At 49.3% G+C, this 140,945-nt stretch overlaps 4 protein-coding genes and 1 non-coding gene across 7 annotated transcripts; all 5 read left to right on the top strand.

Annotated features, from left to right (window-relative positions):
- Positions 1–22,880: 22,880 nt before the first annotated feature.
- On the top strand, positions 22,881–94,474 carry Bicra (BRD4 interacting chromatin remodeling complex associated protein). 2 transcript variants are annotated; one of them, XM_042055503.1, is made up of 16 exons: positions 22,881–22,970; positions 69,649–69,749; positions 71,993–72,038; positions 72,146–72,188; positions 73,935–74,035; positions 75,054–75,119; positions 77,850–79,793; positions 80,146–80,322; positions 86,269–86,907; positions 87,049–87,229; positions 87,459–87,568; positions 89,015–89,076; positions 89,962–90,110; positions 90,292–90,386; positions 90,576–90,678; positions 92,581–94,474. In XM_042055503.1, exons 5-16 carry the CDS (start codon positions 73,997–73,999, stop codon positions 92,766–92,768), a joined length of 3,753 nt encoding a protein of 1,250 aa, XP_041911437.1. In that variant the 5' UTR covers positions 22,881–22,970; positions 69,649–69,749; positions 71,993–72,038; positions 72,146–72,188; positions 73,935–73,996; the 3' UTR covers positions 92,769–94,474. The 2 variants fall into 2 exon arrangements, with proteins under 2 accessions (XP_041911437.1, XP_038194802.1); XM_038338874.1 differs by lacking the exon at positions 73,935–74,035 and having other exon boundaries at positions 72,122–72,188.
- Positions 92,769–94,474, top strand: LOC119820490 (BRD4-interacting chromatin-remodeling complex-associated protein-like). The gene has a single exon (XM_038338876.2). It carries the CDS (start codon positions 92,864–92,866, stop codon positions 93,686–93,688), a length of 825 nt encoding a protein of 274 aa, XP_038194804.1. The 5' UTR covers positions 92,769–92,863; the 3' UTR covers positions 93,689–94,474.
- Positions 94,475–97,081: 2,607 nt separating this feature from the next.
- Positions 97,082–117,525, top strand: Ehd2 (EH domain containing 2). Its single transcript, XM_038339299.1, has 6 exons — positions 97,082–97,139; positions 100,233–100,673; positions 101,102–101,199; positions 106,786–107,198; positions 112,398–112,562; positions 115,781–117,525. Exons 2-6 carry the CDS (start codon positions 100,270–100,272, stop codon positions 116,330–116,332), a joined length of 1,632 nt encoding a protein of 543 aa, XP_038195227.1. The 5' UTR covers positions 97,082–97,139; positions 100,233–100,269; the 3' UTR covers positions 116,333–117,525.
- A 2,800-nt stretch (positions 117,526–120,325) lies between these two features.
- Positions 120,326–129,593, top strand: Nop53 (NOP53 ribosome biogenesis factor). Of its 2 annotated transcripts, XM_038339258.2 has the most exons (13): positions 120,326–120,578; positions 121,031–121,095; positions 124,436–124,544; positions 124,995–125,194; positions 125,505–125,575; positions 127,140–127,235; positions 127,563–127,667; positions 127,755–127,949; positions 128,243–128,418; positions 128,526–128,592; positions 129,045–129,121; positions 129,223–129,279; positions 129,536–129,593. In XM_038339258.2, exons 1-13 carry the CDS (start codon positions 120,355–120,357, stop codon positions 129,540–129,542), a joined length of 1,449 nt encoding a protein of 482 aa, XP_038195186.1. In that variant the 5' UTR covers positions 120,326–120,354; the 3' UTR covers positions 129,543–129,593. The 2 variants fall into 2 exon arrangements, with proteins under 2 accessions (XP_038195186.1, XP_038195187.1); XM_038339259.1 differs by lacking the exon at positions 129,536–129,593 and having other exon boundaries at positions 129,223–129,283.
- On the top strand, positions 128,633–128,741 carry LOC119822088. Its single transcript, XR_005286693.1, has one exon. It is a non-coding gene; the product is annotated as a small nucleolar RNA SNORD23 (small nucleolar RNA).
- Positions 129,594–140,945: the final 11,352 nt, after the last annotated feature.

Below are 140,945 nucleotides of genomic sequence, written 5' to 3'. Positions count from 1 at the left end.
AAACTATCTCAAAACAAATAGATAATTATAATAAAATAAAGCTGAGCATGGGGCAGATGTTTGCAATCCTAGCACTTAGGTGGAAGGATCAGGAGTTCAGGCCAGCCTCAGTCTTACATAGCAAGACAACATGAAACCTTGTCTCTTTCAAACCACATACTAATAAATGAATAAACAGGGCCTATTATAAACTATAGACCCCTTTTCTTTGGCCTATACAGAATTTTCACAAATTGAATTAATCAGCAACATTTTTTTTTAATGAAGAGATTTTTATTTTTAGCTGCAGTGGCACTTGCCTACAATCCCAGTACTTGAGTGCAAAGGTCATAAGATGATCAAGGCCAATCTGAGCTACATAGTTAGATTCTGTCTCAAAAATCAAGGGCTGGAGAGAGATCTCAGTGGTAAACCACTGTGTAAAGGCACAACCCTTGCTCTATCCCAGCATAATTAGAGTCTTTCCTCTACATATGCACATTTCTACCATCTCTTGAAAACTTTTAGATTTGATATTCCCTGACAGGGAATAACAGGGCAGAGCCAGAGATAACTGTCCTCTCTAACAAGGGCTCATGTCCTCTTCTGCCCATGGTCTCTACTTGTCTCCCTGGCAGACCCTTGTAATAATCATACTCACGATAACAGCGTGGACATTATTGAGGTTTAATTTACATGCCAAGCATTGCTGGGATCACTCATGCCATTTTTAGTTCCCTCATCTCCTCTCTCTCTCAGAGGCATATGCTACATTATTAACCTTGTCATGGGTGACACAAAGAAAACCTAGATAAATAACTTGTTCCAGCTCAGAGTTAGAATCCTGCCCTATGCAGTCTGATCTGGAAGCCTTCACACTTAAGCACTTTACTATGCTATTATCCCACACGGAGGACTGGACTCCTGCCTTGCACTCTATACCTTATTGTGAAGTTGAATAACCCAGGAAGACCTCCTGCTCTAGCCATATGGCTTTAACCATAGAAGCGATTCATTTCCTCTGATCACTTATTTAAAGACTGGATTTTCTCTTGTGTAGTAGCAGCATATGACTATATTTCTAGCACATGGGAAACTGAGGCAGGGAATTGAGAGTCTGAGGCCAGTGGGGACTATTTATAGTAAAGTTCTGTCATATGAAAAAAAAAAAGGAGACGCAAAGGAATCTGAAGGACACTCACGAAGAAAAACTCTGGCATCCAGTCAACTAAAGGAGGAAAGGAAGCCGGGTGGTGGTGGCGCACACCTTTAATCCCAGCACTCGGGAGGCAGAAGTAGGTGGATCTCTGTGAGTTTGAGGCCAGCCTGGTCTACAAGAGCTAGTTCCTGGACAGGCTCCAAAGCTACAGAGAAACCCTGTCTTGAAAAACAAAAAACAAAAACAAACACAAACAAACAAACAAAAAGGAGGAAACGAGACTCCAAAGCTCCTTCTCTCCCACAAGCTGTCCTAGCAACGAAAGGAAACTCTGACGTCTAGAATAACAATCAGGGCATGGTGGCAAACACCTCAATTCCAATCACTGGGGTGGGGGTGGAAGCAGGACGGACCACCAGGAGTTCAAGGTTATCCTGAGGAGTACACAGTGAGTTTAAGCCTGGGACCCTTTTTAAAAAAAGAGGAAAACACAAAATAAAATCTAGAAAACCATTTTCTTTCTTTCTAAAAAATATGTAATTTATTTTATGTTCATTGGTGTTTTGCCTGCATGTATGTCTGTGTGAGGAGTAACTGTAAGCCCTGTAACTGGAGTTATAGGTAGGTGTGAGCTGTCATGTGGGTGCTGGGAATTGAATTCTAGTCTTCTGGAAGAGCAGCCATTACCCTTAACTACTGGGCCATCTCTTCATCTCACTAGTCCTTCAACTTTTTCCCCCAAGACACGGTTACTCTGTGTAGCCCTGACTGTCCTGGAACTCAATTTTAGACCAGGCTGGCCTAGAACTCAGAGATCTGCCTGCCTCTGCCTCCCACGTGATGGGATTAAAGGTGTGTGCCATCACAACTAACTCAAAAATATATTTTCACATTGTCTTCTTTTTTTTTTTTTTGAGACAGGACTTCACTCTAGTCCAGGCTGGCCTTGAACTCTAACAATCCTTCTGCCTCAGCTTTCTGAGTGCTGGGGTTATTGGTGTGATCAATATTCTTAAGTTTTTTTGTTTTTACTGTTTTCTTGAGGCAGGGTTATATGTATCCCATTTGTATTCTTCAAACTCATAGAAGAGAATGACCTTAAACTTCTGATCCTCTGTCTCCATCTCTCAAGTGTTGGCAGGATAGGTTTGTACCTCCACACTGGGTTTTAGCCAGTGCTGAAGAGCACATCAGGGCTTCATGAGTGCTAGGCAAGTACTCTCACAACTGAGCTACATCTCCTGCCCTACCAATTTAAAAAATTATGTTTTGCCTGTATGTATGTCTTTGTACTACATGCATTCAGTGCCCAGGAAAGCCTGATGAGGGTCCTGGCTCCTGGGACTGGGTTAATAGATGGTTATGAGGGGCCGGAGAGATGGCTCAGTGGTTAAGAGCATTGCCTGCCCTTCCAAAGGTCCTGAGTTCAATTCCCGGCAACCACATGGTAGCTCACAAACATCTGTAACGAGGTCTGGTGCCCTCTTCTGGCCTGCAGACATACACGCAGACAGAATATTGTATACATAATAAATAAATAAATAAATAAATAAATAAATATTTTTAAAATATAGATGGTTATGAGTCATCATGTGAATGCTAGGAATTGACCCCAGATTCTTTGGAAAAGCAGCCAATATTCTTAATAAGACACCTCTCCAGTAGGGTGGTGCACACCTTTAATCCCAGCACTCAGGAGGCAAAGACAGGTGGATCTCTGAGTTCGAGGCCAGCCTGGTCTACAAGAGCTAGTTCTAGGACAGGCTTCAAAACTACAGAGAAACCCTGTCTTGGACAAAAACAAACAAACAAACAAAAAAAAACAAAACCACATTTCTCCAGTCCCTGCTCTGCCATTTTAAAACTATTAAATTCATTGTTAGCATTGGTAATTTAACTTTCACATAAAGACAGTTTATAAGACAGAGGCCTTGTCTTAAAAAAAAGTTCTTGCAAACCTGGCCTGGCATTTTTAAAATTATATATATATATATATATATATATATATATATATATAAATGCTCTATTTGCATGAATGCTTGCATGACAGAAGAGGGCATCAGATTCTATTAGAAATGGTTGTGAGCAGCCATTTGGTTGGTAAGAGTTGAACTCAAGACCTCTGGAAGGGCAACCTGTGCTCTTAACCACTGAACCATCTCTCCAGTCCCCCTGTACTGGTGTTTCTGATGGGCTACCTGCACTAGCTGCCATCACTCAATGAAGAGAACATAATTTGGATTACCATAATCTTTCCTACTATGATCCCTCACTTGCTTGTTCTTGTAGGGATCTGAGTTGCTACCCTGAACCAGCAGAAAAGGTAAAAAGGTTTTTGTTTTTTGTTTTGCAATGAACATCAACAACGAAAACATACTTCAATCTGCCTTCCTCAGAAGACATCAGCATGCGTGCAACCTGAGATATCTTTCAATGACTTCCTTATGCTTATACTTATCCTTCTGCTGATTTTGTCAGAAATGTGTATAGTCTTCACACTGATGTAGAGATGCTCAGAAATGCTGGAAAGTGATCCACAGGACACAGCAGGTGGTCTTTGAATAGGTGCAAAAGAAGGAAACTCGGCCTGGGCAGTGGCGCTCGCCTTTATCCCAGCATTCCGGAGGCAGGGACAGGTGAATCTCTGTGAGTCCGAGGCCAGCCTCGTCTACAGAGCAAGTTCCAGGATAGGCTCTAAAGTTATAGTAAAACCCTGTTTCAAAAGAACAAAAAAAAAAAAAAAAGAAAGAAAGAAAGAAAGAAGGAAGGAAGGAAGGAAGGAAACTCACCCCAAAAGCAAGTGAGTGACTCTCCAGGGAACAGGAGGGCCTGGCTTAGGCCCCACAGGAAAGGGGGTTCAGGTGGAATCAGACCTTCGCTATCTCCTCCTGGAAAGGTGAGGTGGTAATTTTTGAAAACTCATCCAATATCTTTTGCCCTGAAAACAGGTAGTGAAAAGGAAGGGACAGTCAGAACTTGGATCCCAAAACAAGCAGAGAAACAGGTATGAAATTGAGGAGAAAGACCATTTGGGGAGGAAGTGGAACAATACTAAGCTGAAGAGATAAAGATGGAGGAAATTACTTTTTTTTTAACCTTATTTCTTCCCCACCACTCCAGCCAGGTAGGAGGAACCTAGAGGGTTTTGTGGGGGCAAAATCTAATTGTGGGAGAATTGATAATGAAAAGGAATTTGAGGGGCAGGGAAGGAAGAAGGGAGGTTTGGAGGAGCAAACACATTAGATGAGAAACTGGAAGAAATGCGTTGGTTTCTTGTAATTGGAAAAATATTCCAAAATGGGGGATTGTAGTCCAGATAATATTACTATTATTCTATTTTTTGCTGGAAACTGGGAGATCTTGGTTGAAAAAAATAGTAATTTTGCTAGAAGAAGTACAGGGAGAGGCAGAGGCATGATCAAGAAAGAGAGGAGAGTTTGTTGCTCCTGTTGGAAAAGCCTCAAAAAGAGATACATCCGGGTCCCCCAAAACAGAACACCTGAGAAGGAAGGGGGCGGTCAGCAGAGGGGCCTGCGAATGCAAGGCCGCGGTGCAGAAGGCACAGAGGTCGGGTAGGGCCCGCGGCGCGAGCTGGGGCACTGCGAGGGGGCAGTTGGGGGACCTGGCAGGAACCGGGTAGAAAATAAAGGTGGGTGCAGTGGGCTGGGGGCACCCCAAGAGTCTTCTCCAAGGAGGAAGGGGCTGCGGGGGTGCAGAAGGAGCGTGCGCGACGCGGAGCTGAGCGGCGTCCTTGGACAGGGGCCACAGAGGCCTGCGCTTGGGGAGGAAGATGAAGCCAAGGAGAGGGTGAAGAGGGGTCGAGGTGAGAGGAAAGAGCGGGCAGACAGGGCTAGGGTGAGAGGGGAAAGGGGCAAGGGCAGCAGCAACCGGGTTTTACCCGCCCCCGGGGGCTCGCGCGCCGGGCCTCGTGCCTCGCGCCTCGCGGGGCCTTCCCAGCGGCCGCCCCCGTCAGCCGCGAGGTTCCTGGACGACGCCCGGCGCGCACGCGCAGCCCGGTCCCGGCCCCGGGCGCGTGCGCCTGCCACGATGTGTGCGCGCGTGCATGGCCCGGCGTCGTCTCGAGCGTGCCACGCGCGGTCCGGGCTCGTGGCGCGTGCCCCTGGGCCAGACTCCCCGAGGCTTAGAGGAAGGGGGCGTGACTTCTGCAGAGCTGGTCCTGTGGAGGTCATGTGACCCGACACCGGGCGGGAAAGAAGGCGGTTGGTCGCCATTTTGGGAGGCGGGCGGTTGGAAGGTGGGAGAGGGAAGGCAAGGCCCTGAAAGAGTGCAGGGGGAGGGGCGAGACAGAGGGACCGGGTCCTCATAAAATAACGCCTGTGTGCCCTGGACACGCTCCCGTATGGATTCAGCACTGTTCGCTGGATGATAGAGACTAGCAAAGCCACTCTGCGCATGCTCAGGGGCAGGCTGCTTCCTGGAAGCCAAGGGCCTGGCTGCAGGAGTTGCAAGACTCACTTCTTTAAAAAAGTATTTTATTTAATTTTAAACAATACCATGGTTTGAATCCAGGACCTCGCGCATTATTATACAAGTGCTTTTGCATTGAGACACGTCCCCAGCACCTCAATGATTCTGGGTCTACCACTGAGCCACACCCCTAGCCCCTCATTTGCAGAGTCTAGGAAAGTGCTGTTGAGCCATACTTCCAGGACCCTAGTGGTAAATTCTACCCTGTTGCTTTTCCACTGAGCTACATCCCTAGCTCTCTTTAATACATTTTGAGACATATCTGTAGCCCAGGCAGCCCTCAAACTAGTGAACCTTCTGCCTCAGCTCCCAAAGTAGTTTCCAGGCCTTCCCCTTTGTTCTTGATCAATTTTTTTTACCTTGATCTATTTATTATCCTTATGTCTCACAGCAAATTCGGGAATCTACGTTTTACTACATTCAGTCTTTTTGTTTGTTTTGTTTTGTTTTTTTTGAGACAAGATTTCTCTGTAGCTTTGGAGCCTGTCCTGGAACTAGCTAGCTCTTGTAGACCAGGCTGGCCTCGAACTCACAGAGATCCACCTGCCTCTGCCTCCTGAGTACTGGGATTAAAGGCATGTGCCACCACCACCCGGCTACATTCAGTTTTTCTATCTTTGGTAATTCTACAAATATGGAGACAAATAAATAGACTTCAGACTACTGGCTATGTGAAAAATACTTGCCATTCAGCCTTGGGATTCTGTGGCAGGAGAAATACCGCGTGTTTGAGGATAGCCTGGGCTGTAGTGTGAGTCCTTGTTTAGAAACAAAACTTGGTAAGCAGGTGTGACTACTTATCAAGTAAAAGCACTGGGTGGCAACATGAGTTCCTTCTCTGAATTACATGGAAGAAGACAACTAACTCCCAAATCCTCTGACCTCCACATATACTCTGGCACATATACACAAACACATATATTAACAAATTTTTAAAAAATGTTTTAAAATGCAAACTTGGTGCTGGAGAGATGGCTTTGTTGGGGGAAGCTACTTGTTCATTTCCCAGCTGCCCAGACTCCTGAAATAATCACACAGAAATCTGTATTAATTGCAATACTGCTTGGCCAATAGCTTAAGCATATTTCTGACTAGCTCATATCTTAAATTAACCCATTTCTATTAATCTGTGTATCACCACATGACTGTGGCTTACTGGCAAGGTTCTGGTGGGCTCTGATGGAGGTGTCTGTCTCCAGTGGCAGCTACATGGCTTCTCCCTGACTCTGCATACTCTCTCCATACATATCTCTTTCAGCCTGGCTATATTCTTAAGCCGTTGGTTGAAAACAGCTTCATTATTAACCCATACAAGCAACATATATATATATATATATATATATATATATATATATATATATAGAGAGAGAGAGAGAGAGAGAGAGAGAGAGGCACTTCCCACACCATTTCCCCTTTACTGTTTAAATAAAAAAATAAGGTTTTAACTTTAACATAGAAAAATTACATATAGCAAAACAGGTATCAAGCAATAATTAAAGTAGCAATATTTATGGCTTAGTGGTTAAAAGAGTTCATTACTCTTACAGAAGACCAGGGTTCAGTTTACAGCACCCACATTAGGCAGCTCATAATGACCTGTAACTCCAGCTCCCATGCATTTTATGTCCTCTTCTGGCTTCCATGGACACTGCACACACACACACAATTAAAAATAAATCTTTTATGTTTGTATATGTATGTGTATGCTCATTGTGTGATTGTCAGATCCCCTGGAGCTTGGTTACAGATGGTTGTAGGTGCTGGGAACTGAACTCAAGTCTTCTGGTCCTCTCTAAGCCATCTCTCCAGCCCCAATAAAAATCAGCCCTCAAAACAAAATAAAACATGCTGGGCAGTGGTGGTGCACGCCTTTAATCCCAGCATTCAGGAGGCAGAGGCAGGCGGATCTCTGTGAGTTCGAGGCCAGCCTGGTCTACAAAAGAGCTAGTTCCAGGACAGGCTCGAAAGCTAGCAAGAAACCCTGTCTTGAAAAAAACATTTAAAAAAAAACCCACACACAAAATAAAACCTTTCCTTAAAAACATAAATCTGTGCACTTACTGTGGAAATGAATAGAGATACTCTTTAGAAAATTGAGATCCCTTTCTCCAAAGAATATTTGTTCTGTGTTAATTGGTGTCCAACTCTGAACAAGTCAAAAATTCACCAGTATTTTCTAGGACTTCAATGTGTGTCCAGTGCTGCCCTAAGCCCAGTGGCCCTGATAAGGTGTGAGAAGGTCAGACACAGAGGATAGATAACCTGACAAGTGCTCACACATGTGTCCCTCTGGACCTGTCTCTGCTTCACAGCTTAGCTAAGCAGAGGCATCTTTTTAAAAAAATCATATTCCTTCATTCATTTAGTGTGTGTCATAAACACGAATTTCACAGTGTATGTGGACAGAGGATAACTTTCTGCAGTTCTCTTCTTCCACCATGTGAGTTCCAGGAATCAAACTTAGTCAGCAAGCCCCATTACCTGATGAGCCATCTCACTGGCCCATCTTGCTCAGAACTTCCATGATGAAATTGACACTTAGGTTTGACCAGAACTGAAATCCATTTAACATAAATCCCTGGGGCTGGGTGGGCACTGGTGTCATATGTCTTTATTTTTTTATTTTTTATTTTTATTTTTTGGTTTTTCGAGACAGGGTTTCTCTGCAGCTTTTAGAGCCTGTCCTGGAGCTAGCTCTTGTAGACCAGGCTGGTCTCGAACTCACAGAGATCCGCCTGCCTCTGCCTCCCGAGTGCTGGGATTAAAGGCATGCGCCACCACCGCCCGGCTCTGTCATATGTCTTTAATCGTACCATCTGGGAGGCAGAGGTAGGTGGATCTCTGTAAATACAAAGCCAGTTTGGTCTACAAAACAAGTTATAGAACTGCTGTTACACACAGAAACCCTGTCTCAGAAAAGCAAACCAAACAAACAAACAACCCACGGGCTAAAGAGATGGCTCAGCAGCTAAGAGCACTTGTTGCTCTTGCAGAAGACCCAAGTTAAGTTCCCATTCTCCACATAGTGGCTCACATTCTGTAACTCCAGTCTTAAGGGATCCAGTGCCCTCTTCTGACTTTCTGGGGCACTAGACATGATACACATGGTGCACACACATAACTGCATTTGAAACTCTTATAAAATAGACAAACATCTAAAAACATAGGGGGAAAAGCCTATTAGTATGGAGGCCCAAAAATGTGAGCCCATTTCCACACTGACCAGAGAGTTGGAACTTACCTCTACTCCTTCAAGGTTATTGTTTCTACCTCAAACAAAGATCCCACCTAGATTCAAACCAGAGAGTTCTGCTCTTTCTCAAGGTTATTGTCAACAGGTATGGCTAACATTCAGGCCTTGTATTTCAGGACTAGAGAAGTAGATGTGTTTCTACCTCAAACAAAAGTCTAATGATTCAACTAAATTCCAGTTCCCTTACACAGATAACTTTGGATTCCACCCAAGGAGTGGTTTGTCTACAGAATGTTTAGGTCTAGGATGTGAGCGTGACTTGTTTTGTTCTAGCAACAGAATGTTTAACTATGGGTGTAGCCTTCAACTGGTCTGTTCATTTCCTTGTGTCATGTTAATGCAGTTTTTTGACGTGGGGTCAAGGGTATTTTAAGCAATTGGAAATTAAACATGGGCAATTTCAGTATTCACTGAAACTTCCTCCTGGTACTATTCTACATGTTTCTGTTTTATTCTTTTTAAACATGTCTTTGTATTCTTTACTGTATTTCTAAATCCCAATGCACCTACCCTGGCAAGAGGTATTTTTGTTGAGGCTGGTCCCAGACATATTAGTCCAGACAATGTGGGCTGATCCAAGAGATGCCTTAGTGGATAAAGCACCTGCTGATCAAGTGTGAAGCTCTGGGCTCAGATTCCTAGTAGCCATGTAAGAAGCCAGGCACAGCTACTGGTGTCTGTAATCCCAGCTCTGGGAAGGCAGATACAGCTGGCTCCCTGAAGTTCTTTGGCCATTAAGCGGTGTCCAGGTTCAGAGAGAGACTGTGTCAATACATAAGGCAGAGTACTGGGGATATAGCTCGGTATTAAAGTGATGGTCTCTCATTCAGAGACCCTGAGCTCAATCCCCAGCAATACCAAAAAATTGATTAGTAAAGTGGAGAGTGACTGAGGAAGACAACAGGCATGTGTCTCTGACTTCTAGGTTTTTCTGTACACAGCCCTAGCTGTCCTGGAATTTGCTCTGTAGACCGGGCTGGCCCCAAACTCACAGAGATCTGCCTGCCTCTGCCCCTCCAGTGCTGGAATTAAGGGCATGAGCCACGATGCCCAGATGTTGCTCTGTGTTTTTAAATCACATTTATCTATTTTGGAGGAGCTCCCACATACCACACCATATGTGTGGAGGACAACTTGTGCCAGTCCTCTCCTTCTACCATGTGGGTCCCAGGGACTGAACTCAGGTCATCGGGCTTGGCAGCAAGCACCTTCATCTATGATTCATCTTACCAGCCCCATCTGTGGTTTTATTGAATACATACACCCATTAGCAATCATCTAAAATGGTCCCCTGGAAATGCACTTTCTCCCCAGCAGGTGGTGCTGTTTGGGGACGGTGCTGACACTTGGAGGAAACAGCTGTCTGTCTCAAGTAAGTCGTTGGGAGGCAGGTCTTTGCAGGTTATACATACCCCTAGTTACAGTCCTTCCCTGCTCTCTGGTCCACCATGATATTAACTGTCTACATATACTCTGTGCCCTGCTTTTCCCACCGTGGTGGGAAGAGACCCCTCTAAAACTGTGATCCCGAATTAACTTTCCTCTTATTTGGTTTCAGTTACATATTTTGTCACATGATACAAAAGTGACCCATACAGCACACCGTATCCAGGTCTTCCTTCTGCTCCCCATGTATCCCAAGCCAGTCTCTGATTCTCAGCCCCATGCCTCAGTTTTCCTGTGTGTGATGAGGACAGACCTGTGTCATAGAACCCACCTCACACTGGGCATATTTTTTTTCTGTGTCAGTTTTGTGTAGCTCAGGTTGGCCTCAAACTCATTAAGTAGGAGAATGACTTTGACCCTCTCCTCCACTTCACCAGTGCTAGGATTTCAGGTATGCAACATCAGAGCAGTTTGTGTGGTACTGGGAATGGAACGTGGGATGTCGTACGTGTTAGGGGACCACTCCACCAGTTGAATGACATTCCCAGTTTTCCCTGAGTATTGTTTCTTTGGTTTGTTTCTCTTTAAACTTTTTTTTTTTGTTTTTCGAGACAGGGTTTCCCTGTAGTTTCTAGAGCCTGTCCTGGAACTCGCTCTTATAGACCAGGCTGGCCTCGAACTCAGAGATCCGCCTGCTTCTGCCTCCCGAGTGCTGGGATTAAAGGCGTGCACCACCACCGCCCGGCTCTCTTTAAATTTTTAAAAATTTGTTTCTTCCTTTCACATGTATGAGGGTTGTGCTTGTATGTATAATATGTGTACATAGTTCCTGTAACAGTTAGAAAGGACATCAGATTCCCTGGAGCTGGAGTTATGGAGTTATCATATGGGTGCTGGGAATCAAAGCCCAGTCCTCTGGAAGAGCATCCACTCAGCCATCTCTCCAGCTCTCTGAGCACAGTTTCAATGGAGCAAGTTTTCCATGGTCCTTCCCCCACATGAGTACACCAGGAAGACAGGGCAGACACAGAAAGGTTTAGGGCGGCCCTTAGTTGCACTCTGAGAAGGCCAGGCCTCTGGGAAGCCTATTAGGGTGGACACTGAAAAGGAAGGACCAAGGAAATGAGAAAAAAATAGAGTTTGCACCAGCAATGGAAGAATAAAGATAAACGCCAGCAACACAGACTCCTGCTCCTCCTCTCAGCAGGAGAGAACTAAGGTCTCCACCTGTGGGCATTGCTCAGCCCCTCTTTTGGAGGCTCATCTTTTGAATCACCTCTGTCAAGCACCCTTGGCCTCCTTACCCCACTCTGGTCTGCTGAGCCAGCAGAAGGAAACCACTCGGCCAGCCTGACTCATTCTACTTGAATCAGGAACCTCAGACCTCCTGGTCTACAGAGTGAGTTCCAGCCAAGGCTAAACAGAGAAACCAACCAAACAACAACAACAAAAAAGAAATCTCAGCTGTGCAGTGGTGGTGCACACCTTTAATCCCAGTACTTGGGAGGCAGAGGCAGGTGGAGCTCTGTGAGTTCAAGGCTAGTCTGGTCTACAAGAGGACCAGGACAGGCTCCAAAGCTACAGAGAGAAACCCTGTCTTGAAAAACCAAAAAAAGAAAGAGAGAGAGAGAGAGAGAGAGAGAGAGAGAGAGAGAGAGAGAGAGAGAGAGAGATCAGACCTGTGGTGGGCACAGGGTAGTCTCTCCCAATAGACTAGAGAGAGCTGAGCTGGCATTGCCCCACCTGCTGCCCTCCTCTGCTGACTGGTCCCCGACTTCCCATGCAAAGGGAAGTCATTGTGTGGAAACCCCTGACACCCATCTGCAAAGCACAGAGCACACCCCATCTCTTTCACAGCTGCCTCCTAGGGGAAGCTCTTTCAGTGCCCCAAGCTCTGGGATCCACTGACTCTCAAAAAACAGAGGCTAAGCCAGGTGTGGTGATACACTCTTTCAGTCTCCACCCACAGGAGGTGGAAGCAAGAGCATTAAGAGTTCAAGGTCCTCCTTGTCTCATACTGGGCTTGTGACCAGTTTGAGATACAGAAAACCCCGTCTCAAAACACCAAAATGCATAAATACACACAAACACACACACACACACACACACACACACACACACACACACACACAGAGAGAGAGAGAGAGAGAGAGAGAGAGAGAGAGAGAGAGAGAGAGAGAGAGAGAGAGAGAGAGAGAGAGTAAATATTTAAAAAATAATAATTTGTGGCTGTTGAAAGAGCTCAGCTGTTAGAATTCTGGCTGCTTTTCCAGATGACTCTGATTCTTTTGCCAGCATCCCTATGATGTTTCCCAACCATTTGTAATTCCAGTTCCAGGGAATCCACTGCCCTCTTCTGGCCTCCATGGGCGCTGCACACCTGGGATGCACAGTCTTACAGACAGGCAAAACACCCATAAATAATAGATAAATAAATCCTTAAGACAAGAATAATTTGGGCTGGAAAATAGCTCATCAGTTAAGAGCACACACTTAACAGTTAAGAGCAGGTGCCAGTGCATATATGCATGGATGACAGCTAGACCTCAGGTGTCTTCCTCTATTGCTCTCCGTCTGATTATTTTAAGACAGAAACTCTAATTAAATCTGAAACTTGTTCACTAGTCAACCCAGCAATCCCCAGGGGTCCACCTGTCTCCAATCCTACCCCCCTCCCCCCAGCTTTTAAGTGGGTGCTATGAATCAGAACTGAGGCTCTGCTGTTCACACACCAGGCACTTTACCCTCTGAACTACCACTGTACCCTCTACGCATTTGACTATGGTCACCCTGGTATGTATGTATTGCTGTCACAGTGTGGTTTTGAACTTCTACTTCCCTAATGACTAATGATGCTGAACTTTTTTCATGCACTGTGGTGCTTTGCTAACCACTGTTTGCAAGCTGGCCTCAGCTCCACCACCCCCAGAACCCTCATTTCCATGTTTACCAATCCAGTGACCTCTCTCTTTCTCTTCCTTCCCTCCCCCCAACCTTACCCCCTCCACAACCACTCTTTTGTTTCTTAAAGATTTTTTAAAGATGGGTGTAGCCTCACAAGTCTTAAATTCAAGTACTGGAGTGGTAGAGGCAGGTGGATCACTGTGAGATAGTCGTGAATCACTGGGAACTGAACCTGGGTTGTCTGCAAGAGCAGCCAATGTTTTTAACAGCCAAGCCATCTCCCCAGCCCCATAGTGAGTTTCAGACCAAAATCTTGTCTCAAAAAAAAAAAAAAACTTGGAGCCCGACAGTGGTGGCACATGCCTTTAGTTCTAGCATTCAAGATGCAGAGACAGGTGGATCTCTGAGTTTGAGGTCAGTGTGGTCTACAGAGGCAGTTACAAGACAACCAGGGCTACACAGATGAACCCTGTCTGGATGGGGGGAGCCAAACTTGGGGAGAGGGGCTGGAAAGGGAGTTTGGCAGTTAAGACTTTCCAGAGAACCTTACTTGGGCTTCCAGCAACCCACAACTGTGACTCAGCTCCAAGGCATCCGGTGACCTCTTCTGGTCTCTGAGGGCATCCACACTCTCCAAGTATTTTTTTCACACAGACACATGCATACACATAAATGTAGTCATATTTTGTGAGGGTTAAGCCATTAGTTAGTCATAAAGGCCAGGCAGTAGTGGCGCACACCTTTAATCCCAGCACCCAGGAGGCAGAGGTAGACAGATTTCTGTGACTTCAAGGCCACACTGGGTAACACTAGATTGATCCAATCTCAAAAAGAAACAGAGCCAGGCAGTGATGGCTCACACCTTTAATCCCAGTATGTGGGAGTCACATGCCTTTATTCCCAGCACTGGAGAGCTGGAGACAGGAGTTATATGCTTGACAGAGAGAGAAATATAAAGCAGGAGCTCAGATGCAATCTGAGGATGCAGTCTGGGGATGCAGTCTGGAGACGCAGTCTGGAGATGCAGTCTGAGGATGCAGTCTGGAGATGCAGTCTGGGGATGCAGTCTGGAGACGCAGTCTGGAGATGCAGTCTGAGGATGCAGTCTGGAGATGCAGTCTGAGGATGCAGTCTGAGGATGCAGTCTGAGGATTTGTACAGACAGGATTGCCCCTTCAGTTGGAGGATTTGGTAGAGGTAAAAGGTCTCCTTAGTGATTTTCTGCTTTGCTTCTCTGATCTTCAGCATTAACCCCTATATCTGACTCTGGGTTTTTATTATTAATACCAATTAGAATTTGTGCTACACATAAATAACAATAAAAAGAAATCTTCTACTATTATGTTAATCTTTTATTTATTTATTTATTTATTTTGTTTTTTTAAAAGATTTATTTATTTATTATGTATACAACATTCTGCCTCGATGTATGCCCGCACGCCAGAGGAGGGCGCCAGATCTCAGTACAGATGGTTGTAAGCCACCATGTGGTTGCTGGGAATTGAACTCAGGACCTCTGGAAGAACAGCCAGTACTCTTAACCTGAGCCATCTCTCTAGCCCCCTTTATTATGGTTTTTGAGGCAGGGTTTCTCCGTGTAGTCCTGGCTGTCCTGGAGCTCTCTATATAGACCAGGTTGGCCTCCAACTCACAGAGGTCTACCTGCCTCTGCCTCCCCAGAGATGAGATAAAAGGTGTGTGCCACCATACCCTGCTTATGTTAATTTCTTCAGGTGTCTGTCTTAGTTATTTTTCTATTACCGTGATAAAATGCCATGAACAAGGCGAAGCATTTTTTTTAAATATTTATTTATTGTGTGTATACAGTGTTCTGTCTGCATATATGCCTGCAGGCCAGAAGAGGGCACCAGATCTTATTATAGATGGTTGTGAGCCACCATGTGGTTGCTGAGAATTGAACTCTTAACCACTGAGCCATCTCTCCAGCCCCGGTGAAGCATATTTTTGAGTCTATGGTTTCGAAAGAATAAGAGTCTGTTGCTAGGCCAGCCAGGAAGCATAGATGCAAGTAGGTGTGGCAACTGGAGCTGGAAGCTGAGAGAGCAAACTGGCCATGGTACGGACTTTTGAAACTTTAGGTCATCACCCTTAGCAGCAGGAGCCTTTTACCTGATGAGCTGTCTTGCCAGCCTTGGGGTTGTTTTTGTTTTAAGATTTCTTTTTATTGTTCTTTATGTGTAGCTCTTCCTTCCAGCAAACCTACCCTTTCTCTAAAACCTATCGCAAACAGGGCCATCTAACCTGGAACTGAGTACTCAGATACTAGAGGATATGGGCGACATCTCTCTCAAATGACCACAGTGCCTCATTGATAAGCTAAACTTTGTTATAAGTATATATGCATAGAAGAAAGAAAAAAACAGAAGGAAAACACAAGCCTGGCAGGTGGTAGACACCTGTAATCTTAGCAATCTGGAGGTTGAGCCAGGAGGATTGCTAGAAATTGGAAACCAGCCTAGGCTACATAACGATTTGAAGGCTATCCCAGGCTACAGAGTGAGACACCCCCCCCTCCACCGTGGTAGAACACTTGCTTAGCAGGCACAAAATCCAGGGTTCAATCTGGTGCATAGCCAGTTTTAATGATTAGAGGTGGAGGCAGGAAAATTAGGGGCTCCAGTCCAACCACGCTACATGAGACCCTAGTGCAAAATAATTGAAAAAAAAAAAGTATTCAGTGTTTAATATTACCTGTTTTCAGGTATCCATGGGAGGCTTGGAATGTGTCTCCTGAAGATAAAGGGTGCTACTGCTTCTGTAAATAATAAATTTTCCTCATATTTTTGGCTCTGGTACAGCCCTGGTGGCCTGGAATGAATAAACTCATATCCCCTGTGTCACGCTCCCACACAGGTGCTAAAAGCTGGTTCTCAGAAGTTATTATTATTATTATTTTATTTTCTTGAGACAGGGTCTCTCTACAGAACAACTTTTGTACCCACTCAAGAAGGGAGGTTCTAAGCCGGGCGGTGGTGGCGCACGCCTTTAATCCCAGCACTTGGGAGGCAGAGGCAGGCGGATCTCTGAGTTCGAGGCCAGCCTGGTCTACAAGAGCTAGTTCCAGGACAGGCTCTAGAAACTACAGGGAAACCCTGTCTCGAAAAGCAAAAACAAAAACAAAAACAAAAAAAAAAACAAAAAAAAAAAACAAAAAAAAAAGAAGGGAGGTTCTAGGGGGCTGGAGAGATGGCTCAGAACCACATGGTGGCTCACAACCATCTGTAAAGGGGTCTGGTGCCTCTTCTGGCCTGCAGGCATACACACAGACAGAATATTGTTTACATAATAAAATAAACAAATATTTTTTAAAAAAGAAGGGAGGTTCAAAAAATGCAAAAAGTATGGGTGAAAAGTCTCTACATAGCCCTGACTGTCTTGGCATTCACTATGTAGACCCGGTTAGCTTTGAATTCACAGAAATCCACTTGTCCTTACCCCCCAAAGTGTTGGGATTAAAGGTGTGTGTCACCATTCCTGGCTTAAATTTATATTCTATTTATTTCAATTTACTGTGTATTTATTTGAGTAGGTGATACAAATTCTAACTTTACAAAGTTACAAAATGACCTATGATCCACCCAACTCCAAGCTATCCATTTCCATTTCGTAAGTTATTCTGTGCAATAAATCAGCAAATAACTTGTGCCTTTTCACCCATACTTTTTGCATTTTTAGAACCTCCCTTCTTGGGTGGGTGCAAAAGTTGTTATGTGTCACTTCGCGGTTTCCTCGTTTATTACAGTGACTTCCTGTCCCACTGTGTGTCTGGATCACAGATGATTTCAGATCCCCATTGTTGGACAGCTGGGTCGCATCTGCTTTTTAAAAATTTATTCATTTATTTACTTTGGTTTTAGGAATTTTTATGAAAACATGAACCTCAGTTTCTAGGCTAGCTTTTATTAAGAAGCTGACAGAAATCGCAACAGGATTCTGCAGAGCCAAAACTCTATCATGAGCTTTCCGGTACACTGGAAGCTGTCAGCCGCCAGCCCCGCCCTCCGAGGCCCCGCCCCCGCAGCGCACCCGCTCGGCCCGATTCAAATCCAGCCAATGGCAGCGTGTAAACAAACCTAGACCACGCCTACTCCGAGAATAATTTCGAGCACCAGGGCGCGAAGCCTATTTTATCTTGTGTGTGCGTGGGGGTGGGGGGAGAAAGGTGGGGCGGAGCTGTGGCCACGCCCCCACTCTTGGGCCAATCGAAGACTACGCTCCGCCCCTCGCACTTGCGGCGCTAAGGACCCCAGGCTGGGCTGGGCTAGGCGCTGCCTGATTTCTCTGCCGGATTCCTGCGCTTTGATCCGGATTGGGTTCAGAGCTGGTACTGTGCTGCCACCGGCTAAGGGCACGGCTAGAGGACAGAGACTACGCAGGAATTAGTACCTTCTTTTCCCTCTTTTCCTTTTCCTGGTTACCAAGACCCAGACTCCTGAAAGTCTCCTGAAAATTTTCTCTCCTTGCCCCTTTTTAAAGCAACCTGGAAAGGCAGGAGTGTTTCAAGATGGGTGTCGGGCTTTTGGTTATTGAAGTGTTACATGCAAAAGGAAAAATGCACCAATCGTGTGCTAGCAGGCTCTCGGATAGAGAAACAATTGGGGAGCAAAGTTTTAAGCTTCCACTGCCTGATAGGAGCCAAAACGGGAAGTTTCCTGACGGGAGCCAAAAGGGGAGGGGTCTGGTGAAATGGGTCAGCGAATAAAGGCACCTGCCATCAAGCCTTGATCTAAATTTGATCTCCAGAAACCACGTGTTGGAAGGAGAGAATCAAATCCTATTTAATTTCCTGACTTACACACACACACACACACACACACACACGAAATAGAGCTGGGGATGTGGTGCAGTTGCTCAAGTACTTAACCAAGCGTGTAAGAAGCCCTGGGTTTCAGTCCCTAACACCGCATCATCCTGGCATGGTGATGAAAGCTGTAATCCCGGGAGGTGGAGGCTGGAGGGTCAGGAGTTCCAGGTTATCCTTGACTGAATAGCAAGACTGAAGCCCACCCCCCACTACCCCACCCCCGCTACAGGAGATGGATGCCTTTGACACACTTTCTGTAGACAGATGGCGCTGGTGAGGTTCTCATGGGTAGAAGCTGGGCTTTAAGGAGCTGGGTTTCTGAGGGGTTCTGGGCTTTAAGGAAGGAGACAGGGCACGGTGCAGAAATACGTGAGAAAGGATGCTCTCCTGGCTGGAGGAGGATTCGGTTGACAAGATGTCAGGACCCTAGGAAAGAAGGAAGTTCTTCAGTATTTGAACCTGTCCAAGAACAAGAGGGGTTTCTACCTTTCCTTCCCACTATACTGTCATAATTAAAACTAAACAATCAGCTCAGCCTGGTGGTGCCCGCCTGTTATCTATTGCTGCTAAGGATGCTGAGGCTGGAGGATGGCAAGTTCAAGGCCTGAACTCTAGCAGCTTAGACTCTGCCCAGATTAAAAAAAAGAGGGCTGGGATGGTGCCTAGAGCCCTTGCTGTGTGAAGTCCTGGGTTTAGTCCAAAATGCTGAGGTTAAAAAAAAAATGAAATAGGGACTGGAGAGATGAGTCAATGGTTCAGAGCACTGTCTGCTCTTCCAGAGGACCCCAGTTCAGTTCGTGGCACCACATGGCAGCTCACAACTGTCTATCTGTAACCCCAGTTCCAGGGGACCTGGTACTCTCATGAAAAAAAAAAAAAAAAAAACATGCAGGCAAAACATCAATGCATGTTAAATAAAAAAAAATCATTAAAAATGATTCCTCTCCTCCTCCTTCTTCATCTTCTCCTTCAAGACAGGGTCTCATTATGCAGAGACCCACCTGCTTCTGTCTCCCAAGTACTGAGGCTAAAGACATGCCGGGTTGCATGTAGCCCAGGCTAGCCTTCCATTCACTAGGTGGCCGACCTTTTATATATATGTGTGTGTATACATATGTATATCTTTATAATATAAAACAAATCTATCTATCTATCTATCTATCTATCTATCTATCTATCTATCTATCTATCTAGATTTATTTTTCAGACAAGATCTCCTGAGTAAATTGGGAGGATGAGGACCTTGGGGAAGGGTTGAAGGGGGTAGGGAGAGGCAGGGAGGGGAGCAGAGAAAAATGTAACGCTCAATAAAAATCAATAAAATTTATTTTTCTAACAAATTATGTGTATGTGTGCCTGTTTCAATATATATGCACAAATCCCAGTGCCTAAGGAGGCTAAAAGAGAGCATTACCTCTCCTGGGATTGGCATTAAAGGCTGTTGTGAACTGTCTGACATGGGTGCTGGGAATAGAACTTGGGTCCTCTTGTAAGAGTAATTCAAACTCTTAACCACAGAGATATCTCTCCAACCACTGATCCTGAACTTCTGATCGTCCTGCCTCTACCTCCAGAGTGCTAGGATTACAGGGTATACCTCCATGGCCCGTGTGTGTGGAGCTAGAATGAACTCCAGACCTCTATGCCTTTAGGAAGGCAGTCTAGCAACTGAGCGGTGTCCCCATTTTCACCAAGTGATTTTTTTTTTTTTCGAGACTGGGTTTCTCTGTAGCTTTGAAGCCTGTCCTGGAACTAGTTCTTGTAGACTAGGTTGGCCTCAAACTCACAGAGAGCCGCCTGCCTCTGCTTCCCCAGTGCTGGGATTAAAGGCGTGCACCACCACTGCCTGGGCACCAAGTGATTTTAATAGCACTGACACTTGTCACCAGCTCTGAAGCCTGGATGGGCTTCCAGGAATGCCCAGGGAAGATGGACATTTGATCCCACAGGGCTGTGCCAGCTGTGACTCAGCTTGGGGGTTGGGTTGTCATGGCTCCACCACATCCAGCCAGAAACTCCCAAGTAGCATGAGTTCAAAGCCCTCTCTTGAGAGGTCCTGGGTTTGTATAAGGACCAGGTAGGTGACTAGCCATAGACAATATCTCTTTTCAACAAACCTTTGTTTTGGAGGTAAGGCTTTATGTAGTGCATGTCTTGAACTTGCTGTATATCAGAAGATGACTTTGAACATCTGATCCTCCTGCATCTACCTCCCAAGCGCATGGCCACGGAGGGTTTATGCAGTGTTGGGGGTAGAATCCAGGGCTTCTTGCATGCTAGGCAAACATTCTATCCCTAGGGTTACATCACCAGCTTATTTTTTCTTTATGAGTCATGGTCTTCCCAAACGGCCTAGGCTGGCCTTGAATGCTCAGCAATCCTCCGGTCTCAGCCTCCAAAGGGCCAGCACAACAGACTGTAGTCACTGAATTCCTGATGCAGGCATATATTCATTCTCATATGAATGAATGAGTAAATGCAGTCAACCCTTTGGCCTCAAGCCATCTAGCTTCTTGTCTGTCAGGACTTCAGTTCTGAGTTTTCCAGAGCTTGTAGCTCTAATAGACACCCAAGTGCCACCCAGGTCAGATCACTTTGCACAGAGGACATTTTCAGCAGAGGGTTAGGCTCCACTTCATAGATAGGCAAAACACTTCCCTTTCGGGAGCCAAAGCTGATGGGGGCTCTCAGTTCTGTCTCCTCTGGGCAAGATGTGAGACTGAGTCAGGCTCTCATATAGCCCAGATTGGCCTACACCTCCCTAAGTAGCTGAGGATGACCTTGAACTATTGATTCTCCAGCCTGCACCTCCTGCATGTACAGTTCTGAGGGGGAGTTCTAATTAGAAACACTCCCAACTCAAATCATTGGGCCAAGTACACAAAAATAAGAGCAATGTGTATTTGCTGGTTTTCCTGAGTGGTTCATGCACCTCCAGTGGGCTGTGTAAAACCACTGTGTGACTAAGAGTGAACACTTTCAAGGCGTTCACTTTTGCAATAGAGAGTTTTCATTTTACCAAGTCACCATATAATGGCAGCAGCTGACACTTCCTTTGCTTTATAATGGACTCTATGAAATGGGCCCACTGCATTAAAAAATAATTATCACAACAGGGCGGTGGTGGCACATGCCTTTAATCCCAGCACTTGGGAGGCAGAGGCAGGCGGATCTCTGTGAGTTGGAGGCCAGCCTCATCTACAAGAGCTAGTTCCGGGACAGGCACCAAAGCTACAGAGAAACCTTGTCTTGAAAAAAACCAAAAATAAATAAATAAAAAATAATTATTACAATCATAGAACTCAAAGGATAACTTATAGGTGCTGCTAGTTCTCTTTTTCTACCAATGTGGAACCTGCAGATTGAACTCATATCGCCAGATCTGGTGACAAGAGCCCTTACCAACTGAGCAATTTCAACAACCCCACCGTCAGCATTTTAGGAAACAGGAAATAGAGGAAAGGAGAAATGAAGTAATTTACATCACAGCACACAGGCAGCAAGTGGGAAAGGCCATAGTGAAGCAGGATCATGCTTGTTTGATTCAAGGCCTCAGCTTCTTACAGTTTTTCATTGTTGCACCCGGGCCTCCACATACTAGAAAAGCACTCATCACTGAACTATATCCCCGCCCTCACAATAACAATTAAAAATTAATTGAGTCAAGCATAGTGTCAAGCAAGTGTAATCCCAACACCTGTGAGGTGAAGGCAGGAGGAGCGCCCAGCATGTGCTTCGTAGTAAGACCTCGTCTCAAAAAAAAAAAAATCAACAACAATTAAAACGTATGCTTAAATAAATATTACGGGTAGTGCCAACATGGGATCAACGATAAGGCTTACAAAACAGATCAATCAGTCGTTTATGCAACACAAATTTATTTGATACCTACTGTGTACCAGGTTTTCTAGGGCCCCGGGGTAACAGAAGGGTAGGTGAGACCTGAATGTTAAGTGATCAGGTCAGTGCGGTCCGGGACGGCAGGCCGGAGAGGTCTGGGGATGCGCTGCGCAGGGCTAAAATGCCCGCTCACCAAGTGCTCTGCAAATAGATCTGTGACTCCAAGCGTCGCGCAAAGGATCCTGAGCTTCGGATCTGTGCGGCCAGGCTATCTAACAGGACGGACTATGGTCCTTGCGCCATAGCAGCTCAAAATCACCAGGCTCGGAAAGACTTAACACGCCACGCCTGGAGTTCCGATCACTTCCAAGGTTCCCATCCCCGGCACTCTCTGAGTCCGGCACGGAGCAGCACCACTATCCCACATCCTCTTGAAGCCTCGATCGCTCTCTTCTCGTCTTCTGGGGTGCCCTGGGGCGCATCATCCTGTAGAAGCCACCATTTTGGGCCTAGGCAGACCTGGCGCGGGGATGTGGACACGCACGAACCCTCCAGCTCCTCTTCCACCACCACCAACCCGAATCCCAGCTGCAGGTTTCCGACCAAGGGCACCGGAGACGAACAGGCACTCTGGAAGCCCCGCTGAGCCAGGAGGAGGGGGCGGTGCTGCCACTCCGTGCTCCCGCCCACAGAGTGTGCACCTTTTTATTGGCTATCATACCTGCCGCTCTAATTCTCTTAGCCATGATTGGTTATTTGCTACACTAGAGGCGGAGCCTCTTGGCGCTCCTCCTCCTAGCAGGGCGGAGGGGAGGAAGAGGAGGAGGAGGAGGAAGAGGAGGGGGGGCGGGACACAAAAACCAGCAAGATTTTTTTTTTTTTTGCATTCAATTAAAAAAAAAATTTTTTTTTGCATACCCGAGGGGCGCTCCCCGGAGCGGGGCGCGGGGCCGGGCCGCGCGGGGCCGCTTCGTTGCAAGGGCGGCGGCGGGCCCGGGCGCAGCGGAGCCGGGCCCGCCATGCGATCAGGCAGTGCGCTGACCGGCCCGGCCGGCCGGCCCCTTCTGGGTCCTCCCTGTGCAGCCCGTGCGGGGCCGTCCCGGAGACCCCGCGCCGACGGCTGCTCAAACATCAGGGTGAGTTTCTCACAATGTAGCAATTTCTCTTTAAATCTCTTAACTCTCTCTACCTGCGAGTCGGGGCTGTGACAGGGCGCAAAAGCGAGGGGGGGAGTGGGGCTCGGCGGCGAGGGTGTGTGTGTTGGGGGGGGAGAGCCGTAGCTGGGGCCGAACCCACTCCCCCCCGACACTCCACACTCAGCCCCCCAACCGGGGCGCAGCGCCCGCTGCCGCTGCTGAGACTGGATTTTTTTTTTTTTTTTTTTTTTTTGGTGCTCGGCGCCCACCACTATCCACGCACCCCCATCCCAGGTCTCTCCCGCCACCGCCGCCGCCCCGATCTTGCTGTGATCTCCCCCTTCACTGCGCTCCGATCTCAAACCTTGCGCCCCGGTTTCCTCTCCGGGATACAATGCAACGGAGGAGAGGGGCGAGCGCGAACGTCCCACGGGGGGAGGGGCGGAGACCCCCCCACCCGCCTTCGGGACCCCCTCCCCTCCTCGTGCTCCCCGCCTTTTCTGGGGAGAGGTGAGGGCCATAGACAGCTGGATCCATCTCCTCCCCCTCCTGGCGCGCGTCCTGTGCGCCCCCCTCCCCAAGTCCCTCTTGGGGGTGCCTGGAAGAACCGGGGGTCCTCTGCATGCTTGTAGGGAGCGATAAACTGGGATGCTGGCCACTAGGTCTCCCCCTCTCCATCGCCCCTAAACAATGAGGAGTTGACTTGGTTTCCCTACCCCCGACAGGGAGCGTAGGGGACCCCCGCCCCCTCAGCTGTCTGGTCCGGCAGGGGGCCTGTTTCTGGGGATCAAAGGAAGGGAAAAGGGGAGCCTCCACGCCTGTCACCTCCGGGGATTTGGGGCGGCCCCTGAGCTCCAACTCCGTGGGCCTGGGAATGGGAGGCACCAGGCCCAACCCGGGCACCGCGCTCCGGGTGGTGACCTTTAGACAAAGGCAGTCCTTTCCCCCGGGTGATCCCGGCCAGGTCCCTACGGAGGGCGGCCAGGCCGCGGGCTCGGAGGGAGAGGAATGGGATGGATGGATGGGTGGGTAGGTAGGTGGAAGAGGAGGAGGGAGGAGGAGGTTTGGGACCATCTGGTTTTCCCATCGCCTTGGCTGCCCCTGGGCTGCTTCCCCGGCTCCTGTCACCGGCAGCCGCGGGGAGACAAGGGACCAGGGAGCTGCCCAGCCAGGCCTTGGGCCTCCGCCAGCCGGAGGACCCGGTGACGAGCCACAGGAGGGCGCGAGCTTGGGCGCCCTCGGTGATTGGAAGGCATACTGGCTCCTTCCTCTCTGCACCCCTTTGTTTTGCTTTGTGGTTCGGAGCCGCTGAACGTCCCTGGAGGTGGGGTCAGAGGCTGTCGGGTCAGCTCTCCAGGGGAAGTCTTGGTGACAGGGCCCTCTGAGGTTTCTAGCCTGTGCGCTGCACTTGGTATCCCACCCTAAGTCTTAAACCTTCATTCCCTTTTGTCGCTCCTCTCCCAACATAGTGTAAGAAAAATGTGGGGATGTGTGGAGAACACCCAGGACTCTGGGCTGGAAGTCAAGAGATCTTTGGCACACAGCCTTTCCCCACACCTGCGTCCTAGGTCAACTCTGACCCCAACCCCCAAGATGAAGAAATAGGGGAAGCCTCTTTTCGAGACCACCCCTTTCCTCTGCCCCACGGAACTTATCAGTTGTTTACCTCGGTACCCTGCCTTCCTCTGTAGCTCCCCCACCTCCCAGAAGCCGGAAATAACCACTCTCTACCCCGGATTGGCTACTGCTAAACGAAGCCTACCCTGGTTACAGTCTGTGGAGTGAGCGAGTACAGTGAGTGGTCCGTTTTCTAGGCAGGCTCACTGAGGCCTACTGTGGTTGGAAGACTAGTTTAAGGTCACTCTGAGCCCCAGATGACAATACCCTAGAATTTATCCAGCCTAGTTCAGAACCGGTTAGCTCTTTCTTAGTACTTTGTCCTTTTGATTTCAGTGGACCTGGGTTTGGGGAAGGATCTGCCAGATGTTTTCCCCCTGAAAGTGGGTTTGGCAGAGAATGATGAGGGCTCAGCTCGATGGATCATTTCACCTGTGTCTAGTCCGGATAGGGAGAGCCCTGGTCTAGCTGGGTGAAGGCTTGACATTGCTTGGGACCCAGCGGCGCTGTCACCCACCTCTTCACCTGATTGGCACTTGGCTTGATGGCTATCATGTGATCGCAGAGAGGGAAGCTGACCTGATTGTTTGACTAGGGACTGTTGTAGTCGTGTCTGCTTCTCTGGCCTGGGACCCACTTGGTATCTTGATACACCTGAGAAAGATCTCCCGTCTCTGACTAGCCCTAACCTTAGGCAGGCAGGTCTGGCTCCTCCCCGTACACTGTGAAAATGAAAGTTCTTTGACCTGACCCGCAGGGAGAGAAAGGAGAAGCCAAAAGTGTGATTTCTATTTCATCTTAGTTTAGGATAGGGATGGCCTGGGGGTGTGGGAGGCTGGAGTAGAGCGAAAGAGATTAGAATAAGTGCAGTGGCCCAGTGTGCTTGTTCCAGTGCGGGACTGCGCGCTCTGGAGGAGAGTGCTGCCGAGTCCTGGCTTCCCCAGTGAGGGAGGTAATATAGGTGATGTCCTTTTTACAGGAAGGTAAACTGAGGCCAGGGTTTGAGCTCCGTGGCGAAGTTGTATTAGTCAGGTTGCAAGGGCTAGTGTTGAGAGGTTCTTCATGCAGCATCGGGTCTGATTCTAGGAGTATTGGCAGAACCATGCTCCCCCACTGATATCTTCCCTTGTTAAGGATAACTTAACTTTAGGATAACCCTGAGATGGGACACCCTGGGAGGAGAGGAGAGGGCCGTTTAGGTGTCCTGAAAAGAGGTGCCCAATTGGGGAAGATGGGAGAAACTTGAATTACACCCAAAGGGGACAGTCCTATGTTTTGCTACAGTACACTTCCCTGGTTCCTTCCAGAAACCCCTGACACCTTTGCTCACCTTCCTCAGGATACGGAGGGGTGGTCTGCTTTAACCTGCAGAAGAATCAGGAGTCAGTATCAAATATTTGGCGCACCTGGGAGGATAGGGGAAAGAGATTCTACAGTCTACTAAGCGGTCTCTCTAGCCCTAAGGCCAGACACCAGCTAGCCTTCCAGGATTCTCCCCTCCTCATTCCCCCCAGGCTTCCTTGATTCCTAGTCTCAAGAATGTGGAGGGTTGCTGCTGGGGGTTGTTAATTGGAAACAGGAAAACATGGCATTCCTTCGAAGGAGCCTGGGCTGGAAGCAGCCAGGCCTGCCATTCCCCCTCCTCCCACCCTGCAGGGCAGGAGCTGGGGTGGGAGTCCCAGGTCATCTCATCTTGGTCTCCTCCCCTGATTCTTGGATACAGCCCCAGGCATCCACCTTGCACCTGGCTCCCTCTCCCAGCAGGGCAGGGTCATACAGCTTCCTCCCCCCCCCCCCTTTACCCTCTATTTGCTTTCTGTTTTTTCTTTCTGTTTTTCTTTTTTTCTTTTTCTTTTTCTTTTTTTTTTTTTTTTGTCCCCAGCTATGAAGGATGTGCCATACCATAACCATAGCTTCAAGCAAGGTTGGGACATGCTGAATTAGGTGGTCCCCAAGGAATGTCCCCCACTTCTCTGTACTAGCCCCTGTTTGACTGGTCCCAATTGACTGAAGCCTTTGTGTCTCCAGAACAGGCAGAGTACCCCCATGAGACAGCCTGAGGAACTTTCAGAAGGCATTTCTAGTTTGGGGACAATGAATTTTGTGTGTGAGTTGTCTGTTCTTGGGATCTGGCTGGTGACTGGGGAGGCAGAGTGTCTTTGTTTCTTCTGTTGTTTCCAGTTAAACTTGCTGGGGGGGGGGCTGTTAGGGGCCAGGCCCTATGGTCAGTGCTGGTGCAGAACCCAAGTCAGCAGGAGATTTGCTTGGCTCCCTGCAGCCGCAGGGCCTGATTAGTTCTGTCTGGGTGGCTGGAGGAAGTTTAAGCTGTCTTGCCCTCTCCTCCCTGCTTCTAATTTTTGTGTATTTGTTTTGGTTTTGTTTTTGCTTTTGTTTATTTATGTACGAGTGTGGGCATGCACTTCTTGAGGTCTTAGGGACATCTTGCAGAACTCCAGTTCTCCTACCATGTGATTCCCAGGGATTGAGCTCTGTCTACATTGGGCTTCTTGGCAATCATCTTTACCCCCAGGTATCTCACTAACATCCCTCCCCCTTTTAAAACAAGGGTTCCACTTAGCCCAGGCTAGTTCAGAATGACCCTGAACTCCTCACCCTTCTACCTGTACCTCCAGTTGGCTGAGAGTCTTACCACACCAGGTTCATTTTCTTTGCTTGCCTTTGTCTTTCCCCCAGCTTCCTCCCCAGGGACAACTTCTCAACTCAAGGTTTTGTATGCATTTGTCTCCTGAGAAACGTTATTTTGTACAGCTTGTCCCACATTCTCCCATTGTCTTGCTCTTTACCTTTTCCACCTTATTCCCCCCAAACATCTTCACTGTGGCTTTTCCATCTTGTTTTGGACTCTGTGGTATTCTACTGGCCAGACAGACTTTCTTTCCTGTGATGGTGTGGTTACATTACTGTGTATCATCAGCCTGTTGAATCAAGACCTGGTAGAGGCATCTGGGATGCTGTACCTTCAGGAAGCGGTTCTCCATTGGGGGTGTTCTTATCCAGCCTGTCTGCTGGGCTGCCTTAGCAGCTGTCACAGTCTTTGCATCCCGTGACATCCTGTCTTCATTCCCCTGCATCCCATGTGTAATTCTGCAGGGCAGGCTCTGGAAACCAGCTATGAGTTTCAGTTGGCAACTTCCTGGCCAAATGGGGCTTGTTGGCTCTGGCCCCGTCTCTTCCCCTTCCGTGAAATCCAGGACCAGCTATAACCAGTAGCTGTAAGGAAATGCAACTCTGGTGAAGCTCATGTTCACCGTGTCTGGGGTCTGTCCCCTCTCAGCCAGTTCTTTTTCTATCCAGCTGGGCTGAGAATTTGTAATGGACAGGCACAGAGCAGGATGCTAGAGTTGTCAGTGCTGCATCTGGAACACAGGGTCTCTCATTGCATGCTAGTAAACTGCACCTCTAACCCCTCACTGGGGGATTCTAGGCAGGGGCTCTGTCACTGAGCCCCAGCCCCATTTATTTGAATGTATGTGTATGTCCATGGTTATATGTATATGAAGTCCAGAGTGCAGCTTTACCTTCCACCTTGTTGGAAGTCGAGTCTCTCTTACTGTTTGCCCCTGTTCTGGGTACTCCAGGCTAGTCAGCCCAAAAGCTTAGGGGAAGGTTCATGTGTCTGCGGCCCATCTCGCGGTGGCAATGCTGGCGTTACAGATACTCGCCACTTTGGCTTTACATCCAGGGATTGAGTTCATGTTGTTAGGCTTGTACATCCATCTCCCAGGTCCCAAGTCCTTGAGCCATATTTTTGGTCAGCTCCCTGGTAGTCTGGATGACAGGACTTCACCACTACAATGAAATCAGTATCTTCTTTACTTATTTCTTACCACTGAGCTCCACCCAGCGCCCCAGGATTGATATTTTATTTTACTTCGTGTGTGCATGTATGATGTGTATGTTGTGTGCATGTGTATGCGCACATGCATGTGCAGGTGCAGAGGCCAGAGGGAGATCCCAGGTGTCTTGTTCTATCAATCACTCCCCTCACCTTATTCTTTTGGGACAAGGAGTCTCATCTTAGAACTAGTTGGGAACCCGCAATGCCTATGTTTTGTCTCCATTCCACTCCTTCAGTGCTGGGACTCTGTTGTCCAGTTCTGGGGATCTGAACTCAGGTCCTCACGCTTGCACGGGGAGCAACTTTACTCACTGAGTCACCTCCCCAGTGGCTGTCGTGCACTTTGTGTATTGTATGTGTAGGGATGCAAAAGTGTCACTGTGAATGTGTGGGGGTCAGAAGACAATTGGAGGGAGTCAGTTCTCTCCTTCCACCATGTGGGACCTGGTGATCAAATTCAAGACATCAGGTTTGGCAGCATGTGTATTTTTGTTTTGGGTTTTTTGAGACAGGGTTTCTTTCTCTGTGTAGCTTTGGCTGTCATGGAACTCACTCTGTAGCCCAGGCTGACTTTGAACTTCTGACTTCGCCTGCCTCTGTCTCCCAAATGCTGGGATTAAAGGCATATACCACCAAGCCTGACTGGGGGAGAATGTTTTTCGACCCAGACAGTGCATGTATTAGTGGTGTTAGCATCTTTAAAATATTTTTAATTTTATTTATTTATGTAGAGATTAGAGGAAAAATTGCAAGAGGAAAAATGGCAAGGGTCAGCTCTTTCCTTTTACTTTGTGGGTTCTAGGGATAGAATTCAGGCCATCAGTCTTGGTGGAATGTGCTCTTACCCTCTGAGCCATCTTACTGGGCCCAGTGTAGGCACTTTAAGTGAGGGTGCCATGCATGATGGTCACATACCATCCAGCCTCAGTTGCCTCTGGGTATCAGAACTCCCCCTTCCTTGGACGGCTGTGAAGTTTAAGTGGCTGAATTGCAGAAGGCTTCCAGCACAAGCCTGGATCTGAAGGAGACTCTGGGCTCCCTCTGTTATAATTATTTTCACATTTGGATTTTATTTTTATTTTTAAATTGCATATATGTGGGTGGTAGCGGGAGTTCAGTGCCCAGGGAGGTCAGAGGTGTGAGATCCCCTGGAGCTGGAGTTACAGCCAGTTGTGAGCCAGCTGACATGGGCGTTGAGAATTGTACTTGGTGAACTTGAGTTTTCTGGACTACAGTATGCTCTTTTATTTTTTTCCCCCTTTTTGGTTTTTCAAAACAAGGTTTTTCTGTAAAATAGTCCTGACTGTCCTGGAACTCGCTTAGTAGACCAGGCTGGCTTCAAACTCAGAGATCCACCTGCCTCTGCTCCCGGAGTACTGGGATTAAAGGCATATGCCACCACCGCTTGGCTCATACAGTACGATTTGAACCCCTGAGCTGTCTCTGCAGTCCGAAACCTGGAGTTCAGAGCAGCGTAGCCTGCCCAGAAGTCCCGATGACAGGCCTCATCTGATCCTCATTTTGTCTGTTACCCTTCTCCATACCGCATAAACCACTGTCTGCTGGGGTGTTTCTATTGACATTTTAGTGGTATCATATCTTAACACACATTGTTTTTTGTTGTGTTGTTTTGGGTCCAGACTCCATTTCACCTTCTCCAGGGGATGTGCTGTGCTGTGAGGGGGTGACATTAAGCCCCCGTTTCTCAGGTTGGTGAAGCAGATCCACAAGGCATATGGGTTTTAGCTTGCTTATCCATTCACTGAGTTCTCCATTTTGGGACTTAGGTGATTTCTCTGTCTTGATCTTATCAGGTCTTGCCCCATGGGACTGTCTGATTAATTGCCTAGGTTTGGGAGTTCATGTCTTGGATACATGGAGTGTGGGGTACAGGTTCTGATGTTGTGGGAAGAAATTGTGTGTGGGCCTGAAATCTCAGCTGTTTGGGAGTTTGAGGCAAGAGAATTTAAGTCCTGAGTTTAAGTGAGTTTAAGTCCTGCCAGGGATACAGAAGTTCAAGGTCAGCCGGAGAAATTTATTGAGACTTTGTGTTTGGTGACGGCACACGCCTTTAATCCCAGTATTCCAGAGGCAGAGGCATGTGGATCTCTGAGTTCGAAGCCAGCCTTGTCTACAGTGCTAGTTCCAGGACAGCTAGGGCTATTACAATGAGAAACCCTGTATTGGAAAACCAAAATAAAATAAAATAAAATAAAAATAAAAAGAGGACCGTGGGTGTAGAATTTCAGTATAGAGTACCTAGAATCCCTCAGTGAGAGGCTGGGGGTGTGACCTAGCAGCATGTGTGAAGCCCTGGTTTTAATCATTGTGCCAAATACACCCCAAAACAAATCCATGAAAAAGAAAAGAAAAGAAAGAAAGAAAAGAAGGAAGGAAGGAAGGAAGGAAGGAAGGAAGGAAGGAAGGAAGGAAGAAAGAAATGTTTTCATCAAGGAGGAGTGAAAGAAGAGGGACTGTGGCCTCTGCATAATGATGTGTCTGGGTCAGCTGCCTGGGGTTTAGGCCAGGTCTGCCCCTTCTGACTCTGTGACTAGGTGGCAGGACTGGTCTTTTCCTCTAAACCTAGGGTAGGGAACCCGAAGTGCAGGAAGAATAAGACTTGCTCCTCTTGAGAGTCCCGTTGTTCACTGCAGTCTGGTATGGCGAATGTGCCGTGTGTGCCAGGCTGCGTACCAGCATCGGGAGCGAAGTCTGCTGGTTACATCTGGTGCAAGCTCTAGAGCTGGGGGATGGAACTGCTCTTTCTGCAGTTTGATTGGGTAAGAGAAATAAAAGGTTAATGACTCAGGACACCTCCCTCCCCCAACTCCAGCCTGCTCAGCTGCCTTTGCACCCTTCCTGTTGCTGGCTTTGTCCTTCCCTCTGCATGGAGGGAACTCATGATTCTTGGGGAACCCTTCCCTAGTCTCCTCTGTCCTGAGCAGGCTTAAGGGCACAGTGAGCTGAGAGATTTTGTCTCAGGCTGTGGGACTGTTATTAACGACATCAGGGACTTTGACAGAGCCCACAGGAGCCTTGCTAGCCCAGCATTCCAGGGTGCCTGAAGATGAGTACCTAGTACCCTGAACCAGGTATGGGCACTTCTGCAGCTTGTCTGTCCAGATGCGGGGTAGGCTGCTTTCCACAACTTGGGTCTCACCAATATGCTGGACCTCAACCTCTCTCTTGCCTGAGGTACCCATAGTGCCTTGAACGCCTGGTGTGGGGGAGAGAGTTCTCTTCAGGGGGATTGGTAGTTCCTGAGGAGCCTCATGATGGCCCCTCTACTTCATGGTTTCAGGTATTCAAGTTGAGCAAGAGAGGTGAACGCAGCGTAGTAAGACACGTTGACGCCAGGCATAACGGTCCGGAGGCTGAAGTAAGAGAGTCCCAAGCTACCCTGGGCTACAGAGCAAGGCTACCTCAGAACAAACACTCTAAAAATCCCAGTATGCATGAATCTCAGCACTGGGGAGGTGGAGGCAGGAAGATCAGGAGTTTAGGTACAGAAGACTCTGCCTCACAAAATAAAGAAATATGAGGGCTAAAGAAGTTGAGAACACTGGCTATTCTAGAGGTCCTGAGTTCAATTCCCAGCAACCACATAGTGGCTTACAAACTATAATGAGATCTGATGCCCTCTTCTGGCATGCAGGTATGCATACATACAGAACACTGTATACAAAATAAAGAAATAAATCTTAAAAAAAGAAGAAATATGAACAAGCAAAAATGCATAAAAAGCACCTCTAGGGTGTGGAGAGATGGCCTAGTGTTTCCTGTTAAAGTGGTTTTGCACAAGCATGCAGACTGTGTTGGGATCCCAGCACCCACTTCAAAGGCTGGATGTGGTCACTTACATGTCATTTACCCTAGCATAGGGCAAAGTTGGGGGGCTTACCGGCGGCCAGCTTAGCTCCAGGTTCAATGAGAGATCCCGCCTCAAAAGAAAGAAGCAGAATGTCATAGAGCAAGGTACTTCACATTCTCCACTGGCCTCTGGGCACCTGCATACACATGTACACAAACATGCATACACACACGTACTAGGGTAGTATGTGTCTCAGGTGGTAGAGTGCTTCCCTAATGTGCACAGAACTCTAGGTTCAATCACTAACATCTCAAACCGAGCGTGGTGTTGTGTGCTTGTCATCCCAGTGTGTGGGAGGTGGAGGCAGGAGGATCAGAAGTTCAAGATTATTCTTGACTACATAGAAAGTTTATGTCCAGCCTGGGCTACATGAACCCCTCCTTGCCTCATCTTTAGAGAAATAATTTTTACATAGTTTCTGGTAGATGGTTTAACTTGTTCCATTTTTACAATTTTTTTATTATGTGTGTATACACGTGCTGTGGCAGACCTGTAATGGTCAAAAGACAACTTGTGTGGCCTGTTTTTTCCTTTCATCTTCGTGGTGTTTTGGAGCTTGAATTCAGGTCTCCAGGCTTGTGTAGCAGTCACCTTGACCCACCGAACCATCTCACCAGCCCTGATTGTCCTTATTTCTGTTGCTGTTAATCTCTTGCTGTGTCTAACGTATAAATTAAACTTTATTGTAGATATATATATATATATAGTTTTAAACAATTTAAAAATAGTATATGTATTTATATTTTATATTAATAAATGATTTATGCATGAAATTATATATATATATATAATATATATATGAGACCATATTAGTGTTTGGAAACATCCTCTAGAGGTGTCTTGGACTTTCTGCCCCTCAGGTAATGAAGGAGTACTGTGAATCTTCTTTTTCGGCATCATTTCTCACCGGGGTGTAATTTACACACAATAAAATAGACAGAGTCCACCCTTGTCTTTTGACAACTCGTGGCCAGCGCACACCCCAGTGTAAGTCACACCTCATCGAGACACAGCACATTCCTGACCCCACCCAGCTAGCACCCTCCCAGCATCTGTCCCTGATGTCTGTCAACCCGGCTCCTGGGTCATGGGTGCCACCAGCGTTTCACACTTGTGGAATGCCACCTGTTGAGTGCTGTCCTTTAGTGTGTTTGCAGAGATAGGGTCTCATGTGGCACAGGGTAGCTTCTAGTTTGCTGTGGAGCTAAGGATGACCCTGAGCTGCTCCTCCTAAGTGCTGGGATGATGAGCAGGCGTCACCACACCTGACTGTCCTTCAGGTCAGATGCCTTCTGTGTGTGCTTGTGGCTTGAGTTAGTATGTGTAGAGGCATGCACTTGCCGAGACATGCATGTTTATAGAATACAGGACAACCTAGGGTGCCCATCCTTGCCTCCCACCTGGTTTGAGGCAGCGTTTCTTGTTTTGCCATGCTAACAGGTTCATGAGCACACAGGATTCTAGTGTTTCCAATTACTGGGATTCAGATATGCTATTGTGCCCAGCTTTTCGTGGTACCCAGGAATTCGAATTTAGATCCTCACACCTGTTCAGCCAGCACTTAACTTACAAGGCCATTTACCCAGCCTGCAGGGTGAGTCCCTTTCATGCAGTGCCATTCTTTGTAAGCCTACTGTACACAGATCAGGGGTGTGTGTGGTATGTAGTGGTATACTTGGCACATGTACGCCTCTGTGTGGGGGTCAGAGTCAGAGGTCAACAGCAGATGGCTTCTCAGTAACGCCACATTTCTTTTCCCTTTAAATTTTATACTTACATTTATTTTGTGTGTGTGTGTATGAGTATGGGGATGCACATTCCTTGGTGTGAAGTGGATTCCAGGCAAGTGCTCTACCACTGAGCCGCACCCCCAGCTCCTCACTGGGGGATTCTAGGCAGGGGCTCTACCACTGAGCCACGCCCCCAGCTCCTCACTGGGGGATTCTAGGCAGATGTCTACTACTGAGCTTTGTTTCTAGCCTTCCTTTTCATTTTTAACTTGGGACAGGCTCTCACGAAGTTGCTCTTGCTGGCAGTTAACTTCCAGTTCTACTTTGGTCTCTTGAGTGCTGGCCTCATAGGCTCTGCCAGCCTTGGCTCGGGGCTCCTTATTTTGTTTTGTTAGAGTCCCTGGTTTCTTACTTGATAAACAGAATTCTCTGGTGTCCACTCAGACATTTCCCTGAGTGTGACCCTTTCCATGGATGTCTGCTTTAACTTAGATTTAAAAAACAAAACAAAACAAAACTGTTCAAGTTACATTTTAGTGTGTCTGTGTGTGTGTGTGTGTGTGTGTGTGCATATGCACACGCCACCAATGAGGTCAAAAGACAAACTTCTCTCTACCATGTGGGCCACAGGCATAGAATTCAGGTGCTTTGGCTAGGTGGCTAGCACCTTTATCTGCTGAACCATCTTGCCCGGCCCTCATCTTGATTGTTAAGAAGCCCAGAGCTAACTGTGCCTCCTTTTTGTTACTGGAGAACACGGAGCCAACTTCGCACTAAAACATCACCTTGCCAGGGGCTGGAGAGATGGCTCAGAGGTTAAGAGAACTGACTGTTGTTCCGGAGGTCCTGAGTTCAATTCCCAGCAACCACATGATGGCTCACACCCATCTATAATGAGATCTGGTGCCCAAAACGCTATACATAATAAATTAAAAAAAAAAAAACCATCACCTTACCAACATAGCAGAAGTGAGAGATAGTTATTTTACTCAATTTCTAATAAAATCTACTTAAAAGTATATGGGGGACAGGTCCCTCGATTGAAGAACACTAACTGTTTTATTGTGAGGTCCAGAGTTTGAAACTTAGCACCTCTCTCAGGAGACTCGGGAGCACTTACAGCTCCAGTTCCATTCTCTCTCTCTCTCTCTCTCTCTCTCTCTCTCTCTCTCTCTCTCTCTCTCTCTCTCTCTCTCTTACACACAAAGAGAAATAAAATATTAAAAAATATTTTTTAGAAGTGGAAAGTGCCTGGAGAATGACACCCAAGGTTCCTTTGACCTCTACCTGCACACATGTGTACCTGTGCAGATGCATGCACAGACACACACGGTGGGCATAGTGGTTCAGGCTTGTAATCCCAGTACTGGAGAGGCCGAGGCAGAAAGATGGGAGTTCCAGGCCAAATTGGCTTCACAGTGGATTCCGTCTCCAAACAAAAAACAAGATTACATGTAATGCATGTACGAGTCCGGGTCCACATGTCCATCTGTATACATCTGTACACACATACATACGACATGCTACCATCAGCTAGCAGTGCATCTCCCTTCTCTGGCTTCCCTATTACTCCCAGCCTCTCTGGCTGTGGCTCTCACCATCTCAGGGTTCATCCTTTGCTGTCCCTGCCGATGGCTTTGTGTGGGGAGATTTTGCTGGGTCTAAAGGCTATGTCCTTCCTGTGTCTTCCTCCTCCAGTGTTCCCTTTCAGATACCACACATGTGCTGTCTGTCATCTGGTGCATTTCTCTGTCCCATGTTCTATGAGCCACAGACACTGCTTGGCTCAGCATTTTGCTCTCCCTTTTTAAAACGATCTTTTATTACATTATTGATGGATTTGTGTGCATGAGGAGGGAGTACATGCCACAACACGTGAGTGGAGCTCAGAGGACAGTTGGCAGCAGTTGTTCCTCTTCTTTCACTATGTGGTCCTGGGGTTTGAACTCAGGCCCTCATGCTTAGCTGCAAGCACCTTTCACTTGCCTAGCAATCTTACCTTCCAGTAGAGCATAATTCCAGATGCCGGAGTCCCTGAGTTCATCCTCAGCACTGGGATGGTGGTGTGATGGGTTTGGGTGAGGACAGGTGGTTGGAAAAAGTCTACAGGCCAGCCTCCCAGGTGACTTCTGGCTGTCTGTCTGTTCCAGAGGCAGAGAACTTCTCCAAGGACCCTTACCAAATTGCTGCTTGAGTTGAGATTTGCTGCTACTTAATTCTAACACATACTGAGGTGTCTATCTTCCTGGCCTGTAGTGTAGAGTGCCCTGAGCCTGAACTTTGCCTCCTAGGCAAGGGAGGGAGATCTGGATCCATGTTCCGGACCAGTTTGGGAGGAAGTTTCCATCTGGGCTTTGCATCCTGGCAGGCTTCTTCTTTTTATTTTTTTCAAGACCGAGTTTCTCTGTGTAATAATCCTGGAATTTACTCTGTAGACCAGGCTGGCCCTGAACTCTGTCTCCGCCTCCTGAGTGCTGGAATTAAAGGCGTGCCCCACCACTGCCTGGTCTGGCAGGCTTCTTGAAGTAGAATGTTTTCTTTTCTTTTCTTTTTTTTTTTTTTTTGTTTTTTTTTTGTTTGTTTGTTTTTGTTTTTGTTTTTTGAGACAGGGTTTCCCTGTAGTTTCTAGAGCCTGTCCTGGAACTAGCTCTTGTAGACCAGGCTGGCCTCGAACCCAGAGATCCGCCTGCCTCTGCCTTCCGAGGAAGTAGAATGTTTTCTGCAGGCATTGGACACAGTGAGTAACAGTAAGAAGTTGCCCTGAGCCTGAGGTGATAAAGAACTGGACATGAGTGTTGTGGCTTTGTGAACAGAAAGGGTGTCAGAGAATCCAGCATGAGCCAGGGCCTCAGGCCTGAGCAGCTGGTAGGTGGGGATGTGGTATGAGGGGCAGCCCTTCCACACGGGAAGCTCAGACACCCCTGGGTTGGCAGAGGGAGGCGAGGGCAAAGGCGAGGTTGCGGAAGGGCAGCTCCCAAAGAAGGGACTTACAGGACTGACAGTTCATCCGTCCACCCTTGTTGTGTACTTGGAGGGGAGGGGAGTCTCGCCCAGGTGTGAAGGTCGGTGTCTCCTCCTGAAGAAGTGGGGAGTTTCCAGAAACTTCTTGGCTTAGAGGAACTAAGGTCTGGTTGACTGGGTTAGAGCAGGTATTCTGGAAGCTCTGGGTCAGGGACAGAACCAGCCTGAACCACTTGTTAAGAGCCCAGGAGGGCCGGAGGATGTGTAGGGAGGCTCAGTGAGGCTGGAGCTTAGGGAGTTCAAGGCCGTCCTCAGTAATATAGCAAGCTCCAGGTGGGGCTCCCTGAAACCCTATCTCAGAAAAATAAAATGCTGGGGAGTGGGCTGTGAGATGGTTCTGTAAAAGATGCTTGCTGCCAAGCCTGACCTGAGTTCAGCTCACGGGCTCTACATGGAGGAAGGAACGCACCAATTCCCCACTCCACTGGTTGGCCTCTGACCCCCACATACACACCACATTGTACATGCATGCACATGCACAAATAAATATAAAAAGAAAAAAAGGAAGGAAAAAATGGATGACGGACACCTTCGTGGAGAGAGGGAGGCAGCTATGAAGCTGTGGTCGGGGGAGCAACACTGCCACCTCTTGTGGCTCTAGGTTCTCTAGGTGGAAAGCCCTGTCCTTGTGACCTGGCTCCTTGCCCTGACCTTATCTCCCGCCCTTTTATCTGCTTTCCTCACACCCAGGCTTCCCCCTCCTTCTCTCACCTGTCTTTATTGGGCTGGGCCTGAAACTGTTTCCCAATGATACACTGTTGGCTCCTAAGCAGGTGCCTACCCAGAGCCCTGTCCCTGCTGGCACAGGTGTCCTCTCCAGGCCACCCAGGACCTAACCTGTAATCAGTCCGCAGTCCATACTTACTAGGTAGAGGAGGCTACACCCAACTTCCACACAGGTAGCGGGGTGTGGAGGGCACCACGGTTGATTTCTAAGAATCTGAACAGGTTTCCAGAGTGTAAGAGGAAGGGTGATGGAATATTCTGAAAGGCGGGAGAGTGTGGGGTCGAGTTTAGGAGTGCAGCTTTCTCACTGCTGAGGTCCCTGGGGACCAACAGTGAGGGGACCTGGCCAGCCACCCTAGTGGTGAAGCCTGGCCTGGGCTGGGGACCTTTCTCCCTTTGTGCCTTCTTTAAGCACATGCTGATTCTGGGGGCCCTTAGGAGTCCCCTAGAGGCTACAGACCTTTCCCTAGAAAAACATACTTCTAACTGTATACCCTCCATTATTTTCCCCCTTTAGAGACAGCATCTCACTGTGTAGCCGTGGCTTGTCTGACACTCACTGTGTAGCCCAGGCTCACCCCAGATTCACGGTGGTGCCTCTGTGTCCTGAGTGCTGAGATCAGAGCAGGTATTACCAATCCTTGTCCAATTTGGATCCAGGATTTGGGGCTCCTTTCAGTGGATTTGAGGACTTATTTTTGAGACAGGGGCTCATGCAGCCTACCTCTTGAACTCACAGTACAGCCAAAGATGACCTTGAATTCCTAAACCTCCCACTCCCCAGTACACCACCATGCCCATCTTGATGCTGTGCTGGGATTTGAACCCAGGTCTTTGTGCATGCTAAATAAGCATCTACCATCTGAGCTCCAGCCCTGTCCTGTCTAAGGGCTTTAGCTAGGATCTAGTTTCTAGATTATGACAACCTGAGTTGGCTCTCCATGGTCTGTCTATGCTCTGGGGTAGACCCTTTCCAAGTATCGTGCTATTACCCACAGCTGAGTTTAGGAGTTTGGCTCAGGAGGACCCTATTTCACTGAGGAAGAAACACACACACACACACACACACACACACACACACACACCTTTGCCTTGTTTTTATTCACACAAGGCCTCTTGGTTCTAGGCTCCAAGGCCAAAAAGCCCAAAGTCACTTTGCAAAATAGCTTACTCCTTTTCCTTATCCCCTAGTTGCCACTGAGCCATGGCTGCTGCCTTAGAGCCTCCTTTCCCTTAATGCCTTTGTTAACATAACCATGGTCACCAGCTTCCTGGGTCTCTAGGTAAGTGTGAGAGCACCTCCTCCTTCTCAGGCCTGGTGACAAACTGCTGTGCCCAGAGCAAGAAGCTCTCTCCCCTCCCAGCTTCAGTTTCTCCACCAGCTAGAGAGCCCTACTATCTTCTTGATGGTCAAAAGGATGACATCCTGGGTCACCAAAGCTCTGTGTTCTTCACAGTAACGAGTGCTGTAGATATTCCGTATGTTGACATTAAGGACAGTCGAGGCGATTCAGGGGCGCTTGCCCAGGGAGTTGGGGTAGGGCTGAAGAATCCAGTTTTCCAGCGACTGTCAATCCACATCACCCCTGGGGGGGAGGGGGGATGGCTGTGGAATTTAGTTCCCTCTGCCAGTTGCTGTTTCTCCCAGCTGTTCTTGTCATCAAGGTTTTTTGACTTGAGACTGTACCTCCCGTGAAGTAGACAAGGTTGAGCCATAGTGCAAGGGCCTGAAACTGTCATGTACTGACGAACGCCTTGGAGATCCTGGTAGCCAATAGGTTCTCATCCACTATGGGCAAGTCTCAGACAGACAGACTGCCTTTCTTTCTCTCCCCGACCCCTTTCTTCCTCCCTTCTTTCCTTCATTATTTTCGCTCACAGATCGAGGGTGAAGCCCAGCAGGGTGGAGGAGGCATGGCGGTGGGAGTGTCAGGTGGCCAGTCATGTTCTCCGCACAGTCAGTCAGAAAGCAGAGACCTAATACTGTGCCTCGCTTCTCCTTTCTATTCAGTTCAGGACCCCAGCCCAGGGAACAGTGCTCCCCACAGCAAGGGTGGGTCTTCCTCCCTCAGTTAACTCAGTCTGAGAACTCTTAGTCTCAGCCTGAGGCTTGTAATTCTAATCCTGTCAAGCAGACAATCACTGTCAGTCATCAGAAGTTCACTCTGTCAACTGGACCCCGAAGTTACCAATTAAAAAAACAGGTTTTCAGCCGGGCAGTGGTGACGCACGCCTTTAATCCCAGCACTTGGGAGGCAGAGGCAGGCGGATCTCTGAGTTTAAGGCCAGCCTGGTCTATAAGAGCTAGATCCAGGACAGGCTCTAGAAACTACAGGGAAACCCTGTCTCGAAAAACAAAACAAAACAAACAAACAAACAAACAAACAAAAAACAGGTTTTTCTTTTTCACACACACACAGTCCTATAGTTTCTTTTTTGATGGGGTTGCTCGTGTCATAGCACAGTGTGGAGGTCAGAGAAAAACTTGGAGTCAATTTTCTCCTTCTACTCTGTGTGTGTGTTGTTGTTTTTTTTTTTTGTTGTTGTTGTTGGTTTTTTTTTGTTTTTTGTTTTTTTTGAGACAGGGTTTCTCTGCTCTCCCTGGCTGTCCTGGTACTCCCTCAGCCGACCAGACTGACCTTGAACTAAGAAACCCACCTGTCTGCCTCCTGAATGCTGGGATTAAAGCCGGGTGTGCAACTACCACCCTGTTTATTTTTATTTTTTGAGATGAGGTGCTGTTTGTAGTACAGAAATCCCTGCCTGGCTCAAGTGATTCTCCCGACTTTCTCCCCAGCACCTGGAGCTGTAGGCATGAATACCATGTCAGGCTATGTTTGCTATAATTTTTATATGGTTGGATTTAAATATTCTGTCTTGCTATTTCTCTTTTGATTATCTCCTGTGTTCATTGCACACCCTTCCACTCACCACCCTCTGCCTGAGTATTTTGTTTCTGCTAAGGATCAGACTTAGGGTTTCTAGTACGCTAGGTAGCTGAATAGTATCCCCAGCCTTTCACTGGGGGATTCTAGGCAGAGGCTCTACCACTGAGCCACACCTCAGCCCCTCACTGGGGGATTCTAGGCAGGGGCTCTACCACTGAGCCACACCCCAGTCCCTCACTGGGGGATTCTAGGCAGGGGCTCTACCACTGAGCCACACCCCAGTCCCTCCCTGGGGGTGCTAGGCAGGAGCTCTACTGCTGAGTCACATCCCTGTTTCCTGAGTTAAGGCAAGGACTTAATGACGGGCTCTGTTTCTAGCCCTTTTGGTGTCTTATGGTGCACATTATTCTGTGTTAAGCTGATGAGCAGGCGTCTTTGTTGCTCTGGAGTTTCCATTCTGTGTTTTTGGCCAGAATTTGACTTTAATTCTGAGTGAGCTGGGAGCCTGGGGTTGGTTGTAGAGAATGGTTAGAGCCTGGGAGTGACCTGACCTGACATTTTCTTTCTATCCTTGCACCTCAGATCTCGTACGCAAGAATGTTTCCTGGGAGAGGCATAGTTGAGGCAGAGGCTTGCCAAATTGCATTCCAAAATTCTTGTCCCTTGCACACACAACCAGAGCTATTTAGTAGCCAGTTGGTGCCAGCCTGATTTGGAGACAGTCGCCCACAGCAGTCTGTGGCTGACTGGTTGGTTCTTGAGTCTCAATTGTAATCTTAGAAAAGAGGAAGGGCTTGGTGAGTATTGCAGAAGAAGCAAGAGAGAATTGTGGAATTGTAGCCAAATGCTGCAGGTTGTACCAGTGTTCCCATCACTGAGGACACAGGGACAGGAGGATCACCAGGAGTTCCAGGCCAGCCTTGGCTCCAAAGGGAGGGAAGGAAAATAAACAGACCCATCTGCCCAACTAAGAACCCATTGGCTTGCACACTGGGCAATGAACAAAGACCTTTTCTAACAGCGGAGACCACAGCCCACATCCCAGCTCCAGTAGCCCAAGAACGATGGTGGTAAGCCACTCAAGTGACTCACTGGCCTCAGGACCTGCCCTGGAGGCAGGATATGTGTATACACTTTCCCTGAGCTCCATGTGAATATTTGTACATCTGGCTGAAAATAGTCGAGGCTGATTGCTGGGTGACCCCAGAGCCCACCGTTGGGGATGCTATGGGAGAATCTGAAAAACTACCTTTTGAGAGACACGTGTCACCAGAAAGACTTTGTTTGGGTCTTGTTGTATTTAAAATTTTCTTACGTTTTATTTCTTCTGTGCAAGTGTGCATGTTCTAAAGCCTTGAGGAAGTCAGAGGACAGCTTGCAGGAGTCAGTGCTTTTCTTCCACCATGTGGGTCACAGGGATCCATTGTGGGGTTTCAGGCTTGACTGCTCACCGAGCCCTCTCCCTGGCCCGTTTGTTTCTGAGACGGGGACTCATGCAGTCCAGGCAGGCTTTCTAACTTTATGTAGCTGAATTTCCGATAGTCCTGACTTTCTACTTGCCTTTCCAAGAGCTGGGATTATAGCCATCTGCTGCCACACCCAGTTTATATGATGCTGGAGACGGAACCCTGGACTCGGCAAGCACTGTAGCAACTGAGCCACAGCTACAGAGCTTTGAGTTCTTGTCTATGGGGATTTTTATTGGGGTGGGGTGGGAGGTAGGGATAACAAGATTCCACTGTGTAACCCAGGCAGACCTGGAACTCTGTGACTGAGGAGGCTTGAACTTTTGACCTTTCTGCTTTGCACTGCTGGGACCAGGTGCCAGGTGACCTTGGGAACTTCTGAAGGCTGGTGTGCTTGCTTGAGGCTGAATCTCGCCTTCCTCTTTGTATCTCTGAGGTCCTGTGTTGCAGACTCCTCTTGGTGTCTTCAAGTCTTGCTGTGTTTACTTCTTGATTCTCCAGGCCTGGCCATATCCAGGATGAGCAGCGACAGGGTCTGATGAACCTGTAGTGTGGCTCAGCTTGAGACTGGCCTGTGATGCTGAAGAGGAAAGGGACACTCCTTGCTGGGCTGGACCAGGCCTTGCCCTTTGCATACCAAGTGCCATGGGCAAGTCACATGAGCCACATAGTTTGGCAGGAAGCAAGGGAAGTCAGGCCTGTAAAGGATTTTCAAATGGAGGAATCCTGGAGGAACAGCCAAGGCCGGGGTGGGTATTTACTTCTCACCCTCTGTGACTCCCATATTCTCCCAGTGGGTACCACTTGACTGACTCTGCTAGGTTGTCTGTTATTCTCCTAAACAGGCTTAGTTTGGACCTCACGCCCTTACTTCCAGAAGTTCACAAAATCCAGAATAAGGAAACAAACAGACGATTCCCCATGAGATCATCATGTCGGTTGTCAGAGGCTCTGCCCTGGGATTACTGGTATGAGCCAGGCCTGGGTATTGTCTTTATTCCGTACACTGGCTGGCCCCTGGCCTTTTCTCTGTCCTCCTCAGTCACTCATTCCTTTTAGCCCCTCTGGCCTCCTTCCTCTAAACAGACCAAGTCCTATCCCAGGGCCTCTGTTTATCCCCAGCCTCCTCATCTTCCTCCTTCCTTCCTAAACCAAGGATGAATTTACCACTTTATTTCTATCTGTAGTCTAGTCTGGAGTCCACTGTGCAGTTCAGGATGGCCTCAGGTTCACAGCTGTCCTCCTGCCTCTGCCTCTATCCTGATTATCAGCAAATTTAAAACTGTTAGCACACGCCTTTAATCCCAACACTCAGGAGGCAGAGACTGGTGGATCTCTGAGTTCGAGGCCAGCCTGGTCTCCAGAGTGAGTTCCAGGAGAGGCAGGGCTACACAGAGAAACCATGTCTTGAAAAATCAAACAAAACAACAACAAAACATATTAGTTTTTAACTCTTTCCCTAAAGGCCTTTCCTTTCCTTCTTAACTCTTTAACAGTGTCTGGAATGCCATCTACAGTACATTTATGTTGATTTTTTTTCTAGAGCCATATTTGTATTTATGAGTAATAGAAATATTTAAATAGCCAGACATGGTGGCGCATAAATTAAATATATGTGATTATAATATTTTATAGTGTTGTTTTCTGTCCTCTGTCAACCTGCTTTAAAAAAAAGTAAGTGCTCAACCGAGTATGGTGGAAAATGCCTAGAATTCCAGCACTTAGGAAGTGGAGGCATGAGACCCCTGTTTCAGAAACCAAATAGAAGGGGGCCTGAAGAAATTGCCTAGTGGTTAGGAGCACCCATGCTGGGTGGCTCACAATGCCTGTACCCATGCTCCAGGGTACGTGGCACCTCTGGCCTTTTCCAGAACCCACACTGATATGCACATACCCCCTGCCCCCAGACACATGAACACATCAGTTGAAGTTAAATCTTTCTGAAAGCAAACAAACATCCAGAGGTAGTGGTGCACACCTTTAATCCCAGTACCCTCGAGGCAAAGGCAGGCAGATATCTGTGAGTTCAAGGCCAGCCAGTTTACTTAGTGAATTTCCCCAACAAATAGACAAACAGATGGCTCAGTGGATAAGGATGTTGGTCACCAAGCCTGATCCCCGGAACCCACGCGTAGAAAAGAGAACCGACTGGCGAGCTGACCTCTAACCTCCACATCTGCTCCACTCTGTGACACAGGTACCCACGCACATATATACAAATTAACAAAATGAATGTAATTTTTAAAAGCCCAGATAAGGTAGGCCTGGTGGGCCACACCTTTGAGCCCAGTAGTCAGAAACAGAAGCAGGCAGGGCTGAGTGGTGAGACCCGGTCTCAAAAGTCAAGGTAGATGAGTGTAAATTCTAAATGAGCAGGCGTCTTTGTTGTATGCCAGGCTGTCTGTGCCCTCAGCTTCTAGGCTGGACCCAGGACATGTAGCTACAGGTGCCTTAGTGCTTACCTGACCAACATATGCACGTTGACTATAAAAATATCTTCAGGCATGTATTATGTTAATTATTTTGTGTCGGCATGCATACCAGGTGCAGATGTCGGGGATGGATCTCGGGGTCATCAGGCTTTGTGGCAGGCACCTTTGCCCACGTGAGCCTGAATGTCGATGGAAGAAGCTTGGGAGATGAAAGGAAGTGTGTTGGGAATACAGGAGAGAGTTAGAAACATCAGAAGAAAGGCCCAAAGACTCAAAGCTGGGCTAGCTCCAGGATCAAAGGTCTAAATTGGCAGGGCTATTGTATACCCGAAACCACTTCCCTTGTGCACATCCTGTGTGACCTGGAGTCTCCAGCTTACCCTCTCTGGTCCTCACAACCTCAAATCTGTAAGAAGCGTCCGTTTAGGCAGCAGGCATGCACTGCCAGTTGGCAGGTGCTTGGAGAGCTGCTGTTACTGGGATGAGGGTGGGGCACAGAGGGCTCCGCATCCTTCTGCTGTAGCTGGAAAGGTACCCAGTTCAGGGGTGGCCTGAAAAGAACAGTTAAAAGCTGGATGTGGTGGCTCAGCCCTACGATCCTAGCACTCAGGAGGCTGAGGCAGGTAGATTATGAGTTCCAGGCCAACCTGGGCTACATAGTGATACCACTGTGCTAAAACACAAAACAAGAAAAATGGTTAAAGTGGCCAGCCTGGCACCTTCTTGGTGGCCATGGTGGTTGATAAATAGGGCTGAATACGCTAGCATGAGTCATGGAATGGAGGCTGGGAATGTGACGCTGTGGGGACAGTGCTTGCCTTGCATCCAGGAAGTCCTGGCTTTGATTCCCAGCAATGCACAGGGGTACCCACATCTGTAGTTCTGGCACTTGGGAGGTGGAGTCAGGAGAATGAGGAATTCAAGGTCATGCTTGGATAGTAGAGAGGTTTAGGCCAGCCTGGGTTACATGAGACCCTATTTCAAAACAACAAATGATGAAATGATATGTAATTTGTTTGTTTGTTTGTTTGTTTTGATTTTTATTTGTTTGGTTTTGATTTTTGAGACAATTTTTTTTATGTGTAGTCTTGGCTGTCTTAGAACTAGTTCTGTAGACCAGGCTGCTTCGAGCTTAGAGATCTGCCTGCCTCTGACCCAGGACAGAGGGGCACATGCATATGCACACGCACGGACACACATACAATTTTATTCCATTTTCTCTTCATTTGTTTAGCTAATGATCAAAGCCCACCACCTTCATTTCAGGAGCCCTCAAAGGTGAGAGCCTGCAGTTTGCCAAGCAGAGAAAGGAGGCAGAAATATGAGAACACTGGGCACAGAAGCAACTTGTGGCCTTGTTGATAATGCCATCTAAGTGCCCCACGTCGGGATTGCAGTCCTAGAAGCTTGCAAGGGGCACTGGGGCAGCCCTGAAGGTCAAAACACAGAACTCAGCCCACTGTTCCCAGGACGGGCTCTGCCTACTCCCTAGCCCACACTGCCGGGCTGACCTCATTTCCAGTGTCCTCTAACTCCGGTCACAGTGGCCTCCTTGTTCCCAGAGCCCTCCTGACCATTTCTGCCTCAGGGTCTTTGCGCTGCTGCTCCCTCCTTCTGGGATACTTTCTCCCACCTAGTTCCCCGGTCCCTGCTTCAAGGTCAACATTGCTGAGAAGTCTCTTCCTGCAGGGGCCAGCAGGTAAAGGCACTTGTTATACATCAGCCTGGTGATCTGAGTTGGATCAGATCCCAAACCCCAACTCTACAAAGCTGTTCTCTGACCTTCATATGTGTACTTATACATGTGGGCTGCTCACCCCCCCCCAATACACACAGACACACAGACACACACACACACACACACACCTTGCACATATACAGTAATAAATAACAGGCAAACCTGATGGTGAAGCCTTTAATCCCAGCACTGGGGAGACAGAGGCAGATGAATCTCTGTGAGTTCAAGGCCAGCCTGGTTAATACAGTGAGTTCCAACCAGATGGGGTTGCATATTGAGACGTCTAAAGAAAGGAGAGGGGGAAGAGAGGAAAAAGAAACAGTAAGTAATAAATAACTTAAAGTTGTATACCCCCTCCACTCTGTCATCCTAGCCAATTGTGCTTAATCCTTCACTTAGTTGATGAGTTGTATTAATTTGTTTGCTATTTTATTATTCTGCTGATTTTTCTCTTAACAATTTAAGCTCTGAGGAAGTCTCCCAAGGACTGGGACACAGTGAGTGTCCACTAAATATTTGTGGATTGAAGGAAGCTACTGATTTTTTTTCTCTTTTTAATATTTGTTTGTAAACTGGGTGGTGGCTGCGCATGCCTTTAATCCCAGCACAGAGGCAGAGGTGGGTGGATCTCTGTTAGTTAGAGGCCAACCTGGGCTACAAGAGCTAGTTCCGGGACAGTCTCCAAAAGCTACAGAAGAAACCCTGTCTCGAAAAACAAACAAACAAAAAAATATTTGTTTGTTTATTTTTGAGACAGAATATTAAGATGAAGCTCTGGCTATCCTGAAACTCACTATGTAGCCCTGACTGGCCTCAAACTCACAGAAATCTGTCTGCTTCTGCCTCCAGAGTGCTGGAGTAAAAGGTGTGCGCCACCATGCCCAGCTATTGTTTTTTAATCATACGTTTGAATGTGGGTGTGTGCATATGAGTTCAGGTCCCTAGGAGGCTGGAGGATAGCCCTGGAGCAGGAGTTGCAGGTGGTTGTGGGCATCTGGATGTGGGTGTAGGAAATCTATTTCCTTGGAAGAGCAACTTGTGCACTTGTGCTCTTAACTGCTGAGCCATCTCTCCAGCCCCTGGTTTTTTTTTTTTTTGTTTTTTGTTTTTTGTTTTTGGTGTCCATTGTTGTGTGACAAAACTTTTCCTAGGGGGAAGTAACACACATTTCCTCACCCCACAGAGGGATCCCATTACAAAACAAAGTATGGATACCACCAAGGTCCAATTTGATGAACCATCGAGTATCAGCAAAGCCCACCCACAATGCTTGGAACCTGGAGCACACTGCACAATCTGCAGACAGCTCAACAGGTGGAGAGTCCTTTTCCAAGTACCTCAGTTGGCCTAAATCTCTTCCAGGCAGCTGGTCTGGTCTGGAATTCTTTGCAACTTTTCTCCCCTGAGAGCCTTCTTGGCAACTCAGCTTCCTTATTCCTGAGGAGGTTTCTCAGCTTGTTGATTGCTTTGACAGGATGGGACAGTGAATCTGTTTCAGTTTCAGGGACTTCCTGAAGCTGTTTGTGAGCTGTCTACCTGTCTGCTTAAGGGGCTTCATGTAATTCATGCAGGATGGATGGAATGTTTTAGTCTCAGAGGAAACTTACCCAACATCCACAAGACACACACACACACACACACACACACACACACCCGTCTATCCATGTAGTTCTAACTGTCCTAGAGCTTGCTGTGTAGACCAGGCTGGCCTCAAACTCAGAGATCCACCTGTCTCTGCCTCCTGAGTGCTGCGATTTAAGGTGTGCACCACCATGGTTAGTCTGGGAGACAGTTTTGGATTCAGAAATGGGATTCCCATTGGGTGTTGTGTGGAGAAGCGGGGCTGGGAGGTGTGAATCACTGCAGCCTCTAGAGCCTTGAAGCTGTGCAGTCAGTGACTCTTACTTGAAAGCCAGAATGTAGGTCTGTACACGATGTCTTCTTGTTTTGGTTTTCTGTTTTAGAAATCATTATTAAAAAAAAAAAGAATTGCTTAGGAGCAGTATGGAGTTTTCTCAGCTTTATGTTTCCCTCTGTTCTCCCAACTCCTGGGGTGAACATGAGAGCCTCCTGTATGCTGCACATGTGCTCTACCACTGAGCCACACCCCCAGCCCCTCACTGGGGGATTCTAGACTTACCTACCACTGAACTGTATCATAATCACTACAGCTGTAATTATGAAAAATCTTTTTATTTTAAGATAATGTCTCCTTAGATTATTGACTTGATTTAACTCATTCTGTAGTTCAGAAAGGCCTTGAACTTTCACCTTTTTAAATTTTAATTTAATTAAAAATGTCAATTGTATTGTTATTTATTTTGTGTGTATTTGTACCCTGGAGCAAGTGTGGAGGTCAGAGAACAGTGCTCAGGAGTTGGTTTTCTCCTTCCACCTCCCTGAGGTTTGGTTTCTGTGTTGGGAACAACTCCAGGCTTGCTTGTTGGGAACTTCTGGTCAACTCTGTCTCTGTCTCTCATCTTAGGAATCCCTTGGGTTACAGATTTGTGCCTTTTAAATATTTTTAATTTTTTTGCATATGAATGTTTTGCCTGCATGTGTATCTGTTTGTCACATGTGTGCCTGGTGCCTGTGACGGTCAGAAGAGGGCATCAGATCCCCTGGAACTGGAGTTACAGGTGGTTGTGAGCTACCATGTGGGTGCTGGGGATTGAACCTTGATCCTCTGTAAGAGCAGCCAGTGCTTTTAACCACTGGGCCATCTCTCCAGTCCAATATATACCTTTTAAATAATGTGATGGGTTAGAACTTAGGTCACCAGATTTGCTCCCAAGCACTTTGTTCCCTCAGCTATCTCCCCGTCCCAAGACTGTTTTTTTTTTTTTTTTTTTTTTTTTTAATTTTTTATTGACCTATCTTGGTGTGTTTGCTGAGGCACAGAGGCAGAGGCAGCCCCACCCCCACCCCCTACCTCATCCACCTTCCATGGCTTCCGGTTGGGCTTGTTTTAGGCTTTGGGAGTGAGGTTGGGCCTGGAAGACCTATGCGGGTCAGTTGGCTCACTTGTTAGGAAGAAAGGCAGTCCAAGAAGTCTACTTCAGGAGTGTAGCCAGGCCTGGAGTTCATGTGCCTCTGTGTTTCCAGTGGGGTGGGGTGTGGGGTGTGACGGAGGATGTGATCTGAGGGAGTGTGCAACCTAGAGACTTGGGCTGGCATGAAGAGCTGGGGTAACCATGGTCATATATCTCATTCCTTGCCCTGTAAAATTTTACTTTGTTTTTGCAGCAGCATCTCATGTAGCCAAGGTTAGCTTTGAGCTTGTGTAGGCAAGGATAACCTTGAACTCATCCCCCTACTTGCTGGAATTCTGGGCCTGTTTCATCATGCCTGGTTGGTGCCATTCATGGGATGGAACCTGGAGCTTTGTGCATCCAGGCAGGGCTTCTCCCAAGTGAGCTTCATCCTCAACTCCTTCACTTAAAATGATACGTAGTTTATTTTGAGTTTTGAAGTACGGTTTCATTCTGAGCCCAGATTTGCCCAAGATAACAGGCCTTAACCACCACTCCTAGCTTTCCATTTTCACTTTTTAAATTATTGTTGTTGTTGTTATTTGAGGCAGGATTTCTCTGTGCAAGAGCTCTGACTATCCTGGAACTTGATCTGTAGACCATGCTGGCCTCGAACTCACAGAGCCAAGAGCTGGGATTAAAGGCATGTGCCGCCACTGCCCAGCTAAATTTTTTTAATCAATTAATTAATTAATTAATTAATTGTGTATACAATATTCTGTGTGTATGCCTGCAGGCCAGAAGAGGGCACCAGACCCCATTACAGATGGTTGTGAGCCACCATGTGGTTGCTGGGAATTGAACTCAGGACCTTTGGAAGAGCAGGCAATGCTCTTAACCTCTGAGCCATCTCTTCAGCCCCCTAGCTAAATTTTTTTAAGTACTTTTATTTCATGCCGCAGTTCCATCAGCACTCTGGAGAGAGAGGCGAGAAGATCACCCATAAGTTTGAGGCTAGCCTGATATATATAAAAAGTTGTGGCCAGCCAGAGCAACGAAGTGAAACCCTGTCTCAAAAGGCCAACCCCATTGCTGAAAGCTTTACTGAGACATAATTCACTTATTGTAAAATGTTGTGTGTGTAAAACGTGCAGTTACGTGGCTTCGCTCTCATGCACTTCCACAAACATCCTGTTCTCTAGTTCCAGAACCCTCTCATTACTCTGGAGGGAAACCCTAGACCCACCCAGTGCTTGCTCCTTCTGCTCCCCCCACTCCACCCTCCCCTTTCCTGCAGCCATACCTCTGCATTCTCTCTTTCTCTCTCTGTGGCTTTGACTCCTCTGGGTACTTCAGATGAGTAACATGATGTGATGGGCAGTCTTTTGTGCAGTGTCACGTGGTCAGGGTCCAGCCGTGTTGTGCCACGAATCATTCCGTGGCTGAATGGTGTTCCATGGATGGACTATGTGTACTTTCCGTTTCTTAGTGAGGAGATTATTTTTGGTTGCTTCTGTGGTGGGTTTTCAGGAATAATGCTGCCGGGAATGTTGATGTGGAAGTTTATTTGTGTGTTTTTCGTGTCTAATGGGAATGGAAACTGGGAAGCTGACTTGGAGGAAAAGAGGAAGCATGCCCTGTGTATTCAAACAGGAAGGCAGTTGTGCACTCGGAAGAGTAATAGCAAAGGCCCTGAGGCAGGGAGGGTGACAGGAGTTGCCCTGTGGTATAATCAGAAACGGCAGGGCTGGTTTTAAAATGGGCATTCTGGTCTTGAACTCTTATGGAGGCCAGACGGCAGCCTTGGGTGTCTTACTCAATTGTTCTCTGCATTATTTATGTAAAAGAAAAAAATTGAGTGTGTGTGTGGGGGTTTGAGACATGGTGACACACGCTTTTAATTCCAGCACTCAGGAGGAAGAGGCAGGTGGATCTCCCTGAGTATGAGGCAAGCCTGGTCTACAGAGTGAGTTCCAGGACAGCCAGGACTACACAGAGAGACCCTGGTTTGTTTTTTATTCCTACATTTTACTTGTTTTGATTGCTTTTTTGAGACAGGGTCTCTCTATTGGCAGACCTGGAAACTGCCCTGTAGACCAGGCAGGTTTAGAACTCACAGAGATTTGCCTGCCTCTACCTCCCTAGTGCTTTGATTAAAGGCATGCTCTGCTATGCCCTATAACTTATTTTTTAATGTGTGTATATATACATATGGGTGTGTGGTGTGGCGTGCATGTATATGTATATGTGTGTGAGTGGTGGGTGTGGTTTAATGTGTATGATGTGTGTGGTATGTGTGTATGTGTGGGTGGGTGGGTGGTTTGGTGTGTGTGTGTATATATGTGTGGGGATGATTTAATATATGTGGGAAGGTGGTTTAATGTATGTGGGAGGGTGGTTTAATGTGTATGGTGTGTGTGTGTGTGTGTGTGTGTGTGTGTGTGCGCGCGCGCGCGCGCCCGTGCCATGCGTGAATATGAAGGTCAGGGGACAACTTAAGGGAGTTAATTCTCTCCTTTCCACCAAATGGGTACTGAGCTAGGGCTCAGTTCATCAGCCATGCATAGCAAGTACCTTTACACATCGAACCATATCTCCAGTCTCTGGAGACTATTTAAGTGTCCAGAACCTTCCTCAGAAGATGTTTGTATGATGGGCCTAGAAGCTGAACACAGAGAAGGGAGGACGTTCTCTCCAGGTCATACAGTCAGCAGGCATAGGGCAGAGTTAAACCCAGGGCATATGGTCTCACAGCTGAGCCAGCTTGCGTGTTGAAATGATTGCGTATATCTAAAAAGGCAGAAAAAAAATATCTCCAGCAGTCGGTTCCCAGGGTTAGCTGTCAACTGTGCCTCACATTGTGAGGAAAACCAATCCTGTTGTGTGTGCGCGTTAGTCCTCATCCAGTTCTTCCTGGTTTTGGATGTAGTTTTGAGGCAAGGTCTCATGTGGCCCAGGTTGACTTTGAGTTCCTCATTCTCCTGCCTCTGTCTCCTAAATCCAGGCATGTGCCACAATACCACGTATGTGAGCAGTATAGTTACCCAGGCTTCAGAAATTATTTCCCAAGCATCTGGAAACAGACAATAAACAAGATAGGTCAGTCAGATGTTTACTAGATGCAATGCTGATTATTCCAGGTCAGGAGAACAAGAAGAACGAAGTACAGACAGTGAGTGAGGTCAGAGATGCCCTCAGTGAAGAGGTAGCATATGATCCTGGACTGGAAGGTGGTGAAGGGCTGTCTTGTGTGGTCTGGAGAGGAGAACAGCTAATGCAGAAGTGCTGAGGGAGATCAAAGGCTGGCCTGCCTGCCCATCACAAGGAGGTTGCTGGGTGCCATGCTGCATGTTCGGGTGGAGCCTTGCAGGCCATGGGAGGAGATTACTTTTCCTGCAAGGTGGACTGGAGCCCTGAGATAACGCTAACCCAACGGGGACACAAAGGGACTCAGGCAGAGGCTGGGGAAATCCATGTGGAGGCTGGTGGAGAAATTCTGGGGAAATGTAGGCTTGGCGTATTTTTTAATTTTGGCCAAGTGAAGTAATGGTTTTGAGGAAAAGGAGGTGCTTGTTCCAAACAAGGGGTTGGGGAGGGTCTCACCTCAGGACCCCTGAACCTAGGAAAGCCTGCTGTGACCCAGAGTGGACTTGGGGAGTAGATTTCAATTTTTAATGGTAGGTTGGTGTGACCAGTACACATTGGTCACGTTCCATATTTTTATTAACATTTCTTAAATTGTGTTGTGTGTGTGCCCCAAGATTGCAGGTGCCTACAGACCAGAGGTATTGAATGCCCCTGGAGGTGGAGTTATATGCATTTGTGAGCTGCTATGTGGGTGCTGGAATCGAGCTTGGGTCCATTTGGAAACCAGTACATGCTCTTAACTGCTAAGCCATCCCTCCATCCCTACTTTCTCATTTTTTAAGGTGAAAAAATAAATTCAGAGATGGCTCAGTGGGTAAAGGTGCCTGCCGCCAAGACTCACAGCCTGGGTTCCACTCTTCAAGACCCACATAGTGGAAAGAGAGAACTGGCTCCCACAAGTTGACCTCTGACCTCCAAACCTAATTCCCCACAACACAAAATAAGTAAATAAATGTGATGGAGAGATTTTTAACAAAAGTAAATTCAGACAGAATAATTTGCCCTGGCAGTCACACAGTAACTCCGCATGGCTGCTCTTTGTGACAGTGTTTAATTGAGATGCAGTTTGCATACTGACAGCCAACCCATCCAAGCATACAGTCCCCACATCAGCCGAGTCCTTTCAACATGAAAGAAATTTTAGTACAATTTTCGTTTCCTCATGTCCCTTAGCTACTCAGCTCCCCATTCTCCATCCATGATGACCCCTGAGGAGTGCACACATACTTGCTGTCTCTAGATTAACCCATGTCACATGTTGAGCATGAACATAACTTCACAATGATTTCCCATTAACTGGGGGAATAAAACCAGGGCCTTCTGCATGCTAAGCAGTTACTCTACACTGTAACTCACTGGGGGACTCTAGGCAGGGGCTCTACCACTGAGCCACACCCCAGCCCCTCACTGGGGGATTCTAGGCAGGGGCTCTACCACTCAGCCACACCCCTAGCCCCTCACTGAGGGGCTCTACCACTGAGCCACACCCCAGCCTCTCACTGGGGGATTCTAGGCAGGGGCTCTACCACAGAGCCACACCCCAGCCCCTCACTGGGGGATTCTAGGCAGGGGCTCTACCACTGAGCCACACCCCAGCCCCTCACTGGGGGATTCTAGGCAGGGGCTCTACCACTCAGCCACACCCCTAGCCCTTCACTGGGGGATTCTAGGCAGGGCCTCTACCACTCAGCCACGCCCCAGCCCCTCACTAGGGGATTCTAGGCAGGGGCTCTACCACTGAGCCACACCCCAGCCCCTCACTGGGGGATTCTAGGCAGGGGCTCTACCACTGAGCCACGCCCCAGCCCCTCACTGGGGGACTCTAGGCAGGGGCTCTACCACTGAGCCACGCCCCAGCCCCTCACTGGGGGATTCTAGGCAGGGGCTCTACCACTGAGCCACACCCCAGCCCCTCACTGGGGATTCTAGGCAGGGGCTCTACCACTGAGCCACGCCCCAGCCCCTCACTGGGGGATTCTAGGCAGGGGCTCTACCACTGAGCCACACCCCAGCCCCTCACTGGGGGACTCTAGGCAGGGGCTCTACCACTGAGCCACACCCCAGCCCCTCACTGGGGGATTCTAGGCAAGGGCTCTACCACTGAGCCACGCCCCAGCCCCTCACTGGGGGACTCTAGGCAGGGGCTCTACCACTCAGCCACGCCCCAGCCCCTCACTGGGGGATTCTAGGCAGGGGCTCTACCACTGAGCCACACCCCAGCCCCTCACTGGGGATTCTAGGCAGGGGCTCTACCACTGAGCCACGCCCCAGCCCCTCACTGGGGGATTCTAGGCAGGGGCTCTACCACTGAGCCACACCCCAGCCCCTCACTGGGGGACTCTAGGCAGGGGCTCTACCACTGAGCCACACCCCAGCCCCTCACTGGGGGATTCTAGGCAGGGGCTCTACCACTCAGCCACGCCCCAGCCCCTCACTGGGGGATTCTAGGCAGGGGCTCTCCCACTGAGCCACGCCCCAGCCCCTCACTGGGGGATTGTAGTAGATGAGTGAACTACTACTGAGCTGTGTCCACGGCCTTTCACTTTTTTTTTAAAATCTTTTTATTTTGAGACATCATCTTGCTAAGTTTGTCAGGCTGGCCTTGAAATCACTGTATCACAGACAGGCCTTGAATTTGGGATCTTCCTCAGCCTCCTGTGTAGCTAGGTGACAGGCCTGCAACACTTAGCCCTGCTCACTGTCATCCTAGTTTGGTATTTCTTGCCACTTTGTAACACATATCAGACCTTCTTCCTTTATGTGGGTGAAATATATTGCACTAAGTGGACCCGCATTTCACATGATCCACTCTTCAGTTGGTAGATGTTTGAGTTGATTTATTTTTGAGTTTTCGTGAATCCTGTATGTCCGATTTCCTACGTGAGCATGTGTTTTCATTTATGCTGTTTATGTGAGTATGAATGGGACCTCTGGCTCAGAGGCCAGCTCACTGTTACCTTACTGAACAACTAACTACCAGATGACTCCCCAGCGGCTGACCAGTTTACAGTCCCACCGGCCATGAATGGAAACTTGACTCGTTAACCTTTTGACTATTCATGCCTTCTCCTGTTGGAGGGCCTATGGGTCGTGTGCTGTTCAGAACATTCTGGAATGTATTTTAGGGTCCATATCTACCCCTTATTCCAAATCAACATCAGGAGTATCTATCTGCCTACCTAGTCCGTGTTTGGCTCTCAATGAAGTCTTCTCAAACCTTTATAGATAAGCATGACAGTCTTCCCCTGTGCCCCCTGCTGCCTGTGGACAAGATGCCCTCCTCCAGGCCCTTTGGGGTCCCACTGTCTATGTGATGCTTTTTGGATGAGTGGTAGACATGGAGTCCCTGTTTGATGGTGTTGCCCCCTAGTGGGAATTTTTGCACATTTTTCATTTTTCAGTCGACTTTGTTCTTGAGGTTAAGAGTCACAGGTTGACCCGAAAGTTGCTCTGTAGCGGATGATGACCGTGAACTTCTTGATGCTTCTGCTCCCACCTTCTGAGTGCTGGGATTTCCCCAGCCTAGTGATGGCAGATGGGAAGCCCTGTTGCGAATGTTGGTCTCTGAAGCTGTTTATTGTCCAGGGTCACAAGAAGGGACACCTGCGAAGCGACCAACCCGGCAGGCTCCTTTGGACACGCACTGTCTTTGTGTTGACCTGGTTCCTTGTTGCTTGGGTCTCTCAATTGTTCTGGCTGGTTCTGCCGATCCGCCTTCACCTTTGTTGATGGATCTGAAGCCTGGTATCATTGTCTCTGTGTGTCTCTGATCCCCCAAGTAGCCTCTGGGTGTGATCCACTCTGTGACCTTTGACCTTCTTTCCATTAATAGTTGGCAAGTCCTTGCTGGGTCCCCTGGGCCTCCTGTCTGAATGCCCCATACTCCATCTTGGTCATTCTGTTCAGCATCATCTCTGGTCACACTGAGCATAGTCCTCCATCATCCGGTCAGTGTTTACACAAAGTGCCCAAACAAGAATATTGTCCAGCAGTTCCTCCCGGGGGAAGCAGGCAGGAGCTCAGATCAGTCATGTTTATGGCATGTCAGCCGCTCTTTGGAACAAAGCAGATCGGGAGGAGGGAGGCTCTCTGGCAAGAAGAAGGCTTCCAGCTAGATGTGGTCCATTTGAGCCACTGACCTGGTGACAGCTGGGAAAGGGAGGAAGGACCAAAGCAAGAACAGTAGTGCAAAGGTCCTAAGGCAGACTCCTGGCAAATAAGTGGTAAACCTAATGAGCCAGTGTGACTGGTGGGGGGATGGAAGACTGGTTGCTAGGTAAGAAGGTGAGGGTTTATGCCAGATGAGGCGAGGAATCAAGGAAGAGTGCTGGCTCTCAGCCAATCTAGTCCTACCTGTGCCTTGGGTGTGACCATGAGCTAGCAGAGGACAGTGGCTTCAGTCCTGAAGCTGTGGGGCACAGGCACCTGAGCCCTGAGGACAGCTCATTGCACAGGGAAGCAGCCAGCTAGAGTCCACTGGCAACAGGGTTCTTTCTGTAGACTCAGGGGCCCGTTGGCTTGCTTTTGCTGTTTTCTGTGCTTGAGATAAAACCCAGGGCCCTGAACATGCTGGGCAACTACTATGCTACTGAGTCTTTCCCGGCCCTCTCCCCGTGCTCCTCACAGGCGGGAGTCTAGGCAGGAGCTCTATCACTGAGCCATACTCCCAGCCTTTGGTTTTTCAGAATGAGGCTTTCCTTATGTAAACCCAAGCTGGCCTTGAACTCCCCATCCTCCTGCTCAGCCTCCCAAGTTCTGAGGCTACAAGCCTGAGCCACACTTGCCACTCCTCCCTCCCTCCTCCCCCCCCCCCCCCGTGTCTGTCTGTCTGTCTCTGTATAGTTCTGGATGTCTTGGAATTCTCTGTGTAGACTAGGCTGGCCTCGAACTCACAGAGATCCGCCTGCCTCTGCTTCCCGAGTCCTGGGATTAAAGGGGTGCGCCACCACTGCATGGGTCGTGTATTATTTTTCTTATTCCTGGATATCATCTAGGACACCACATATATTTATTTAGTCACCAATTCCCCATCCTTTCTTGTTGTGTTCTTGATTCACCCAGTCCCGATATTTGATGACTCTAGTGACTTTAAGGACCATCCCTTGGGGATTTTGTAGAATGGGCCCTGTGGGAATATCTGGTGTTTTCTTCTCACTAGATGGAGTGACTTATGGGTTTGGAAAGACAGAGGCACAGGCCAAGGGCCCATTCATTACATCATACCAAAGGTATGTGGTCTAGCGCCTGGGGATGTTATTCAGCTGCAAGAGTGGTGACTATCTAGCGTGCGGAAGACCCTGAGTTCAATTTCTAGCTTTCACAAAGCAAAGGATCTATTTTTGGTTGTGTATGTGTGCGTACGTGCAGTCAAGCATGTATGTGTTTGTGTTTGCGTGTATGATGTGTTCATGTGTAACTCTGTGGGGTCCATTGTTGCCTTCCACCCTCCCATCCAGGGATCAAAGTCAGATATCAGGCTTTTGTGGCAAGTATCTACCTAGCCATCTTGATGGCCCTAATTCTTTGATTTCTTTGTGAACACAGTAGCGAACCTTGTGTTATTTTTTTAATTGGATTTTAAAAAAAATTGTTTGTTTTTATTTTAAGTATGAGTGTTTTGCCTGTGTATATGTATGTGCACTATGTGCATGCCTGGTGCTCACGGAGGTTAGAATAGGGTATCATATTCCCTGGAACTGGAGTTATGGGTGGTTGTGAGATGCCGTATGGGTGCTATGCTAAACCTGGATCCTCTGATAGAGCAGCCAGTGCTCTTAACTGCTGAGCCATCCGGCCCCATATTGACTTTAAATTAACTGAAGAGTGTACAAAACGAGTCCAACAATGACATTGAATACATGTCCTTGTACCTTCCCTTACCCTTCCCCCTTCCGTGCTCCTATCCTTCCTTCCCAACCTCCCTGCTTCATTTCACAAATAATTAAATCGAGGTTCTGTGTACGAAAGACTACGTGCAGTATTTTCTTTCTGCCCACATTGCTTCCCCCTCCTTTGCTTCTTCTCTTTAAACCAGCCCTTCCCTTCTGATTCCTTTTTGAGGCTTTAATTAAAGTTGACAAGTATGACACAGAAATCACCAGAACGGAAGCATTCAAAACCAGGACTGGGCCAGACTGGGGTCTGACCCCCAGGAACTCATGGAAGAGTTTCATCCCTGGGTCTTAAGATAATGGAATTAGAGGATAGAAGCTTAATCCAGCTGTTTAGAGGTGATTAGATGAGATCAGGACCCAGGCATGAGCCCTCTCCCTACAGCGTGTGCTGTGGCTGCATAAAGAAACAGAAACTGGGCTTGGTGGCTGCAGTCTCTGCACTCGGCAGAAGCCTGGAAGCCCAGAGTTCAAGACCAGCTGGAGCTACCTGAGACCCTGACTCTGGGAGGGGGTGGGGCAGGGATGTAGCTCAATTGGTAGAGTATTTGCCTAGTGTGCACAACTCTCTCCGAAACTATGTTCCTTTGTGTTATAGCTCCAACAATGCTCTGAGCTAAATCAGTCTATATTCTCTAAAGTAACCCACCTCAAGTATTTCATTATGGTAACAAGAACCAGACTAATACATCAGATATAGCAAGCATCATTTTCTTTTTTTTAAAATTTATGGTTTATTTAACTTTTATTTTATGTGCATTGGTGTGAAGGTGTCAGATCCCCTGGAACTGGATTTTCAGACAGTTGTGAGCTGCCATTTGGGTGCTGGGAATTGAACCTGGGTCCTCGGGAAGAACAGTCAGTGCTCTTAACCACTGAGCCATCTCTCCAGCCCCAAGCATCATTTTCTTTACCATGAGCAATGGTGCCTTTCTTTCCTATCCACTGGCCACATTCTGTGGGGCATTAATTCATATGTTTATTATGTACTTAAACGAATTTCTTCTACATTTGAAATTTGGGGATGAAGAAAAACTGGAAGTCTTATCAATGAAAGGGAACACAGAGCCTAGGTCATGAGCCTGGTAGGTACCCATGCCCACTGTGGGGTCTAAGTGACTTCTGGGCAGATCAGTGAGTACTGGCAACTTTGAATAAATGAAGGGAAGGACAGAAAATGAATAGATTGCCTGGGCCTAGGGGCTATGGCTCTGAGGTAGAAAACACCTACTTAGAATCCCCAGTGAGGGGCTGGGGGCGTGGCTCAGTGGTAGAGCCCCTGCCTGAGATACCCAAGGCTCTGGCTCCATCTTCAGTACAGCATTGATAATAATCATCTTTGCGGTGGCTAGTATGCTTACATGACCACGAAATTTGAATAGGGTAGTGTTCAACACCCTCTCCCACCCCAGCGGATCCAGATGTTTGAGTGTTTTTTAAACGTCAAAAGAAGCTTGAGTCTTTTTTCCTTGTCCCTGGTCACTTCTCAGCTCCCTGAGTAGTTAATCAGTGTGTGGAATGGCCTGCCCTTCTTTCCCACAGCTCTTTACACATACAAGGCTGTTCAAAGTATGTATTCTTTTACCTCCTTTACCCCAATTTTTAAGATTTATTTTTACTGTTAATTATATGTACGCGTGTGTCTGTGGTGGAAGTGTGCTCATGGGTGTGGGTGCCAGGGTGGCCAGGAGGGCATGTCGTGTCTGCAGGTGCTCTAATTATACAGGAAGTTGTGAGCGCTGGATATGAATGCTGGGAAGTGAGCGGGGTGTTCTGTAAGCTCATCAGGCGCTGTCAACTGTGAACCATCGTAGTGCCCGTCCGTCACACCTTAAAAACAACAGCAAAAAGTTTAAAATCACATTCATTTGTTGTGTAAGTGTAGAGATGTGGGGTACCAAATGGACTGCAGAGCTCAGCTGGCTGGAATCCACCAAGGGGTCACGGGGAAGGCACTTGTTGCCAGGCCTGATGACCTGAACTTAACCCCTGTCGCCCACAGAGTGGAAGGAAGAGGTGACTCCTGCACATAGTTATCTGACCTCCACATGTGGCACAGATGTACCCTCGTCACTAAAATAAAAGTTGCCTTCACGCATTCTCAGAGGAGTGAACTACAGCCGCAGTTGCGTTGAGAGCATTCTTTCTTTTTTAAAGATTTATTATTATTTTTTTTTATGTATACAGTGTTCTGCCTGCATGCCGGAAAAGGGCACCAGATCTTATTATAGATGGTTGTGAGCCACCATGTGGTTGCTGGGAATTGAACTCAGGACCTCTGGAAGAGCAGCCAGTGCTCTTAACCTCTGAACCATCTCTCTAGCCTGAGAACATTTTTATTACCCAGAAGACACCACGGCTGTGAGCTAACAGTAGGGTTTCTGGCTACTAGTAACCCGTTTCTGTGTTTGGACCCAGCTGACCTGGACACTTCATCCCAGCGCCTTGACCCGGTAGCCTTTGGGTTTGACTTCCACTTCCTGTTTTCTGGTCCCTGTGCCATCACATTCTGGACCGTTTGCTTCTTATGGCTGCATGCCCCCTTTATATGGATCTCCTTCGGAGCTGAGCCATCTGCCGATTGATTAGTTGGGGATTGTTTCCACCTATGACTCTGATGAACCGGGCATGTGTACGTGTTTTTGTGTGGACCTAGGTTTCTCTTTTTGAGACAGTGGCTTGCTGTGTAGCTCAGGCTTGTTTCAGACTCACTTCATAGATCAAGTTAGCCTCGAATATGTGATTCTTCTGCCTCAGCCTCCAAGGTAGCTTGATTTAGAGTACAGGTCTATGCCACCATACCCGGATGCAGAAGGCATTTTTCCAAACTAGCCATGTTTGGTTCAGTATTTGAGCAAGGAATGCATAGCCTTTTAAAGCATCGCTTGGTGAATGTTGCCAATATTATCCAAATAAGCATCACGAAGGCTGGAATCAGAGCAGCTGAAGCATTTTAGAAGGCTCCTTGAGGTCCCCTGATGGTCCATCTACCCTCCTCTTCCTTAAGACTTGCAAGCCTCAGGATTTTCCCCCAGTTCTAGAAATTGTCAGAGCTCAGCATTGAGCGTCATGTCTGATCATGCTTTCTTTGTGCCAGTTTATGTTAGGGCCTCCCGTGTTGCTTCTTGTGCAGAAATGCATTCCTTCATTGCCAGAACAACACCTCATCCTGTGCCTGAGTTTGGTGCTAGGACAGATGATAGGCAGTTTTTTTAGGTTGAGGCTTTTTTGTTTACTGGCTAAGCTGGGGATCAAGCCCAGGGTATTATGTGTGTTAGGCAGGGGCTCTACCACTGAGCCACACCCCCAAACCCTCACTGGGGGATTCTAGGCAGGCCCCGATAGATTCATTTTGTATGAATTAGGAAAAAACTACTTTTTGCTGGTGATTGCCGTCATGTCCAAGCACTGACTTATAAACTGTGTGCAGTCAAGAACATGTGCATCTGTATACAAGGGAACATATCTAGTCCAAATTTGACGTGTGTTACATATGCAGTATGAATTTACACAACATGATTTTCTGTGACTACTCCAAGAAATACAATTACTGGAGGCTTGAAACAGAAGTAAAGCTGGGTATGGTGGCACAAACCTGTGATCTAGCACTTTGGAGAGGAAAGCAGCAGGGTCAGAAGTTTGGGGACATTCTTGGCTAACTAGCAAGCTGGAGGTCAGCCTGTGTGAGACTAAAGGACTGAAACAAACCAAGCCCAGTACCCAGCTCCTGGGGTATGCTGTCTCTAGATAGTTGAGGAAGCAAATGACAGTGGCCAAAGACACACCTAGGCCACCTCCACTGCCTGAGGCTTGGGACAAGGTAGCCTTGATGGCATGAGGAAGGGACTGTGGAGGTGCTTGTGTTCGTGGAGCCCTGCACTGGTGTCTGAATGAAGGTAGCTGTGTGTGTTATTTACTGCTGTGTCTCAGTGCCCAGCAAGGGTAAGGATTGTAAGAAAGGCCAAGTCACTCTGATGGCCTCTGTCTTCTAGTTGATGGGTAAAGATGAGGACTTTAATTAGCAACAGGTGGCTAGGTTTGGAGGCTCACCCATAATCTTAACACTTGAGAGAGGTTATAGCACGAATTCTAATTAGTCTGAATTATAAAAACCAGTGATCAGATATTGAGGGTGAAAGCTGAAAGATCAGAAAAACATAGTAGCCACTAGTCCGTCCGTCCTGCCCCCCCTCCCCCCAAGACAGGGTTTCTCTGTGTAACAGCCATAGCTGTCCTGGAATTAGCTCTTGTAGACCAGGCTGGCCTTGAACTCACAGAGATCCACCTGCCTCTGCCTCCCGAATGCTGGGATTAAAGGTGTGTGTGTTTGCGCGCAACCACTCTCTGGCTTCCATGGCTAACTAGTGTGGCAAGCTCTATACTCTGATCTTCAGGCAAGCTTTGTTTGTTAAAGCACAAATAAAACTTCACCACAAGAGTTGAGGCAGGAAGATCATGGACTACAAAATGAAGCCCTGTCTCTACAGATAAATAATTAAGTAGATGTTTGGAGGCGGCGGGCGGCCCTTGAGGAATTACTAAACACAGTGTTCTTTTCGTCAATTACATTTTAAAATGTATTATTTGTGGGGAGGGTGGGAGAATGTCATAGTACATGTGTGACAGCCAGAAGGCAGCTCCTTTCACCATATATGTTCTGAGGATCACATGGGTCATCAGGCTTTCCAGCAGGCCCCTTCACATCCTGAGCCATCTCGCCAGCCCTAAACCCATTCTTTCTCCTTACTGCAGATCTTTAGATGGGTTTTTCAGCCTTTGCTGAATGACAGAAGAGTTGCCACAGCTCAGCTCCAGCTCCATCCAAGCCAGAAAGCAAGTTCCTTTGTTTACTAGAAGAACTTGTTCTGTGACTTCCACTGTCTTATAGAAGTCACGCTGTACACTTTAGTGTTTATTGTGTGGTGCCATGGCGATCATAGCTTCAGGGGAAGCTGAGAGTGATCCTAAGGAGATAGGACGCCCCCAGCTTATGCCTCAGTGTGACCTAGAGTGCACATACAGATACATGTGACCAAATGTGCTTTCGGGTTCTCCTTTCTTCTGTACTGGTTTTATTACAGTTTGTGGGGTTTTTCCCCCTGAAGAGGGGAGTCTTCTCTCTCTCTTTCTTTCTTTCTTTCTTTCTTTCTTTCTTTCTTTCTTTCTTTCTTTCTTTCTTTCTTTCTTTTCTGACTGGGAAGAGTTGGAACAAGCTCTACTTATGTAGCTCAGGCTGACCTCCTCAAACCAGTAATTCGCCTGCCTCAGCCCCCAGCATGTTGGGATGACAGGTGCACCACGCCCAGTTTATTTGGTTGTTTTAAACCTGCCCTTGGCCCAGGCCTGCTGCTCTGGTTTCCCAAGCCTCAGAGGTGTGACTATGGCTTGACTGTCGCCTCAGAAAGGTCTTTGTTTATGGAGCTGGCTGGCAGGCCATCCACCGAGAGTGAGAAAGCAAGCGGAGGAAGTGAGGAATGAGGGGTGGCGGGGTGCTGGTGATGGTAAGGAGCAGGTGTGTTGGGAATGTAAGGCTCACTAACATCATTCTGGAAATGAACAGTAGTCTTTCTCTGGATTCCTTTGGATTCCGGATCCTGCTAGCAGGCTGGCTCCCCTGCAGCTACCAATGACGATGCAAAGCTCTGGTTGCATTCCGATTGGGGGAGGGATCCTCAGGGCCTTTTGGAAGGACACCCTGTTACTGCTCTTCTCCAAGACTGCTTGTAGTTGGCAAGCCTTGTGGGGAAGCATCAGGGCTTCAGAGTCATGGGGTCTGGGTTCAAGTTTAGGTCCCACAGTGTCCTCACTTTACTGGAAAACATGACTCAGTGTTGTTCCTCCATCACTGTCATCATTTTAGTTGTACATTTTATATGTATGAGTGTTTTGCCTGCACGTATGTCTGTGCACCACATGCATGCAATGCCTATGGAAGCCAGAAGAGAGCTGACAGGTGGCTGTCAGCTGTAATGTGGATGCTGGGAATTGAACCTTGGTCTTTTGGAAGAGCAGTCGGTGCTCTTAACCACTGAGCCATTTCTCCAGCCTCACTTTGATTTATTTTGTATATTACAGTTGCAGAGGGATTAAATGGATTTCCAAGCTCTGCGATGGTGATTTTACTTGTTGAGCCTCCTTGCTGGCCCCTGGTGTTGTTTTTTTTCTGAAGCTGGCATTTTTTCGGTCTAGGGTGACCTTGACCTCACTATGTGTCAGAGGATGAACTTGAAATTCTGATCTCCTTGCCTCCCAAGTGCTGGGATTCCAGGCACAAGCCACCATGCCCAGCTCCTCTTTCTAAACTCAAGGTCTGTCTATGACAGTGGTTCTCAATTTCCTAATGCTGTGACCCTTTAATACGGTTCCTCATTTGGTTTTTACCCCCCAGCTGTAAAATTAGTTTCATTGCTACTTTATAACTGTCATTTTGCTACTGTTAGGAATCGTGATGTAAATATTTTTGGAGATAAGTAAGGGTTTGCTAAAGGGATCGTGACCCAGAGGTCGAGAAACGCTGATCTGAAATGTTCCGTCGTGCAGATACACACGACAGTTTACTTGCCCATCCACGGCTATCTTCCTCTGAGCTGTTGTGGGAAACCCTGTAGTGGTCTCTGGTGTATAAATCCCTCTTCAGGTCGTTCGATTTCTTTGCACACATACCCAGAAGTAAGCTTCTTACAGTGCTTGGTGCTAGTGCTATTTTTAATGTTCTGAGGAACTGCCAAACACTGTCCACAGCAGCCAGCAGGGTTGTGCTCCTGCCAGCAATGAGCAAGGGCTCCGGTTTCCCACAGCCCTGCCAGCACTTGCTACTTCCCAGTTTCTTCACGGTAGTCACTCTTAGGGGTGTGGGACCTTGTCTGCTCAGAGTGCATTTCCCCTGATGATGAGTCACACTGGGCATCCTTTTGTGTGCTGTTGGATGTTTGTGTGTTTTCTCTGGAGCTCAAATTCAGGATCCTTGTGCATGCTAGGCCTAGGCTCTGACCCTGAGCCACGCCCTCAGCTCCTCACGGGGGGTGGGGGGAGATTCTAGGCCGGGGCTCTGACCCTGAGCCACGCCCCAGCCTCTCATGGGGAGGGAGGGTTCTAGGCCGGGGCTCTACCACTGAGCCACACTCCAGCCCCTCACTAGGGAACCATCTCTCTCCTCTTCTCATTATGTGTGTATCACTCTCCTGCTCACTCTGACTCACTCTGTATGTTTGGAGACTAGAGAACCCCAGAGATCCTCTGTTTCCTCCTCCCCAGTGCTGAGATTACAAATGTGTGCTACCACACCCAGATTTTTTGGGATTTATTTATTTATTATATGTATAGTGTTCTGCCTGCATGTATGCCTGCACACCAGAAGAGGGCACCAGATCTCATTACAGATGGTTGTGAGCCACCATGTGGTTGCTGGGGATTGAACTCAGGTCCCTCTAGAAGAACAACTAGTGCTCTTAGCCGCTGAGCCATCCCTCCAGCCCCATGGATTTTTATGAGATTTTTATGTGGGGTAGGTGCTAGTGATCAAATTCAGGGCCTCCAGCATGCATGCAGAGCACCACTTTCTTGACTGAGCCATTTCTTTGTTTTTTTTTTCTCTCTCTTTTTTTTTTTTTAACATGACCACTGCAAAGCTTGGTATGATAGCACACACCTTTAATCCCAACACTCCAGAGGCAAAGGCAGGTGAGTCTCTGTGAGTTTCAGGATAGCCAGAGAGCTACATAGTGAGACCCTGTATCAAATAAAAGAAACAAGAAAATCAAGATGAAACAAAACCAAAAAAACATGACTACTGCAAAGGAAACCCAACAATATTGAGCATTCAGCAGTTAGACATGAAATGTGGCTGGTCTTGGAGGCAGCATGATCATTGGGACCCGAGAAAGGGGGGGGCAGCCTGGGGAACATAGCAAGGCCATGCGCACCATGGTACGTTCTTGTAATCGCAGCATTTAGGAGGCGGAGGCAGAGGACTGCCAGTAGTTCGAGGCCCCTATAGTTCAAGTAGTGATACCACTTCTCAAAATCAAAACCAGGCCTGGTGTGGTGGTGCATACCTTTAATGCCAGCACTCAAAAGTCAGAACAAGGCAGAGGCAGGTGGATCTTTGTGAGTTGGAGGCCCCATGGTCTACATAGTGAACTTTAGGACAACCGGGTGGGCTGGGGGGTAACAAAATGACATCATGTCTCAGGATTAAAAAAAACAAAAAAAACAAAAAAAAAAAACGCCTGACCATGGTGGTACACACCTTCAATGGAGCACTCAGGAGGCAGAGGCAGGAAGATTTCTGGAGTTCGAGGCTAGCTTTGTCTACAGGGTGAGTTCCAGGACAGCCAAGGCTACACAGAGAAACCCTGTTTTGAAAAACAAAACAACATATATAGAAACAAACAGAAAACAAAGGTGGCAAAATGGCTCAGCTTACAAAGGTACTTGCCGCCAAGACTGGTGACCTGCGTTTGATTCCTGGGAACAATATGGTAGAAGGAGAGAAGTCTTACCTCCACACATGCTGTGAACACACACACACATGTGTGTGTGTGTGTGTGTGCGCACACGCGTGCACACCAATCAAATAAGTATAATTACAACAAAACAAACTGTTTCCACAGAGTACTTAGGGCTTCCCCTCAGCTCCCCCTGGACTCCCATTTGGGGACAGTTGTGTGCACAGCTTGAGCCAAGCCAGAAACCAGGGGCAGGGTTGTAGGGGCAGTGATGGTGAAGCCACCGTGGGAGCTTGCAGCTGCAGGCAGCACACCGGGAACCCAGGAGGAGAGGACCTGGGCCTCAGGGTCTTGGACAGGTGCTGTGTAATCTTCCACATTTCTCATCTCAAGCAGGTGAGCGTGAACTCACATTCCTGCCGCTGTAGTTCCAGTCTCAGAAGGCCCAGAGTGCTTTCACCCAGCTCAGCCATCTTACCACTATGGCTTTGTTTCTTTTTTTTTTTTTTTTATGTATACAATATTCTGTCTGTCTGTATGCCTGCAGGCCAGAAGAGGGCACCAGACCCCATTACAGATGGTTGTGAGCCACCATGTGGTTGCTGGGAATTGAACTCAGGACCTTTGGAAGAGCAGGCAATGCTCTTAACCTCTGAGCCATCTCTCCAGCCCCTGGCTTTGTTTCTTGAGACAGAGTCTTGCTTGGTTGCCCAGGTTGGCCTCAAACTCACTATCCTCCTGTCTCTGCATTCCAGGAGATGAGATCGCAGGTGTGGGCCACTGCGTCTGTCTGTGTGGCTGGACCTTTTATTTTCTGATGATTTCCTGGTGTGAAGTGTCCCCTGGATACTAGTGCAGTTTGTCATTTGTAAGCCAAAGAAACTGTATAGTGTTTTCTGGAGAGAGTCCATGTGTGAGGTGAGCTCCATTAGTGGTGACCTCAGTAAGGGACATCCAAGATAATATATCTTGGCAAGAAATCAAGGCCAAGGCCATGAGGGGCAGTATTGACACACACCTTTAATCTCTGCACTCAGGATGGGACACAGAGGCAGGCAGATCTCTGTGAGTTCGAGGCCAGCCTGGTCTACAGAATGTAGACAGCCAGGGCTACACAAAGAAACCTTCCTCCCCCCCAAAAAAAAGAGAGAAAAAGAAACCATGGTGTGGAAAGTCCTTCTGTATATGTGTTGCTTTTATTGGTTCATGAATAAAGAAGCTGCTTGGGCAAAATAGAGCAAGGCAGGAATTCTAAGCAGAGATAGAGGAGAAAAGAAGGCTGAGTCAGGGCAATGTCATGTAGCTGCCGAGGGAGACAGACACCCTGAAACCTTACCAGTAAACCACGAGCCTCATGGTAAAATACAAAATAATAGAAATGGGTTGATTTAAGATGTAAGAGTTAGTTAATAAGAAGCCTGAGCTAATAGGCCAAGCAGTGTTATAATTATTACAGTTTCTGTGTGATTATTTCGGGTCTGGGCAGCCAGGAACAAACAAGCAGCCTCACCCTACAAAACCAAAGCTGTGTGTTGAGTGGCTGATGGACCACAGACCTACAGGAACCAGACTCTTTATCCTCCAGGACACAGATGTGATGTTTCAATGAGTATTGTGGCTACTTAATACAATACACCTGTTTCAAATAATAAGAACTGGTCATAGGGCCAGATGCAGTGGTACATACCTTTAACTTCCATACTTGGGAGACATAGACAAGACCTCTGTGAGTTCTAGGCCAACTAGGGTTACATAGTGAGAGCCTATACTTCCCTCATCACCTACCCAACTCCCCCAAAGGAATTGACTCTAGAAGGCAGGGGTTTGACAACTCAATGGTAGAGTCCCTGCCTAGAATCCCCCAGTGAGGGGCTGGGGTGTGGCTCAGTGGTAGAGCCTCGGCCTAGAATCCCCCAGTGAGGGGCTGGGGTGTGGTTCAGTGGTAAAGTGATCATGTACTTCAAATACAATTATTTGGGTTCAGTCGCTTGTAGAAAAAATAATAAAGAGGGCTAAGGAGATGGCTCAGAGGTTAAGAGCACTGGCTGCTCTTCCAGAGGTCCTGAGTTCAGTTCCCAGCAACCACATGGTGGTTCACAACTATCCACAATGATATATCGTACACTCTTCTGGCCTGCAGGTGTACATGCATACAGACAACTGTATACATAATAAATAAATCTTTTTAAAAAATAATAATAAAGAGTCAGGATTGGGTATTTTATTTTAAACTGAAGTATCAGTAAATAGTTTGGTATAGTATATGCTATGGTGTATATATATACGTACTATAGATCATGTTCTATAGTATATAGTGTATAAGATTGCTTTGTGTAACTTTAAACTTGTGGCTTTCCCTCTTTGTCTCTTCTGTATCTTTTCCCTGATCTGTTTTTTGTTTGTTTGTTTGTTTTTTGTTTTTGTTTTTCAAGACAGGGTTTCTCTGTAGCTTTGGAACCTGTCCTGGAACTCACTCTGTAGACCAGGCTGGCCTCAAACTCACAGCGATCTGCCTGCCTCTGCCTCCTGAGTGTTGGGATTAAAGGCATGCCCGACCCTCTGCTCCCTTTTTAAAATTTGATAGCAGGGCTATAATCCTGGTGCTGGAGGCTGAGGTGGGGGATCTTGAGTTCCCAGTTCCACCTGGGCTGTTGGGTAGTCTTTGTGGGAAGGAAGTTACTGATGGTTCTTAGATGTGATTCCGTTTGGTAGCAGTGTTTGTTTCCTTCTCTGTGAATATTTGAGACGAATCTTGCCCAGGCTTTCCTGTAACTCTCCATCCTCCTGCCTCTTCCTCCCACAGCCCACCTCTGTCCCTCGTCTTCTGCTGCTCGTGGCCTTCTTCCCTCACAGCTTCTCTTTTCTTTCCACAGCTGGCTCCACAAAGGACACTGTCAAAGTCCCCAGCCAGGGGCCCTGCGTAGACCTGGAGTGGCCACCCCATCCTTCCCTTCATGATTCGTTCATAGCACAGGTAATCAGGGAAGACCCTTGGAGGAGCAGTTGTTCTGGGAACTTGTGGGACCCATTGGCCTCTGACTTGCAGAGCTTGGTTTAGTGACTTCCTTCAGTTCCTCCTCTCTAGCCTGCATCCCCATGTACAGCTGTAGGAAGGGTATTCCTAAAGCTTCACTTTTTCCTCTATGTTCTGTACTGAGACAATGTCAGCATAACTTAGTGTTAGAGCCCCTGCCTAGAAACCCCCAGTGAGGAGCTGGGGTGTGGCTCAGTGTTAGAGCCCCTGTCTAGAGTCCCCCAGTGAGGGGCTAGGGGTCTGGCTCTGTGGTAGAGCCCCTGCAAGGCTGCCATGCTACCCTGTAACAACCACATAATGGCAAAGAAAGGAAAGGCCAGAAAGATACTTTATTTAGTAAAGCAGTTCCCTTTGTCCTCAGCTATAAGGTCCCACAACTTGGGGACTGTGGTCCTCTCATTGTGTCCAGTTCATGTTATTGGAACAGAAGGACTGGCGGGCCAGTAGAAAAATGCACTGGAAGGAGGGAAAGATGTGTGGGTGTGTTTGCTCAGATGGGTCTAAGGGTGAGTGTATGGGAGGTTAAAAAGATAGTGGGGATGGAGGCCGCTTAGATGATCAGTGGATGTGTAGTCAGAAAAGGATAGCAGATGAATGGGCATTTGGAAGAATGGGGGAGAGAGATGGTGGCAGAAGCTTAGAAAGCCAGATGCAGACTGGAGAGAGAGAGAAATCAGTTGGTAAAGTACTTGCAAGGTCCTGAATTTGATTCCTAGAACCCATGTAAAGAACAGGGCATGGAATCCCAGCACTGGGGAAGTGGACACCACCGGATACCTGGGGTTCCCTAGCTGGCCAGCCTGTAGCCTAATTGGTGAGCTCCAGGCCAATGAGAGACCCTGTCTCAAAAAGGCGGACAGTGTGGAATGGTAACTGAGAGGAGGGCCCTTTGGGGGAATGTTTACAGGGCTAAGGGGATGTTGGGTGTTCTGAGAAAATGGGTGGCTGATTGGAAGACAGGAATGCTGTGTGGTGGGGAAATGCAGACAGTATCTGTTCCTTTTGGGGTGCAGTGGGTGAAGCAGCCTCTTCCTCCTCCCCCTGGGGGCTGACCACGCTAAACTTTGTCATGGGCTGCAACAGTGCTAGCCAGCGGTGAGCGCCAGATGGCTCAAGACAAACGTTAGCCGTCCGCATCCTCATCATTCAGCTGTGGGGGCAGCCCTACACTGCACCCTCTCCGGCCCAGCCTATGACACCCCCACTCCCTTTCTGCTGCCTCAGTTCCCCACCTCCATGTGTCACCCCTGTCACCTACCCTTAGCTTAAAACCCACACTGCATAGGTCTTCAGGGCTCACCCAGGACACAGAGTGTGACGCCTTCCTGTCACCTCCACCTTGCTTTCCCTTCCTCATTCTATCACCTTGATGCTAGCACAGACCCCTGCCATCTTCTGGGCCACAGACTGTTGAGAAAAAAGGACGGTGGGGTGTGAAGTACATAGGCCCAGGGGCCTACGAGCTGGCCAGCTCAAACTGAAGTCTGTCTGGTGTGAGCCAGTCATCCTGTGATGGGATCTAAGAAGATTCTTGGAGATCAGTTCAGGTTATTTTGTTTTTGAGACAGGGTCTCACCCTTGCAGGCCTGGCTGGTCTTGGACTCACAGACATCCTCCCGCCTGCTGGGATCAAGGGCGTGGGCCACCTTTACACCCAGCAAGTTTGGGGTTTTGACTCTGAACTGTACTTGACTCTGTGACTCTTGAAGGTTATAAAGTAGAATGGCAGATTTGATCTGCGCCCTGGAGGTTGGAACAGTCGTGTTCCCTGCGGTTCGCGCATGCGCGGCCCACACACTGGAAAGATGGGGGGTAGCCATTTGGGGGCCTCCAACTCCTTATCACTAAAGTGGGGGTACCATGGTTTGCTAGACCTATCCGTAGCGCTTAATATAAGGCCTGTGCACCATCAGAGATCTTAGTCCTGACTGATGCCCTGTCAGATGTGGGGGCGTGTTGGGCCTGAGGACCAGAGGATAGGGACCCTGCCCCATCCCTGGTCAGAATTTCTGTTTGGGAGGGTGCTGGGAGGTGGTTCTTCTGCCCCTCCATCCAGCTCTGTGCACTCTGGGAACGGTTGCTCTGACCCTCCCCTCCAGGTGCCCCCCCTAAAGGGGCAGCTGGGCAGACTGCCTCAATCTAATCATGTCTCCCTCACCCTCTTCCCACACCTGCCCATCTAGTGGAAATGGATGATGAGGATGGGAGATGCTTACTAGACGTGATTTGGTGAGTAACGGGCTCCTCCCCTCCCCCCACACTCGTCTTCCACCCCTCTCCCCTCCCTCCATTCCTCAGCCTAGCTCCTTAAGGTCTCTTTTCCCTCTCTCTTGCAGTGACCCTCAGGCCCTCAATGACTTCTTGCATGGATCCGAAAAGGTAAGTACCAGAGGCAGGGAAGGGCAATCCCTGAGCATGGGGACTGGAGGATCGGAAGGGAGAGCCAGGTTCCCTAAGACAGTAGACATTCTCTGAGGGGTTTTTTTGGTGCAAAACAGATCCAGTCCCAGTTCTCTTGAATAAGTCAGTCACCAAAAAGAAAGTAATGCAAACTATTTCAACACATATTTTAATATGGAAACAATGCTGTATTGAATATGCTTATTTAATTAAAATATGCTATATTAAAAAAAAAACAAAGCAAAAGGTCGGGTACACACCTTTAATCCCAGGACTTCAGAGGCAGAGGCAGGCAGATCTCTAAGTTAAAGGCTAGCCTGGTCTACATAGTAGAGCTCCAGGACAGCCAGGGCTACACAGAGACACCCTGTCTTTAAGTAAATAAACAGATAGATAAGTAAATAAGTAAAAGTAAATAGAAGTTATTCACTATTCACTAGTAAAGGTTTTCTTTAAAAATATCAGACATGAAATGACTAGAAAGAGAGATGGCTCTATGGATAAGATGCCACACGTAAGCATGAAAACCTGAGTTTGAATCCCTGGTACCCACATTAGAAACCAGGCATGGCCATGTGCACATCTAACTCTATTTCTTTGAGGAGAGGGGAGAGATGGGGCTTGCGGGGGCTTGCTGGGGCTTGCTGATCACTAGCTTAGCTCCAGATTCAGCGAGAGGCCCTGTCTGAGGGGAATAGGGCAGAGTGGTGAAGAGCAGGACATCTGGCTGTGTGTGTACAACACACATACACATGCAAATATTAAAGACATTAAAGAAAAACAGCCCTAGATTGGAGGAATGGCTCAGCAGTGAAGAACGCTGGCTGCTGGGTAGTGGTAGCCTACACCTTTAATCTCATCAGTACTCAGGAGGCAGAAGCAGGCGGATCTCTAAGTTTGAGGCCAGCCTGGCTTATAGACCAAGTTCCAGAACAGCCATAACCACACAGAGAGACTCTGTCTAAATAAAACAAACAAACAAACAAAGCATGCTAGCTGCTCTTCCAGAGGACCCAGATTCAATTCCAAGCACCTACATGGCAGCTCACAATTGTCTGTAACTCCGGTCCCAGGAGTTCCAACACATTCCTCTGGCCTCGAGAGGTACCAGACATACATGTGATGTACAGACATACATGCAGGCAAAAACCCATACATATAAAATGACTTTTTCTTTTTTTAAAAATGAAAGAAAGCAAAGGCCTCCTCTAGCTGGTGTAGTCAGAGGGCCACTTTCAGGAGGTGACATTACAGGGGACTGCAGTGCTGTAGCGCGAGTGAAATCAAGAGAGGTGGTAAATTCGAGGGAACAGGGTTAGACTAAGGCAGAACTAACTGCAGGATAGTACTGAGTGAGTTAGACTTTGGTTAGGTGACTTTTATTTTTATTTGATTTATTGATTGATTAATTGATTTTGAGGCGGGGTCTTTGTGTAGTCCTGGCTGCCTAGAACTTAATATGTAGGTCAGGCTGGCCTTGAGCTCACAGAGATCCACTTGCCTCTGCTTCCTCAGTGTTGGGATTAAAGTCATGCACCACGACACAAAACAGATTTATTTATTCTAAACTTGACAGCAGTTCTTGGGGACTCAAATTTGATTCAGAGATAGGCACTATCTGGGAAAATGTGGCAGTTTGGGGACCTGGGTGGAACCGTGATTTTTTTTTTCTACAGTGATATGAGAGGTTACCCCCATACGGCTACTTAGTACGTATTTGTTAAGCTTTTGCAGATTTGCCACATTAGAAATCTGGGTCAGATCCCCCTGAGGTCATAGCAGCCTATATGGAACAGGAGCTACAAGCATCTAACGGCTTGTCTAAGGTCAGCCGATATACCTATCCTGACTCTCTCCTGTGGCCACTGCCAAGGGCCCTATGTCCCTTTCCCATGGGTCTCTCTCACACTATTCAAATGTCCTCGGGCTCTGGCAGCTGACTTCCCTTGTCACAGGCAGCCCATGATAGAGAGCCAGGAGGAAGCCTTAATACCTTTTATGACCTAATCTCCTGAGCCACACAGACTGGAGCTGCTAAGAGCTGAGGATGTGTCTCAGGTGGTAGGGTACTTGCCTGGCTTATATAAGAAGCTCTGAGCTCAGTCCCCAGCACCACATAAAATGAGGCATGGTAGGATACACCTGTAACTACAGCCCTGCGCAGGTAGAGACAAGAGATTGGAAGTTCAAGGCCAGTTTTAACTACCAGCAAGTTTGAGGTCATTGTGGACTATATGAGAATCTGCCTTGAGGAAGGAAGGAGCCACTCATTCTAGTGTGCGCTCTGATGAGAGAAACAAACACTCCCTCTTAAAGGAGAGACACTGAAGTGCTGAGCCCTCAAGAGAGCAGTGAGATAGTAGCCCAGACGATAGTAGAGGGCGGCCAGGCATGGCAGTGCGTGCCGTAAACCCCAGCACTCAGGAGGGCAGATGGATCTCTCTTACCTATGCTAGGCTCAGTTCAGCTGCAAAGATGCCCCAGGACTGTTAGATACGATGTTAGGGAGAAGGGAGGAGTTTAGTGAAAATCGTGGGGCAGGTGCCATGAGCAGGTGGCATTGCCACAGCTCCTGAAGGAAGTGCTACCAGGAGGACTGTGAGTTCCACGCAGGAGCACAGCTTGGGTGCAAACCAAGAGGGCAAAGTCCCAAGATCAAGGCAGGCGCTTCAGGTGGGTGGAGTCTTAGAGGCCAGGCTGGGGAAGCGCCTCGGGTGATAAGTGTGTGGCTAGCCCACACCCCCCACCTCCTCCTTTTTACCTCAAACCCAAATTGATTTCAGCTCTAGAGCCTTGTCCTGCCTTGTTCACATTTGACCTTGGGTTGGGGGGATCTCATTGCAGCTGGATAGCGATGACCTCCTGGATGCCCCCGTGGAGGCCCAAAGTGCCTTCTATGAAGGTCCTGGGGTAAGTGGTTGGCGAGTGGTGGTCTCCCACGCTGCTGGAGCAGGAGGGAGTTGCAGAGGCTGGGCATGCCCTGGTTGTGTTTGCTTGGGGGAAGGGGGTGTTCAGGAACCAAGCTGTCCCACAACCCTGGCCATAGAGAGGGGCAGAGGCCAGTCTGGTGTGTATTTGGTAGATACCATATAACTCTGGGAAAGGTTCCTCCCCTACGTAATTCTGAAAGTGAAGATAGGGGAGTACGGAGCATTGAGCCTGTCCTGTGTGCTTGTCTATGCCAGCCCTTAATTGCTTCTGTGTGTGTGCGCCTGGAGTTCACATGTTTACACATGAGGCCAGCCTCGAGTACTGTCACTTGTCAAGGCTGGGTGGCCAGCCAGTTCTGAAGTCCCCCTGTCTGTATCTCTCTCCATTATGGGGATTTCTGGTGCCTCTGATTTGTTAAAATTATTTTATGATTTTTATGTGTGAACATTTTGCCTGCATGATTGTACATCATGTATGCACAGTGCATGTGGAGTCTAGAAGAGGGTGTTGTTGGATCTCCTAGGACTTCAGGTACAGATGACCATAAGCCACCCTGTGGGTGCTGGGGATTGAACCCTAGTCCTCTCCAAGAGCAGCCAGTGCTCTTAAATGCTCAGCCATCTTTCCATCTCCACTGACATTTTTTTATATGGGTTCTGGGGATCAAACTCAGATCATCACTTATGAGGCAAGCCGTTTCCAGACTGAGCCATCTCCCCCAGTACCTCTTTCCCTTTTCTCCTATGCCCTGTAGACCAGGCTAGCCTTGAACTCACAAAGATCTGCCTGTCTGTTTCCTGGGTGTTGAGATTAAAGGCATGCGCCATCACCACCCTGCCCAGACCTTTATTGAAATTTAGGTATTTTGGTTTTCTGAGACAAGGTCTCATGTGGTCCCAAACAGTCAGAAACTCACCAGGTAGCTGAGGATGACCTTCAACTTCTAATCCTTCTGCCTCCACCCTCAGTTGTTGGGATCGTGGTCGTGCACCACCACACCAAGTCTGTGCTGGGAACCGAACCCAGGTTCATGGTCTCTAGGCAGGACCCTACCAGCTGAGCCACATGCCTAGCCCAGCTCTGAATCTTCCATATAGTCAAAATCTGAGGAGGTGACATAAAACCTCGAACCTGTGTATTTATATGGCCCTCTGGACCGTAAACCTCTGAGCTTGTTTGCCACTGGTTGCAATCAGTGAGTGTGGCACCAGCCTCGTCCCCCCCGCCCCAACCCGGCAGCATTCGTGTGCTGTGGTGTGTCTTTCCTCCAACCCCGCTGCCTCATATTGAACTTTGGAGCCAAACGAGTTTTGTCTGTGTCATATATGATGTCACATGCGTGCCTTCCTATGGCAGCTCTTGAGGTGCAGCTGGGTCATTATGCAATGTATTGCCCAGAACTCCTGGTAAAGTTTGCTCTTATAAAAGTTAAAACAAGGACAAAAACCAGGTAGATGTGGTAGTACTTGCACTCGGGAGATTAGAAGCAATAGGATCTAGAATTCAAAGTCCTCCATGGGGTCTAGAGAAACGCTCAGTGGTTGAGAGCACTGGCTGCTCTTGCAGAAGAGTGGGGTTTGGTTCCCAGCACCCACATGGTGGCTCACAACTGTCTGTAACTCCTGTTTCAGGGAGTTCGACTTTCTTCTGGCCTTTATAGAAACCATGCACATATGTGTTGTACAAACATATGCATAGGCACACATGTACATATAGAATAATTAAAAAAATAATCTTTAGCTGTAAAGCAAGTACAAGGCCAGTCTGGGTAACATAATGAGTTATTACCTATCCTGGGCAAACAAAGGTCATCCTGGGTTATATAGCAAGTTCCAAGACAGCCAGAACTACACAGAGAGACCCTGTCTCAATCTTCCCCTCCCAATAAAGGGAAAAAAATTATTAAATACTCTTGGTTTGTAGGGAGTATTGGAACTACAAATAAATATTGTGGGTCTCTGTGACTATAATTTCATTCATTCGTTCATTTATTTATTTATTTATTTTACTTATTTTGTGTGCACCTGTGTGCGTGCATATGCACATGTGTGCATGTGAATTTACCATAGCATATGTGTGGAGGTCAGGGGACACCTCTCAGGAGTTGGTTCTCTCCTGCCCCCTTGTGGGATCCAGGGTTTGATCTCAGGTTGTCAAGGCTACATTCCATTGCCTGTATCCGCAGAGCCGTCTTATCTTCCCGACTATTAAAAAAAAAAATGCAGGCAGTTCTCTGTGAGTTCATAGTGAGTTCCAGGTCAGCCAGGGTTACATAATGAGACTCTTTAAAAAAAAAGCATATTTTTTTTACTTATTAATATGGTGTGTTTGTGTGTGTGGCCCTTGTGAGTGGTGATACACGGCTGCATGGCTTACACGTGGAGGTCTAAGGACAGTTTTAAGGACTCATCTGCCTCTTTCCACACTGGGATCTGGGGCTGGAACTCGGGTTTGAGAGATGAGTGCTCTTACCCACTGAGCAATCTTTCTCACGTCCATCCCCAGTATTCTTATTACCTTCTGCTGGTAGGTGCAGATGGAGAAACTGGGGTCAGATTAAGCAAGGTGCCGTCAAGTCCACCAGTCCAAGCTAGGGCTTGAGCTGCATCCAGCCACTTTCAGATAGAAAATTGCTAAATTGTAGTGGCCTTTGACACCAAGTGTCCCTTTGTTGACCTTGGCTCTTCCCTTCTCTTGTCTGCCCTCCAGCTCCATGTGCAGGAAGCTTCCGGCAACCACCTAAACCCAGAGCCCAGCCAGCCTGCCCCCAGCGTGGACCTGGACTTCCTGGAAGATGATATCTTGGGCTCCCCTGCAGCAGGAGGAGGTGGAGGGGGCGGTGGGGGCCCAGAACAGCCCTGTGACATTCTCCAGCAGAGTCTTCAGGAGGCCAACATCACAGAACAGACCCTGGAGGCTGAGGCTGAACTGGACCTGGGCCCCTTCCAGCTGCCCACCCTACAGCCCGCCGACAATGGGACTGGTGCTACAGGGGCTCCAGGAGCCACTGCGGTGACTGCAGGAGCCCAGGCTCTCTTCCAAGGCAGTGCAGATCTGCTGGGCCTGCAAGCTCCACCCACTGTACTGACCCACCAGGCCCTGGTGCCACCCCAGGATGTGGTCAATAAGGCCCTAAGCGTTCAACCCTTCCTGCAGCCTGTGGGCCTAGGCAACGTGACCCTTCAGCCCATTCCAGGCCTCCAGGGCCTTCCCAATGGCAGCCCTGGGGGTGCCACAGCAGCCACCTTGGGTCTGGCACCTATTCAAGTGGTGGGCCAGCCTGTCATGGCCCTTAACCCACCCACTTCCCAGCTCTTGGCAAAACAGGTACCTGTCAGTGGCTACTTGGCCTCGGCAGCCGGGCCCTCAGAGCCAGTGACGCTGGCGTCTGCCGGCGTGTCCCCCCAAGGGGCTGGCCTAGTAATCCAGAAAAATCTCCCAGCTGCAGTGACCACCACTCTTAATGGGAACTCAGTGTTTGCTGGGACAGGTGCCGCCACTGCAGCAGCCAGTGGGGCACCCTCGGGACAGCCGCTGGCGGTGGCCTCAGGCCTTGGCACGTCACCGCTGGTACAAGCACCCAATGTGATTTTACACAGAACCCCCACGCCCATCCAGCCCAAGCCTGCGGGGGTACTGCCCCCCAAACTCTACCAGCTGACACCCAAGCCCTTCACCCCCACGGGGGCAACCCTCACCATCCAGGGCGAACCAGGTACCCTGCCACAGCAACCTAAGGCCCCCCAGAACCTGACTTTCATGGCCACAGGCAAAGCTGGCCAGAATGTGGTGCTGTCCAGCTTCCCCGCACCAGCCTTGCAGGCGAATGTATTCAAGCAACCACCAGTCACCACCACAGGGACAGCCCCACCACAGCCCCCCGGAACCCTCAGCAAGCCCATGAGCGTCCACCTCCTCAATCAAGGCAGCAGTATCGTGATCCCAGCCCAGCACATGCTTCCTGGCCAGAACCAGTTCCTGCTGCCAGGCACCCCAGCTGTTCAGCTTCCCCAGTCACTCTCTGCCCTGCCTGCCAATGTGGGTGGCCAGATCCTCACGGCCGCGGCACCCCATGGAGGTGGACAGCTCATTGCCAACCCAATCCTCACCAACCAGAACCTGGCAGGCCCACTGAGTCTAGGCCCTGTGCTGGCACCCCACTCTGCGGCACACAGCGCCGCGCACATCCTCTCTGCAGCCCCCATCCAAGTGGGCCAGCCCGCCCTCTTCCAGATGCCCGTGTCTCTGGCCACTGGCAGCCTGCCCACCCAGAGCCAGCCTGCCCCCACTGGCTCCACGGCCACCACCGTCCTCCAGGGTGTCACCTTGCCCCCCAGTGCTGTGGCCATGCTCAACACCCCTGATGGGCTGGTGCAGCCCACCACCCCAGCTGCTACCACTGGGGAGGCCACGCCTGTTCTGGCAGTTCAGCCTGCCACCCAGGTGCCCCCTGCTGTCACCACATCACTGCCCCTGGGTCTCCAACAGCCACCGGCACAGCAGCCTCCACAGGCCCCTACTCCACAGGCGGCCACCCAGCCTCAGGCCACCTCTCCTCAGGCCAGCCCAGAGAAGATAGTCCTGGGACAGCCACCCCCTGCGGCCACAACGGCCATTCTCACTCAGGATTCCCTCCAGATGTTCCTGCCCCAGGTATGGGGGAGCATTGAGGAGGGGGAAGGAGTTGGGTGGCAAGTAGCTGAGCTGAGGTGGCTAGTGGGGGCTCTCAGGGTTGTCCGCAGGTTTGTAGGTTGTCTTGTCTGACAGACGAGAGATGGGATTGACAGACCGACTGGGGATCTCAGTAAGGGAGTATGGGTGGATGAAATGATGGACAGGCAGACAGACGGAACACACGGGACAGTGGCCAGAGGTTCTGGGGTCTGCCTGCCCTGCGCCTCTTGTCTACAGTTCCTCATGAGATTGAGTGGGGGTGGCAGGCTCAGATGGAAGCCCATGGCCTCTGCGGGGGGCCTTCTGATCCTGTGTGGGTGGCCCCTTGCAGGAGAGGAGCCAGCAGCCCCTCTCTACAGAGGGTCCTCACCTCTCCGTGCCTGCCTCGGTCATAGTCAGCGCCCCGCCTCCTGCCCAAGACCCAGCCCTGGCCACACCCGTGACCAAAGGAGCTGGCCTCGGCGCTCAGACCCCCGACAGCCAGGCTTCCCCATCTCCGGCTCCCCAGGTAGATGCACCCTGGCAGCCTGGTGTCCCCTACACAGCTCCCCGCTCTGCCCTGCCTGCCTCTGTCCTGCTGCCTTGGAAATCACGCTCTCCTTTGTTCTTCACTCATGTTCCCTGAATGTCTCCTGGCCATTGTGCACATCTGAGACCAGGGCCAGCGCAGGGAGAGTCCGGCTTTAGATGGGGACACAAGTCACAGAGAGTTGGGAAGTGACCTCTTCCTGTATTGGGTAACACAGCTCCTTTACAGGTCAAAACATACTAAAGTCAGACATGATGACCCCTTTCTGTAACCAGTGCTCAGGAGGTGGAAACGGGAAGGTCAGATAATACATAGGGAGCTTGTGACTAGCCTGGGCTATATGAGACCCTGTCTCCTTAGCCTCTCCTAGACAGGGTTCTTGAATTTCCTTTCGGTGTGGATGTGAGCATAGCCACACATGAACACTCTTGTCTTCCAGTTTTATAAAAGCAGCAGTGTGCTGTGCCTAGGTTCACACTTCTACCAATTGTTAAACTTGACTTTGGTGGCTGTGTAGTAGACTGTTTCTTTAGCTACTCCTTGTCGTTGGGCTTCTAAGTCACTCCTGGCTTTGACTTGTTATGAACAAGGCCACAGACAATGGCTTCATGTGGGTGGCATTTTGCAGGATGAATTGTTTTGTAATCTGGGTTTGAACTGAGCTTGATGTGTGCTAGGCAGGCATTCTTCCACTGAGCCACACCCCAGCCCCTCACTGGGGGATTCTAGGCCGGGGCTCTACCACTGAGACATGCCACTGACCCCTCATTGGTGGGCTCTGCATCTGCTACTAAGATACATCACAAGCTCTTTGAACATTTTGAGAGAGTCTTGCTAAGTTGTCCGGTTTAAGCCTGAAGTCACTGGGCATCCAAGTCTATTCTGCCACGCGTAACCTAAAATAAGTCTTTACACTGGGTTTCCTGGGCTTTATATTGTGATGCTCTCTTAGCTGTCGTCTGTGGACTGTCAGTAGTCCAGCTTCGTCAGCAGTGCCGTGTGCACCCCTCTTCCGCCAGTCTCACTAGTGCATTCACGGTGAACTGGAGCGCCTTGGACTCGTATTTAAGTTGTATTTATTTTCATTGTCAATGAAATCAGGCAAGTTTTTATATACTTAAGGGGTATTTATACTATGAAATTGTTTACATTCTTTGCTGTTTTCAACTGATGGTTCCTGGTCGGCTTCTTGTTGATTTGTGGACACTTTTTGCATGTGAGGACACTGGGCCTTTGCTCTCATGTGAATCGTAAACACACGAGAGATTAAGGCAGGCTGCCCCTTTATTCTAGAGAGGCAGATCTTGAACTTGTTTTAAAAAAGAAAAAGAAGAGCCAGAGGAGGGGTGGGAATTGGAATAGAAATATATTATTAGCAAGAGGCTGGATAGCAAAGTCAGTGTGGATTTGGTCTCAAACAGCCATGATTTTATAGACCGCTGGCCGTGTAAACCTGAACATGTTTCTTCTGTCTAGATTGGGGACTGGGAGGACGGCTTAGGTTGAATCAGTGAGCTAGTGTGTCCTCCACACAGAGAAGGAATTTGCTCGTGCCTGCTGTAGTTAGGACCTCCAGTGGTTGTAGGTGCGTGTATCTGCATATGGGAATGTGCACTTACGGGTCAGAGACGTCGGGTTCCCAGGAGCTTAGGTTACAGACAGTTGTGACCCACCTGGTGTGGGCACTGGGAACAGAACCTGGGTCTTCTGGAAGAGCAACCGGTGCTCGTAACTACCGAGCCAGCACTCCAGCTCTGTCCTTTTATGCTTTTTAAATGCTGACCGCAACCCATGAATGTCCCTAGCAGGCAATGCATGTAGTTGACAGGCCATGGTCTGAGGGAATTGTGGAGTTTTGGGGAGGGGAGAGTCCTGGTATCTTCCATCACCACCTCTGGGCCCTCAGGTCTTGGGCAAGTTGCTTGTTTCTCTGTACCTCAGTTTCCTTGCCTCTCAAGTAAGGGTGATAATGACAGCAGTTACTTTACAGAGTGAGGACACTCATGTAAACTTATGAATGCTGTATTCTTACAACAGGCCCCACCAACACTGAGAGCCAGGCAGCTGGGTGTGGTGGCCTATACTCGCGAGCCTGCCTACCCCTTGGGACTCAGAGGCAGGAAGACCCAGAGGTTCAAGGTTATCCTGGGCTTCACAATGAGTCCCCAGGTTAGCCTGCAGGATGTGAGACTGATCAGGCATGGCTCAAGCCTCGAATCCCAGGACCTATAAGGCAGAGGCAGGCAGAGTGCTGAGTTTGAGCCATTCTGACCTACCTAGTGAGTTCCAGGCCAGCCTGGGCTACGTGAGAGTCTCATCTTAAATCAAGAAATAATGAAGGTGTCAGGCAGGGCGGCAGTCATGTAAAGGCTTGCTAAGGCTGGTGAACCTGCCTGCCAGCTCAACCATGTGGGCGTCTGAAGGGACAGGTCACAGCAAGCCATGGTTGGCTTCCACAGTGGATGAGTAGTGAGAGCCACTGTGGGTAGGAGGCGAAGCCTGTGACATATGATTACTTCTGGGGAATTCTGGTCATAGATACTAATCCTGGCTTGGAGGTGGGGTGGCCAGGGGTGTCTTAGAGACTGGTAGTAAATTTTATTTTATTTTATTTTTTTACTTTTTTTTCTTTTTTATGTGTACGGGTATTTTGCCTGCATATATGTATGTCCGCCACTTGTGTGCCTAGCGCCCACAGAGGCCAGAGGAGGGTATCAGATTCCTTGGAAATAGAGACCATTGTGAACTGCCATGTGGGTGCTGGGAATCACACCCTGGTTCTCTGGAAGTGCAGCCAGTGTTCTTATGCACTGAACCACCTTGCCAGCCACCATCAGTCTTTCTTAGTGTTTGCGCGTTTTTGTGGTGCAAGCGCTGTTTTTGTTACTTGGATATTTGAGACTAGGTTGTATGTGTTACCCCTGTCCCATACTCCTGAGATTTTAGTGCAGTATGACAGCCCTGGGAAGAATTGTCTCTTTAACCATTGTATCATTCAGTCAGATGTAATGTGCATCTGTAACCGAAGCATTCTGGAGGTTGGGGCAGGGAGGTTACTGGAAGTTTGGGACTAGTCTGGCTTATAAAGGGAGACCTGTCTCAAGAACAAGCAAAGCAAACAACCCCCCTTGTTTTGTACCTGTGCTGTGAGCAAAGCTAGCAGATTTGCTGTGCACACAGAGCTGCTGCTTGGTTCAGTTTTGTGCTCAATTTATTTTGTGTGCATATATTTATCCTGGGTTTTGAATTTAGGTCTGCAGGCTTGTGGACGGGGCGGTGTCCACTGAGCCATGTCCCCAGCACTCATAAGCCAGTTTAAACACTTGCTCAGCCATGCAGTCTTGTTCCACTTAGCTGTCCCCGTGTGGCCATTCACTGGAAAGGTGTTTAGGGTAGTGGAAACACTGGCTTTTCTTAGACACCAGTACAATAATCTGCTCTTTACAATGAGCTATACTCTGGTTTGCCTATTGTATATATGGCCACAGTGGATATCCCTGTGAGCAAGGACTGGGATTGTCTTTCTCTTAAGATTTATTTATTTTGAGCCAGGTGGTGGTGGTGGTGCACATTTTTAATCCTAGCACTCAGGAGGCAGAAGCAGGCAGATCTCTGAGTTTGAGGACAGCCTGGTCTAGAGAGTGAGTTCCAGGACATCGAGGGCTACACAGAGAAACCCTGTCTCGAGAAACCAAAGAAAAGAAATTTAAGTGAAACATTTTATTATTTGTGGAAAGATTGAGTAAACCAATCAAAAATAATCCTAAAGGGAGCTGGCAGCCATCTGTGACTCCAGTCTCAGGGGCTCCAGTGCCCTCTTCTGGCCTCTGTGGCCAGATGTACATGCAGGTAAAACATACATATTCATAAAATAAAAATTTAAAAAAACAAAACAAAACCTTAAAGGACATCAGCACAGCTCTGCCTTGCCTTGTGGGTAGATACTAAAGCTCCACCCCCAACTCCCTGCCCCTTCCAAATTTTCTGTGTTGCATGCTCTTGGAGAAGGAACAACTGAGTTAAAGGTTTGTTTTGTTTTGTTGAGGATGACCTTGAACTCCTGATCCTCTTGCCTTGGCTGCCTTCCAAGTGCTGGGATCACAGCCCTTCAGCCACTGTGCCAGGCTGATGTAGTGCTGGGGATCGAACCCAAGACTTAGTACATAGTGGACAGACGCTACCAACTGAGGCCATTCCCGACAGAATGAAGCTTTGAAATCACCAGAGCAAGCTGCCTTCTGCAGGATTGTGGGAGGGTGGTCCCTTTTACTATGTGGCAGTCCCAGATCTGTTACTCTGCCCTCTGCCAGGAGCTGGCAGTGCTGTAGGGATGGCGAGGCTGGTTGCTTGATCTAGTCTGTTTTAAGTGTATTTTACTTCTTAGTTGCCAAAAGTTAATCAGAGCTGAGCTTGGGAGGGTTGTTCAAAATGTCCCAGATTTAGGGGCCAGATGCTGGGGGTGTTGTCCCACCAGGCAGTAATGCTGAATGAGCTGTTGATTACGTCAGTGTAGAGCAGTGGTTGTTAACATCTGTGTCCCTACCCCTTTGTGGGGGGCGAACAACACAGGGGTTGCCTGAGAGCATCAAAAAACACAGATTTTAGATTACAGTTCACAGCTAGCGAAAGGACAGTTGTGAAGTAGTAATGACAGTCGTGTCGTGGTTAGGGTCATCACAACACGAGGAGCTGTATCGAAGGGTCTCAGCACTGGGAAAGCTGGGGACTACTACTACTGGTGCAGTGAGAGGAGCCCCCAGGTTCTCTGGTCTCAGGTCTGTGTGTGTGCCCACGTGCATGCCACAGATGATGTACGGAGGGCAGAGGTGGTTGTGGGAGATGGTTGTCTCCTACCATGTGGACTCTGGGCATCAGACTCAGGTCCTCAGACTTGGCAGCAGGTCTTGACCTGCTGAGTCATCTTGCCAGCCCAGTGTCTCAGGAGGTAAAGGCTTTGAGAAGGGTGGCAGCCGCACAGGGACCTCCACTCAAGCCCTGCCTCTTGTTGGTGGCAGACTCCCTCTGCAGCTGCCAGTTCTACCCACTTACCCTTGTCGTGAAGCATCTCATTAGCCAGTACTGGTGGCCAGCTCATTGCTCTAGGTCAGTGTCAAGGTGCTGGCCACGTTTTGGGTACACAGCTGGCACTCACTGGTTGCACAGTGCCTACTATGGTCATGACTTGAGGATAGTCTTGAGGGGCAAAACTGGCCAAGACTCGCTTAGGTGGGAGGACAGTCAGTGCACACTGGTGCAGGATGCAGGCTGGATGGTGTGGGTGACTTGGCACTGTCTAGAACTGCCACACATATACAAAAGTGGACATGGGTCATGGGCACACTGAGAGACAGGCAGCAGAACCCAGGACCCAAGCATAGTGCCCAGAACACACCACCCACACACCCATTTCCCATGGTTGGCCACTTCCTATTGTCCTCTTGTCCTTGCTGCTGGGTCATGAAGCCTCCCACACTGGCCGGCAGCCACATACCCCGAGTGTCTGTGTAATGTCATGCGGGCAGCTCCCTGTGCTGTGCTTCTCCTGCCTCCTGCTCAGCAGCTTGTGGTGCTCCTCCCAGTGTTCCCTGCCGCTGCTTCCTCTGCTGTTGCCCACCTGTGCACCCTGCAGGGCTTGCCTTGGTCTGCTGGGTGGGGGGTGCACAGGGGAGATCAGAGGGTTGAGTGGGGTGGGGGCATGTGGCGACAGAGGGGTGGGTAGGAGAGGATGCACGGGTGGCCGGGTGAAGCAAGGTGCTGAGAAAGACAAGCGGTGGCAGTAGGGTCCTGCCTCTAGCAGGACTGGAGTAGGCGGAGAATGGAGCCTTTGAGTGGGATGGTTGAGGGCTGGGTGAAGGGTGTCTTGGGAGAGTGGAAGCCAAGGCTGATCTGAGCCTGTCTTTGCCTCTGTCTCCCTTTTTTGCACAGATCCCTGCAGCTGCTCCACTAAAAGCCCCTGGCCCTGCCTCCTCCCCATCACTACCTCACCAGGCTCCCCTGGGAGACAGTCCCCACATGCCCTCCCCACACCCTGCCAGGCCCCCTTCCCGCCCACCCTCGAGACCCCACTCACGCCCTCCTTCCCAGCCACAGAGCCTGATTTGCCAACCCTTGGAACCCTCCTTGCCCCCCTGTCCTCCTCCCCAGGGTTCCTCAAATCTATCTAGTATCTTTGTCATCCAGAATCAATTGGGTGCCCCACCACCAGCGGGCACCCCAGGCCCCACGGCCCCAGGCCCATCCCAGCCCCCTCTGCGACCCCCATCCCAGCCCCCTGAGGGTCCACTGCCCTCAACCCCCCACCTCCCTACTGCCTCTACCCCCTCCACTGTGGCCTCCTCCTCTGAGCCTTCTTCTACCAGGTTGCCAGTCCCCACACCCCCTGACTTCCAGCCCCAGTTCCCACCGGGTCAGGGACCCCATAAGTCCCCCACTCCGCCACCAGTCCTCCACATGGTCCCTGAGCCCACAGTACCCCCTCCACCACCACCTCGGGCCTTCCAGATGGTAACTGCCCCCTTTCCTGCGTTACCCCAGCAAAAAGCACTTCTGGAAAGATTTCACCAGGTAACCATCAGTAGGGACACCTAACTTCCCCAACTTCCCAAACTGGCCCCCTGCCCTGCCCTGCCTACAATGTGTTCATGTGCATCTGGCTACCCTATTGCCATCCCATGCCCCACTCCTCAGCCACCTGTCCTTCCTCAGGTGCCATCTGGGATTATCCTCCAGAATAAGGCTGGAGGCACTCCTGCCACCCCACAGACATCTACCACCCTGGGGCCCCTCTCCAGTCCTACTGCCTCTGTGCTAGTCAGTGGACAGGCACCACCTGGGACTCCTGCCGCCTCCAGCCATGCCCCTGCCTCCACATCTATGGCCACCACAGGTAGGGAGAGGAGCCTGCCTAGGCAAAGGGATCAGGTAGAACTGCTGTGTACCAGAGCCCAGGGTGTCACCCTACCCTCCTGGCACCAACAGGTCGAGGAAGGAGGGCAGACTGCCCAGGTGTTGGGAATGAGGCATTGGTGGGAGGGCTGTGAGATGGGAAGGATGCTCACATGGAGGAAGGGCCTTCATGCTGGTAACCCCTGGGTCCTCTCTCTTGCTCCCCCCAGGTCTCCCTCCTTTACTTCCTGCCGAAAACAAAGCTTTTGCCAGCAACCTTCCAACCCTGAGTGTGGCCAAAGCTGCTGTGTCTGGGCCAGGGAAGCCCCCAGCACTGCAGGTAAGGAGCCTCAGAGCAACTAGGGATCAAAGAGTAAGCTAGCAAGAGATGTCCGGACATAGGACATGGGGCAAGGGCTGATTAGGTGGTGAGAAAAGCTAGCTAGGGGCAGGAGTGTGTGGACTTCTGTAGGATCAGAGGTGAAGCACCAATACAGCAGTTTAGATGTGGGCACTTCAGTGGTAGAGCCCCTGCCTAGAATGCCCCCAGTGAGGGGCTGGGAGTGTGGCTTGGGGATGGAGCACTGACTTGCACAACAAACCTCTGGATTTTGGTAAAGAAGTTTGGACAGACCAATTATCTCAAACTAAGTATATGGAAACTAGATTCACTAGAAGGAAAGAGGAGATGGAGATGAGGGAGGATATTATTAATCACGATGAAATTAAAAGGTCAACATAGGAGACCTCCCTGAGCTGGTGCAGAGGGGATACGGGGGGGGGGGGAGGCACCAAGGGCTTGGACCTATTTGCTAATACTCTTTTCCCATAACCTAGGCCACATCTCCCAAGCAGGTTTCCTCCCTTCTTCCCTCTCTGTTTTAGTTGAGGCAGAAACTTACTTTGTAGTCCTGAGTGGTCTGAAATTCAATATGTAAATCAGGCTGGCCTTGAACTCATGGACACCTTCCTACCCCCCTCCTTGGTTTTGAAATGGGGTCTCTATCCAAGACTGGCCATAAACTCAAAAACATCCACCTCCTTGGTTTTTGAGATGGGTATCTGTTTGGTCTCTGTTGCTATGATAATAAGACAGTAAGTAACCAGCCAGGTGGTAGTAGTGTACACCTTTAATTCCAGCACTCAGGAGACACAGGCAGGTGGATCTCTGTGAGTTCAAGGCAAGCCTGGTCTACAGAGTGAGTTTCAGGACAGCCAGAGCTACACAGAGAAACCCTGTCTCCAAAAATCAAAAACCCAAACAAAAGATTGTAATCAAAAGCAGCTTAGGAGAGGGACGGGTTTATTTGACTTATTCTTCCAGATCACAGCCCATCATTGAGGGAAGCCAGGGCAGGAACTGAAGCACAGACCGTGGAGGAATGGTCCTTACTTCATCGTTCGTTCATGGGTTTATTTTCTTGCTAGGCTAGCTTTCTTACGAAGCTTGGGGTCACCTGCCTAGGAAATGTTGCCACCCACAGAAGGCTGGGCCCTCTTGTATCAGTTAATCAAGATAATTCCTCAAAGAGCAGACGTCAGTTGAGGCTTCTCTTGGGTGACTCTAGGCTGTGTCAAGTTGACAGCTAAGGCTAACCAGGACACAGGCATATGACAGCATACCTGGCTTTCCCCACCAGGTTTCTCTTGGGTGGGCAAGGATGCTATAGCTGGTGCCAGCTTCCTTTACCATCTATGTCCGTGGCTAGATGGGGGACATAGACTGAGGAGACCGAGAAGGCTTCCCCTTAGCAGCACCTGTCACTCACCTGTCTTCCTTCCACAGTATGACAGCAAGTTGTGTAGCCTGAAGAAACAGCCCCTACTACAACCCAGCAAAGAAGCCTGGTGAGTGACAGCCACCTGCCCCGACCTCTCTACAAAGTCCCAGCTCCAACTCTCCCAAGTTGTGTGCATTCCCTCTTGACCTCAGTTTCCCTTCTGCTAAGGGAACAGTGGCGGGCTGCTTACTTCTTGAGGCTGCAATGCACTAGGCCCTGGGTTCCGTCTACAGTTTGATGTCAGCGCTGTTGCTGTTTCTGTAGCCTGTCAGATGTGGTGAAGAGCCGGGGGTGTCGGATGGGCCCGTGGGTTAGGTGCACATAAGTTTGAGGGTCGGGGAAGATGGGGAACAATGTTTTGAGTGAGTAAACTGAAGAGGAGGCCGCCTGTTGGTGAGAGCAGGCAGGCTGTTTGAGAACTCAGAGAGGAGAGCAGATCTGCCCCATGGTGTAGAGGGCTGCTTGCTCTTCAAGGCTTGTCTGGTGGGGCACGTGGTCATGTGATGGGGAACCCAACCCGTTGTAGTAGGGATTCTGTAGAAAACCCGCAAATGAGAAATAAAGCAGGTACTTAAAATCTAACACCCTCCTAGGCAGCCCCACCCCTACATACTTTCTTAGGCCAGAGGCAGTGGAGCGGTCCTGCCCCCTGGTGGCAAGAGACAGAGCAGCATGGATCTGAAGGTTCCCACCTAACTCTCAACCCCTCCCTTTCTCCTTTGGATCCTCTAAGCAAGAGTGATGTCCCCTCACTTTACCAGGCTCTTCTTTCCTCTTCTGTCACCTGTTAACTTTGGTCCACGGCTAGGGAAGCCATGAGACAAGTGGGCGCAGGGAGCCAGGTTGGCGCCACCCTCCTTTGCAGTCTGAATTTATCGTGGGGCTGAGGTTCAGGATCAGTTTCTCTGGCCCTCACCCCAGCTCTGTGTATGTGGTCTAACCCCACCCCCAGCTTCCTGGAGCATCTGCACAAACATCAGGGTTCCGTCCTGCACCCCGATTACAAGACAGCCTTCCCCTCCTTTGAGGATGCCCTCCATCGCCTCCTGCCCTACCACGTCTACCAGGGTGCCCTTCCCTCCCCCAACGACTACCACAAAGGTGAGGCCTCCCCACTGCTCTCCCCATGTCCCCAAGTGCCCCCAGCTCAGCCACCAGCCCTCGGTGTTCAGGCCACAGAGCATGAAGTAGGGTGAGCATTGTGTGCTCGGCCACAGACGCCTTGTGCCGTCCACTCATCCCCCGACCCATCTTCTGACCTGTGTGGCTTTTCTTCCTTCAGTGGATGAAGAATTTGAGACTGTCTCCACGCAGCTCCTCAAACGCACCCAGGCCATGCTCAATAAATACCGGCTTTTGCTTTTGGAAGAGTCTCGGGTAGGATTTTCAAGCTGTTGGGGTCCCTTCCCCGCTGTGAACTGTCCTTCCCTTGCTCTGGACAGGAAGGGGGAGTTTCTCCTTAGCTGGGAGGGAGGTAGATGGTCTGAGCCTGACCAGTTACATCCTGCCAGGGCTTTCTCTTCCCCAACTTGCTTTTCCTGTGTCCTTTATATCACCCTGCCACAGAGAGTCAGTCCTTCCGCAGAAATGGTTATGATCGACCGAATGTTCATTCAAGAGGAGAAGACCACCCTTGCCTTGGATAAGCAGCTCGCCAAGGAGAAGCCTGGTAAGAGGGGAGGGGTGGGGAGGGCATCCCGCCATCTGTCATGCACCTTGATGCTGGGATTCCCAGCAAACAACCTGACGTGCATGGGGTGCATGGGGTGCATGGGGAAGACAGAGGCAGAAGGATCTCTAGGTTTATGTACAGCCTAGTCTAAAAACAAAACCAAGGATTGTGTTGAGTGGCCTTACCTTTCTTAGCCACCAGGGGGCACACGAGCCCCTCCTGCTTCCCTTGCTATAGCTCCACCCTGTGAGTTTCCACCCTAGAAGGGGGGAGGGGCTTTTCTGCCAGCCTAGGCTGATGCAGAAGCAGGAGAGAAGAGCCACGGCTGAGGCACACAAGCAAGGTTCCTGCCACACCCACTCTGCCCATTCTTTACTTGCACCCCCCTAAGAATGAGGCTTTCCTCTTCCTTTTTGTGCTTTAAGCATCCTATAAGCTTTATCCTTTAAGGAAAGTATATGTCCACACCCCAGCCCCTTGCTTTTCCAAAATTCTTCTTCAGCCTTGTCCCACGTTCAAGTACCATTATTCTCTTGAAAAAATCCGCCATTCTGCTTCCCCCTGTCCCAGCCCTAGGCCTTTCTGTGTACTCACAGGAGTCAGGACACTAGTGTGTAATCTTTCTGAACCCTTTGAGGTCTGTTCTGGAGCTTTCTGCCTTTGGGAAAGACATGTGTCTCCTGAGTATCCCTAGTGAGTCTGGGAAGGACCCTGTGATCCCCACATAAGAATTTCTGTAGCCGGTTGTGGTGGCGCACGCCGGTAGGATTTGCTGAAGGAGGCAGAGGCAGGAGGATCACGAGTTCGAGGCCAGCCTGGGCTACACATTTGGGGGCTGGAGAGATGGCTCAGAGGTTAAGAGCATTGCCTGCTCTTCCAAAGGTCCTGAGTTCAATTCCCAGTAACCACATGGTGGCTCACAACCATCTGTAATGGGGTCTGGTGCCCTCTTCTGGCCTGCAGGCATACATGGAAGGAATGCTGTATACATAATAAATAAATAAATAAATATTAAAAAAAAAAGAATTTCTGTAACAAGTCTGATGGACGACATGGGATAAATCAGAGCTATAAGCAAGTAGCCAGGGGCCATGGGCGTGCTGTGTGGGGAGCACATACGCCTAGCCCATAAGAAGACAAGGAAATCACCCTGGAGCACTTGTTTGTCTGTGAGGTTAGCACCTCCAAAGTGGGAGCATGCTAGGCTAGGACTGAACTGCTGAGCCACGCCCCAACTCCTCACTGTGGGATTCTAGGCAGGAGCGCTACCCCTGAACCACTCCCCAATCCTGTTTTGTTTTTAGCTTCAATTTTTAGAGATAGGGTCTCACTGAGCACCCAGACTTGCCCGGGCTGGCCTTTGTACTTAGATCCACCTGCCTCAGGCTCCTGAGTAGCCGGAATGACAGACGTAGGCCACTGCACCTTATCTGGAGCTGCACTTGTTTAAATTCTTACTGTTTGTCTTACATATGTGACCCTGGGAGGGCAGTGAAGTTTTAGGCAGGGCTTGGGAGTCATCGATATAGGAAACCTGCAATGTGGGGTGACCCAAGGATCTGCTCTAGACCAGTAGTTCTCAGCCTTCCTAATGCTGCCACCCTTTAATACACTTCCTCTTGTGGTGGTGGACCCCAAGTATAAAATTATTTTCATTCCTATTTCATAACTGTAATTTTGCTACTGTTATGTGTCATATGTAAATATCTGATATGCAGGATATCTGCTGTGCAACCCCTGTGAAAGGGTTGTCTGACTCCTAAAGAGGTCGCAACCTACACGTTGAGAACCGCTAGTCTAGACTCGTCCTGGACCTGAAGATAAGATATTCAATATACAAGTACCTCTCTCAGTTTAGCTACTAACCCTGAGGGTTTTTCTCCTGTCCCAACTCTACAGACGAGTACGTGTCTTCCTCCCCGCTCCCTCGGCTTTCCCTGTCCCAGTGTCTTCCGAGGGGTCAACCGGCTCCCCAGCCATGGCCATCATCCTCATCTTCCACATCCGAACCTCTGCCCAGCCCCTCCTCACCTGCCCACCAGCTAGTTGATGCCGACACGGCGGGGCTGGCGGCTCCCCTTCGGTGACCTGGGCCCGAACATCATCTTCCTTGTCATCAACATCCTCATCCTCATCCTCATCCTCTGCCACCTCATCCTTGGACGCAGATGAGGATGGCCCCATGCCCTCTCGCAACCGGCCACCCATCAAGACCTATGAGGCCCGCAGCCGCATCGGCCTCAAGCTCAAGATCAAGCAGGAGGCGGGGCTCAGCAAAGTGGTGCACAACACTGCACTGGACCCTGTGCACCAGCCCTTGCCTGTACCTGCACCTGCGAAAGGGGCAGAGCCTCCGCCACGCTCAGCTCCACCCTCACTCCCTCCTGCCACGCAGGCACAGATGAATGGCACTTTGGACCATCCCCCGCCCGCAGCACGCAAACCCACAGTGCCTGCGCCCTGCCCACGTCTACCATTGCGCAAGACCTACCGTGAAAATGTGGGTGACCCAGGTGCTGCCGAGGGTGCACAGGGACGGCCGCGGGGTGCAAGCAGCCCGACCTCACTACCTGCCAAGGTGGATGAGGCCACCAGTGGGCTGATCCGCGAGCTGGCTGCAGTGGAGGACGAACTGTATCAGCGTGTTCTGAAGGGCGGCCACCACCCCCAAGAAACCCCAGCCTCCACACCAGCCAGGGCCCCACCGAACCCAGCTGGGGAAGCACCTGCACTGCCCCCGGCCAAAACGACGCAAGTCCCGAGTCCCCTGATGTGGGACCAGGCCAGCTCTCTAGTGACAGCCCGCAGGACGATACGCTCACTGAGCATTTGCAGAGCGCCATCGACAGCATCCTTAACCTGCAACAGGCCCCTGGCCGGACACCCGCAGCTCCCTACCCCCATACAGGGCCCATGCCTGGCAACCCCACATCCCCAGCACCTCTGCACAGGCCAGACGCCTTTCCACCATCCAGTCACAACGGTGGCCTCGGTGCCAGGACGTTGAACAGATAACACTGGGCTGCTCCTGCGGCCCCTGTCAGGTGCTCCCAATCCCACCTCCAGGGGAACAGCCTGGCAGCCGACCTCCACCTCTAAGGGGACACTAAACCAGTCCCCAACAATTCTTGCCTAAGTTATTTGAGTCACAAAGGCCTCCCCACCCTCCTGCTTTCACATTGGCAAGAGAGTTGGGATGGGGCGTGGGCTTTCTAGGGGAGGGGGGTTCTGTTGCAATGTACAATGTCCTCCTGGCACAGGACAGGCCAGGGGATAAGAGTGAGTGTTTCCCAGGACTGGGCTACTGGGTTGATGCACTGGTAACATCTGAATACCAGGCCTTATCTGATTGGCTACACGGATCACTGTCCAGGGCGCTCAGAGCTGTGAGAGACCTTCAGACAGGCTCAGCTCACTTCCCGTTCCCTGCAGAGCCTGGAAAATTAGGAAGCAAGGACTCAAGCCAGTGTCCCAAAGTACCTGCGTCCCATCCATACGTGCACACGCCAGAGTCCTCCTGTGTGTGTACATGCACGAGAGAGTAAGAGAGATTCCCACCACCCCCATCCCTCCCGAGGAACAAGACACGGGGTCTTCCTCCTCCCAAGCCGTCTTCCCTATATTCTTCTTGCCTCCAGTCCACCATGCCACGTTTTGAAATCTTGGAGACAAAACTAGTACTGTAAGATAAAGATTTTTTTTGTACTGTATTTATTGTGTATAACGATTTTTTTAAGGGAAAATTCTGTACATCTAGAACTCTTGTAAATTAAAAGCTGATCCTTTTTTTTTTAAGACTGTACTCAGGCCCCCTCCGGCCCTTGTTGGTTTTGGGTGTTTTATTTTGGGATTGGTGTTGGTGGGTTGGGACCAAGCCGATAGAGAGGAATTTCATAATGTTGGTTGAGTGTCCAGTGGGCCCTAGGCCATGCTCTAAGCCCCGTGGAGCCTGTGAGTTGGCTTAATGGATGCAGCACCCTCCAGGACTCATCACTTGAGAAGGAAAGGACTGACCCCTCATGCTCTTCTCTGACCACCACATCTGTGCAGTGGCATACATACCCACACACAAATAAATGTAAGGGGACTTGGGCTTTTTTTTTTGTTTGTTTTGTTGTTAACTAGAAGGTAGTTTGGAAGTCCCTGCCTCTGAAACCAATACTGTCTGTTCTTACTATACCCAGTTATGTACTTTGGGCTTTGCTTGAAATGCTCTGAACCATTGCCTTGGGAACATGGCATTGGGACCCTCACAGTCTAGGGTCAGTGTTCTCAACTATCCATGCAGCACCTTGTTTCAGACAGTTTGCTGTTCAAAGACATATATGGGGCTGCAGAGATGCCTCTGTGGTTAAGAGTGCTTACTACTCTTGCAGAGGACTAGGTTTGGTTCCCAGTGCCGTATGGGTGCTCACAACTCTAGTACCAGAGATATCACCGCCTCTTCTGGTCCCTTGGATTCCTGCACACATTACACAGACATTCACATGGGCACACACATAGACACATAAACAAATCTTAAAGACATTTAGGAGTGTGGTCATGCATGCCCTGTCATCCCAGCCCTTGGGAGGTGGAATTAGAAGTTCAAGGTTATTCTCTATGACCTGGGGTGGGGGTGGGGGGCAAGGTTAGCCTGGGCTATACAAGACCTTCTCTCAAAGCACAAATAAATGGGAGTTTGAGAGATGGCTCAGCACTTAAAAGCACTGGCTGCTCTTGCGGAGGACCTGGGTTTGATTCCCAGAACCTACTTGGTGAATTATGGCCATCTGTAACTCCAGTCCCAGGGCATCTGACTTCTGGCCTCTGAGGTGCATATGATACACATACATACAGGCAGGCCAAACACCCATAAACATTAAATTAAAATAACTTAACGGATTTATATAAGTACATAAAATTGAAAAACAAAACTTTGGTTATGTATGCAAGAGGCCCTGGGTTCCATTCCCAACGTCTCATAAACGGCATGGTGGTACATACCTGTAATCCCAGCACTTTGTACAGAGGCAAGAAGATCAAAAATTGAAGGCCATCCTCTGCTACAAAGTAGTGTGTGAGATCCTGTCTACCATGGGTTGTGGGTGAGAGTTCTTACTGTGCAATCAAGAACTGAGTCCCAATCTCCAGAACTCACATAAAAGCCAAGTGTCACCTCAGACCTCCAATTCCAGCACCAGGGTGACAAGGGCACATAGCCTGGGGATTGATAGAGGATGCATGGCTTCAGCTGGCTTCTGCACACGCCCATAGGCACACACTCGTACATATGTGCATGAACCACATACAGAAATAGCAGCAATAGTAACCCCTGGGCACTGGGTGGCGATGTTGAACCAATTGGATGGTGGCACTCGTCGATGCCTGGCATTGTGGGCAGGCAGCGTCTTCAGAAAAGCAACTGTTTGATTGCTAGGTGTGGTAGCATACACCTGTACTCTCAGCATCTAGGAGGCTGAGGCAGGAGGATCATTATGGCTAACTTGGGCTACTTAGTGAGACCATATATTATCTTATTTTGGTATTTTTGAGATATTGTTTCTCTGTGTAGCTCTGACTGTCCTGGAATTCGCTCTGTGGATCAGACTGGCCTCGAACTCACAGAGATCTGCCTGCCTCTGCCTCCTGAGTACTGAAATTAAAGGTGTGCACTATCATTGCCTAGCTATTTTAGAAAACCAAAGAAAAAGCCACATATTGTATAATAATGCAATATGAACCAGTCTGAGAACACAAGCGTGCACCACTAAGCTGGGTGTATCCTGTGCTGGGGATGGAACCCCATACATACATCCTAGATGGGCACTCTACCAACCAAGCCACATGCACTCAAGACTTTTTGTTGTTATTGTTGTTGTGCTTTTTTTTTTTTTTTTTTTTGACACAGGGTCTCACTATGTAGGTTTGGCCGACCTGGAATTTGCTATGTAGATCAGGCTGGCTTCAAACACATAGAGATCTGCCTGCCTCTGCCTCTTGATTGATGGGGTTAAAGCTGTGTGCCACCGTACCAGGCCCATACACTTAGATTTTAAAATTACTGTTTTGTGGTTATTTTTAAGATAGGATCCAGCCAAATAGTCCAGACTGGTTTCAAACTTACCATCCTCCTGCCTCGGTCTCACTAGTATTGGAAAATATAGGCATCCACCACTATGACAGGATAAGTTATTGGTATATCTGCTGCAATCGCTGTTTACTCGTTTGCCAAGACAGTCAAACTGGGAGGGAGCCAAAAACTGGAAGACCAGGCACAGCTCGAACTAAGGGCTACACAAGTAAGCCTGTGTATGTCTTCATAATGCCCGCCAGGGGGCGCGCGAGGCCAACACGGACTGGGACAGGGGGCCCGGGCCCGCCCTGCCTGGTGCTCCTCCCGCGTAGCCCCACCCGGCTCACTCTGCTGCGGACGGGACAGAGCTCAGACAGCTTGCTCTGCGCTCCCCGGGTCCCTGGTGAGTGCTCCCCAAACCCCAACCCTCACCCCTGCTCCCCTGTAACAATCTGCGTCCTGACCTTCCTTCCAGTCCCTCCCAGGTTCCACACTCTTTCTCCAGGACCTCCCTCCCCAGCAACTCCTCCATTCTCCCCTAGTTCCCCCAACCTCCTCAGATTTCCCCAGCCTTCCCCAGCCTCTCCTGGTCCTTCCGTCTCTCCTAGCCCCCCTACCCCGCTTCCAATTCTGCCAGTCTCTCCCCAACTTTCCTCATCCTGAAGAACACCCGCCCCCACTACCACCACCACCACGCTTTGAAATAGCCTCCCACCGTCCACACCCATTTTTCTGCTTTCCCTGCTCTGTCTTGCACCAAGACCCTTTAGCCATCCCTGACGGTCCTCTTTGAGATGTACCACAGCGGCCTCCCTGTCTGGGACCCTCCCACGGTCCCCTTTGTGGCTCTGTCACAGGTTCCTGCCTCTGTCACCTCTCCTACCTCTTTTTTCCTCCAATCCATTTTCCTTCTATTCTTTCCTCTCCCTTTGTGTCACTAGGATTTTAGGGGCTTTAGATTTTGATTTGCAGGGCGTATTTTTGATGCTCAGATTGTCCCATTTTTTTTTTTTGAGCCAGATGCAAGACGTAGGGCGCAGAGGCAGGCAGATCTCCGAATCTAAGGCCAGCCTGGTCTACATAGTTCCAGGCCAGCCAGGGCTACACGGTGAGAACCCCCCGTTTTTTTAAGGTGGAGAAGGTTGGAGAGATGGCTCCGACTTGGGGATTAAGAGCACTAGCTGCTTTTCCAGAGGACCCTGGTTTGATCCCCAGTACCCACATGGCAGCTCACAGCTGTCTGTTACTCCAGTCCAGGGCATTCAACACTCTCTTCTGGCCTCCAAGGGCACTCCCTGCACATAGTACACAGACAAGCATGCCTAGAAAACACTCATACACATAAAATAAAGAAATGAATTTTAGGAAAAATGAAAGAAAAAAGGAAAAACTGTCTCATCTCTGGCTAATGGGAGCCACTTCAGGCTGGACGCTGCATCCCCGGCGGTCTTTAAGCTGATCCAGACTGGACTGTTCCTTCCTGGCCCCAGCCTTGGGACAGCTGTTTCTCCAGGAAGCCCTCTGTTCCTTCTGCGAATAATGACATGTAGGGACTCCAATCTGACCAAAAACTCGTTCTCAAATAATAAGTCTCTACTTATGGAGCGATGAAAGAAACTATTCTTGACAGACAGGAGCAGCGTCACCCCCAGACTCCACAGTGACTAAAAGGCTCTTGAAGGTACGAGGTATACAGAGAGCATAGTCTGGCTTCGGGGGTGCCCACTGCTTCAGGGTTGGTGATGACTTCTTCTCTAACTATGCTCTTGAGACCTAGGATGGGAGACAGGGTCTGAGAATGATTGCCTGGATTCACATCCCAGCTGGGGTGTTTCCTAGCCCAGGGATCCTGTGCAAGCTCTTGCTATCCTCCCGAGGCTCAATTTCCTCCTTAGGATGGTGTGGGTAGGAATGAGGATGCAGCTGTAGAGTGCTTCCTTAGCTTGCTGGAAACCCTGGGTTCCAGCTCCAACTCTGGATAAAACTGCTCATGGCAGTGCATGTCTGTAATCTCAGTGCTAGGGAGGTAGAACCAAGGAGATCAGACGTTCGAGATCATTCTCAGCTACATAGCAAGTTTGAGTCCATCAGGGACAATGCGAGACACAGTCTCAAAAAGGAAAGACTTAAAGTGAGGATAATGACAAAGTCACCTGAAAATTAAGTGAGCTAGCACAGAGTTTGGGGCATGACTCAGTGGTAGAACATTTGCCTAGAATCCCCCAGTGAGGGGCTGGGGTGTGGTCCAGTGGTAGAGCCCCTGCCTAGAATCCCCCAGTGAGGGGCTCAGATATGGCTTAGCAGTATTGTGATTGTCTAGCATGCTCAAGGTCCTGGGTTCCATTCTAGCACCACACCCCAAATATAAGCTGGCACAGTGTCTGGCTTATGCTTATCACGTTGTTTCTTCCTCATGTCCAGGGCTTCCCCTGACCTGGGTGCACCTAGGTAGCCTCTGCAGCCTCACTTCACAACCCTCTGGTTTTGTGTCCCCACGAAACCATCCTCAGTTCCCAGCGCCCGAGAGCCTGTCACACCCTTGGCCTTTGCACATGTCATCCTCTGCCTAAGACCTTCGCCTTGCCTGTCCTTCATGAAGAACCTCAAAAGTCAGCCTTGCCCTGACCTTTGCTGACCCTGTGGTCAGTTTCCCATGCCTGCCCCCATGCCTGGAGCTTTTCAGGTATCATTAACTGTTGTATGGCCAGGTCCTCAGTTGGGGGCTGTGGTTGGGTGGCATTTGGCCTCTATGGCTCCTTTCTTGGACGCCTGCAGCATGGAGCAAGCCATTCCAGTGAAAATATGTCCAATGATGGACGTGTGAGGTCTTTTGAGATAGGGTCATACATGTTGCCCGGGTCAACTGGGAACTTGTGATTTTTCCTGCCTCAGCTTCCCAAGTGCTGGCATTAGGGATGGATTTGACCACATCCAGCTCAGGGATGCGTCCCTGCCCCCACCCCCAGCAGTTCCTTCCTTTCCTTTGTTCTCCCTTTTGTTTCCCGTCCCACTTCCCCTTGAACCTACCACTGTTAATCTCCAGGCAAACCCTCCCCTCCCCATCACTGAGTCCCCCCATCCTCCCCATCACTGAGTCCCCCCGAACCTCCTCATCACTGAGTCCCCCCGATCCTCCCCATCACTGAGTCCCCTGATCCTCCCCATCAGAGTCCCCTCATCCACCCCATCACTGAATCCCTGCATCCTCCCAATCACTGAGTCCCCCCGATCCTCCCCATCACTGAGTCCCCCCCGATCCTCCCCATCACTGAGTCCCCGCATCCTCCCCATCACTGAGTCCCCGCATCCTCCCCATCACTGAGTCCCCCGATCCTCCCCATCACTGAGTCCCCCCAATCCTCCCCATCACTGAGTCCCCCCGATCCTCCCCATCACAGTCCCCCCGATCTTCCCCATCACTGAGTCTCCCCGATCCTCCACCATCTCTAGCCATTCCCTAGCAATCTTCCACTATGTCCCCTCCTTTCTCCTACAGGTAAGCTCTCCACCCTGTAGTCTCGATCGAAGTCACCATGTTCAGCTGGCTGAAGAAGGGCGGGGCTCGGGGCCAGCAACCTGAGGCCATCCGCACTGTGACCTCTTCCCTCAAGGAGTTGTACCGCACAAAACTTCTGCCCCTGGAGGAACACTACCGCTTCGGGGCTTTCCATTCACCGGCCCTCGAAGATGCTGACTTCGATGGCAAACCCATGGTGCTGGTGGCCGGCCAGTATAGCACTGGCAAAACCAGCTTCATCCAGTACCTTCTGGAGCAGGAGGTTCCTGGCTCTCGTGTGGGTCCAGAGCCCACCACCGACTGCTTCGTGGCTGTCATGCATGGCGAGACAGAGGGCACCGTGCCAGGCAATGCTCTCGTTGTGGACCCGGAGAAGCCCTTCCGCAAACTGAATCCTTTTGGAAACACTTTCCTCAACAGGTGTGACAGCTGTCAGCCAGGAGGGGGGACGAGGGACATCTATCACAGAATTCTTCTATCTGTCTCAGCTCTGATTCTCATCCTTCTGCCTACTTCTTTCCCCTCCTGCATCTGCTACCTTTCCTATGGAAGGCCTGGCTTCCAATTGTGCCTGGGCTGCTGAGCGCTGGGCAGCCTTAGTCAGTGATTTAACCTCTCTGTGCCTCTCATATTCATCTGGAAAATGAAGGTAACTCAGGGTTATAATGTTACTTGGGATATCCCCAGAAACAGATGTTTTCTTTTGTAGATCCCACGATCCCTCTGAACTTCCTTATTTCCAGTCCTCTTCCTGTCCTCTGCACCTGCTTCTCTCTTCATGGTACCCTTAGTGCCCTTCTCTTTCTGCCCTTTACACTGACCCCTGACCTTCTGTCTCCACCCCCCAGGTTCATGTGTGCCCAACTCCCCAACCAGGTCCTGGAGAGCATCAGCATTATTGACACACCGGGCATCCTGTCAGGAGCCAAACAGAGAGTGAGCCGTGGTGAGTGAGGAGGAAGCCCAGTGTGAGGGAGGAGGCTGGGGCTGGACCCCTGTGTCTGATGGAGGAGGCTGGGGCTCGACCCCTGTGTCTGAGGGAGGAGGCTGGGGCTGGACCCCTGTGTCTGAGGGAGGAGGCTGGGGCTGGACCCTTGTGTCTGAGGGAGGAGGCTGGGGTTGGACCCCTGCGTCTGAGGGAGGAGGCTGGGGCTGGACCCCTGTGTATGAGGGAGGAGGCTGGGGCTCGACCCCTGTGTCTGAGGGAGGAGGCTGGGGCTGGACCCCTGTGTCTGAGGGAGGAGGCTGGGGCTGGACCCTTGTGTCTGAGGGAGGAGGCTGGGGTTGGACCCCTGCGTCTGAGGGAGGAGGCTGGGGTTGGACCCTTGTGTCTGAGGGAGGAGGCTGGGGTTGGACCCCTGTGTCTGAGGGAGGAGGCTGGGGCTGGACCCCTGTGTCTGAGGGAGGAGGCTGGGGCTGGACCCCTGTGTCTGAGGGAGGAGGCTGGGGCTGGACCTCTGTGTCTGAGGGAGGAGGCTGGGGTCTGGATTCCGGGGTCTACAGGATGTGGGCTGGGCCTACCTCCTAGGTTGAATGGAGGAGACTAGGGTCTCCTTTGGTTGTCCCCGTGCAGACATATGGAGGCTGCCATTCCTTCCGTTGGTGCTGGTGGTGAGGCGGGGGAGGCACGGGTGAACACATGTGAGCAGGCTGGAGCCACATGTCTGGGCGGGTTAGGAGGATGGAAAAGGAGAGATGAAGAGGGACAGGGGGTGCTTAGAGAATCCCAGGAAGAGACAGGCTGGGCAGGGAGGCCCTGGGCCCCATGCTTGTTCCTCTGAGCTCCTGGCTGGGAGGCTGGGCCACAGATGGAGCTAAGAGGGAGAATCTGGGTGGGGGCCAAGGCCGGGCCTGGAATTTATAAACAGCTGTGCAGGGGGAGCAATGGGGGGTAAATTCCAGCAGGCAGGGCCTCCAGTGAGCCTGTCCCCTCCCACCCTGCCCGGTCTTTTAGCCACGCTCCTACTCTAGCCCCTCCCAACTTCTCCCCCACCCCAGCATCTGGGCCCACAGCCTTTCTGTCTGTCCCTACCACCACCCCCATCCCTAGGCCTCGGCCAGGGAATTGGGGCAAAGGAGGCAACTGTGTGGGGCAGAGGGGACCCAAGGCCAGGCAGGAGGCGGGGCCAGGGCAGGGTTTGGCTCCAAAAGTGCCAGTGCCCCTGGCCGCTGTCCAGCAGAGCAGCCCCGAGGGAGAAGCACGGGAGGCAGCTGCAGAAGTGGTCACCGTGCTCTGCCAGCTGGAGGTGGGGGGAGGAGCAGGGGCGGGAGGAATTCCTGGTGTGCCTAGCCCAGGGGCTGGGCCTAAATGATGGAGAGAGCCCAGGGTCCCAGCTTCCGCAGGAGATGATGAGGGGTGGGGATGGGGATCCCCTTCCTCCGGCTCTGGAGGCATAGGGGGTGGAGCCTGTTTGTGGGGGGGGGGACTTGTGGGGAGGGGAGAATGGTAAATCCTGGGGAAGTACTGTGTGATGAGTAGGGGAGGCAATGTGCGTCTGCCTGTGATGGGGTGGGCTGGCGGGTGTGGCGTGGTGGCCGCGACTCTGAAGCTGTAGGAATTGATGGAAGTGTGACAGGGGCTGGCTACAAGTGCTGTGTACCTCTAATTGTGACTAGCTGTGATTTTTATGTGATTCTGAGGGAAGGTGTGGGACGGGGGATGTGGAGGGATCTTGTGAGGCTGTTTTTATTGCAGTGTTGATGCCTCACACATAGTAGGCAAGCGTGCCACGTCCCCAGCATTTCACTGGGGGATTCTAGGCCAGCGTCCTACTAGTGAACTACATCCTCAGCTCTTGTGTGTGACTCAATACAGGGGTGTGTGTGTGTGTGTGCACGTGAATCTGTATTTACGTCTGTGTGGGTCAATATTGAAAGTTGTCTCATTACGGGAGAGCTTGTGTATGTAGCAGGGCACATATGTCATCCCAGTGCCGGGAAAGCCGAGACAGGAGGATTGTGACCAGTTGGAGGTCAGCGTGGACATCACAGTAATGTCTCTGCCACATAGTGTGTGTTCAGACAGGCCTCCATGCTGGAGTGTGTACTGATTCCTGCGTCTGTGATGCCCTGTGGGTCCCAAGCATCTTTGTGACCACGTGGCACGCGTATCTGTGCAGGTCCCAGACTCCAACACACAAGCGTGTGTCTGGGAGTGTGTGTCTGAGTGCAGGAGACTCTGATGTATCCATGGTAGGTGTGTACACTGGCAGAGGTGTGGCTGCCCGGAGAAGCTTGCCCCGGTGTGACTGTTGCCCGGAGCTTCTCACTGGAACACTTCCAGTCTAGATCTGCTAATGTTTTCATTCCCTTGTTTTTTGACACAGAGCCTTTTTGTTCTGTATTTCAGGCTGGTCTGGAACTCACTGTGTATTTCAAATTGGCCCCGAGCTGGTGGCAGTTCTCCTGCCTCAGCTGCTCTTGCACTGAGGTGATGAGCATGCACCAGCATGCCAGGCTTTGTTCCCTGACATTGTAACGACTTAACCAAGCCACCTTGTATCTCTGTGCTTCTGTTCCTGCCAGCAAATAGGGAGATAAACCATAGGAACCTCTGAGAAGGGTTACGTTGGCTGTATGGAGTGAATAGGGAGATGAGATGAACCATAGGAACCTCTGAGAAGGGTTACGTTAGCTGTATGGAGCGAATAGGTGCCTGGACGACGGGTAACCAGGACTGTTTTTCTTGGGTGAACATCCCGTCTCTCTGCCACGTCTCCATTCCCACACTGACTCAACGTCCCTGCCTCCCTCTCCCCTCCCTTTCTCCATTCCCCACTCCCTCTCAACCCCATGAGACAGACTTTCCAAATCCAGGCCAGGGTGTATTAGATACTAGGGAGGGGGGAGAGGCCCAGCAGCTGCCCCTGCAGTGACCTGGCCCTTCCTTCCCCCAGAACAATATCCCTGTCCCTTCCCCTCCCATCAGCAAGGAGCAGGCTGCCTCCTGGGGCCCATGTTGGGGTGAGAGAGTGGGGGATGAACAGGCAGCTACAGCTACTGAGGTGACTCCTGTCCGGCTGCCTCCTGCCTGTATGACTTCTGTATCTCGGTTTCCTCAGCTGGAGAATGGGGACTTAAACTGCTATCTACTGGATTCTGTGGGACAAGTGAGTCTGTTATAGCCCTGAGCTCAAGTCAGGACACCAGTGATGGTCCCTTATCTGGCCAGCTGCTGGCTCTATATCCCCTCTTCCAGGAAGTCCTCCTTGACCTATGCTTAGACCAGGCCAGAGCACCCCCTCAGGGACTCTCCACAGTTTCCAGGACCCCCCATATCCTAACGCAACTACTCTGGGCACAGATTTGTCCCCAGACTGTAAGGACAGATTTGGGGCCACCTCAGCCTCCCCTTCTGCTAAATCAGGCAGGGAGAGATGCATCCTGAGTCCCCCCTGTGTGTCTGGTGGCCTAGGACTGGTATTTGCTGAATGCTCTCTCTACCCCTTGTGCCTCGTTTCTTCTCTAATAGTTTTCTAGGAAACAATGGCACACACCATCTTCAGCTTTTCCCATAGATGAGCTCAGTTGTCATCCTTTACTTTGATTGTCTATGAGATAGAACCAATCATGATTGCTGTTTTTTAACTTTAGGGGATGGGCAAGTTCAGAAAAGTTGAGCTACTTGCTAATATCGTAGTACATGGGGGCAGGGCAGGGCTTCCTGTTTGTCAGGTCAAGGGTGGGTTTTACTCTCTCCTAAGTTTTGCTCATTAGTGAATGAATAAGTGAAGGAATAAAGGTGAGAAATATTGAAGGGCATGGATGAGAGAAGGAAGGAAGGAAGGAAGGAAGGAAGGAAGGAATGATGGATGGACACAAATTATTAAACATATAGGGTGGCAAGGACATAGCATGACTGGGGAGATGGCTCCATGGCTAAGAGTGGAAATTGCTCTTGTAGAGGAACCAAGTTCAGTTCCCAGCACCCACACTGGACTGCTCACAACCACTTGTTACTCTAGCTCCAGGGGATCTGACACCTATGGTTTCCATGGATACCTGCACTCATGTGCACCACCCACTCACACATACACACTCACACACGTAGACACACAGACATACACAGACACCAGACACCATAGACATGTGCACACACACACCGACATATACAGACACATAGACATACACACACAGATACACATGAACATACACAGACACACACAAAAACACATGGAGAGACATACATAGACACACATAGACATACAGGCATACACAGACATACAGACACACTCATAGAAACAGACATACATACAAAGACACACACATATACATACAGAGAGACATACATAGATGTATAAACACACACACAGATACACACAGACATACACACAAAAGTCTTAGTAACTTGACCTCCTGTTGTCTCTCAATTTCTGGCACATTCAACAAGTCCCTGGGAAGTGCTGGGTGAAGGCTCATAAATACCAGGGGCCTCTTTGAGATCATTTTAGGATTTTTCTTTGAGACAGGGTCTCACTATGCAGCCCTGGCTGTCCTGAAACTCACTATGTAGACCAGGTTGGCCTCAAACTCACAGAGATCCACCTGCTTCTGACTCCTGAGTGTGGGGATTCAAGATGTACAGCATCATCTCTGGCCACCTTAGGGTCTTTGAAAGTTATGTGTGTGCTGGAGGGATGGCTCTGTGGTTAGGAGGACTTGCTGGTCTTGCAGAGGACCCAAGCTCATTTCTCAGCACTCATTTCAGGTGACTCACAACCATCTGTCATTCCAGCTGTGGGTGGTCTGTATGACACTCTCTTCTGTGCTCTGCAGGTACCCATACACACATGTGCACACATACATAAATGATAAGTATTTTAAATATAAATAAAAATTGTGTGTGAGTGTGAATGTGTGCATGAATGTGGGTACTCAAGGAGGCCAGAAGAGGACAGTGGATCCTCCCCTGGAACCCACCTGCTGTGGGTGCTGCTTACCAACTGCACTGGGGTCTTCTGGGAGAGCAGTGTGTTCTCTTAACTGTTGAGCCGTCTCTCCAGCCCCCAACTTTAGCATTTGAAAGTATTTTTATTACATTTTATTTCCTATGTGGGGGGTCCATGCCATGGCATATGAGTGGCAGTCAGAGGAAAACTGCAGGCTCACCTCAGGCTGTTAGGCTTGGTGGCTGCACCTTTACACTCTGAGCCATCCCACAAGCCCCACACTTCAGGATTTTAAATGCCAATAAATATATCGATGTCAAAACAAATGCACAGTGTCTGCCTAAGGAATGAATGAAAAGTCAATGCTCTGGGAATCAGGAGGGTGGAGGGGTAGAGGGTGAAGTGAAGGGGGGGTGGCATGGTTGCCTCATCTAAGAAGCCAGATGGCTTGAGGGTCTGAGTCCTGAAAAGTGGCGTTTATGGGGCACATGTAGAGGCTCTGAGCCTTGGCATACACAGGAATTACATGGTTAACAATCTGAATATTTGCACCATCCAGTATCAGTTCGAAAACATGAATGCTAATGACTGGGGTGTGAGGGTGTGACTTCTATTTCTCTGTCCCTGTCCTCTGCCTGCTCCAGGCTACGACTTCCCAGCTGTCCTGCGCTGGTTTGCCGAGCGCGTGGACCTCATCATCCTGCTCTTCGACGCCCACAAGTTGGAAATTTCCGATGAGTTCTCAGAGGCCATCGATGCCTTGCGTGGACACGAGGACAAGATCCGCGTGGTACTCAACAAGGCGGACATGGTGGAGACGCAGCAGCTGATGCGTGTCTACGGAGCACTCATGTGGGCGCTGGGCAAGGTGGTGGGCACGCCCGAGGTCCTGCGCGTCTACATCGGCTCCTTCTGGTCCCAGCCACTCCTTGTGCCGGACAACAGGCATCTCTTCGAGCTGGAGGAGCAGGACCTCTTCCGTGACATCCAAGGTCTACCGCGCCACGCGGCATTGCGCAAGCTCAACGACCTAGTGAAGAGGGCGCGGCTAGTGCGGGTGAGCAGGGCAGGCTGGGTCCCGGGAGGACTTGGGAAAGTTGAGGGAGGATTGAAAGGGAGATCAGGAGATGGGGAAGGTAATCAGAAAGATGCAAGAGTACTGAAGGAGGCTGAGGAGGACTTAGGGGGACTGGGGAGGACTTCGGGAGGCTATGGAGGATTAATGGAGTCACAGGAGACCTAAGTTGGAGAGGTCTTAAAGACCGCAGGACAGACTTCTTCTCTGTTTGTGCAGCTAATTGGCACCACCTAGCTCCCAGGTTAGTTAATTCTCCTGATGGGTTGATCTAGTGCTTGAAGGAGGAAGTCCTGTGCTGAGGGTCCCTTTTCCACCATTGCTCTGAGTTGGCATCTTTCCCTGTCTGTCTCCATCCTATCGCTGGCCTCCTTTCCCTCCTTCCATCCCACTGAGCAGAAGCCGAGTCCTCTCCTTGGCTGTCTTAGTTACTTTACTATAGCTGTGAAGAGACACCATAACCAAGGTAATTTATAAAGAAACGCTATTGGTGTGGTGGTTCCAGAGGGTTAGAGAGTCCGTGACCGTCATGGTGGGGAGTGTGGCAGCAGGCAGGCAGGCAAGCATGATGCAGGAGCAAGAGCTGAGAGTCGCTGTCAGCACAAGGCACCGAGAGAGCGAACTGGGGATGGTGTGGCCTTTTTAAATCTCAAAGCCCACCCCTAATGGCATACCTGGCCAGGTGGTGGTGGCGCACGCCTTTAACCCCAGCACTTGGGAGGCAGAGGCAGGCGGATCTCAGTGAGTTTGAGGCCAGCCTGGTCTACAAAGTGAGTTTCAGGACAGCCAGGACTGTTATACAGAGAAACTCTGCCTTGAAACCCCCCCCCCCCCAAAAAAAAAACCAACTCCTAATGGCATACCTACTCCAAAAAGGCTAAACTTCTTAATCCTTCCCAAAGAGTTTTATAAGCTAGGGACCAAGTGTTAAAATATTTGAGCCTCTGAGAGTTATTCTCATTCAAACCACCACAGTTGCTCACTTCTTCCTCTACCTCCTCACCTCCCACTCTCTCCATCAGCCACTGCACAGCACACTGGCCTCCTCAGTCCTACCCCGGGGCCTTTGTACTCTCTGTTTGCTCTTCCTGGCAGCCTTCTCTTCCCCGACTGCCCATATGGCTCACTCAATGCCACCTTCTCAGGAAGGTGGCCCTCTCTTAATGACCATACCTTCTTCAGATTTACCCTTTACCATGTCGTGACCCCTTCAGTGTCGTCACCTCCTGTGAGCCTGTCAGGGCCCCTGTTCTGCCTCCTCAACTCTGCACTTGAGCGCTGCAGAACCAGGCATCTTAGGATTCCTTCACTGAGTGTCCCTAGCCCCTGGGCTTGAATTGCTCAGTAAATATTTATGGAATGAATGACACTCGGCAGCACTTCAGCTTGAACAAAGTCACTCCTGTGCCTAGCCCTCTGCTGGGACTTGCTGGGGATGCAGCAATGGCCAAGGTTGCTTGGCCTTGCTCAGTGGGGTTCCACGGTCTGAATACCCAAGGCAGTCTTAGGGATCACCCTTTGCTGGGGGGAGAAAAGAGACCCATCCCACAGCTGTGATGGCCAACCAAGGTCCAGCCTCAGGGGTGGAGTCAGAAAGGGATGTCAGGAAGGCTTCTCAGAGGACAGGGCATCAGAAGGAACACTGCGAGACTGGGGACTGCCGATCCGTGGGCTACATCAAGGCTCTTGTGCTTTGTTTAAGGGCACCAGGGAGACGAGGAACGGTTTGGAGCAGGATGACAGGGTTGCACTCAAAGCTGCCTTCTAGAGAGTGGAGTCAGGTCTAGGAAGGACTGAGGGGGTTGGAGGACACAGCCTGTTTCAGGCTGGGACTCATAGAGGAAGAGGAGGGCAATGGCTTTGCTTTCAGAGCCAGAGATGGAACGGAGCATTCACAGGGGAGGCCGCCAGGGTGGAGGTGGGGCAGGAAGCTGGCAGGAGAAGAGGCCACGAAGGTTCTAGGTGGTAAAGGCATCCGAGGTGTGGTTTAAAAGGAGCTGGAGAGGAGTGAATCACCGCTTCCAACCCCACCGCAGGAATCCGCTTTGGAAGGGAGCACTGGGTACCCAAGGCAGAGTCTGTCCCAGGAGGTTAGGGCTGTCCCTTTAGTCACTGTGTCCCCATCAACTTCTTCCGTTTTCAATTATTTTCTCTTGTCCATACTCTTTTCCTAGTCTTCTCTCTCTTCCCACCTCTCCCTCCGTCTTTCTCAGTACCCCTTGGCTCACCCTCACTCTTCGTTGGGAAGTAGAAGCCAAACCTGGGGTCCCGCGCGCGGCACAGGGACCAAGGAGCCGAGCCGGACACCTGGCGCCCTAGCTAGGCGGGAGGTGGCTCCGGAAACCCGGGACAAACCCCGGAGTCCGACCCGCTCCCCGGCCCAGCCCGCGCCGCCCCCTTATCTCTTCCTGCCACCTTCCCATACTTCCTCTCTGGAAAAGCCATCAGCGCTCCCGCTAGCCTTGGCGACCGGCCCCCAGCCACGGTCCTCAGCCAGGGTCCTCACAGACCAGGCCCCTCCCCTTTGGGCTGCCCTAGAAGGCCACTCCCCTGGAGTAGTAAACAAGCCACGCCTCTCCCATTGCCCGCCCTCGCAGGCAATACCTCTTTACATTGGTCGGTCCTCGTATGTCACGCCCTTTTTCTTTGACTCGCCCTTAACAGGTACAACAAGCTACAGTTGATTTGCCCAAACAGGACACACCCCTCCCCAATAGACCATCCTCAGGCCACGCCCCTCCAATTTGATCGCTCAGGTCAAAAGCCTCCCCATTAACACACTCTTGGAGGCCACACCTCCTCCCCACTGACCTATTCTCACTGGCGGAGTCCCCACACTCCTTCCCCATTGGCGATTCTGGCAGGCCCCCGCCCTTCCCAAGTGACTCGCTGTCTCAAATCCTACTCTTCCCCATTCATTTCAGCCCCTCGCCTCACTGCCTTTTCCGGCAAGCCCTGCTCTTCCTTACTGGCTTTCTCTGCTCAACCACGCATCTTCTCCATTGACTCCCGGTATCAGGCGGTGACTTTCATCTTGACCACACCCCTACCCTTGATTGGCCTCTCAAAAATGTAAGCTATGCTTTCCTCTGGTCCTGCAAGCTCATGCTTAGTTTCCCAGTGCCTCACTCAGTGCCTGGGATCCTAGTCTTCAGGGTTGGCTCTGGCCAAACTTCATGATGCCATCCCACTTCGTGGCACATCCTCGCCCACACACCCTTCATAAATGACCCAGACCCCAGTCACCAATAACAGCACACATGGCTTTAACCTCCCTTGAATGCTCTCCTTCGGTGACACAAGACCGTTAAGGGCTCTCAGAAAATGGCCAAAAGGCCAAGAAGGCTCAGTAAGGGTTCTCTGTAACCCACCCTCTTAACTCAGTTTCATATCTGTACAAGGCAGGGTGTGCATGAATTCTCTGGCTCTGCCCTTTGGTGGGAGTGTAAGCTGCTAGAAGGGGTGATTCCAGAACGTTATAATGCTTGTGGCTACGATCTGAGAAGAGTTGATTCTTCTATTACTGTTGTTTTTTTTTTTGTTTGCTTGTTTGCTTTATTTTATTGTGTGTGAGCATGATATATGTGTGTCATGCATTCACGTGCCACATTCTGTATATTAAGTCCAGAGGACAATTTATGTCAGTTCTCTCCCTCCACCATGTGGGTCCCAGGGACCCACTCAGGCAGCAAGCACCTTTGCCCTTGCCCATCCACATGGCCCCACGTCTCCAGCCTTATTTTATCTCCGTCTGGCATGCATATTCAGGGATGGAGCCACTGTAGACAGCAGACATGCCTGCGGTCATCATTCTGCCATTCTCACTTGCTTTTCAATAACTTATGACAATGTGGTTCAAAGGTTCTCAAGTTCAGTGGTTTATCCCACAATGATTTCCTGAGTGACACTGTGCATATTGTCGCAGGACTGCAGAGGAAACAGACAAGGCCTGAGCTGGCAGAGCTTGTAGTTTGATGGAGGGAAACAGAGCAGTCAGATAAAATAATGATGACTCAGCTGGACTGTGAAAAAGACAGAAGGGCCTGGAGATAATCAGATGGCAGTGATAAGGACACTTGGTTCTCATGGTCTGTGGGGAGGCTGGGACAGAGCTCCTGGTAGAGAGCATGGTCATATGCAAAGGCTCTGGGTAGGGGGACAAGTTGGTGTGCTGGTCAATGAGGAATGCTGGTGAGCAGTGTATGGAGGGGAAAGATGGGAGAGCATGTGGGTGAAGATGCAGGGGCCAGTCAGGGAGGGCAGTGGGGCTCTCAAGAATTATTGGGGGGTATCTGGAGAGATGCTCAGCAGTTAAGAGCTCTGGTTGCTCTTCTAGAGAATCCAGGTTTGGTTCTCAGCACCCACAACTATCTCTAACTCTAGTCCCCATGTATCTGATGCCCTCTTCTGGCCTCTCTGGGTACTGCACACACATTGTGCTCAAACACATTTAAAAGTTTTTTAAATGCAAACAAATTGAGGTCTTTCTAACCTCGGCATTTGGGAGGTGGAGGCAGGAGGATTGCTAGTTTGAGTCCAATGGGACTACGTAAGGATTCTTAAGAAACCAAAGTGTCCAGTTTCTGAGGTGGGCAGAGCTTAGACACCCCTTTCCAGAGCTAGGCACAGCTGAGGGCAACTCATTCTGGGGCTGAGCCCAAGTGCCTTGGAGGGCCTCAGGCTGTGGAACTGGGTAGGAATGTGACAGGAGAGAGGCAAGTCCCAGCTCTGGGCTGGTATTTGGGTGAGGCCAGCTTGCAGGAGCTTAAAACTGGGAGTGGCTGAGATGGCTTAGCAGAGAAGGGAGCTTAGGTTGAACCCCACTACATAGGACAGTGTGACATATAAGAAAAGGAGGTTCCAGCTAGGTATGAGCGTTTACAACTGCAATCTCAGCATTGAAGAGGCTGAGGCAGGAGAGTGGCTGTAAGTTTGAATCCAGCCTGGGGCATAAAGTTCAACCTTCTATCAAAAAGCCCAAGGGGAGAGCTGTGCATAGTGACTCGCACTTGTCATCCCTGCACTCAGGGGCAGTAGCAGGAGGACCAGGTGTTCAGGGCCAGTCTGTGTTACATGAGACCCTGCCTCAAAGAGAAAGGAATGCAGATTCTCAGGCCTGCCCAGCCCCAGTCTCCTCCTGGTGACTGTGCTGCAGGCTCAGATGTGAATGCCTTTCTGCAGGTGCACGCTTATATCATCAGCTACCTAAAGAAAGAGATGCCCTCGGTGTTCGGGAAGGAAAACAAGAAGAAGCAGCTGATCCTCAAGCTGCCTGTCATCTTCGCGAAGATCCAGCTAGAGCACCACATCTCCCCTGGGGATTTCCCTGACTGCCAGAAGATGCAGGTGGGGGTCTGCTCCAGACAGGGTAGCAGGGTGTTGATGAGAGTCTCCTGTGGGTTCTGAGATGGAGCCTGGAAGGCTGGAGGGCTGGATGCAATCTTCATCCAGCAGAACCCGGCCTTATGAGTTAGGGTAACAGAATGGGGAGAAAACCCATAGTAACAGTTAACACGGAAGCCACTTTCTTTCCCTTGAAGGCCCTAGGATATACTCGGGGTGGAAGGGCATCTTGCTGCTTGTGGAGCCAGGGGTCTACTATGTTTCTCTTTCCCATGCTTTCCCATGGTATTAATGGCTGCAGGAACTCCAGTCATTGTGTCTGCATTTCAGTCAGCAAGAAGAGGGAGGAGGGCTGGGCAGCGGCTCAGAGCTTAAGAGCAGTTTCTGCCCTTTCAGGTGTCCTGAGTTCCTTTCCTTGCACCAACCTGGCAGTTCACAACCATCTATAACTCCATTTCCAGGGGATCCAATGCCCTCTTCTGACTTCAATGGGCACACACATGGTGCTCACACTCACACATAAAATACAAATATTTTAGCACAAGAAGAGGGAGAGAACTAGGCAAGATCCTGAACACCTGTAATCTAAGCAAGGTAGAGAGACAGGGGGATCAGGAACTCAAAGAAGCTTTAGTTACAGAAGGAGTTCAAGGCCAGCCTGGCTACACAGGACCCTATCTTTTTTTGTTTGTTTGGTGGTTGGTTTGTCTTTTTTTTTCGAGACAGGGTTTCTCTGTGTAGCTTTGGAGCCTGTCCTGGAACTTACTCTAGATGAGGCTGTCCTTGAATTTGCAGAGATCCGCCTGCCTCTGCCTCCCACATGCTGGGATTAGAGGTGTGTGCCACCACTGCCTGCCATGTAACCCTATCTTTAAAGGGGGAGGGGTAGATGAATACAGCCTCTGTCTTTAAGGACACTACATTTTACTTTGAAGGAAATAGTCCAAGCTGTGCTGTCCAATATGGTAGTCACTAATCATATTAAAGCAGAGTTATAGTCAGGCATATTGATTCATGCCTATTAATTCCAGCACTAGGCTTGGAGGGCAAAGACAGGATGATCTTAAAGTCAAGGCCAGCCTAAGTTACATAGAGATTTCTAGACCAATCTGAGCTGTATAGTCAGATCCTAGCTCAAAGAAAAAAAAAAAAAGGTGTGTGGGGGATGGATAAATGATTAAGAACATTGACTTCTCTTTCAGAGGACCCGGGTTCAATTCTTAGCACCACACAAGGTGGCTCACAACTATCTGTAACTTCAGTTTCAGGGGATACAAGACCCTCTCTGGGCCTCTGCGGACTCCCACATGCATGTGGTACATACACATGAACTCATGTAAACACACACACAAGCACAACAATAATGAATTAAAAAAATACTCAGGTCAGGCAGTGATGGCACACGCCTTTAATCCCAGCACTTGAGAGGCAGAGACAGGTGGATCTCTGTGAGTTCAAGACCAGCCTGGTCTACAGAACAAGTGCTAGGACAGGCTCCAAAGGTATAGAGAACCCTGTCTTGAAAAACAAAACAAAACAGGGAGGGGAGCAGAGAAAAATGTAGAGCTCAATAAAAATCAATAAAAAAAAGATAAAAAACAAAACAACAACAAAACAAAAACCAAGAAAAGAAAAGCAAGAACAACAAAACCCAAAACAAAAATGGAATTATCAATTAATCTACTTTATGTAACCACTTGTGGCTTGTGGGTACCACATTAAACTTCATAATTCTAGAAGCTGTGCATACAACTTGTGCTTAAAGACAACTGGCTGGAACTTAGTCATATGGCCAGCTGGCTGTCCTGCAGGCTAAGAAGTGTGACTTTCTGTGGGCTGTCGAGCTCCCAGATGACTTAGCACTCAGAAAGAAGGGAGAGGGCCTGGAGAGATGGCAAAGTGGCTAAGAGCATTTTCTGCTCTTCCAGAGGAGTCAGCTTCAGTTCTCAGCATCCACGTCAGTCTCCTCATAGCCAAATGTAACTCCAGGTCCAAGGAATCAAGTGTTTTCCTCTGGCCTGTGTGGGCACCTGTGTATGTTTGCACACACATCAAAATGAATCTTTTTTTCCTTTCTTTTCTTTTTCTTTTTCTTTCTTTTTTTGAGACAGAGTCTCTCTGTGTAGCTCTGGCTGTCCTGAAACTCACTCTGTAGACCATGCTGGCCTTGAACTCATAGAGACCACCTGCCTCTGCCTGATCAAAATAAATCTAAAAATAAAAAAGACAAAGGTAGGACAGTAGCTCACATCTGTAACCCCCTCAGTCTAGAAGCTGCCAGGGGCATTGCTGTGTGTTTAAGCCAGCACAAGCCACACAGGAGTCCCAGAATGGCCTAGACTACATTGCAAGACCCTGTCTCATGTAGAAAGACAGCAGCAGCCCCTTCCCACGTACAGGCCTAGGATCGACAGTACTGGGGAAAGCACTAGATCAGATGTGGCCATATGGGCTGAATGCAGAGGCCTGGAGGTGGGCAGAGCAGGGCTGACCGAGCGGAAGTGGGTACAGATCATGCCCACCAAGGCAGACTAGCCCCTGCCTACCTCTGTTAACTGAGCCTGTTCATACAGACCTTTTGCTCCAGCTACTCTGGAAGCTGAGGCAGGAAGCTGACAAATTGAAGGCCAGTGTTAGCGCCTTAAAGAGACCACGTCTCAAACAATAAAATAAGCAAAGGAGCCTTGGTGGAACTTGTCTGTGAGGACACTTGTAAAGGAAAGGCAGGAAGATCAGAAGTTCAAAGCTATCCTTTCCTTTCCTTTTTTCTTTCTGGTTTTTTGAGACAGGGTTTCTTTGGCTGTCATGGTATTTGCTCTGTAGACCACGCTGGCCTTGAACTCAGAGATCTGAGGCCATCCTTTCTTTTTTCTTTGTTGTTTTTTGAGACAGGGTTTCTCTGTAGCTTTGGAGCCTGTCTTGGAACTAGCTCTTGTAGACCAGGCTGGCCTCAAACTCACAGAGATCCGCCTGCCTCTGCCTCCCGAGTGCTGGGATTAAAGGCATGCACCACCACCCTACACCCGGCCCATCCTTTCTTACACCGTGAGTTGGAGGGTAGCCTGGGTTACACAAGACCCTGACTCAAAGTGGGAAAAAAATAAAACAAGACAGGGCTCATTAGTGAGAGAGCCCCTGCCTAGTATCCCCCAGTGAGGGGCTAAGGGTATGACCTTGCGATGGTGCCCCCTGACATCTAGCTTCTCCATTTCTCCCCCCAGGAGCTGTTGATGGCACATGACTTCACCAAGTTCCACTCCTTAAAGCCAAAGCTGCTGGAGGCTCTGGATGAGATGCTGACACACGACATTGCTAAGCTTATGCCGCTGCTTCGGCAGGAGGAGCTGGAGAGTGTTGAGGTTGGCGTGCAGGGTGGTGCGTTTGAGGGCACCCACATGGGCCCCTTCGTGGAGCGGGGCCCTGACGAGGCACTGGAGGATGGCGAGGAGGGCTCAGAAGATGATGCCGAATGGGTGGTGACCAAGGACAAGTCCAAATACGATGAAATCTTCTATAACTTGGCGCCTGCCGACGGCAAGCTGAGTGGTTCCAAGGCCAAAACCTGGATGGTAGGCACCAAGCTTCCCAACTCCGTGTTGGGGCGGATCTGGAAGCTGAGCGATGTTGACCGAGATGGCATGCTGGATGATGAGGAGTTCGCCCTGGCCAGCCATCTCATCGAGGCGAAGCTCGAGGGCCACGGGCTGCCCACCAACCTGCCCCGCCGCCTGGTGCCGCCTTCCAAGCGACGCCAGAAGGGCTCTGCTGAGTGAGACAGCCGCGATTGGTGGTCCTCCCTCCCACTCTGCCCTGCTGTGGCTCCCCAGCTCCAGTTGGCTACACGGCTACACGCAGATCCCTGCTCTGGCCCACTCACCCTCTCTGCCCACCCTTCCTGGCTGTAAGGACTTGAGGGGAGCTATTCCCCCATACCAGACATTCAGTCAAAGCACTTATAGAGGACCAGGGGTAGTGACAAATCTTCTCTGTCCTGTCCTTCACACCTCCACCCTCACATACACGTGGGTTTATTATACAGAAACACACAGACATCCATCCATCATTCATATATAGACTTTTTTCCTTTTATTATTTTTTTTTAAAACAATGTCTCAGATAGCCCAGGATACCCCTGAACTTCCTATGTAGCTGAGGATGGCCTGGATATTTCATCTTCCTGGTCTATGCAGTGCTGGGGTGTGAACACAGGGTCTCCTGCAAGCTAGGCAAGCGCTCTATCAACTGAGCTATGTCTGCAGCCCCACCAGTTATTTATTGAGCACTTACTGTATGCCGGGCCCTGGTGGAACTGACTCTCAGGAGTGTGACATCTTCATAGTCACACAAACACTGATACCAGCAAGACCCCTTGTCCCTTTTTATAGGTAAGCAGCTACTTCTACTCAGCCATGCTAGAGCTCCCTACTCCATTATGTCTTCAGGTCTCGGGACCATTGGTGTCTCAGAGGAAGACACCTGACCTTCTCCTTCCTCATACGGACCCGTTTCTTTCACACTTTCCTTCCCACAAACCTTGAACTCTGAACACACCCTTTTCACAAAGATTCTGCAGCAGATTAAAAACAAAAACAACTTCCCGGCTCCTTCAAGGATGGTTTGCATCCTCTGCCCGGTACCCCCAGCATCCCCAGCATGTGCCCAGGGTTGGGGACCCCAGTAGCGGGTCTCTCTTTCCACCTTCAGGTCATATTCAAATAGAGTCCCTACCAAAGACAGAGGCCCCAGGGATGATAGGCACTTTACTGAAGCCAGAATTTTCACGGATATTCTGGGGGATTGGGAATTCTTGGTGCTATAGCCTTTCCTCCTTAAAGGGATCCCCACGCCTGTCTTCACCACCCCTGGTGGGGGACATCATGGATAAGATGGGGGGCAGCTGGAAGGGGCTGGGAACCCAAGAGTGTCCCCCACAGGGCCAATAAAGCCAAGACTGCTGCTTGTTTCACTGTCAGGCTATTTTGGGGCGGAAGACCCCTAGGGAAGAGGTGCATGGGGGACCGTTCTGGCTCACAAGGGCGGTGCAGCCTGTGACTCAACACTGCGCTGACTCAGTCTCGGGCGAGGGGCCAGCCCTGCATATTTTCCAAAGAAAAGTTACTCAGGGCCCTCCCCACCCCCGGGACATCCCTCCCTCCCGCCTCAGGGCCTGGGAACCCAGACCTGGGCGTGGACCTGTGCCAGTTTGGGTACAACGCGCCCTTCGTCGCCAAAGCGCCCTCCAGCGCGCTCTGATACGACAGCAAGTGCATTAGAGCAGATCTTGTAGCCCCAAACCACCGGGTCCTGGGGGGAGGAGGGATTAGTGTCTGAGTGCACAGGGCTCACGCCCGGCCCACGCCCACCGCGTCCAGGACACGCTGGCCTGGAGAGCCTCCCGCCCACGCTCAAGTCCTGCTCTGCGGCCAGGGACGCCCTCTGGCGTAGTCAGGCGGAAAAGCGGTCGGTGACTCAGACCAGGCCATCATCTCAACACCCTGTGAGTTCCGCTGCGTGACCCTGGCGCGATGTGGTCCCTCCCCGTGCCTTTTTCCTTAAGAGTCCAGTATAGTGGTCCTTTGTAATCCCAGCACAGTGGCAGCAGGCCAGACTGAGCCTGTCTTGGAGGGGAAAAAAAAGTTGTGTGGTATGGCTGGGGCTCAGTGTTAACAGTGCCTGCCCTTCCTGCACTGCACAGGGCTGTTTCCACTCTCAGCACAACGGGAGGGAAAAAAACCTTTGTAATACTTTGTAGACCCCTTTAGTTGACTACCATTTCCCAGGGGCCCCTGGGGGTGGGGTGGGGTGGAGGCAGCAGCAGTAGCTCATTTAGATGCTAGGCACTACCTTAAGAACTTTAGATGTATTAACTTTTACCTTCAGAATAACAGCATTATTACTCCTGTTTTACAGCCAAGAAAACTAAGGCATTGCATAGTACCATGCCCAAGAGCAATGATTCTGAGTCCCCCTCCTAAGCCCGTAAATAATGTACGCAACTAACATTGCTCGAATATCACATTCTGTGTGTCCAACTTAGACCTTCCTAAAGGTCTTCCATTGATTTCCAATATTTTAGGATTGAAACTTTTTTTTATAAAAATTCACTTTTTATTTTCATTTATGTGTATGTGTGTATTCATGTATGCATTCCAAAGAGCAGAAGTAACAGGCAGTTGTGAGCCACCATGTGGGTCTGGGAACCAGGGTCTTCTGGAAGAGTATCCAGTGCTTTTAACAGCTAAATCATCTCTCCAGGCCACATATTCAGCTTCTTATGTAAGTTCCGGGAACTCAAATTCAGCTCCTCATCGATTGCCCAGAAAGCCCTCTTAAGCACATTGAGTCTTCTCCCCAGTCCTTGTTCTTCATTTTGAGATTGCCTAAGTTACTGAACTCACTCTGCAGTACAGGATGGCCCATAATCATGTGATCCTCCCGCCTTGAGTAGATAGGGTTTGAGTCATGACTACCAGCTTTTTTTAGTGTGTGTGTGTGTGTGTGTGTGTGTGTGTGTAAGCAAACATGCCCCACAGCATGCCCTGTGAAGGTTGTGAATAACCTGCTTGCGGAAGTTGGCTCTTTGCTTCCATCATATGGATTCTGGGGATTAATCTCAGGCCATCAGGTTTGTCAGCAATAGCCTTTACCTGAGTCTTTTTGGCAGCCCCATGTCCAGCATCTTCTTTAATAAAGTTAAAGAGAAATTGACCCGAATCCACCCTTATGGTATCACTGATTGGGAAGGAATGGTGTCTTCCAGTGGTGTAGGCGCTGATCAGTTGCCTCTGATCTAGATTAACCCTTCACTCACCTCATGCTCATACAAACAGTTTTTAATAAATCCCGTGTATAATGAAACAAGACATGATAGACGAGACTGCTGGGAAGAAGAGTGGGGCAGAGTGGCAAAGGTGTGTGAGAGGGCGATGCAAATGAAAACGGCCAAGGTAACATATGAAATTTGTCAAAGAATTAAAATCAAATAGCTTGAGCAAAATTTCAGAACAGCGGGAAAGGTATATTGCTCAGAGTGAGACCTAAGAATCTACACAACCCACTCTCCACGGGTCAGAAATTTCAAGTCCGAGTTGCAAACATTGGAGCTTGGTGCGGTGGCATTAGGCGAGGGCAGAAGCATCAGGAATTCAAGGTCATTTTGTACTCTAGTACCAAGTGGAGAGTTCTTATCTTTCTTGGACTACAAGTGACTTTTTTTTTTAATGGGCTGGAGAGATGGGTCAGCGGTTAAGAGCACCGACTACTCTTCTAGAGGACCAGGGTTCAATTCCCTGTACCCACATGGCAGCTTACAACTGCCTATAACTACAATTCCAGGGGAGGGAACTGACAGCCTCGCACAGAACTACATGCAGGCGAAACACAAATGTACATAAGATGAGAATAAAAACAACAATTTTTTTTTTTTTTTTTTTTTTTTTTTTTTTTTGGTTTTTTGAGACACGGTTTCTGGGTAGCTTTGGAGCCTGTCCTGGAACTAGCTCTTGTAGACCAGGATGGCCTCGAGCTCACAGAGATCCGCTTGGCTCTGCCTCCCAAGTGCTGGGATTAAAGGCGTGCGCCACCACTACCCGGCTGAGAATAAAAATTTAAAAAAGACAAAATCCTGGAAGAGAAACCATTTATTCTTTACCAAGATGGCCTTCCTCACCTTTGTAATACTACACTTTACCAAGATGGCTGCAACAGGAAGTGCGTCATGATATATGTCTAATGCATTGCGCACACGCCAAACCGGATATCAGAGTTTGAGCGACCGAGCTCTTCCTTTAAGAAGATGGCGGCGGGAAGTAACAGCAGCGGTGAGAAGCGCGGCTCGAAAAGCCACGCGGACTCTGGCTTCCTTGGGCTCCGGCCCACATCGGTGGATCCGGCTCTGAGGCGGCGGCGGCGGGGCCCCAGAAACAAGAAACGCGGCTGGAGGAGGCTCGCTGAGGAGCCGCTGGGGCTAGAGGTAGACCAGTTCCTAGAAGACGTGCGGCTTCAGGAGCGTACGACCGGGTACGTGGGGCGGGACTTCCGCTAGCTTGGGCTCGCTCATTGCCGACAGGGAACTTCCGGCTCCGGGGATTTCGGGGTCGAAGGCTTATTAGTACTGTCTTTAATAAAGTATACAGAAATTCCAACAAAGTTTAAATGTCTTTTAGGGTTATTTTTAAATTTTGACATACCAAGTGTATGTAGGCTGGCCTCGAACTCAATTACCCCCACCTCCCAGGTGCTAGCATTAAATAAAGCCTTGTGCCACAGAGTTTGAGTTTGAATTTGAAACGAATGAGGATAACGTACGTGCATCCCAACGTGGTACGTTTTGATCCCACGTGATGTAATGTGAAAGCTCCAGTTGTTTCCTAGGATCCCAGGGTTTGAGGAGGTGTTGGAATGGACCCAGAGAATTGGGCCCCACCTTAGGAGCATTATATTGGATAATGGTCTGCATTTTTATCCTTCAGTGGCTTGTTGGCCGAGGCACCAAATGAAAAGCTCTTCTTCGTGGACACTGGATCCAAGAAAAAAGGTAAGGAGTGCTTTTGTGGTCTTGTGTGAGTCTTGCATCACAAGACATCTATATTGACGCCATAATTTAAAAAGCAAGTATTTTAGGGGAATGTAGTGGCACTTGGGAGACAGAGGCAGGGAGATTGATTGCCTTGGTTTAAGACCAGCCTGGTTGCTGTTCGGTGGTTCTACAGGCCTTTAATCCCAGCACTTGGGAGGCAGAGGCAGGTGAATCTCTGTGAGTTCGAGGCCAGCCTGGTCTGCAAGAGCAGTTCCAGGACAAGCACCAAAGCTACAGAGAAACCCTGTCTCGAAAAACAAAACAAAACAAAACAACAGCAACAAAAAGACCAACCTGGTCTACATAGCAAGTTCAGGCTATAGATAGAAAACCAACACTAACAAAAAAAAATTTTTTTGAGACAGAATCTCACCATTTATACCAGATTGGCCTCAGATTTAAAGATCTGCTTGCCACTGCCTCCTGAGTGCTGGGAATAAAGGTGTGTTCTATCACAAGAGTTTAGAAGGAGCCATCTTTTTTTTTTCCTGTATGGATTTGGTATGAAGAAGGAGCCATCTTAAGTATAAAGAATTACCTTGAATGGATGGAGAGAAGGCTTGAGACTATTTTAAGAATGGCAATCTTAAAATGGCGCACACCTTTAATCCCAGCACTGGGGAGGCAGAGGCAGGCGGATCTCTGTGAGTTTGAGGCCAGCCTGGTCTACAAGAGCTAGTTCCAGGATAGGCTCCAAAGCTACAGAGAAACCCTGTCTTGAAAAAGAAAACAAAACAAAAACAAAAAACAAGAAAAACAATCTTTTTTTTCCCCTCAGTACTGAAGGTTGAACCCAGGCCTCACATGTGGCCTCATACCACATGTGAGCTGTATCCCTCAGCCCCTTGTTTAGAAGAGCACGATGGCAAGTGTCCTGATCCACCCTCTGATCCCAGCACTCGGGAGGCAGAGGCAGCCGGGACTACACAGTGAGATCTGCTTTAACCAGTAGGTAGGAAACGTGTCTTGACAAGCTGGCTCTACTTCGTAAGGAACTTGGTTTTGGACCTGCTGAGACATAAAGACAAGGGCAAGTTAGGGATTGCTTTGATGATTAATTGGGGTTTTCACCAGTGTGGCAGGAAAATACTCAAAAGTGATTCAGCAGGCACTGAAAACAAGCTGGTGCCTGGCCAGCCAGGGTAGCCAATGGCTTTGCAGAGCAAGCTGGGAGTTTTGCTAGCAAATATTCACAACGTGAGTCAGAAGATCCTTTTAGGGAAACTGTATGGGGGCACAGGAACTTTTTAAGCTAACTTTTACATTAGCATATAATGAAATGGGTTTCGTCATGATGTCTTAATGTCACCATACTTTATTCTTGTTTACTCCCTTCCCTGCTACCCTCCCTATCTTCTTTAGTAGGTTCTCTTCTGATAGTCTCCCCTTTTGTTTTCTGTCTAAAAAAATTAACAAATTTATTTATGTATATGAGTGTTTTGCCTACATGTATATGCATGGTGTGTGTGTGTGCCTGGTCCCCCCAGAGATCAAAAGAGAGCATCAGATCTTCTGCAACTGGAGTTAGAGACGGTTGTGAGCCTCCATGGGAGTACTGGGAATACACACACACACACACACACACACACACACACACACACACACACACACACATGTCGTCTGCAAGCACTGGGTGTGTATAACTGCTAAACCATCTTAACATCTTTCTGATCTCTTCCCTGACCCACAGTTCCCTTTCTAATTTTGTGACAAGTGGGAGTTGTTTTGGTTTGGTTTGTTTGTTTTTCTTTCTTGGTACAAGGTTTTAGTATTCAGTCTTGTTGGCCTGGAACTTGCAGGTCTTGAACTCACCAAAATCTGTCTCTTTTGGGATTAAAGGCGTGTACCACCACAGCCAGGCCAATGCATGTAGTTTTAAGTCTAGGTTCTACATATTGGGGAAAACATGGTGTTTATCTTTCTGAATCTGGCTTATTTATGCTTAACTAAGTGATTTCTAGGTTTTGTTTTTGTTTTGAAACAAGGTCTCACTCTGTACCCAGTCTAGCTAAAGGGTCACTGTGTAGTGTAAAGCTGGCCTGGAATTCACATCCTCTTCTCAGCCTCCCAAGTACTTGGATTACAGGTAGGAGTCAGCAGGCCAAGCCACAAAGATTTTTTTAAATTTTATTTTGTTTTTGTTTTTGAAATTAGGATTTCTCTGTGTAACAGCTCTGATTGTCCTAAAACTCTCTTTGTGACCAACTTGGCCTTGAATTCACAGAGATCTGCCTGCTCCTGACTCCCTAGTGCTGGGTTTAAAGCTGTGAGCCACTACCACCCAGCTCAAGCTACAAAGTTTTATCCCTAAAGAAAGTTAGCATTCAGTTTTTGTTTTTACATTTATTCTGTGTGTTTTCATGCACGTGCCATAGCACACATACTGTCAGAAGACAGCATGTAGGAGTCAGCTCTCCTTCTACCCTGTTGGTTCCTGGGATTGAAGTTAGGTTGCCAGGCTTGGTAGCAAGAACCTTTCACTGCAGTCCGGCACTCAGTTTTTCATGCCGTCTTGCTGCTGCCGTTACTGTTATTGGCAGTGCTGTGACGGACCCCAGGGCTGTGTGCTCCTCAGGTGTTCTGCCACTGCTACGTCCCATCCCCCTGGTAATTTGTGCAGTTAGGTTCTCTCTGTTTAGCTCAGGCTAGCCAAAGACTCAATCCTTCTGCCTCGGCCCCTAGAGTTTAGTATTTCAGGTATACACCACCATGCGTGGTCTCCTTAGTGTGCTCCATAGTAGAATTCTTTTTTTTTTTTTCCTTTTTTTTTTTTCCCCCAAGACAGGGTTTCTCTGTAGCTTTGGAGCCTGTCCTGGAACTCACTCTGTGGACCAGGTTGGCCTTGAACTCACAGAGATCCACCTGCCTCTGCCTCCTGAGTTCTGGGATTGAAGGCTAGCAGTAGAATTCTTCCTTTACCTGATGGCCTTTGGAAGTAGAAAGCAGGGGTGCTGAGAGATGGCCACAGCAGGTCCTCCTTGAGTCTCAGTGTCCCTGGATGCCTGCCCTCTTCCCTGTTAGTTCTGAGGTCCTTTCCCTACTGTGTCTCTGAGTCCTTCCAGATGGGTCTGTGGGGACTTAGTCCCCATCACAAGGCCTTCCTCTTGCTGACCTTGGCCCTGGGTGGTTCAGATCTGGGCTTCTGAGATCTTTCCTGTAGGTGAACAAGAACAGTCTGGGAATTAGGTTATGTGCTGGATAGTCTGGACTGCAGGGTTTCCAGCCCCAGCTGACCTGAAGTCAGGGATTGGTTTATGAAGATGGGGAGGTCTAAGGTGAGGACTGTTCTCTGCTGCAGAACGGAGCAAGAAGAGGACCTGGGTCCAGAAGAAGTCACAGCGTCTCCAGAAACCCTTATGGGTTGACCTTACCCTTGAGAATCAGTCTAAGATCCCTGCTCCCAAAGAGTGAGTCCCTCCGGCTCTGGGCCCTAAAGACTCTGTGCAGAAAGGTGGGGTGATGGTGGCAGTTGGGAGGGCACTCTGTGGTGCCACTGGGTCTCTGGAGAGTCTTAGAGGATTCAGCCCTAGTACCAAGGCAATAGGTTAGCTTGGACCAGCTAGGGGCTGTTGGATAGAGAGGCTCCAGGGCACAGGAGATATGGGCATAGTGTCTGTCATAGAAGAGACTAGGCTAGCAGGCCAGGCTGGTCTGAGGTGGAGTGTAGGAGATCTGATATTCTGGATGCTCAAATCCACTTGAAGTAGTGGGCATGAGGTGTGTGTTGAGCCATTTCACAAGGAGACAACTCTGAGGTAGATGAAGAGAAAGGCTGCTGAGGCAGGAAGAGCCCAGTTGGAAGGGGCTGGCCACTGCTCAGCTGTCACCTTAACGGATGCCACTCTCCCCTTACCCAGCATCCTCGCACACCAGGTCCCCAATGCCAAGAAGCTCAGGCGAAAGAAGGAGCTATGGGAGAAACTGGCAAAGCAGGGTGAGCTGCCCAGGGATGTGCGCAAGGCACAGGCCCGGCTCCTCAGCCCTCCTGCACCAAAGTCCAAACCCGGGCTACAAGACATCGTTGAGCGGCCCTTCTATGACCTCTGGAACCCAAACAGTGAGTGATTCTGCTCTGATTTGTACACTGTATACATATTGTATACTGTTCAAGAATATGGCAGCCAAGGGCATACACTACAGTCTTCCAACAGGGGTCTGAGGTCCTCAGTGCCACCCTTTTCTGCTTGTGGGGGCTTCCACCTCAGCCTTCAATTTTCCCCCACTTCCCAAATCCCACCTAGATGTGGTTTGAGGCCACGGGGTTCTGAGCATCATCCCTGGCCTGGATTTCAGTGTGATTTTTCACAGTGCAGAGGGACTGGAAGGGTCCCTGGAGAAAGCCCACTGCAGTTGCTCTCTCTCCGCAGACCCTCTGGACAAGCCATTGGTTGGTCAAGATGAATTTTTTCTGGAGCAGACCAAGAAGAAAGGCGTGAGGGTAAGTTTGCACGGGCAGACAGTGGGTTAGGGAGGGTAGCTTCTGGGTGATCTCCATCCCCACCTCCAAGCCTGTCATCCTAGTGACCTATATCTCTGTTGTAGCTCCCATGGTGACTCATCTTGGGAAGGTAGCCTCACTTGAGCCTCTGTCCTCTGACTGTAGAGTGTGGGTGACAGCCTACTTAGGACAGCTGGGGAGGTGCAGGTTAAAGAAGCAATGCCTGAAAACTGCTGCCACTGCGGGTTGGAGGTTGCTTTGTGGCCGTCTCTTGAGCTCTGGAGCTAGATGCTTTGTTGTCTCAGCAATATTGGGGTGGTACTTACACAGCTCCCTGAGGAACTGGAGGAAACCTCATCCTTTATGTCCGAGTGTTGTGTAGCTCCAGGAAATGAGAGACTGGGGACAGGCTTCAGGGAGGCCAGGAGCCATTGCTGGAGAAAAGCCCCTGGGGCTAGAGATGCGGAGGAGCAAGCCAGCCAATGGCAGAGCAGGGCCAGAGACCCCTGCATCCAAGAGTGTGCAATGGGCCCTGAGCTAGCGTGTGTGCATGGAGGGGCAGAGTCCTAAGGCAGTAGCCGTAGAACTCACAGGATCTGGTGAGGGAGAGATTGGGCTACTAGGGGACCACTCAGTATAGGTCCTATACCAAGGAAGAGACTAGTTGCAGTGGGCAAAAACATTTGATGTAGAGGGCACTCTGGTTACCTGAGATTTCCACTGGAAGATCTTGGGTGGCCCTGGATTTTCTGTTCTCTTGTCCTCTGAGTACTTTTGGACCCCGGGGCATTAGAATTTTCACCCATACCTTGCTGTAACACACAGCCAAGGCCCACAGCACAGCCAAAGATGGCAGTGTGCTTGTAAGCTTGTAGACCATCCAGATTCATCATGGCATAGGTGTTTGCAAATGCCCCTCTCCCTCATGGTCTTGTGACTTGTCATAGGAGAGGCCTGCAAAGCCCTGACTGGGGAGCTTGCTCACCCCAAGGACAGGTGTCCCTTGTACAGGGTGTGAGGTCCTGTAGGGGGCTGGTCAGCCTGTAGCCTCCACTATGACACCCTATGTGGGAGAGCTCCATCTCTGTCTCCTGATCCTTTATATCTCCACAGTGGAACCCTGAGATAGGCAGATGGAGCTCTTCCTCCTGTACCCCAGCCAGAAATCTGGGAGGGGAGTGGGCCTGGTCTGTGTCCTCACATGGTGGAAGGCTGTGCCCAGAAAAGGGTGAAGGGTGAGGTCTTTAATAATACTTCAGTCCTCGCTGGGTGATGGTGCCACGTGCCTTTAACTCCCACACTTGGAAGCAGAGGCAGGCAGATCTCAGTGAGTTTGAGGCCAGCCTGGTCTACAAAGTGAGTTCTAGGACAGCCAGGACTGTTACACAGAGAAACCCTGTCTCGAAACAAACAAAACTTCAGTCCTCTTGAAGCCTACCTCATCAGGCCCCACTTCTTAATATTGTCACATTGGTTTTGGAGATTCAGTGTAGGCATTTTAGGGGTGCCCTGATGGATCATTGCATGGAGCTCATCCTGCCTCCCTGGTCTTCTTTTTCTCCAGCGACCACCACGCCTCCATGTCAAACCCTCACAGGTGCCTGCAGTAGAGGTGATTCCTGCCGGAGCCTCTTACAACCCAACCTTTGAAGATCACCAGGTATGTGTGGAGTGGGTGTCTGGCCTAACTACGTGCAGGTGTCAGTGTTTGGAGTCCTTGTTCTCCTCAGCCGTGCCCCACAGCTCCTTCTCCCCTTAGCTCGGGCCCCTCTTCTCTTCCGTCCCTGGAACTTGCCTGTTCAGGGAATAGACCATCTAACCAGAGCCCAGCATGGTGTGAGGGGGAGAGTGGCTCAGCTGTGCCTGCTGGGTGTGTATGGAGGGCGGAGCCATGAGCTGGGACCCCCTGCTGAGGCCCACGTGGAGGGTGGGATCAGAAGGGCAGTCCTGATACTTAGATTCTCCTCCAACTCTCACCCTTGCCCAGGCCCTGCTTCGAGAGGCCCACGAGGTGGAGCTACAGCGTGAGAAAGAGGCAGAAAAGCTGAAGCGACAGCTGGCCCTGCCCACCACAGAGCAAGCTGCCACCCAGGTGAGCCCCATCCACCATTTGTCACCACCTGTAACTCCCCTACCGCGCCCCACCCACCCCCCACCTGCTGATCACCATGCTCCCTAGGAGTCTGTGTTTCGGGAGATGTGCGAGGGACTGTTGGAGGAGTCTGATGGCGAGGATGAGCCAGGCTGCGCTGAGCGTCCAGAGACAGATGATGGGACCAATGAGACCTCCCCCACTGGCCCTGCTGGTGCTGAGAAGAGGATGGAGAAGAAGACAGAGCAACAACGGCGGCGGGAGAAGGCCGCTCGCAAGCTGGTGAGCACCCCACCCTGTGGGCTCATGTTGGCCACGGACCTTCTCATTCAGCACAGGGCTCTTGGCACCATGGCACCACCTTCCAGGCTGGGAATGCTGTCAGGCAGGCCATCAAGAGGTGCAGGGCCCTCAAACAGAGGTGTTAACAGTTGTTAACAGTGTTAACAGTTGTTAACAGTGTTAACAGCTGTTGCATGACCTGATCCCAGTGCCATCCAAAGGGAGATCATGGCTTTGTGGGGTTCTGGATGGGGAAGGCACTAGCTGAGTGAGCTCTTAATCTCTGTTCCCAGCGGGTGCAGCAGGCTGCATTGCGGGCAGCCCGGCTTCAGCATCAGGAGCTTTTCAGGCTGCGTGGGATCAAGGCCCAGGTGGCCCGGAGACTGGCAGAGCTGGCACGACGGAAGGAGCAGCGGCGCATGCGGCGACTGGCAGAGGCTGACAAGCCCCGCAGGCTGGGGCGGCTCAAGTGAGGCCTGGACTAGGGTGTCTGGAAATGGAGGTCTCCAGGCTACATTGTACTTCTCTAGCCCTATCAGAGCCAAACCCCTGAGTGTCCTCAACCCTGTGTTGCAGGTACCAGGACCCTGACATTGATGTGCAGCTCAGCTCCGAGTTGTCTGGCTCGCTCAGGACGCTGAAGGTACTTTCCATGAGGGTGGCAGGGTGCTGTGGGGACCCTGTGCCCAGTGATGATAACCATCCTTGCTCCCCGTGCCCTCTGGGGCTGTGGGCGACACCATGGCTGCCCTGGGCTGGGCCAGTTGAACCATTGCCTGGGGTCTGAGGGCACAGGGTCGGGGGTAGGGTTGGGGCGGGTGTTCTAGTGTGAGCCTCTGACTCTCAAAAGGCCTTTTGTCCTAGCCTATCATATCAGTCCAGTGAGTCCTCTCAAGCTGTGCACAGGAGCCTGGCCTGGCACTGGGGCTCCATTTTTGCAGCCCCAGTTTTGCATTTTTGTCCTCCGAGCCTAGACAGAATAGCACACATTGACGCCAGCACAACACTGAGCTCCCTCTGGATCCCAGCGCTGTCTAGGACCTGGCTTCTTTTTCCCAGACCCTGCTAAAAGTCTTTCTGCCCTCTGTCCCATAGCCAGAAGGTAACATTCTCCGAGACAGGTTCAAGAGCTTCCAGAAAAGAAATATGATTGAGCCCCGGGAACGAGCCAAGTAAGACCTGCTGTAATGGGAAGGATGGGAGGGGAGTGAGACCACCCTTTTCCCCCACGCGGTGATACAAGGGATGCTCACCATGCTTGCCCTTTCTCCAGGTTCAAGCGCAAATACAAAGTGAAGCTGGTGGAGAAGAGGGCCTTCCGTGAGATACAGTGAGTGAGGCCCTCCAATGTGAGGCTTACCGGCATCCTGTGCCTTTGACCGCTTGCCCCACAGTAGCCTTCTTTCCCTCTGAAAGCTGCCAGTTCCAGGGCCAGTTCTCAAACCCTGTGAAAGGTCAACCAGTGGGGGGTCCAGGAATCTAGAGTAGGGGTGGAGAGGGTGCCCAAGGGTACAGAGCCCCAAACCAGAAAGGGCATTGAGATCTGCCCCTCTACTCATCACCTCATCTTTGCCTTCTGTCCTCAGGTTGTAGCTGAGCAGATATTGGAGCCCCGCCCCTCAATAAAGTGCTGTGACCAGCCCAGGCATCGTGTTACTTTCTTCTTACAAGCAGTGTCTTCTGAAACATTCACCCCATGTCTGTCCCTCCTCTGTGTCCCAGTCCTTGGCACAACCCCTCTCCAGCAGAGCCTGCCATCAGTGCTGAATGTATGCAGACCACAGCTCTGCTGGTGCTCTACCACTGAGCCACACCCAGCCCCTCACTGGGGGATTCTAGGCAGGGGCTCTACCACTGAGCCACGCCCCAGCCCCTCACTGGGGGATTCTAGGCAGGGGCTTTACCATTGAACCACACCTCCATTACCCCTGAGCCACCTCCAGGGAAGCTCTTCCTGTAATTAATCAATCACAGGGTTTCCGACTCAGTTCCCTTAGATCTTTGCTCAAGATTCAGGTCTCACTGCAGTCTCCCTTAGCATCCTGCTGTAGATTATAGTACCTCCTAGTATTCTAGCCCCTTTTCTTGTGGCATTTATCACCTTTGGCCTTTTGTTTATCTTACAACTTCTGTTGTTACTATTTTTGTAATTTTGTTTGTTTTTAAATGGGGTCTTACATAGCTTTACACTATGTAGTGAGGGGCACTCAGGACTGATCCTCCTGCTTCCTCCTCCAGTTCTGGGATAGCAGGCAAGCACCATCACACCTTGCCGGTGTAAATAACAGGTGAGAATAATGGTCGAAACATTATCTGTAAACCAGCAGATCATGTGTCCAAATGTCAAAAACTTCATGCAGTGGAGTCTGTAAGGCCCCTGCGAAAGGAAAGCTAAGTGACTCTTCAGTACCGTGGAATTCTTGCCTTCCTCCCCTTATGGTTTAGACTTAGTCCTTCCCAGCAAGTCCAAGGCAAATCCAAGCTTCTTAGGGGACCAGACAGGGGTCCCTCTTTACTTCCTGTTTTTGTAAGTGCCTTTGGCAAGCAACCAAGTTTACATCCTTATAGGGGAAAAATGGAACTGGAGATGTGGTTTAGTAGCTGAGAGCTTTCTGCTCTTGCGAGGATCTGGGTTCAGTTCCCAGTACCCACATCAGGTCCCTATAACGACCTGTAGTCAGGTTCAGGGGATCCATTGGTCTCTTCTGGCCCCTTACATCGGGGTGTGGTTAGTGCACATACATACACACACACACACACACAAATCCATTTTTACTTTATTGGTTTTATTTTTGTTTTGACATCTCATTGTGTAGACCAGGCTGACCTCAAATTCAGATATCTGCCCGCCTCTGCTAGAATCAAAGGCGTGTGTCACCACAGCTGGCCTTAAAGTTTTTATTTTTAAAGATTTGTGTGTTTAAGTGTTTTGCCTGCATGTATGTCTGTGCATCTTGTATATGATGCTCACAGGGGCCAGACGATGGTAGTGGATCCCCTGGAACTGGAATTATAGATGGTTGTGAGCCATTATGTGGGTCCTGGGAATTGAACCCAGGTACACTGGAAATCCTTAGACACTGAGCTGTCTCTTCAGCCCCAAATACTCATTTTAAAAGAATGTAATAAGCTTGAGATTCTGGTTTGTTAAATTTGTTTTTAAGACAGGGACTCATGTAGCCCAGGCTAACCCAGAACTCTGTTGCTGAGGGTGCCCTTGAACTTCTGGTCCTCCAGCTTTCATATCCCTTTTTTGAGACAGGGTCTCACTGTAACCTTGGGTGGCCTTGACCTCTTGATCCTTGTGCCTCGTGCTTATGAGTGCTGAACAATAGGCCTTGCTTGTCCAATTTTAATTTATTGAGGCTTTCATACATCTGTACAGTGTATTTTGATTGTATTCACCCTCACTCCCAGGAACTCTTGCATGACCTGTTTCCTGCTCTAGAGTGAAAGGAATTGGTATGAAAGTGTCAAGTGTTGCCGGGTGTTGCAGAGGCAGGCAGATCCCTGTGAGTTTGAGGCCAGCCTGGTCTACAAAAGCTAGTTTCAGGACAGGCTCCAGTACAGAGAAACTCTGTCTTGAAAAGCCATTAAAAAAAAAAAAAGTCAGGTGTCCTTGGCCTCCAAGCTGCAGATGAACAAATCCAGCAGCTCTTTGGACCAGCTTAGAGAGAGGTCTCTAGGGACCCCTGCCCCCACCCCTGACCTCCCCATGCACCCATTCAGAAAGCAGCAGTATCCTGAATGTCCTGGGGTCTGCTGCTTGCTGTAGTACAGCTTCTTGAGTGAAGGGTTGTAGCCCAATGCCTGCTCTACACGCTATGCAATGTGTTACAGTTGGCAAGTCAGGCCAGGGAATGGAGATTGAAACACAGAGACACGAGTAACGCCAAGAATGCTCTATTGTGTTCTAGGGCAGCTTATATAGGGTCTCCTTGACTAATGGCCACACCCTAACTCAGCTGCAAGCCCACCAGAAACCACTCCCCTGCCATCAGGAACTCCCAAGGGTCTCGTGCTCAGAGCAGCTGTAAAACAAGTTTGCTCAGAGCAGCTGCACGCATAGGAAGACAAGTTGTTTACTCCAACAGGCATGGGGTCACAGGAAATTCAAGGTCTGGGGGTCCACAGTCCCCAACAAAGGGTGCGTGGATTCAGAACTCAGTGGCTAGTGTCTCAAGTACTTTTGTTCTCCTGGAACTGGAGTTACCCCTAGTTTTCAAACATCACGTGGGTGCTGTAAATTGAACCTAGGTCCCCTGGAAGAGTAGCCAGTGCTCTTCACTGCTGGACCATTTCTCCACTTGTTTTAAGTTATCATTTTTAATGTTTGTGTGTGTTGCTCACGGAAGCTAGAGAGGGCCTTGAGGTATCCAGGAGGGGAGACATAGGTAAGCCTCCAGAACTGTCTAGTCTTCTAAGATCAGCAAACTGTCTGGACCGCTAAACTGTCTCTCCTCTCTCCACCCCTTTTTAAGTTGAGATGTGAGGGTCTCAAGCAGCTTGGGCTAGCCTTAAATTTCCTAGGTCACATCAGAGAGCCTTGGATTTCCGATCCTCCTGACCACCTTCTGAGTGCTGGGATTGTGGACATAAGCTACCAAGCCTGCTTTCCCAAGTAAGTACTCTACCAACAGTCTCAGTTTTGAGATTTTTGTCTTAAAAGGAAATAAAAATAAAAGGTTGGTTCAGTACAGAAAAAAAAAATGAACCGCTGGGAGAAAAATGATAATTTGCTGCGACTTGGCAAGACGATTGTTGATTGCATGCCAGAGTGGCTGGTCAGTCCCACCCAGCGCCAGAACACAAAAACCCCTGGCCCTTACACACTTCCTCCCATTCTTGAAGTGCCAGGCCTTAAGCTTTCTCCCAGATTCCCGTTTCCTCACAGCCCCCAAGAGTGAGATCAGCGTGTGAAAAGGACTCTTTTTTTTAAAAAAACAAAACAAAACTCCATTGTTAAGTCAGTAGTCAGCAAATGACCAGAGAGAATGTCTCTGTCCTAAATCACTTGGCTGGCAGGTCCATCATCCAGTGCCAAGGGCACTATCATCCACTGTACTGGAAGGATTGAAGGGCTTAAGTCACCTGCAGAAAGGAGGTCACTCTACTGTGCAAGAGGCCTAAGATTTGAAATTGGAATGTGGGTGGGCTCCCTTCCTCCCAGGTCGCTTCTGATGCAATTCCAGATGGGACATGGGCCATTTACTGCATGTGGAACACACATTTCCTGCAGTCTCACTGAGGTTCCGAAGTTTGCCTTGAAGGATCAGGCAGCACACTTGGTGACCAGGTGACCAGGACCACCCCACCCAGCGCATGCCATCATCCACCCCAGTGGCCTTCTCTGGCCCTGAACTTCCTTCCTCCAGGGAGTTCCCTGCGGTGTAGACATTCTGCACCAGACGCCAGAACTTGAGACTCCTTAGATACTTGGAAAGCATCTCTTAAAAAAACTTTTATTTTCCGTGTTCCACTAACTTTCTTTCCCACCTCTCCTTCCTCTGCCATCTGTCTCCACCCACACATAAACTACTGTTCTCCAGCCTACAGAACATTCTAGGATGGGAGGGGGAGGGATGACAGGAAGAGGCTTCAGGATAGGCTTTATGGGGGAATGTGGGAGGAATCTAACTAGGGTCCCTTCCCTTCACCTATTTATAAAGTGCCTGATCTTTTTTTTTTTTTTTTTTTTTGGAAGATTTTTTTTTATCCTGGATAAGCCATTCCGAAGGTCATTAAAAAGAAGGAAAGGAAGAAAGAAAGAAAAAAAGAAAGAGAAAAAAGAGAAGGAAGGAGGAAGAAAGAACAGTCAAGTAGCAGTGGCACATACCTTTAACTCCTCCCTGCACTCAGGAGGCAAAGGTAGGCAGATCTAGTTCGAGGCCAGCCTGATCTACGAAGGCAGTTCCAGAGAAACACTGATTCGAAAAACAAAAACAGAAAAACAACAAAAAGGACATCTAAAACCACTGAGAATTTCTGCCTGACAAGACCCCATCTTCAGCCCAGAAACAGCCTGAGAGGAGTGTAACATTTGTGACAGAATCCAAATTCAAATCGAACACAACGAGCTGCTACAAACAAAATGACAAGCACCCCTGGAAGAAAATGCTCTAAAGATTTGAACCAGCAGCATAGAAATACAGCTAGCCAGTAAGCACAGGGAGGAATTCTTAGTCCCAGCTACTCACAGGTTTACAGAGATTTTCCTGACTGCCTCCTGAGTGCTGGCGTTGAAGGCCTATGCCATCATGTCCAATCAGAAACAATTCTTGACTTCTTTGGCAAGTAGGCACAAACTAAAAAGGGAAAATTTCTGATGGCTGCCTTCTGACGAATAGGTGGGGTGCTACCCTGCTGGAAAGAAGCAGTATAGCTAATAGGAAGAACAAGTTAGCTGACCCCTACAGTTTCTGTTAGAACTTGTCAGTGAAGGGCTGGGATGTGGCTCAGTGGTAGATATAGGTGCTGGGGTTTGAATCTGAATCCTCTGAAAGAGCAGCAAATTCTCCTTACTGCTGAGCCAACCTTCCAGCCTTGAATTGTTTTGGTTCATGGTTTTAGAGATTCATGATGGGGAGGGTATGGTTGAAGAGAATAGTTCACTCAAGGTGTCCCAGAAGCAAAGAGAGTAAACAAAGGGAGGAGCAAAGATAGGATGTATGCTGACATACATCTTGGTGACATTTCTCAAGCTGGGTCCCAGCCCCTGCCTTTGGCCGCCTCCTAGACATCAGTCACATCGTGAACCCATTGAGACATCGGGCCAGAGCCCTTGGGATCTAACCCTCTCTGGAAACCCCTTACAGATGGGCCCAACCGTATGCTTTGCTTGTTTTGCTTATTGTGCACAAGTATAGGGGTCAGAGGACAACTTTCACAGGAGTTCATTCTCTTCCTCCACCATGTGAGTTCTGGGGTTTGAACTCAGGTCTTCAGGCTTAGCAGCAAGCACTTTTGCCCTCTGAGCCTTCTTACCAGCCCACCATATAGATAAACATCATGAAATTTAAAACATATTTTGCTACATGAAACGCTAAAGTTTAAGCATCCTAGAATCCCATTTGTGAGCTGTGTTCAGATTGGGCTAACCCACAGAGGTGGACATTGTGGGTGGGGAAATGTCTCCTCCCACATTTCCTCTGACCCCAGAGTCACTGTCACTGACTCTGTTCTGCTGTTTCTGAAGAGTTCACACTGGAGCACAGGTAGAGTAAAGGCCAGGGCTTATTTTTTAGCAGGAGAGAAATTGAAAATACATAGCTCAGTGCTGGGAAAGACTGAGCAAGGCCTGCTGCTGTACTTAGCTGATGTGGGAGTCCCCTCTGTGAGTTGCTTGTATTGGTTAAATAATTTGCTTTGGTATAGATCTTGGTTTACTGATACAGATTTAAGGTCAGTTTTGTTATATGTATATTTCTGCTCTTGATTAAGGTATTATGATTGTATAGTTCATTTTAAAAATGGAATGTACACTTAAGAAATATAGGTTAATAGATAATCCTTTATAATAGTCTAGTTTGTAGTCATGTTAGTTAGATTTTCTAGATGTATAGAAGTATATTTCAGTTAGATAGGTATTCTTCAAATCTTTCAGAGACCTTCAGAATATGGCATTTAAAGTGTTTAAGAACTTAAGACTTTTCATGACAGTGAGACACTTCTGCTCCTGGCATCACCAAGCTACTTCAAGAGGAAGATGGGCATTGAAGAGGCTCCTTATGGAGTTGGTTAGCCATTTGGGCAAGAAACTGCTCTTGCCTGGACTGCTTAACCGAACATGCTGTACCCACAGAGAAATGACTGTTGAACTTGCCTAAAGGTGAGATGATCCTTCAGGGTTCCAACTTCATGATACAAAAGAAAGTGACTAAACTGTCTTTGAAATTTCCTGCTTCATGGAAAAGTCTGCTGGATACTATGGGCCTGTAGGCTAAAGATGGATGCCCCAACGGTACAGAAGAACTTTGGGTAACTGTCCAGGCAGCGAGATGTCTCTGTCATTTCTAGAGTTCTGGAAGTTGCTTACAATGCACTTTCTGTTTACTTAGATAATATTATATCCTTCTGGAGTCTTTGATAGAGTTGAAACGTTTATAGTTATAGTTGTCCTTAGTTATGATAAAAGATAAAGTAAATAGAAATATTGTAACTGTAATTCTTGCTTGATACCTGTTATATGTAATTTTACTATGTTGAAGTTTTTTTTTATTTTTTAAAAATATTTATTTATTATGTATACAGTATTCTGTCTGCATGTATCCCCACAGGCCAGAAGAGGGCACCAGACCTCATTACAGATGGTTGTGAGCCACCATGTGGTTGCTGGGAATTGAACTCAGGACCTTTGGAAGAGCAGGCAATGCTCTTAACCACTGAGCCATCTCTCCAGCCCCTACTATGTTAAAGTTAAAACCTTCCTTTTTATTTAAACAGAAAAGGGGAGGTGATGTGGGAGTCTGTGTGTTGCTTGTATTTGTTAATGAATAAAGAAACTGCCTTGGCCTGATAGGGCAGAACTTAGGTAGGCGGAGAAGACAGAACTGAATTCTGGGAGGAAGAAAGCAGAGTCAGAGAGACACCATGGAGCCGCCAGAGACAGATGCTGGGAATTTTACCTGGTAAGCCACTGCCATGTGGTGATATACAGATTAATAGAAATGGGTTAAATTAATATAAGAGTTAGTCAATAAGAAGCTAGAGCTAATGGGCCAAGCAGTGATTTAATTAATACAGTTTCTATGTAGTTATTTCAGGGCTAAGCTAGCCGGGCAGCCTGGACGAACAAGCAGGCCCTCCTCCTACACTGAGCATTATTAGTCCAGGATTTCTCTCCCATGAGACAGTCTGGGTGGTCTCCTTCCTTGTGTAGGCAGAAGCCTTCTTAGAAGCCTCCTTACCCACACTTGTCTGTTACAGATGCCTTAAAGACAGGAATGCTATATACAAGTGTTGCTATAGCGCTTGAGAGGCTGAAGAGCTCATTGGTCTATCCTGGACCACAAAGCAAGACCCAATTTCTAAATAATCAATCAATCAATCAATCAGAGAGAGAAAAAAAGATCATAAAGTGCTGGGAGACATTCTGGTTGAGGAGATTACTAGGGGAAAGGGCAAAGATGTCCTGTGTATGGTCCTTAGGCGGGCTCTTTGGGACCCAGTGGGAGCCTACTAGACCAGCTTTGATGTTCTTCTCTGATCTGTCTCATCAGCTTGGCTATCTTGGACACCCAGACAGCAACTGATCCTTAGTGTTCCCAACCTTGCTTTTTTTTTTTTTTTTTTTTTTTTGGTTTTTCGAGACAGGGTTTCTCTGTGGCTTTAGAGCCTGTCCTGGAACTAGCTCTTGTAGACCAGGCTGGTCTCGAACTCACAGAGATCCGCCTGCCTCTGCCTCCCGAGTGCTGGGATTAAAGGCGTGCGCCACCATCGCCCGGCTCCAACCTTGCTTTTTTAAAATTTATTTTATTGGTGTTTTTACTTGTGTATATGTTATATGTAGAGGGTGTCAGATCACCCATAGCTGCAGTTACTGGGGTTGTGAGCCTGCTGACATGGCTGCTGGGAGCCACCAATCTAGCCCCTGCCCTTGCTGTTTGAACCCTAATAAAGGAGCTGGAGAAATAGCTCAGTGCTTAAGAGCACTGGCTGCTCTTCCAGAGGACCGGGGTTCAATTCCCACTCCCCACGTGCTAGCTCACAACCATCTGTAACTCCAGTGTCAGAGAATCCAATGTCCTCTTCAGGCCACCACTGGCACTGTATCAGGTGGTTCGCATATGTACCTGCAGGCAAAACACACACATAAAGTCAAGGCAAATCCAGAAATTTATTTCAGTTAAGAAAACTGGGAGCTGAGTGTGGGGCACACCTTTAATCTCAGCACTTGGGAGGCAGAAGTAGGCGTATCTCTGTGAGTTCAAGGTCAGCCTGGTCGACAAGGCGAGTTCCAGGACAACTAGGGCTGTTAAACAGAGAAACCCCGTCTTACAAAAGAAAAGAAAAAAAGGAGAGAGAGAGAGAGAGAGAGAGAGAGAGAGAGAGAGAGAGAAAGAGAGAGAGAGAGGACAATTTCATAAATTGGGTAGGGTGTCAAACACCGGCAATTCCAGAACTGATAGAGGCAGGAAGTTCAGAAGTTCAAGGTCATCCTTGACTGTGTAGTGAGTTCAAGGCTAGCCTAGGCTACAGGAAACCCTATTTTAGAAAAGAGGAAAAGAATAGGAGAAGGTGAAGGGAGGGAGGGAATTGAGAAGAGAGTGAGTTAACTGTGTTCCTACAAAAGCTAGACTCCAGCCTGGGTGGTGGTGGTGCACACCTCTAACCCCAGCACTCAGGAGGCAGAGGCAGGCAGATGTCTGTGAGTTCTAGGCCAGCCTGGTCTAAAGAGAGAGTTCCAGGAGAGCCCTGGTGATAACACTGAGAAACCCTACCTCAAAAAACAAAAGAAAGAAAACAAACAAAGCCAGATTCCCACGTGGCCTCAGCAGGGTGAGGAGGGAACAGGTGGCAGATGATTTCAGAGATAAGAGACCAGGTCCTGCAGAGATTGGTGTCCCTTCCTGAGGACTTGCCAATGGAGAGAGTGCAAGCTGTGGTCAGTGTGACCTGGTGCCCTCTGGTGGCTGTGTGAAAACCAAGCTGTAGGAATAAGGCTGGAAAACTTTTTAAAAAATGATTTATTTATTTATTTATTTATTTATTTATTTATTATGTATAGAGTGTTCTGTCTGCATGTATGCCTGCAGGCCAGAAGAGGGTGCCAGATCTTATTATAGATGGTTGTGAGCCATGAATTGAACTCAGGACCTCCGAAAGAGCAGCCAGTGCCCTTAACCTCTGAGCCATCTTTCCAGCACAAAAATGAAAAACTTTTAAAGATTTTTTTTTAAGATTTATTTATTTATTATGTATACAACATTCCTTCCCTGTATGCTTGCATGCCAGAAGAGAGCACCAGATCTCATTATAGATGGTTGTGAGCCACCATGTGGTTGCTGGGGATTGAACTCAGGACCTCTGGAAGAGCAGCCAGTGCTCTTAACCTCTGAGCCATCTCTCCAGCCCCCAACTTTTAAAGATTTATTTTATTATGTTAATTATGCCTATGTATATTGTAGATATATGGGTGTGAACGCAGGTTTCCCCGCCTTGCTGTGGTGTCAGAGACCCCTAGAGTTGGAGTTACAGCAGTTGTGAGATTCCAGAAGCAAGTGCTCTTAACCACTGAGCCATCTCTCTAGCCCATTTTTTGTTTGTTTGTTTTTGGTTTGTTTCTTTGAGACAGAGTTTCATTATGTAGCCCAGGTTGTTTTTTTTTGGAGCTCACAGAGTTCTGCTTGCCTCTCTGCTTCTTGAGTGCTGGGATTAAAGATGTATGCCACCATGCCAAATTTATGAGACCCTGTTTTCAAAAAATAGAAAAAAGCCTTGGCAGTAGTGGTGCACTCCTTTAATTCCAGAACTCCGGAGAAGCTAAGAAGCACGTGGATCTAGAAGCATGTGGATCTCTTAGAGTTCAAGGCCAGCCTGATCTATAGAGCAAGTTCCAGGACAGCCAGGAGTACACAGAGAAACCCTATCTCGAAAAAGCATTAAATAAATAGTAAGAATGGAAGTAATGAAATAATAAATAAATAATATAAAAAAGAAGAGTGAATGTCTTTAATACTACCTATTATGTGATTTATGTTTGTACTCATTGAGTGTGCATGCGTGTGTGTGAATGTCTGTATATGTTTTGTGTACACAGGCCAGAGGTCAGGCTCTTTCTCAGTTGTTCTCCACTGTATTGTTCCTTTTGTTTTTTGGTGGTGCTGGGGGGTTGAACCCAGAACCAGTTGCATGCTGGGCAAGTGCTCTGCCACTGTGATACTCTATAAACCCCCAATCTTTCTTTAAGAAAGGGTCTCTCATTGAACCTAAAGTTCTAAATTTGGCCTCCACTTGTCCTCCCTCTCCAGTGCTGAGCTTACAGATACCACACCAAGCTTAGCAGCTTGTGTCAGTCAGCACTGGGGATCGAACTCAGGACCCTCATGCTTAGGCGTAGTAAGCACTTTATGAGTATGATTCCTGGAGCTTAGGAAGTTATATTGTTCAAAGGATGTAATTTACAACTGACCAAGATTTTAAATTAAGTTTAAAAAATAAATGAGCCATTTATTTTATTTTAAAGAATTTCCTAGCCAGGCGGTGATGGCACACATCCTTTACTCTTAACCACTGAGCCATCTCTTTAACTGGTAAATAATTCTCCTGTAAGCTGAGCAGCTCCAAAGATGGCCAGTGACCAGCAGAAGTGACACCAGAGGCAAGGGTCAGAGTTTTCCCTTCAGTCCCAGATGTAACCAACCCCACAGCTGCCTTGATCTCAGATTTCTGGTCTCCGGGAGTGAAATGAGGTAAGTCTGCAGTTCAAGTCGCAGTGTGTGTGGGGGGGGGAGGCACTTTGTAAGGGCAAGTAAATGGGTCTGGCTGTGTTGTGCACAAGGCAGACTTCTCAAGAAGGAATTGCTTTCCGTCCGTGCTGCAGCTGATTCTTGGAGGAAAAGCAGGAGTCGGGGTGAGAATTAAACCAGCCCCTGCAAAGGCCCTGAGGCAGGAATGTGGCTGAGGTCCCTGCTAGAACCTCAGTGGTCCCTCTCACAGGGGAGAAAGGGCCACAGTGGCCCGCTAGGCCCATGTATCGTGGGATGGTTGTCCCAAGGATGTTGGGAACCATAGGAGAACGCGAGCTATGAAGCATTTCCATCTGACTATGTTCATTGCTCTCAAAGACTGGCTTATTATTCCTTTTCAGACTGTGAGCACAGGCCGATGCTCTGCAGACAGAGAGGAAGGGACACTGCACTTAGCCTGCCAGAAATGATCAGTGAGGACAGAGGAAAGCTTCTGGTTATCCTCATTAAGTTCTCCCCAGCACACATGCCAGATTCCAGCTCTAATTCTTTCCAGGAATCTGAGTGCATGAACACCCCATCCTTTTAG

This window comes from Arvicola amphibius, chromosome 8 (genome assembly GCF_903992535.2).
Source record: "Arvicola amphibius chromosome 8, mArvAmp1.2, whole genome shotgun sequence".
NCBI lineage: Eukaryota > Metazoa > Chordata > Mammalia > Rodentia > Cricetidae > Arvicola > Arvicola amphibius.
This window is presented reverse-complemented; position numbering and strand designations above follow the sequence as displayed.

Bases quoted from the DNA above. Each gene is read 5' to 3' on its own strand.
- LOC119820490 (XM_038338876.2), top strand. From the start codon at position 92,864: ATGCCCTCTCGCAACCGGCCACCCATCAAGACCTATGAGGCCCGCAGC.
- Ehd2 (XM_038339299.1), top strand. From the start codon at position 100,270: ATGTTCAGCTGGCTGAAGAAGGGCGGGGCTCGGGGCCAGCAACCTGAG. The intron at 100,674-101,101 runs GTGTGACAGCTG...TCCACCCCCCAG, and splicing joins GGAAACACTTTCCTCAACAG to GTTCATGTGTGCCCAACTCC. The intron at 101,200-106,785 runs GTGAGTGAGGAG...TGCCTGCTCCAG, and splicing joins CAAACAGAGAGTGAGCCGTG to GCTACGACTTCCCAGCTGTC.
- Bicra (XM_038338874.1), top strand. From the start codon at position 71,998: ATGGATGATGAGGATGGGAGATGCTTACTAGACGTGATTTG. The intron at 75,120-77,849 runs GTAAGTGGTTGG...TCTGCCCTCCAG, and splicing joins CCTTCTATGAAGGTCCTGGG to CTCCATGTGCAGGAAGCTTC. The intron at 89,077-89,961 runs GTGAGTGACAGC...CCCCACCCCCAG, and splicing joins CAACCCAGCAAAGAAGCCTG to CTTCCTGGAGCATCTGCACA.
- Nop53 (XM_038339258.2), top strand. From the start codon at position 120,355: ATGGCGGCGGGAAGTAACAGCAGCGGTGAGAAGCGCGGCTCGAAAAGC. The intron at 125,195-125,504 runs GTGAGTGATTCT...CTCTCTCCGCAG, and splicing joins TGACCTCTGGAACCCAAACA to ACCCTCTGGACAAGCCATTG. The intron at 125,576-127,139 runs GTAAGTTTGCAC...CTTTTTCTCCAG, and splicing joins CCAAGAAGAAAGGCGTGAGG to CGACCACCACGCCTCCATGT.